Here is a 142088-nt window from a genome sequence, read left to right on the forward strand (position 1 = left end):
ATGTGTCTTTATGCGGATTTCTGAAGCTTCCTGGCTGGCTGGTGAATTCAACTATGTAGTGAGTTTTATTTTGTGCCCTAGACTCTGAGAGACTCTAATAGACTTACACGAGGCAAGTGCATCACTGGTTTCTAAAGCAGGTTCTTAATCATTTCTTACTTCATTGCATGACCCCTGAGATGGGCCGATGTCGTGGTTATTATATTCTCTCCTTTTGGCACACGAGGATGAAGGGACTTGGCTAAAGCCTCCATTTGTTAGTTAATGACCAAGATGTGCCAAGATGTGACCATTTCTATTGACTTCCACTGTCTGGGTCCTTCATCTAGAAAGGTCGTTTTGGTTTTGGTTTTGATTTGTTCGTCATGGACTCTCTACCCAAGCAGAGTAGGGAGGAGACTGCAGACTTGTTTAGAGTAAAAGATAAGGCAAAATGTAACCAAACTTTAACCCAAGTTGCAGACAAATCTGTAGGGTAAATACGATATGCTAATAAAGAAATGAGTAAGAATACCTTAGCGTGGTAAGAATTGGAAATGTGTTTATCATTAAAAAAAATTTTTTTTTAATGTTTATTTTTGAGACAGAGAGAGAGAGAGAGTGCACAAGAGGGGGAGGGGCAGAGAGAGAGGGAAACACAGAATCTGAAGCGGGCTCCAGGCTCTGTGCTGACAGCTCGGAGCCCGACACGAGGCTCGAACTCACAAACCACGAGATCATGACCTGAGCCGAAGTCGGACGTTTCACCGACTGAAACCTAGCAACCTAAGAAACCTAGCAACCTAGACTGAAACCCAGGTGCCCCTAAGTCATTTTTTTATTTATAGCTTTCTTATTGGGGCATAACATACTTTCAGTATATACGTTTCAATGAATTTGTGCATACGTACAGCGACATAATCGCCACTCAGAACAAGATCTCGACTATTTCCAGCACTTGAGAATGTTCTCCTGTGTTCCTCCCCTGTCCATACCCACCCTCCCCCAGCAAGAGCTAGGAGCTATTCTGAATTCTACAACCGTTGGTTCTGCCTACGGAAGCCCACAGTTTGTACTTCTGTGTTCGGCTTCTTTTGCTCAGCAAGTCTGTGAGATTCATCTACGTTCTTGTGCGGTAATTAGTGAGTTGAATAAAATATTTGACAGGCGTTCGTGTTACAGTTACACACCAGTCGCGATTTCATCTTTTGGAAAATCGCACTTTAGTCGACTTACACGCGTGACTGGGTAAGTGGCTCCGGTGACGAGGTAGAGAGTGATGCTTTCCCACAGAGAAAAGACTACGTTTGTTGGTGAAGACAGTGATTCATCTCTTTGTATGTGCTTGAACTGGAGGTGCCCCTGGGACATCCAGACAGGAGAGGAGGGAACTTAGGGAGTGAGGCTGCGACAGTTTTGGAAACTTGGGGGCTCTAAACAAGCCACTGAGCAAGGTTGGCTATACATCGAGGCAGGACGAAACTACGCCAATTGCTAATTGAAAAATTTTCCCCACCCTGGAGTGGATTGCCCCTCAGGCTTCACACACCTGAGATGGAGAGTCTTCCAGGTAATTTTAAAATCAAATTACACAGCAGAATAATTGCTTTCCACCTACAGATATTTGGGGGGTTGCACTTAACCAAATCAATACAACTTCTCTGCTGCAACCGTGTAATCATCAGACTAAAGGGGACCAGGCTTTGCTTCTTATCCAAAAATAACCTGCAGGGGTTGTCTTCACAAGGGCAGGGAGACTATCTAAAAAATTATTCCAAACTTGGAAATAGCGTCAAAAGGTGAGTGGTATGGCCTTGCAAAGGTGCAGAGGGGTGAGAGTTCACCCAGGGTCTATCGGGGGAAATGCAGTCGGGCTCAGGCTTCTCTACTGGATACGCTCAAGGGTAAGGCACTAGAATCATGCTGGCACTTTTCAGGAATAGGCACTGTAAATTTTTCTTTAAGTATACGGGTTTTTTTTTTCTCGTTCATTCAATTTCCTAAACACTACTTAAGGCAGTTTCCCGCTCCCCCCCCCATAAAAAGCTGTTGTCAATTGAGGGTGCACCTTGTGATTAAGGAAATATTGTACTATTTCAGTGGAATTTTACTTATATCCTTGTAAGTAATCATATTAACTAATTCCATGTTGTAATTTTCCATTTATCCATCTAAGACATTGACCGACAGTAGAGTGATATCAATGGCTGACAGCAATCAATCAATCAATTATAAAGCGCAATTATGAGAACAAGACTTGTCAGTGGATTTTAATTTTCTTCTTCAATGGAGTGACTGTTTTGATTGCTAGACATCACGAAGCAACAGATACGTAATAATCGATTTTGATGGAGTGTTTAAAATTCATATATTTTTAAGTTTATTTATTTTGAGAGAGAGCAAGAGAGAGAGAGAGCGCACACACGAGTGGGGGAGGAGCAGAGAGAGAGAGAGAGAGAGAATCCTAAGCAGGCTCTGCACTGTCAGCTCGGAGCCTCACGCAGGGCTTGAACTCACAAACCGCGAGATGGAACTAGAAACTACGGGAAGGCTTCCTTCATCAGAAGAGGATAGGACACTTCTTGAATATCTTTGTCCACATTTTCTCCCGACTGATTTCATTCCATCGGGGTGAGGTGCCCGTATCTCCTGTTGACATGTTGAATGTCTGGTGGCACCTCTGGATTAACTCCCTGCCAGGAACCTGAGGGATATAAGATCACGAAGGGCATCAGTTGTTGGGAATCCAAAGGGGGCAGAGCTGGTGCCCGTAGACAAATGCAGCGCCTGAATTTAGCAAAGGAGGAGAGAGGGGAGCCTGGGGGGCTCAGCTGGTTCAACTCAGTTGACCTGGTCCGACTTCGGCTCAGGTCACGGATCTCACGGTTCACGAGTTCAAGCCCCGAATCAGGCTCTCTGCCGTCAGCGCCGAGCCCATTTCGGAGCCACTGTCCCCCTCTCTCTCCGCCCCTCCCCCTGCTCTCTCAAAAATAAATAAAATAAACATTAAAAAGAGAAAAAAAGGAGGAGAGTACAACCACAGATTACAGTCCAGTCCATTTAATTTCAGTTCTGAAAATCTTCCTAAAGCCACTTGCAAAAATCTCAAATGTTGCGGAACGACAAATGTGGGCGAGGGTGTGGAGGGGAAGGAACCCTTGTGCACTGTTGGTGGGAATAAAAATTGGTGCAGCCACCATGGAGGACAGTATGGAGGTTCCTTCAAAAATCACTAGTAATTCCTGGACTGGGCATTTACCCAAACAATATGAAAACACGAATTCAAAAAGATACACGCATCTTTTTATGTTTATCACGGCATTATTTACAATAGCCAAATTATGGAAGCAGCCCAAGTGTCCATAGATAGATGAATGGATAAAGGACATGTGGTATATGTGTATACAATGGAATGTTATTCAGCCATAAAAAAAAGAATGAAATCTTGCCATTTGCAAGAACATGGATGGAGCTAGAGAGTATTATGCTGAGTGAAATAAGTCAGTCAGAGAAAAGAAAATACCATCTGATTTCACTCATAGGTGGAATTTAAGAAGCACAACAAATGAACAAAGGAAAAAAAGACAAACCAAAAAAAAAAGGACTCTTTTTGAAACTCATCTCTACACCCAGTGTGGGGCTTGAGCTTATGACTCTGAGATCAGGAGTCATATGCTCTAAAGACTGAGCCAGCCAGGTGTCCCAACAGACTCTTTAAAAAAATTTTTTTTTTAAATGTTTATTTATTTTTGAGACAGAGAAAGAGAGACAGAGTGTGAGCAGGGGAGGGGCAGAGATTTTCAAATGTTGGTTTTGTAAAGGACCTAGTTCCTCATACCAGTCGTAATTTTCTACTACGATGGTGATTGCTAGAAGGACTTGGAACAGGCATGAGACATTTCATTACGGTGAAGTTTTGCCTTTAAACTCTGAATAATACAAGTAGTGGCAGGTTGTGAAGTATTTGGAAGTTATTAACTATTAGGCTGATTTACACCACGAAAAAGGTTTACCCAGGAGTTAGCATGAGTCGGGACATGCCTTGGGTCTGCAATCCACTGCGGCAAATCTGAAGGCCACGGTGGGTCTGAAAACAGGTGGTTTTTTGTTAAATATGTGGGAAAGTTTTTGGCTGTAAAATTTGACCATAACTGATGTGAGACTACTTTTAGTCTGTATCCTAGTTAGTGTGGAAACTCCTCTATTTCACTGCAGAAACGTTAGTGTGGGGGCGCCTGGGTGGCTCAGTCGGTTAAGCGGCCGACTTCGGCTCAGGTCACGATCTCGCGGTCCGTGAGTTCGAGCCCCGTGTCGGGCTCTGCGCTGACAGCTCAGAGCCTGGAGCCTGTTTCGGATTCTGTGTCTCCCTCTCTCTCTGACCCTCCCCCGTTCATGCTCTGTCTCTCTCTGTCTCAAAAGTAAATAAACGTTAAAAAAAAATTAAAAAAAAAAAAAAAGAAAGAAACGTTAGTGTGATTGATGACAGGGTCCTGCTTCAGGCCCGAGTGTTCTTACGTCATGGTCTATCTGTACATCATTTCCTTTCTAAAGTGCAAATAGTTCTGAATTCGGAACGCACCTAGAACTACAGGGTGTGGACAAAGGATTGTAGAAAAGAATTAGATTTTCCTCTTTGCTTTGTTTTGAACAAAGGGTTACAAAGGCACAGATAACATTTATGAGTGGAACTAAATTTCCAGAGGTACTTAGCATGGGCTATCTTTTTATTTTGTAGAATTAAAGGGATTTGAGAAGGATCACATCTTCCAACCCCATATATATATTTAACATTTATTTATTTTTGAGAGACAGAGAGACAGAGCACGAGCAGGGGAGGGGCAGACAGAGAAGGAGACAGAATCCAAAGCAGGCTCCAGGCTCTGAGCTGTCAGCACAGAGCCCGACGGGGGTGCGGCTCGAACCCACAGACTGGGAGATCATGACCTGAGCTGAGGTCGGATACGTAACCAACTGAGCCACCCAGGCGCCCCCTCTGACCCTTTTACTTTACAAACAAGGAAGCTAAGACCAGGGGAGGCTACGTGCTTTGCTTAAGGTCCCATATTTTGAATCTGATAAAGGACGTTCAAAATGATTTTCTCAGTGACTGAGTATTATAAGTCCCTGCTTATAAACAGCTCTGTCCAACTGCAGAATTGAACATCTGTAGGCATTAAGTTTGGTTCCGCCTAATCCCTGAGTTAATGAGAAAAAAAAAACCCTAAAAAGCGATTAGGGTTCCATTCCTCTCTGGTGGTTGAGGGAAGAATTTCTTCAGTTGCCCTCACTCCTGGGACCTGGCGTGCTGCCTTTCCTGCTGTAGGTTTGTCAGCCTGCCAGGCAACTTCTCGGAGTGACCCTTACGGCTACCATATTGGGTGACAGGCCTGAGGCTTGGTGCACGAAGCCTTTGCAACCTGTTGAGTTCTTGAGCCCTTCCTTTGCCTGGAGCGCTGGTGTCCAACTGGAGTATATGTAAGTCAATCATGAGGTTGCAGGGAACCTAGTTGTACCTAGTTTACATAAGCAGACACAAAACACAGTTTTGCTAATTTCTAATAGCTTGGTGGACACAGGTCTGAGTCTTAGCTGGTCGTGGGTCCCAGAGGGAAGTGAAGAAGCCCCTCCCAGGGGCTGACGGGGGCCCCATCTTGCTTCCTGGTTTTTAGCACGTCGTCGTGAAGTCCGCCGTTTACGTGCACGGGGTTTATGGATTGTACTATCTTTTATTTTTTTATTAAAAAAATTTTTTTAATGTTTGTTTTTGAGAGAGACAGAGTGTGAACAGGGGAGGGGCAGAGAGAGGGAGACACAGAATCCGACAGGCTCCAGGCTCTGAGCTGTCAGCCCAGAGCCCGACACGGGGCTCGATCTCACAAGCCGTGAGATCATGACCTGAGCCGAAGTCAGACGCTCAACCGACTGAGCCACCCAGGCAGCCCGATGGATTGTGCTATCTTAAATTGTGTGATCCTCACAAAAGTTTTGAAATGCCATGGGGAGAGATCCTGAAAGTATTTTGTACCGCACCTAGGTCCCGTGGTTATTTCATTGCAGAGTACTTCAAAGAATCTTAGAGGTTAAAGACAAGCCGTTCACTTCTCTGTTTTTGTGAAATATCTTTTTCAGCAATGCAGGCAAGTTTCAGTAATGAAAACAAGCACAGAAGGAAACCGAATTTGACACCAGACTTCGAATAATTGTCGTGGTGTTAAATAAAGATCTTGTGAAGTGAAATCACAGAGTGAGGCATAATCGATGACAAAGGAAAATGCTTTTTGTTCCATTAATACATGAAATTAAATGAGAATTATTTAAAAATATTATCTCATTCTTTTACATTAAAATTTGTTTTAATGTTTATTTATTTTTGAGAGAGAGCAAGAGAGAGTGGGGGAGGGGCAGAGAGAGAGGGAGACACAGAATCCGAAACAGGCTCCAGGCTCTGAGCTGTCAGCACAGAGCCCGACGCGGGGCCTGAACTCGTGAACCGTGAGAGAATGACCCGAGCCGAAGTCGGCCGCTTAACCGACTGAGCCACCCAGGCGCCCCTCAAAAATTTTTAATAGCAGTATGCAGTCAAACCTTTGGAGACTGTGCCCCAGCTCTGTCCCCTTTGCTGGTGTCCCTGGTTCTTACTCATCTTGCCTTGCAATGATGATATCTGACCCCGAGTCCCTACGGGTGGATTCAACACTTGGTTACTGATGCCGAAATACCAGGCTGGGAGGCAGAAAAAAAAAAAAAAGAGCAAAGATATTCCTCGAGGTATTCCTTCCTGGCAGTTTAAACAACTTACATTTGCCCCATGCGTTAGTGTTCGGAAGCGTGGAATAGGAGGGACCTTGTCAAATTCCTGTTCTGTTGCTTAGCGAGCCTCGTGCTCTGGGGCGATATCGTAACCTCTCTGGCACTTGGGTCCATCGTGTATAAAATGATGACAATGCCACCCTCAGAGGGTTCTAGAGTCAAACAAGACAGACTTCATGAAGCGGAAACATGAGTGACGCCGGCACCCTTGGTACCCTCACACCCTTCACGGATCCCACTTCCAGGAAAGGTCCTTCCCAACCTTTCATGCATGCGTGCAACCCTCCCAGGCACACCCAGAGAGGCAAAACAGAGCTTGCGGGGGTAGAGCCCGATCTGGAAACCCAGCTTCGTATCGCTAGTGTGGGTGACCGCAGAAACCTGTATTCTTCTGAAGACGTAACACCAGTTTTCTGGAATAGTTTTTAGGCTTGTGTATTTTTGCCTCTGTAGCCCAGTACCTTCCATTCCTTGGACAAAATAGCAAAACCAAATAAAAGGAGAGGCTGTTTTTTTTTTTTTTTTTTTTTTTTTTACGTAGCCATTGATCCCGGCGACCCACCAGTTGAGCTGGAGCACTGGGGCTGTGTTTGCTCTTGGTCAGCTGTGGGTAATCCCAGCGAAGGCCGTAAATGCAACTGCATTACCGTGACCGTGGCTGTTGCTGTCGGCTGGGTGAATTGTGTCAGCCTGCGCACTGCTGGTGGGGAAATCCTACATGACATCTCACGACAAGGTTCCCGAGAATCGAGGGAAGAACAAGAAGGCGTTTTCCGACTGGGGTTTTGGTGGAATCTTTGGTCCTCAACTCAGAGCTCACACTCTGCGGAGCCAGATGCTCTAATGTCCTCCTTACCTTCCTATCTTGTTTATACGGTTGGCATCGTCCCCCTGTTTTACAGGCGAGTGTATTCAATTTCAGAGACCACGAGAAACTTGTCCAGGGTAACTTGGCCGATCAGTGACAGAGTCAGAACTTGAACCCGCGTCTGTTTGGCTCAAGGCCCCTATCCTACTCACTTCTCACACCACCTCCTGTGAAGACAGCGTCCAGAGTTGCCTTGCGGGTTGACAATCTTTTCCCCTTCCTGGAATGAAAACACGTGACTGTAACTGAACACAAGGGGCGCATGCGAGGAACTTGCTGTTTGGAGTTTGACCACTGCATTTGAGTCTGGGATCCCCCACTTGCTTTCTAACCCCGCCTCCGTGTCTATAAAATGAGCGTGGCAGAAATGCGCCAATCTCACAGAGCTGTGGTGGCGATGAAATGGAACTACCCATGTAGGGCCTCTAGCACAGTGATTAGTAAGTGTTTAAAAACTTAGCCATTTTTATTGCTAGACATCTCCCGACTTACACATGGATGGCGTTCCAAAGATTCACTTTACATTCAGGGGCGGCTCAGTCGGTTCAGCCTCCAACTCTTGGTTTCTGTTCGGGTCATGATCTCACAGTTTGTGAGTTCAAGCCCCATGTCAGGCTCTGAGCTGACACCCTGGAGCCTGCTTGGGATTCTCTCTCCTCTCTCTCCGCCCCTCCCCTGCTTGTACTCTCTCTCTCTCTCTCTCACTCAAAAACAAACAAACAGCAACAAAAAACCCAAAAAACCAGGGGCACCTGGGCGGCTCGGTCTGTTGAGCGTCCAACTTTGGCTCTGGTCACGATCTCGAGGTTTGTGAGTTCGAGCCCCGCGTCGGGCTCTGTGCTGACAGCTCGGAGCCCGGAGCCTGCTTCGGATTCTGTGTCTCCCTCTCTCTCTGCCCCTCCCCCACTCTGCTCTGTCTCTCTCTTTCAAAACTAAACACTAAAAAAATTTTTTTTAAAAATTTAAAAAGTATCAAAGAAAGTTCATTTTACGTTCTGTTGTTTGAACTAAGAACATATTTGCCCATGTAAATAATATTAGACATTTGGAGCGCTTGGGTGGCTCAGTCGGTTAAGCATCCGATCCTTGATTGCCTCTCACGTCATGGTCTTGAGGTTCGGTTTGTGAGATGGAACCCCACATTGGGCTCCGTGGTGACTCTCGTCTCTCTGTCCCTCCCCCACTCGTCCTCCCCCCCAAAATAAATAAAATAAACATTAAAAACAAAGACTACTCGACATTCTCATTGATTACCCATAAATACCACCTGGTGTCACTGACGGGCGCGTGGGCCTGGATTTGCATCCCAGAAGGGGGGGAGGGGGGGGAGGGGGCTCTGAAGCGTAGCGGGGGGCAGGGCCCCCTCTATTGCACCTCAGGGATGTTCTCCTTAGGGTGCTGAGCCCAAGAGCCCGCAAACTGCCTTCAGCCCCTGTTGTACGGCCGGCCTCTTGCTTTAGTTATTCTCTTCCTGCAGCACTAATTAAATATTCAGTGCCTCTGTCAGTTGTCCAAACCTTAAAGAAATAAACAGCCCTCTTCTCGCGGCCACCTTTGCCCTCTGCGCCCTGCATCAAATATCCCATTTCCTCGGTAGCTGGCTCGGGAAAGCGACCACTAATTTATGATGATACGTGAATGCCCCAGTCCCTTAACCTTCCCAAAGTTGTTTACGTTTTTAAAGAAATGGAATCTAGAATTTCAGGCGGTGACATAGAGAGCGAGCCCAGTATCTGCAGCCCCCGGGATACCGATGGTGCCCTTTCTACAACACGGTTTTGAGACTCTGGCGCTCCTCAGACGGGGTTAGCTGTCCACGCCTCTGTTTTCTGACACAACCCCTTTGCTGGAGGTATTTGGAAGCAGACCAGCTGTGCCCAGAAGTTTCACTGGGGGTTCTTTCCGGGGGGGCCGGCCTCGCCCTCTCCATCACCTCCTCCCTTCTCCGAATCCTTAAAGCAGTTCTTCGAGAGCCCGGGGAGGTTTCCAGATGGTTGCAAGGTGGAAGGACCCGGGAAAAGTCGGGCCCTTTTGAGGGGGAGTGTGTGTTTGTTCAGTGGCTACGCCAGGGATCGCCCATGACATGCGGTCCCCGCGGAATGCATTCCCGCCAGTGACAGGACGTGCGGGTTAAGATAACTGATGACTAGGGTTCTCGTACTGTTCAGGCCAAAAATCGGGACACCTAATGTGACAAGTACAGATAAATTTACGGGGAAAGTGGGACCGAATAACTGGAACTGGGGTCCATGCCAGAGATCTGGTGGCTAAAAAGCCAGGCAGGTGCCTGGCGGGGGGAGACGGGCAGGGCTGAGATCATGACCTGAGCCAAAATCAAGAGTCTGATGCTCGATTGTTTGAGCCACCCAGGCAACCCCGCATCTTTTTTTTTTTTAATGTTTATTTATTTTGAGAGAGTGAGAGAGAGCACAGGGGAGGGACAGAGAGAGAGAGGGAGAGAGAGACTCTCAAGCAGGCTCCATGCTGTCAGCACAGAGCCCAACGTGGGGCTTGATCCCACGACCATGAGATCACGACCCAAGCGGAAATCAAGAGTCGGTCACTTAACTGACTGAGCCACCCAGGCACCCCTCATTATTTTATTTTTAAATGTTTCTCCCTCAGTGGAACTCACCCAAGCTCTCCTACTCGGAATTAATTGTTCTCTCCCTGGCGCTCCCTAAAATGCCCCCACTCTGTCCAGCCTGTTCACGCACTGACGTGGGCACACCTCCTTCTCCCCACACACTTGCCGGTGTTCATTCTTGGACCCCAACCCCTCAGCTGGCTGCCAGCGTCTCAAAGGGACTTGACAAAAGTTTATAAAATGTGTTGAAAATCTTTTATTTTGGCGGAGGGCGGCTGTGTGTTGGGGGAATCTTCGTTCATATCTCTGACGCTGGACCGGAATCTACCACCCCAGGAGACGCCCCTCTGGCATGGGATTATTTTGAGCCGAAGCCAATGGCGACACGGCAGATGCGGGAGGAACTCTCTGCCCCCTCTCTTTCTGCTTCAAAGCAGGGCATAACTGGGGCGCCTGGGTGGCGCAGTCGGTTAAGCGTCCGACTTCAGTCAGGTCACAATCTCGTGGTCCGTGAGTTCAAGCCCCGCGTCGGGCTCTGGGCTGATGGCTCAGAGCCTGGAGCCTGTTTCCGATTCTGTGTCTCCCTCTCTCTCTGCCCCTCCCCCGTTCATGCTCTGTCTCTCTCTGTCCCAAAAATAAATAAACGTTGAAAAAAAAAATTAAAAAAAAAAAAAAAGCAGGGCATAACTTCCCTTTCGTGCAGGTGCATCCCCTCCCTTGCCCCGCGCCCTCTCCTGAGCCTGGAGGAAGGGAAAAACTATCCTGAGAGACAGAAAGTTAGCGCCGAAGGTGCCGGTGGCTCAGTCGGTTCAGCACGTGACTTCGGCTCAGGTCATGATCTCTCGGTTCGTGAGTTCGAGCCCCTCGTCAGGCTCTGTGCTGACAGCTCGGAGCCCGGAGCTTGCTTCGGATTCTGTGTCTCCCTCTCTCTCTGCCCTTCCCCCCCTCCATTTGCACTCTGTCTCTGTCTCTCTCTCAAAAAATAAACAAACATTAAAAAACAAAAGTCAGCGCCGAGATGAGTCTGCACAAACAAACCTTACCGAATAAGCCTGCTTTTCCATTAATTTCCCCCATTTATTTACCTTCCCATCAGTTACTGCCCATAGAAGCACAAACCTCTTTTCGTTGTCTTGTCACGTTTCTACCGTCTCTTGCCCTCTGTTGAAATGATATACAAACTCCCGGGCCTAAATGCTTTTTAGGGTTTCTTCCCTCTTTTCCGTGAGGCCCCCTGTGTGAATATGAGGCTCTCTCCTGTCCACCTGTCTTTTGCCGGTTTAATGTGCCTGTGCCGCCGCTAACCTAAGAGGACTAAGGAACGTTTTCATCCTCTCCTCCGCCTCCAACCGGGCAAAGGTTGACGTTCACGGCTCTCACGTCCCTCAGGGTACAATCCTCCCTTCTAGACACATGGCCCTTTGTGCTGCCTCGTGGGCAACTCCTTGCCTGCCCCAAGCTCCCAGCGTGGGGCCCAGCCTTGTCCCCCCACCGCTGTGCTGCCTCCACTTGCTCTCCAAAGGGAGTCTGGGGCGCCTGGGTGGCTCTTGGTGACTCTTGGTTTCAGCCCAAGTCTCGTGAATCTCACGGCTTGTGAATCCGAGGCCTGAGTCGGGCTCTGTGCTGATGGCTTGGAGCCTGCTTGGGATTTTGTCTCTCCTTCTCTCTGCCCCTCCCCTGCCTGTTCTCTCTCTCTCTCTCTCTCTCAAAATAAATCAATACAAAAATGAGGAGAAAGTGATGCACCTCATTCTAATTCCTACTCAATAGTCAGGGTGGATAACAGGTTAATGTGACAGCCGTCTCAAGATAACTGACAGCAGTTGGGGGCTCGAGGCTACACCTGAAGGGAACGGTGACAAGTTAGCCCCGGGGCCAGGCCACGTTAGCACTCTGGCTGCGGCAGAGGAGACAGAAGGGTCAGCACAGGGGCCGGAGAGCTGAGGGGCGGAATGCAGGTCCTCCCGGAGGCCGCGGGCCGGGAAAGCAGCAACCGCTCGACCAACGGCAGAGGGAGCCCCGGTGGCCTGGAGAGCCGAGAGGCCAGTGACGTCAGGGAAGGGCCGGAGGAGGGGCAGGGAGAGGTGGGGAAGCTTCCGCAAGTGAGTCTGGAAGGCGGGGAGCTGGGGAGGGACATTCGGAGCTGAAGCTCAGGGGGCTCTGTGTGGCCGGAGAGGGCACTTTCCATCGAGCAGGTGCGTGTGGCCTGCGCGGACCACGGCGGGCCTGCAGGGGGCCCGTCCCCGACGTGTGCCGCGGCCTTCATACCAGTTGCTACAAACATCCACTCAGTGGCCAAATACCCGCCACTTACGTGGACTTGTTAAGGGAGGATTCACCTCGCACGGCCGAGGGGGTGACTGGAAGCCGAGTGTGCGCTCTCGGGGGTAGGTGGTGCTTCTCCTTCTCCCCTCACTCAACAGAGGGGCTCGGGAAGCGGGAAGCGATAGTCATTCTTTTCATTTAGGGAGGGTTCAGTGGAAATGGTGCTTGAATGAATCCTATAGCCCTTTTCTTCTCTCCCCTCCCCTCCCCTCCCCTCTGCTGTCCCTCTCTTCCCCTCTCCCTGTCCCCCCTCCCCTCCCCTCTGCCCCTCTCCTTTCCCTCTCCTCCTCTCCCTTCCCTCTCCTCCCCTCCCCTCTCCCTTTCCTCCCCTCACTCCCTTCCCCTCTCCCTGTCCTCCCCTTCTCTCTCCCTCCCCTCCCCTCCCCTTCCCTCCACAGTGTGCCAGGCCCCTGCTGGGTGCTGGGGATTGATTTGGGGATGGGCAGGGTAGGATCCCTGCGTCCAGGAGCCTGATGTCCTACTTCTCCCATGCCGACTAGGGGTGTAAATCAGGATGACCATCCTGGAAGGCCACCTCCCTAGACCAGGTGTTAGGATCAGCTATGTAACTGGCGGCACCCGGTGCGGCATGGAAATGCCAGGCCCCTTGTTAAAAAGATGATGAAGAATTTCAGGATGGGGGCGCCTGGGTGGCTCAGTCAGTTAAGCGTCCGATTTGGGCTCAGGTCATGATCTCAGGTCCATGGGTTCGAGCCCCGCGTCGGGCTCTGTGCTGACAGCTCGGAGCCTGGAGCCTGCTTCAGATTCTGTGTCTCCCTCTCTCTCTCTCTGCCCCTCCCCTGCCCACTCTCTGTCTTTCTCTCTCAAAAATAAATGAACACTAAAAAAAAAAAAAAAAAAAAAAAAAAAAAAGAATTGCAGAGTGGCTGCAGCAGTGGGGCATTAAACCGGGCACGGGGCCGTCTTGGGCGGCCAGCAAAGCCAGCCCTGCCGTGCACTAGGTTCCTGCCCAGTGACCCAGGGGCAGAACAAGTGGGGAAGGCAGAGGGAGGCTGTAACAAAAGGAAGGGGAAAAGATGAGAGAGAAACTGAGGCTTACGTTCACACTAATCACCCACAAAAGGCCCATTGTCTGTTTTCCTATAGGAAGTCTCCTGATCCCTTGATTCGAGCTGCAGAATCACATCTCAAAGGGACTTCTGTCATCCTTGCAGGGTTTTATCATTCTCTACAGGGGAGAACACGATCTTCTGATTTCTGCGCACCAAAGCTGGGTCAGGAGAGGGGTTGGGAGGAAGAAGCCTGTTGGGGGGGGGGTGTGGAGAAAGGAGAGAAAGTTCTGATGCTTGAATGAAGACGCCGTTTTCCAGAACCGGCCAGCAAGAATCCCATCGGCCATGATTCTGTGAGCCAGCCGAGTTCCGAATGCAGCTGTACATGCGAGTGTGAGACGTCCGTGCGTCGGCAACGGGGTCACGGTTACTAGATCACAGGTGACCGGCTCCAGGCAGGTTTGTGGGCACCAGGACCTCTTGTGAAATCAAATATCCTGCCATTTCCAAAGTGTGAAAGTTCACTTATGCTAACTGCTGAGTGCTAGAGAAACCTGTATCATGGTGGCATAAATATTCGTGTTCGCAAATGAACTGTGGGGTGGAGGAAACATTGGCAACCTCCTCTTTGCCCCACAAGGGGAGCGTTGGGAACACAATACTGCTGTCACCAACCATTTCCTTCTAGGCGCAATGGGAACAGAAAAGACAAAGCTCTTGTTGCAGTCTCTGTCTTCAAGTCTCTTTCGTCTGGGGTGCCTGGCTGGCTCGGTCAGAAGTGCATGGGACTCTACTCTAGATCATGGGGGTCTTGAGTTCAAGCCCCACGTTGGGTGCAGAGCCTACTAATAAAGTAGTCCATTTTGTCCAATTAAGTATTGCTGCCCCGACTTTCTTGTGACACCCACGTTCATGAGAAGCGTTTTTCCATCTCCTCACTTCCAATCTGCAGGTGTCTTTAGGTCTAAAATGAGTCTCTTGTATGCAGCATATAGATGGGTCTTATTATTATTATTTAATCTCTTCTAGTCACCCTATGTCTTTGTATTGGATTGTTCGGTCTGTGCACATTCAAAGTCATTACTGATGGGTATGTACTTGTTGCCATTTCATTACTTGTTATGTGGAGAAAAGACAAAACTCAAGAGCTAGATGGGTATTTTTTGCAAGGGTTTTGAAAGACATGGGTAATGGTAGGAGGAATGGGTCTGTGTGGGCTGAATTGGAGTTTTGGGCCATCAGACTGAGAAAGTGAGCCAGTAGAAGGGGTTTTGGGTCAGTCTGCAGGGTGGGGTCATGCAAGGCACTTCCCCCCTCTGGAACAAGGCACTTCCAGTTCCCTCTTTCATGTGTGCTTGGAAGACTGCTCAATGATTTAGTGTTTACATGATTTTAAAGTTTATTTATTTATTTTTGAGAGAGAGGGAGACAGACAGACACACAGACCACAAGCCAGGGAGGAACAGAGAGAGGAGACACAGAATCCAAAGCAGGCTCCAGGCTCTAGGCTCTGAGCTGTCAGTGCAGAGCCCGATGTGGGGCTAGACACGGGGCTCGAACCCACGAACCGTGAGATCATGATCCGAACTGAAGTTGGACGCTTAACCGACTGAGCCACCCAGACACCGAAGTACTAAGTACTTTTAAATAGACCTTACTTTGTTCTTTAAGGCAGAGATGAGGTATTCAGCTTAGAATGACTGGAAAATTTCCCAGTGGTAGTTTTCCTCTAGCTGGATGAGTTAAAAACTAAGTCCTACTGAGGCCCACCTGCAATATCTTGATTCCCATACAGCAATAATAATTAAAAAATTATAATGATAGTAACTATCATTTACTTAATACTTCCTAGGTATCAGGCACCATTGGAAGGGTTTCTACATAAATCATCTCTTCATTCTTCGCACCAGCCCTCATGAAGCAGGTCATATTATTTCCTTAATTTTACTGAGATGGAGATTGAGGAATAGGGAGGTTCAATAAGTCGCCTAAGGTCACAAACTCGTAAAGTCAGCGCTGAAATTCATACTCAGTCCATTTGGCTTTAAAGCCTATACCTTTTACCAGTCTAGACTATTTAGCTCTGAATTAGAAAAGCTTTATCATCATGAGAATTAAGTGTCCCTGGGGCCACAGCTGGTGAGAGAGCAGGGATGATTCAACACAGGTCACCTCCACGGATGGAAAAATGTCTCAAATCTTAAGTAATAGTGAGGATCAGTCTATTTCAACCCTTTTTTATACCTTAGTTATCATCCAAATAGCCAGATTAGAGCTGCGTGATTGTGGCCACACAAATCTGAGTATATGAGAATTACCAACCAGAAGGAGAAGCAGGTGCCGGGAACCAGGGCAGCGAGGACATTGAACGCTTTCCATGTTACAGTGCCTGGCATTTTTATAAACTGACTGTACAGCTCAGAAAAACCCTTCCTCACGGATAAGGAAACTAAAGCTCATAAATATGTAGAAACATATTTAAGTTTCTGAAATGGCATTTGAACACATTCGGAAAGACTTCAAAATTTGGGCTCCTTCCATACTCTAATAAAGTCAAATTAATTTTATACATTTTTTTTATTGGTATAAACTGATACAACTGTAAATGTCTGGATTAAGAGCACAGCGTGATTTTCACCTTGGCTGATAAGCTATTTGTTATCAGCTATATTTATCAGGAACCCGGTGACTCCGGGTTTTGTTTTGTTTTGTTTTTTTTTTGCAAACCACTCTTGCTTAGAATTCATCTTGCACCTTGGTAAGTAAGGTAAGCACAAGAAAAAGTGACGACATGGTTCAGATACACATGGTTGCAACCAGAGTTCCGGCTGGATGAAAAATCTCAAACTCTGGGGCACCTGGGTGGCTCAGTCAGTCGAGCGTCTGACTCTTGCTTTCCGCTCAGGTCATGATCCCAGGCTCGTGGGATGGATCCCCAGGTCGGGCTCCGTGCTCAGCGAGGAGACTGCTTAAGATTCTTTCTCTCTCTTTCTCTCTCCTCTGCCCCTCCCTTGCCCTCTCTGTGTCTCTCTCAGCCTCTCTCTCTAAAATAAAAGAGAAAAGAAAAGACTCAAACTCAGCTGGCCTGGCTTCTCACTCCGTGCCTTTCCACCCACCACCGTTCGGTTTCTCCACATCATTCGCTATGAACTCTCATTTTGCCCGCACCCCTTCTCGGGCCCAGAGGGACCGGGTCAACACCCGGGGAGGATGTTTTGAAGCGGCACAGTCTTGCTTCGCTCATTCTAGTTCCATAAGAGTTCCTGTCGTGTTGCTTCTAAAAAACGTTCTAGAGCGAGCATCAGTAAGGAAAGGGGAGGCCCCTGGGAAGCCAACTCCTCCGAAACCTGTTGCTTGTGAGATTGCACAATGGCAAGAGACGTTTGCACCTCGCTGCTGGCAGTACACTCTGTCCAGAGTGCTTGGCATCCAAGTCTGCCACTCAGCAGTTTCCTTCCTTTCGGTAAATGAATTAGAGTTTTATTGGATGCTACTCAGTCCCTAGGACATATAGTGATTGCCTAATGGAAGTTCGTGGGCATTTGTTGCTGGAAATAGAAAACATTCCGGGTGAAGAGCTCACCATTTTCAAAGTGTGGGACCGGGTCGGTCTGAAGGGCAGGCTGTCGGGATCCCTCCTGGCTCCGACTGAGACACACATGATCTCCGTGCTTCCCACATACTGGTGTTGTGACACGTTAGCATTTCCCTGTTTTCTTTTTTTTAATTTTTTTTTTCAACGTTTATTTATTTTTGGGACAGAGAGAGACAGAGCATGAACGGGGGAGGGGCAGAGAGAGAGGGAGACACAGAATCGGAAACAGGCTCCGGGCTCTGAGCCATCAGCCCAGAGCCTGACGCGGGGCTCGAACTCCCGGACCGCGAGATCGTGACCTGGCTGAAGTCGGACGCTTAACCGACTGCGCCACCCAGGTGCCCCAGAATTTCCCTGTTTTCTTAAGAGGGCCTAAAGAAGGTACCCAGACAGAGCTGAATTTTTAATATATCCTAATTTGAAAAGCATGAGCCCCAGTTTTCTTATTTGATTAAAGGAGGTATTTATAATATCTGCCTTGTGGGATGTTATGGAGAGTAAATGTGATGATGTACTGAATATGCTTTATAAACTAAGATATTCTTGTAGTTCAGTTCTCTGTAAGAGTTGGCTAGGACAGTGTTACAAATAAAGTTATAGTGCTTTTCGGTAGAACGGGGAACCTAATTAATATGCGCACCTGTAGATTTAACTCTGGATTCTGACTGGTAGACCCAGAACTAGTGATTGATCTCAGGGGCGCCCGGGCGGCTCAGTCGGTTAAGCGTCAGACTCTTGATTTCTGCTCAGGTCAGGATCTCACGGTTTGTGAAATCCAGCCCTGCATCAGGCTCTGAGCTGACAGCATGGAGCCTGCTTGGGATTCTCTCTCTCTGTCTCACTGTGCCCCTCACCCTCCTCTCTCTCAAAAATAAATAAATAGGGGCACTTGGTGGCTCAGTCGGTTGAGCCTCCGACTTTGGCTCAGGTCACGATCTCACGGTTTGTGGGTTTGAGACCTGCATCAGGCTCTGTGCTGATGGCTCAGAGCCTGGAGCCTGTTTCCGATTCTGTGTCTCCCTCTCTCTGCCCCTCCCCCACTCATGCTCTGTCTGTCTGTCTGTCTGTCTCTCTCTCTCTCTGTCAAAAATAAATAAACATTTAAAAAAATAAATAAACATTAAAAAAAAACAACTAGTGATTGATCTGGTTAGAGACATAAAGGAGCATTCGCCCTATTTTGTCCAACAAATAAAGGAGGTGCTTTTGAATTGAACTCGAAGGATGAGTGGAATGGAATCTTGAAGGAGGAAGAGGATGGGGGTAGGTGAAGAAGAATGTTCTAGGCTGACCTGACAATGCAGAGCGTCTGGCATGTGGTCGGCGTGCCCTGATGTGTGAAGGGCGTAATGTGAGATGAGATTAGAAAGGTAATTCAGGAGTAGCTTGTGGAGGACCCTGAATGCCACAGTCAGGGTTTGGATCAAATTCCACAGTCATTCCTAGGGATTTGTTGAAGGCCGTGGGGAAGGAAGCTGGCGTGACGTACAAACCCTCTGTGTTTGGCCACGACGCCTCTCACAGCGGTGCCGCTTGGCCCAAAGAGGTCTTGGACAGGCAAAGCATGGAGACAGGCTGGCTAGTGTGAAGGCACCGGGTAGTTCAGCAAGAGGGACAGTGGGATCAAAAGCCGGGCTACAGACGCAGGCTGAGTGAGCGGACTGAACGAGCAGGCCCTGGAAAAGGAGCAGCACGGGAGAGCAGCCGAGGACGGTTTCCGGGCCGAGCGGGTGCCTGGGCAGACGCAGCAGCACAGCAGAGTTGAGCTGAACATGTTCACGTTCTCGGTGATTTCCTTACCGGGCCTGTGGTTTGGGGTCTGTTACCGACTCTCTGACATGCTCAACACGCTCTGGCCGATCAGCTCTGGTTTGGACCATTTTCTCCAGCTGTTGCCAAGACCTCCGGGAAGTCCATTGAGTGTGGTGACAGGCCCTTCCTCTTGAGGGAGAATGCCAGCTAATTTCAAAGGAATGGGCACTAATTTTTTGGTACTCTTCTCTATTTGCGATCTCATGGCAACGGAGAACACACAGATCGCTCCTGCCTACAGCTCTACATTTAAGATTCACAGCGCGGCTGGATGGGCATTTTTGAAGACAGCCCTTTTTTTGTGTTCTTTTTTCCTTCTTGGCCCAGCATAACTAGTTAAACACAGGAAATTAAGATCCCATTGTCTGGGTGCTCACTGACTAAATTGCATTAGATCGACACCCTCTAAGCCCTGATTACTTTGTTTTAAAGTTGTCTCCATATGCATAAATATGCATCATTCCCAGCCTCAAAAGATGCTTGTTAAAAGTTCTTTTGGGGGCGCCTGGGTGGCGCAGTCGGTTAAGCGTCCGACTTCAGCCAGGTCACGATCTCGCGGTCCGGGAGTTCGAGCCCCGCGTCAGGCTCTGGGCTGATGGCTCGGAGCCCGGAGCCTGTTTCCGATTCTGTGTCTCGCTCTCTCTCTGCCCCTCCCCCGTTCATGCTCTGTCTCTCTCTGTCCCAAAAATAAATAAACGTTGAGGAAAAAAAAAAAAAAGAAGCATATCGGAGGAAACAAGCCTCTTTGGCAGTATGATCAATAGAGATTGTACCTGAAGAGCTTCTCACAGAACATGAAATTTATTTCTCCGTGGGCGTTTTGTCCTAACACCGTCAAAAGCGATGCTGTCAGTCTCTGATGTATGGTTTACGGTCTGAGAAGAATAACATGGGACATGTTGTGATATATGGAAAAAATGGAGACCGCGCGGACACAGAAACTATGCCTCATTGTTGGCTTTCATTTGCTTCTGACGACAACAAAAAAGTAAACGCAAACCAATGTTATGTGCACCTGAGAGCTTTCAGCATTTTCTGATGACTTCTATCTATTCAACGCTCATTCGTTGAAAGTGGCTACAAGATGCTAGGTAGGGTCCGATGAGCTGGAGATGGAAATATAAAGAAGACATAATTCTACTGTCAGGGAACTCCTGGTATACGGGCCTGAGGGAAGCATCACCATTACCGTGCCATCAAATAAGTGCAAAGGTGGGAGGGAGCATGGAGGAGAGAATGATGGAGCGGAAGGAGGGCTTCACAGAGGGGGTGTCGCTCCAGCCGGGTCGACAAAAATAACTTGCTTCAGCACCAGTTCCAAGCAGAGGCCGAGGAGTGGAAAGGCATAGAATGAGGGAGCAAATCTGGTTTAATGAGAAAAATTATGAGCAGGGCAGCCACTATTGGTTGCCTTTCCCCTTCTTGTTGCTCAAACCCAACTTCAGCCAGGAATTGGCAGCCACGTGCTTCAGAGGACACAGGGTCCCTTTCCAGCCCAAGGGGTTCATCTTTAACCATGGAGGCCAATCAGAGTGCATCAGCTCCCCTTGCCAATGACTGCTTTCAGCGTGGGCTGGTGTCGTGAGTTGAATTGTGTTTCCTAAAAGGACATGTTGAAGTCCTAACCCCTGGGACCTGTGAATATGATCTTATTTGGAAAGAGGGCCTTGGCAGCTGTCATCAAGTTAAGATGAGATCATTAGAGTGGGCCTTAATCCAATATGACTGGTGTCCTTATAGGAAGAGGGGAATGCTGTGTGGTGATGTAGATGTGCATGGGGAGAACACCGTGTGACAGTAGACAGAGGCAGAGATTGGAGTGATGCATCTATAAGCTGAGGAATGCCAAGAATTTCTGGCAACACCAGAAGCTGAGAGAGATGCACGGAACAGATTGTCCTCTGGAGTCTTCAGAGAGGACACAGTGTTGCCAACACCTGATTTTGGCCCTCTTTTCTCCAGAACTGTGAGATAATAAACGTTCGTTGCTTTGAGCACCCCAGTTTGCGGGCTTTGTTACGGTAGCCCTAGGAAACGAATTGAGTCTGGTTAATGAAACATGAGGGGAAGCTGCTAGGGACTTCTGGGAAAGTGCTTCCTTCCTCTCGCTCTTAGAAAGGAATGAAGATGGGGACATTTCCCCCTGTCCCTGTCCATTACCGTTATGTGGAGTGGCTGTAGCCATCTTGTTTGTTTGTTTTTTTTTAATTTTTTTTTAACGTTTACTCATTTTAGAGACAGAGAGAGACAGAGCATGAATGGGGGAAGGTCAGAGAGAGAGGGAGGCACGGAATCCGAAACAGGCTCCAGGCTCTGAGCTGTCAGCACAGAGCCCGACGTGGGGCTCGAACTCATGGACCGCCAGATCACGACCTGAGCCGAAGTCGGTCGCCCAACCGACTGAGCCACCCAGGCGCCCCATCCATCTTGTAACGGTAAGGTGGTAAGTCTGAAGACAAAGCCCAGTGTGCAGAGCCTGGTAGAATGGGATGTACAGGCCTCCGATATGTCATCGAGTGGTCGAATTATCCTGGAGTTTCTGGATTTCTTTTCTTTTTGTAATTTTTAAAAATATTTTTTAGTGTTTATTTTTGAGACAGAGAAAGACAGAGCATGAACGAGGGAGGGTCAGAGAGAGGGAGACACAGAATCCGAAGCAGGCTCCAGGCTCTGAGCTGTCAGCACAGAGCCTGACGTGGGGCTCGAACTCACGGAGTGTGAGATCATGACCTGAGCCGAAGTCAGACGCTTAACCGACTGAGCCACCCAGGCGCTCCTGGGGTTTCTGGATTTCTTATCATACGAAATAAAATTTGCTCATTCTTTGTGCCACCTTAAGTTTTCTGTTATCTGCATATGAAAACATCTTAGCTGATACACCAAGGGGTATCAAGAGGGAATATCGAGGTCAGGAAATCTTTTATTTCCTACCAGCTGCTGATCATGGCCACCATTCCCAACTAGTCTTAGGCAGAGGGGACACCCCCACAAAGGCACATGCTTTATCATTAGCTAGTCCCAATTCCATTAAGGCGTCTTCTCTGGTGAAGCAAACTGGGCCATATGTGACATAAAACCTCACAGTAGGCACTTGGTAAATATATACTAAGTGAATGAAAATAAGAGACATGGCAGTGACAAATTGCAATCTGTAGTTTACCTACAACATTCTGAGAGCCTTGAAAAAGTGGGAGCTGGGCCGGCCCTTGGCAAAACGCAAAGTGGGCAAGTCAGTCTTTGTCCCTGGCTTTGGGGTCCTATACTGGGCTTCTTCCATTCTCCTGACCTTTCATTTCCCTCTCATCTTCTATTTCTCTCTCTAGTTCCCTTGGTGGGGGTGAGGGTAGGGTGGGGGTGGGGGATGATCATGGGTTACCTAGAATGACCAACTAATCTATTACTTCTTCTAGGGAAAAAAGCACATTGCTTTAAAACTAAACTGTATGGAACTATGTCTCCAGAAAGCTCCTAAAAATTAATGTCACAAATTTATGATAGGGCAGGAGCCGGAAGCAAATGGGACTTTCAGCACCTTCATAACACAGTAGGTAGGTGCTTGCCTGCTTTGGTCCCCCCCACTTTTTAAAAAATGTTTTATTTATTTATTTATTTATTTATTTATTTTAGTAATCTCTACATGCTCTACCCGCTGAGCCAGCCAGGCACCGCCCCCCCCCCCCCGCCCGTCCCTAGTTTCAGTAAGAACTTTGGGGGTCATCTCGTTTGATGCTTAAAAACATTTTCCCATGAGGATCTTGCTGTAGCGTTAACTCCATCTAAGGTCATTGATTGTCTTGTCTTTATGGTGAAGGTTATACACTCACTCAACAAAGAGTTGGGTGCTTCCCATGTACGCACAAATACCGTGCTAAGCACCAGGTCATCAATGGTAAGACAGACACGAGCCCTATCCTGGTGGACCCTACAGTCCAATGGGGTGGGGCTGGGGGGGAAACTACAAATAAATTAACGTTAAAAATTTGCTCCAAGCTTTGTCAATGAGAGCAGTAGGCTGTTGAGATAGAGTAAGGCGCAGGGAGGAGACCTAGTTAGGATGATTAGGGACAACTTCCTGAGAAGGTGACATTCCAGCCGAGATTTACGGGATGAGAAGGAGACAGGCCCCGGCAACGAGGTCATGTTCACCGTAAGTCAGATAAAAATAACTCCCAATCTCTCCAGCAGCGGCAACTGACGTCCGCGCGAGCAGGCCTCGCCGCCAGCACTAAAGATGGCGGGCGGGCGGCAGGGCGGGGCGGGGCGTGCCCGCGGCCTGATTGGCCGGCCGGGCAGCGTCACGTGGGCGGCCGCCGAGCATCCGGGCCCCCCGGAGGCGGCGGCGGCGGCGGCGGCGGCGGCGCTGGCGGCGGCGCTGCGGAGGCTCCCGGGAGCGGGCGGCGCGGCGAGCGGACGGCGGCGGCGCCTCCCGGGCCGCCCGCGTGGGCCGAGCGGCACGCGTGCCGAGCATGGCGGGCTCCCTGCCTCCCTGCGTGGTGGACTGCGGCACCGGGTAAGAGCCGCCGGCGCCCGCCCCGCTCCCGCGCGGCCCGCCCCCGCCCCGGCGCCGAGCACCTGCTCCGCGGCCCGCCCTGTCTCACCTGGCGGCCGCGCAGCGCCCCGCCGCGGGGCCCGGGCCCGGCTCCCGGCCGCCCACCTGTGCGCCCCGCCCCCTCCTCCCGGCCCGCGGAGGCCGCGCGCCGGTCACCTGCTCACCTTGCCGGGCGCCGCCCGCCTCGCCTCCCACTCCTCCCGGGCGCCGGGCCGCTGCAGCCCCTCCTGACGTTGCCTGCCCCCTCCACCCGCCGGCCCGTGCCCCTGCCCGAGACCGGCCCTGGTCCTGTGCCCCCCAAGTGCATGTCCCTTCTTGTTAATAATCCTTTAGCACTTACTTGCGGAGGTTTTTACGTCGCTCTACCAACTTGACACCTTTTGTGCAGCCCGCTTTGCTCCCTCCTGGTGTCGAACGGTTCACTCAGCCTCAGCTCTTGCTTCGCTTGGCCGGTTCACTTGCCTTTTCGCTTAAAAAAAAAAAAAAGAAAAAAAAAAGAATGATGTTAAAAAGCCTCCATTTTGGAAAACAATGTCTAAATTGGGGAAAGCCTTTTTTTTTTTGTGGTCTAGTTTTTTTTTTTTTTCTTTCTTTCTTTTTCCTTTACTTTTCGGTTGAGATAGTTTCTTCTGATGTTGTTAGCGACGTGCGAGAGAGACCTTAGGAAATTTCCCGTACTTTCAGTGTCCCAAGCTTCGCTGAGTTTAGTTAGGAAGGTGAATCCATCCAGCTGGTGCTTTGGAAATTCAAGCATGCCTGCTTGCGTTACAGAGGATGTACTTGGTAAAATAGCCTGGAACTAAAATTGAGTCTCGTAAAGATTTTTCGACACGGGATTTTAAGGATTTTTGCCATAAAATCTTCTGGTGGCACGTTCACCTTAACCTTGATTCTTTTCTGTAGGAAACTGCACTTGGTTTGGTTTCCTTGACAACCTTGTGGGGGTGTCTTTAATTTGTTACAGTCCCTCTCCTACTGATCGTGCTTTCCTTTTCCTGCTGAAGCCACTAGCATTGGTTACAGGCTGGGAAAAAGTGCCTCTTGGCTTGTGCTAATTCCTTTTGAGATAAGCATTTGTATCAGAAGTCATGTGGCCTTTTATTTTAGAAGTTGTTTTGCTACTCCAAACAGAAGCCAAAATCAAAATTGATGTGAACACCTGCCCCTTCCTTAATTGTTGGCGTCTGACGCATTCGTTCCCCCTGCAACATCTGTCTGCATCCCATGCCCAGCCGAGCTGTGGTCGTGTCAAAGAGTGAAGGCCACAGGGAGATGTATTTTTCATTCCCACACGTGCATGTGAAACCCTTGCTTTTGTATTTTTGGTCTTGTAAACCTAGTGAAATCTAAAGCAGTTCTTGGTAGCTGGCGCTAGGATAATGCCCACGGAGTTCGTCATACCTTTATGTTAGTGAGACGGGAACCTTACTCATCGTTCTTGCTATAAATGCCTACAACATGGTGCTCAGTTTTGACCTTTGGAGGTAAGTGATAAATGTAACTTAGCTTGCTTGGAGATAAAACTTCAGTTATGTCACTGTTTTGTGACCCCACTTCCTTGCAGTTGTTTTTTTTTTTTTTTTTAATTTTTGTCTGTCGTAGGCTTTGGCAGTCTGTTGTAGACAGTGGCAGGGAATCTTCCCAGTGGGTTCCGCACAGACATACTCTGTTACGGAAGTGACTGATTTATCAGGAATTCCCAGGGCCCAGTATGTGGTCAGAAGGAGCAGCCTGGGAAGGCTTAAGTTCACTTAAGTGTATCAGTAGTTCTTGTATTTCCCAGAGAGTGAAAACTATTTTTGGATTGACTTTAGCCTCAAAATGGGATTAAATAAAAATGCACCTAAAATGAACCAGGACCAAGGGGAGTCCTCCTACGCTGTAGACAAGCGGCTGTTGTAGTTGGGCCTCGCATTTGGCCTTAGTCTCCCTGCCTGACAGTTATGAGAGGGTCATTGTCAATTATGTAATTGTTGTCATTAGGAAGGCAGAGGCATACCTGCTTCTCAGGTGAAAAAGCCTTTTTTCTTTAAAAAAATGTTTTTTTAATGTTTATACTTAGAGCGCGAGAGAGTGCGCACCAGCGGGGGGAGGGGCAGAGGGAGAAAGAAACACGGAATCCGAAGCAGGCTCCAGTCTCCGAGCTATGAGCACAGAGACAGACATGGGGCTCGAACTCCCAAACCGCGAGATCATAACCAGAGCCGAAGTCCAACACTCAACCTACTGAGTCACCCAGGTGCCCCTGAAAAAGCTTTTTATCTAGTATTAAATTCTAAAAGAAAAATTCACGTTGAACTGTACATAGTGAACAGTAGTGATTTAGCAGTGTACTGAATAGTGTATATGTACATATTTTTTTCTTTTCATAGCAAATAAATTTCATCTCTAACCACACATCCTCCTCTAATAGTCCCTGAGATCACCTTAGTGAGCACAAGTGTGCTGGGGGCCAGGAGAATATGGACCAAGGTACCCGATTGATCCAAAGATAAAGCTTTGTTTATTTAAAGGGACTAGTGGGTTACAGACTTTTAAGAGAATATTCCACAAATTCCAGTCTTGCTTCTCTTAACTTTTTTTGCATTAAAAAAAAGACCTTAAGTAATGTCTACACCCAGCATGGGGCGCTTGAAACCACAACCCTGAGATCAAGAGTTGCACACTCCACTGACTGAGCCAGCCAGGTGTCCCTTTCTTGCATTTCTAAACTTATTTTGGAAAAAAAAAATTCAGAAATATTGGAAAGCTACAAGAAGAGTACCAAACTACTATGTATCCTTCACCTCGCTTCACCAGCTGTTAACATCACTTCCATCATTCTGGGTATTAACTGTACATAGTATTTTTCTGAACCATTTGAGAGTAAGTTGCAGATCTTGTGCCCTTTTATACCAAAATACTTCAATGCATACAGGGACTGTCTCTTCTGTAATCACAGACCAATGACTAATGTGAAAGAGTCTAAGATGTATGCACTGGTGTTGTCCACACAGCCTGGATCCCCAGGGCCTGTCCCATGATGACTTGCGGCCTCTTCTTCCGTCCCTTGTCCAGCTCCACACCTTGTGTTTTGTCGCCAGCCTGCCTTTCAGATCTCGTCCAACCGGACGAGTCCCGGAGCCGTTTTCTGTTTTTCAGGACATTGACATTTTTTGGGAGCCAATTGCTGTGTATATGGTCCCTCGGTGTAGGCTTGTCTGGTGTTTCCGCAGGATAGATTCAGGACACGCGTGCATTTTGGTCAGGAATACCACACGAGGCGCCATTCTATCCAAGTCATCCTACCAGAATCTCCCCACCCCCAGCGTGATTGAGATATAGTTGACAGAGACCCTTGTAGAAGTTCAAGTTGTGCAACATTTCGATTCATTTTATCTGTTGCAAAATGATTACCAGGTAGCTTCAGCCAGCACCTCCCTCACATCACATAGTTGCCATTTCTTCTTTGTGGTGAGAACATTTAAGGTCTCTTCTCTTAGCAACTTGCCAGTACATGATACAGTATTATCGACTGTAATCACCGCGCTGTACGTTAGATCCTCAGAACCTCTGCCTCTAGTCAGAAGGCTTAAAATAGTGAGTGATCTGTCTCCTCTTGGATGAAGCTCGCTTGGGTTATTTGGATAGAGTGATGTCTGCTAGATTTCTCCACTGCAGTTTTCCCCTTTGTAATTAATATCATTTATAGAGAGAGATTTGAGATTATGCAAATAAATACCTGTTCTTTCCTTAAACTTTCACCCATTAGTTTTAATGTCCACTGGTGATTTTTGCCTTAATTGATGATTGCAGTGGGGTTGCCAAATTGTGATTTAAGTTTAAACTCTAGCATCATTTCTACTTTTATTAATGTTTTTGTCTAAGAGCACACTTTTCCATCATTGTCATCTATTTATCAGATTCAGTATGTAGGGGCTGTTGTTTTATTCAAAAGGTAGTAATCTGTTATAATCAAAAGGTTTTTATCTGTTATTTCCATTATTTGTTTTGATGCTTAAATTGTTCCAGATTTGGCCAATGAAGGCCCATGCAAACTGTTTCTGGTGTTCTTTAGACCTGTCCCCATCTTTTTTTGAGCATGTTGCTGTTATCTGAAGACTTCAGCAATAGCCTTGTGCATGCATACATCTTTTTGTGTGTTTTCCTGGGTTTCCCTGCAATAAATTTCTAGAAGTGGGATTTCTGGGTCAGAGGGTAACTGCATATGCAGGTTTGCCCATCAGTGTGAAATCCCGCTCAGCAGTATGTATCCTTACCAGCAATGTGTGAAAGGGCTTGTGTCTTCTTATAGACTCACCAACAGAGTACATTGTCAAAGATTTTGATTTTTATCAGTCTAGAAGATAAGTGATATTACAGGTTTTTAAAGCTTATTTATTTATTTTGAGAGAGAGAGAGAGAGTGTGAGCGAGGGGAGGGGCAGAGAGAGGGAGAGAGAGAATCCCAAGCAGGCTCCATGGTGTCAGTGCAGAGCCCGATGCGGGGCTCGAGCTCACAAACCATGAGATCATGAACTGAGCCGAGATCAAGTGTCAGAATCCTAACTGACTGAGTCACCTAGGCACCGCAGTGACATTAGAGTTTTGAGTTTCTTCTCATGTGGGAAGATGAGTATCTCTTCATGTGGTTAAGAGGCGTTACATTTCTGTCTCATCATTTTTCTAGCCCATTTTTCTGTGTGTTTTTGGTCTCGTGCTTCTTTGATTTGGGAAGCTCTTCGTGTGTTAGGATGTGTTGGACGTCACACAGACTGCTCCTGGCTTCAGTGATTTTCTAGGAGCAATTACAGGACTGTAGTGAAAAAGTACAAAGCAAAAACAGCCAAGGGAAGAGGCGGGAGGAAACCAGGAGCAAGTTTCCAGAGTCGTCAGTGGAGTGACACGGACGTGCTTAGTCAGCACCCAGCCTGACAGCACACCAAGGAAGCTCATTAAAGACGGTGCCCGGTGTTACTGGGCCTGGCCATTTCACCCCTGCCTAGCACATGCCGAAGTTCCAGAACCCCCTAAGGGAAGCAGATGTTCAGCATCAACTACTGTTTGCACAACTTAGGCACAGTGAATACCGTTTAGGGAATGGGGGGAACCCTCCTGAAACCCGAGTTCCCAGATGCCAGTCAGAGGCCCGGCTGGCAAGCAGGACTTGTCTCAAGAGAGCCATCTTGAGCCTGTTGACTCTTTTCTGCACGTGAGGGTGTTAGCTCTTCATGGTGTCAGTTGCAAAGGCATTTTCTTCCCTATGTATCATTTGTCTTTTGCTCTGCAAAGATTTTTTTTTTAAGCAATCACATTTATCTTTTCCTTATTGTTTATAGAGTTTGAGTCAAAGTTTTTTTCCCCCTGTTCCCAGGTTATTTGGTGTTTTGTTTTCTAATGGTTTCATTCCTCTCTTCTCCCCCCAGCCCCCATTTAAATCCTTAATCTATTTGGAATGTATCCTGGGATATGTAGTATGAGGAAAGGACCCAGTTGGAACGATTCCTGTCTTTTTTTCCTTTTGGCTATGTCATTTATCTCAACATCATTTATGAAAAAACCCCTGTGCTTAGAGATGCTGTCTTTATCATGTACTAAATTTGTGCAGTTGTTTTTAGTTCTAGATTTTGTTTTGAGTTGCATTAATTGGTCTATTCATACACCACTGCCACGGGGTTTTAATTACTGAGGCTTTAGGATGATTTAATACCTGGGGAGGCCGGCCTCTCCTACACATCCCATTCTTTTTTTAGGGCTTTCTGATAGATGTTTGCTTGTTGTTCCTCCAAATGAGCTTATAATCAGCTTCTCTAGTTGGGCGGGGGGTGGGGGGGAGAATGCCTCCTGGCATTTTTATTTGGATTCTATTAAATTTATAACTTAATTTAATGAGGACCAACGTCTTTTTTTTAATTTAGTTTTTTATTTTTAAAAATTTACATCCAAATTACTTAGCACATAGTGCAACAATGATTTCAGGAGTAGATTCCTTAGTGCCCCTCACCCGTTTAGCCCATCCCCCCTCCAACAACCCCTCTACTAACCCTGTTTGTTCTCCGTATTTAAAAGTCTCTTGTTTTGTCCCCCTCCCTGTTTTTTATATTATTTTTGTTTCCCTTCCCTTATGTTCATCTGTTTTGTCTCTTAAAGTTCTCATATGAGTGAAGTCATATGATATTTGTCTTTCACTGACTAATTTCACTTAGCATAAGACCCTCCAGTTCCATCCACGTAGTTGCAAATGGCAAGATTTCATTCTTTCTGATTGCCGAGTAATACTCCATTGTATATGTACATACACCACATCTTCTTTATCCATTCATCCATCGATGGACATTTGGGCTCTTTCCACACTTTGGCTATTGTGGATAGTGCTGCTAGAAACATGGGGGTGCATGTGTCCCTTTGAAACAGCACACCTGTATCCTGTGGATAAATGCCTAGTAGTGCAGTTGCTGGGTCCTAGGATAGTTCTATTTTTAGTTTTTTTGAGGAACCTCCATACCGTTTTCCGGAGTGGCTACACCAGCTTGCATTCCCAATGAGGGCCAACATCTTTATGATGGTGACTCCTCCTATGGAAGAACATGGCTTAGCTTTCCATTAGTTCAAGTCTGTTTGTGTCTTTTAGGAATAGTGTTTCCCTTAGGTAGATTTCTTGTTAAGTTTACACATAGGTATGGAATTTCTGTTTTGCTGTCATAAATGGTGGCCTGCCTGCCTTCCTTCCTGCCTTCCTTCCTTCCTTCCTTTCTCAGGACTTGAACTCACAACCTTGAGATCAAGATCTGAGCTGAGTTCAAAAGTCTGACACTTAACCAACTGAGCCACCCAGGCACCCAAATGTGTTTTCTTTTTCATTATGTTTTCTGTTTTTCTTGAACACATTAAGGGTATTAGTTTTCTGTGTGTGTCAATTTTGTAACTTGTTACTTTAAAAGATACTGTTGTGTTTGTGTGAGTTTTTTCCTTGATCTTGAGGGTTTTCCAGATACAAAATCTTTGGCAAATAGAGTGTTTTTCCCTTTTCTTTCTATTGGTAAGGACTCTGTTTTTTTTGACACTTCAATGACCATTGCCTCTAAAATGTTAAATAGGAATGGAGTTAGTAGGCATTATTCTTTTGTTCTTTAGTGGGGCAGCTTCTGGTGTTTCTAAAATAATATGCTGGCTTTTGGGCTACTTTGTGTGTGTGTGTATGTGCCTACATACACACATGCATATGCAAGTATACAAATATATGTATGCACGCACACGCACGCACAAGCATACAAATACATGCGTGTACATGCACGCACATATACGAACACACGCATGCATGCGCATGCACACACAAGCACACAAACACGCATGTATGTGCATGATACAGATACACGCATGTGCACGCACGCATGCACACATAAGTATAGACACACGTGTACGCACATCCATGCACATGCATACGGAGACACACGTGTATGTGCATGCACGCACAAGCATGCAGAGACCCGCGTGTACGCGCATGCACGCAAAGCACGCAGAGACACGCGTGTACCCGCATGCACCCACAAGTATACAGATATACGCATGTACGCACATGCACGCACATGTATACAAATACACATATGTACACATATGCATACACATATCATGTTATTAATCAGTTTCTGTTTTTTGGAATGTTTACAACAGGAATGGGTGTTGGATGTTGTCAGGTATCTATATCGTAAATGGAACAGGTAGTTTTCTTCCTTAGCCAGTTAGTATGATGGGTTATATTAACAGATTGCCTAATATTGAACCCCTTTTGCATTCTGGGATAACCCCCATTTGATCATGATGCATTATTTTTTGATGTGTAGGTAGATTGTTAACATTTTATTTAGATTTTTGCTTTATTTAGATTTTTGTAAGTGTGACTGATTAATGGCTTAGTGTTTTTGGTGCAATCATTGTCAGATTTTGGAGTCAGCATTATGCTGTCTTCATAAAACAAATTAAGAGGTTTTCCTTCTCCTTCTATGCTCTGGGATGGTCTGGGATAGTATTGGGATTACCTGAGTTTTAAGGTTTTGGTAGAATTCCCCCGTGAAACTGTCTGAGCCTAGTGCTTTCTTGTGGGGAGAGTTTTGTTGCTCACCCTATTAGAAGCCTATGGGACTTTCCATCTAGTGGAATCAGTTTTGCTGTGTTGTGTTTGTCTAAAAACAATTCTTTTCATCCAGATTTTTCAAATGTATGTATAGAGTAGCCTCATGATTTAAAAAAGTGTCCTCTGCTTTTATGGTTATTTTTCCTTTTGTCACTCAAATTTATGTGTTTTGTTTTCAATATAACTCAATATTTCCCTACTAGCATGTTTTAAAATTTTCAGGTATAAAGGCCTGTTTGGTTTTTTATTTTGCTTTTAATTTCTGGTGTCGTTGCAGTATGTCCACAGAGAGTGCTGTTTGCTTTATTTCTGTTCTTTGGACTTCATGGGGTCTAAGACCCGGTCAGTTTTGTGAATGTTCTGCACGGACGTGCAGCTGTGTTTTCTGCTAGCGTGTCCAGGGTTTGAAGCGTACCTGCCTGTGTGAGCCACTTACATGATGTTCCCCGGGCCTTCGGGTCTCCCCGCTTACTCTGTGTCGGCCCGAGAATGGTGTGTTACGTCTTGTGCCCTTATTTCCCTGGCCTTCTGGAAGGGGGTGCTGCCCCATCGGGTACCTCTGTGCCAGCAGGTTGCATCTCCCCGAGCTGTGACTGTAGTGCTGTGAGGGTGTCCTGTTTTTAGGGGGCTTTGCAGTGCCCTGGGAGTCCCAGTTCTACTTTGTCAGAGAGTAAAAAGGATGGTCAAAAACACGCCCGACTAACAGGAGGAGTGCTCTTTAAGCTTTAAAGGAAGCAAGCGGTTCGTTCAGTCGCTTACTTTGGGGCTTATGTAAAAATTTTCATTTTATCAGAGCAATATGCATACTGATTAAAGGTCAGATGGAGCTCAGGGGCTTATGTGAAGACACACGGGTGCTGTCCTGCCTGCTTTTCTCTTTCGTCAGAAACAGCTGCTTTCAGCTCTTAATTCTGTATCTTTCAGCATTTGTGGATTTCAGTGTTTCTAAATAATATGCACATCAGTCTGTCTTTTGATTATCAAATTTTCACATTATCTCTTTAATTCTCTCATCCTGGGGCACCTGGGGGGCTCAGTCGGTTAAAGGACAGACTCTTGATTTCGGCTCAGGTCGCGATCTCATGGTTCGTGAGTTCGAGCCCTGCGTCGGGCTACACACGCTGACAGTGCGGAGCCTGCTGGGAATTCTCTCTCTCTGTGTCTCTCTCTGTCTCTCTGCCTCTCCCCCACTTGTGCTCTCTCTGTCTCTCTCAAAACAAATAAATAAACTGAAAACAAGAAAAGGGGTAACTTCTCTCATTTTGCCTTTGCCCTCTGTTTCTCCTTCCCTCTTCTCCCAAAAGGAGTTATTACATTTTCCAGCTAGTTTGTGACGCGTGTTTGTGTTACCATGCGTGTGCAGATGTACTTGCTCATTGAGTAAAAGTGTGCCATGATTATTTTTTCTCTTAAATTTGGTGTTTATGGAAGCTCATGATTGCCGCCTTTATTTGGGTTTCTTTGTATCCACTGCTAATGACTTTCCGTATTTTCGAGTAGCCAGCTTCTCACTCCAGTTTTCCACAAGGTTAGTGACGTTATGGATCCCACCAGTCAGTTTGTTTTTGGAGATGTTCCTTCTGCAGACTTTGGCCCTTCTCTCTGGGGTGGTTGCTTCCCAGGCCTGCCCGCCACACAGCCTAGGACTTTGCTTATAACCTTCTAGGCATTTCCTTTGCCTTTCTCCTGGATTGAGTCCGTTTCCTGAATCCTGCCTTCTTGCTGCTTGCTTTCCTCTCTGCTGGTGGCCGTCCAATAGCCAGCTTTGTGAGGCTGGGAGGCACCTGTGGGTGCAGGGATTCACGGTGAGTGCTTTTGACATGCCCGTGTCCCTCGTCCTGTCCCTCCTCTCCAGTGGGTGCACCTTTGTCATCCTGGCGTCTCCTGCCATCATCCTGGGGCACACGAACCTCTCTCCCGTGTATTCTCTGTTCCATGTTGTCGTCTTTTTTGGTTTTCTCCTTTGTGTTGGCAGAGGGCGTCCTCCAGTAGCTTTCTGAGAAAGGGTGTGCGGGAGGGAGATGTTTACCTTTCCTGCTTGTCCAAAACGTCTTCGTTCTAACCCTTCACCTGGTTGATCGTTGGGTGTAGTATTCAGTGTTGGGGAAGTAATTTTCCCTCAGTTTTTCAGACACTGATTCTTTGTGTTCTTGCTTCTGCTTTGCTGCTAAGAAGTCTGAAGACTTCGTAAATGACTTTGATTCCCCTACTCCGCTTCCTGGAAGCTTTTAGGGTTTCCTTTTTGTCTCTGGTTTCTGAAGTTTCACAACAACGTGCCTTGAAGTGAGTGTGTTTTCCTCTGTTGTGCTGGGCTTTGTGTGAGCTCCTGCAGTCTGAAGACTGGCATCTTTGAATTCTGGGTAAAACTTTAAAAATGTTTCTTCCTTTGCTGTGTGTGTGTGTGTGTGTGTGTGTGTGTGTGTGTGTCAGTGCACGTGCTCATGTGCACGCTCTTTCTGGAACACCTGTTCACATGTTGAATTCTTAGGCTGTTTCTCTGATTTTCTTACTCTTTCTCTCTTGTTCTCCATCATTCTGTCTCTTTTCCTTCTAGGATATGCCTTGCCTTATTTTCTAGTCCTTCTCTTCAGTTTTTTCCATTTTTGCTTTTATTTAAATTTCCAAGAATTCTTTTTGTTCTCTAAATGTTCTTTTACTAATAGTATCTCGTTTTATTTTTTGAATGTAGTATCTTCTTGTAGGGTATTGATGATGGTGTTTTTATGGTGGTGTTGGTGCTGTATCTCCCTATATAGGTTTTGTTTTTTCTCCTTTTTAAAACATTTTTTCATGTTTTATTTATTTTTTGAGAGAGAGCATAAGCAGGGGAGGGGCAGAGAGAGAGGGGGACAGAGGATCCAAAGTGGGATCTGCACTGACAGGCTGACAGCAGCGAGTCTGATGTGGGGCTCCAAGTCATGAACTGTGAGATCATGACCTGAGCTCAAGTCGGATGCTCAACCGACCGAGCCACCCAGGTGCCCCTGTCTTGTTTCTTCTGAGTTTTCATCTTTCTCTGTGGTAGAAAGGGTTTCCTCAGATGTTGGTAATTTCTGGCTGCCTGCTTATGATGAAAAGTCAGAAAATGGAAAAGCTCATTGGACTTTCTGAATGTGTAGATTTGTGTATTGATTTTGAACATCACCAGGGGTGATGTAGGCAGGTTGTTTGTTGGGGAATGTTCTGGCATCTGCGTCTTCAGATTCTTCCTTTTGGACTGGTCAGTTCCCCCAGAGGCTACACTTCGGGTCCTCCATGTGGAGGCCGGGCCTGGGTGCTGGGCTTCTGAGAGCGGAGCGGGGAGAAAGCAGTGGTGGGACAGGGTGTCTGAGCCCTCAGCTTTTGCCGTGTACATGGTCAGGCGACCCTTTGTTTTCTGATTGGTGCTGGTGTCCCCCATGCCGAGTGACTGCCGGTGGAGGCCCTTTGCCTTACGGTCTCCAGAGAGTCCACGTGCAGAGTGCGCTGGGGTAACGGGGGAGCCCTGGCCCAGCTGTGGACAGAGGGGAGTCTCGCTCGGACTCCCTGGTTGGGGCCCTCGGGTCTCAGTTCCCCAGAGCCCGTGCAGCTCCCAGGTCTGGAGCCTTTCAGGACGCGTGCGTGCGTGCCGGGCTGGTCCTCAGCTCTTGCCTCTGCTGGTTTTCTTCTCCCCAGGCCGGTCACCACTGGTCCTCAGCTCTCCGGAGCCAGACTCTCGCTGTTGTGTCCCCTTCTTTTCTTCCCGTCATTGGGGATCGATATACCTTTAAAAAGTCATTTTGCTTTGAGTTTTGTGGGGCTTTGGGACCAAGTGAAATAATGAAATCATACGTTTAGTCCACCATTTTAATCTGGAAGTTAAAGTTCCCTTTAGAGAGATCAAAATCCACAGAGAGACCATACCTCATGATGTTCCGTTTCCCCAAACTAGGGCAAAAAATGCCGCTGATAGGACAAGTGGACAAGTGTATGTGGTCAAGTTCACAGGTCAACAGACAAAAGAAGGATATTGGATTTAGATGAAATAATTAATACGTTTGAACTTGTCTATTGAACTCTTTGTTTTATAAACAGAGACTCCCCTTTTCTATTCAGTAGCCCAAGGAGTGTTTGAAGACCTTAGACCTTGATCATGTGCCAATTTACAGTATCGAGAGGGTGTGTATTACTTAGAAACTATAATTAAGACATGAGGATAATTTTAGTGTCCTGAGAACCATATTCTAAGGCAGTTGTGGTCCCCCCCCCCCCCTTTTTTTTAAACTGAAGACCTTACAAAGGAGGGGAGCTATTTTGGCTGAAGTTTGGGGTTTGAGACTGGACCTCATAAGGGGTCTTAATCAAAAGAACCTCCCTATAGGATACGGTTTGAAAAACACTGTTCTAGGATGTGACATTTCCACTTTTAAACATAGATTAATTGAGCTTAAATTGTCACCTTCTGCTCTAGACACATGGTTGTAGGAGGAATTTTAACTATATATAAATATGTTGAGTTGACAGATTAATTCTCTTGACTGCAGAATTGAAAAGTCTGTGTTACTGCCGTGGAAAAATAGTGGCGCTTAACGGAAGAGTGAAAGAGGCTGTGCCCAAGAGCTGTTTAAAATGTTTGGGGCAAATGAGGATATTTTGTATTGACAGAAAGAGACTGTGGAAGGATACGTAAGAATGGGAGGTGGTAGAAGGCAGGGGTGGGGTGGACGGTGTCGGCCTGGGCGTGAGATTTGGTGTTTGGAAGTTTGAGCTAAGAGAACATATTTGTTTAAAAGGCAGAGTGGTACTGGTATTGCTTCATGCAGCTTTTCATTCTGTTTCCGTGTGAGAAAGGGTCTCTGGTCAGGGGATGCATGGATGTGGCATTGAGTTTGAGAATGTGGCACAGTTTATGCGTTTTTGGAAGCAATGCCTACCTCAGCTATGCTGGCCGTCCTTTCGGAAGATCGTGTTCAAACAGAAAACCAAGGGCTTTTAATGTAAAAGTTGTTGGTCTTGATTCCTTATGTACACATATTTGGGACAAGTTGATTGACATAGCTCTCTCCATTTGGATGAAAAGACATACATAGCACTGGAAGAGGAGTCATATGAAATTTTAGTAAAGTGAGGGACTTTTCGAAGTAGAAACTACACAGGAAGTTGTTCAGGAAGATAAATGGTAGATTTGATCATCTAAACTGTCAATGGTTATATTCCAGGAAATGTATAACTGGGAAAAACTGGTGACGTATATGAGCAAGCATTCATATCCTCAATATGTAAGGGCCCGCACAAATTGATAAGGTAGTAAAGCTGTAGCGGAAAATTATTGAAGGGTCATATGTGGAAAAACGTAGAGGGCTACTGTGCCTCAAATAACATTTAATAGTAACAAAGTTATCAAATAATGGGATCCTTTTACGTTTTGAATTAGGAAATATTTTCTGGAAATGGTAATATTTAACATTAGGGGGGATTATTATCATTTGCCTCTTACGGATGAAGAAATTAAAGTATGGAGGGGTTAACTTACTTGCCTGAAGTAACATAGTGCTGTGTTTTGAGCCCAGCATTGTGAGTCCAATTAAACTCCCTTACATCACAAACATATACTGTTTTGCACCTTCTTTCAAACCGCATTGCCTATCTGTGTATGGCAGTAACATAAATCTTCATTTTTGATGGCTGTGTAGCATTTTATGGAATTATAATTTACTTCATACATCAAATTGATGGCATTTGAGTGTTTCCAGTGTTTTGTTGTTTTGCTATTATAATGCTGCAGTGAATATTTTTTTGTTCCTGTCTTTTTTTGCATACATCTAAAAGTGCTTCATTGGGGTAAATTCCCAGAAATGTGCCATTTGGACAGTAGGGTATATGCATTTAGAGTTCTGATAGATAATGTGAAACATGTGTGTATAATGACTCTTCAACATTTTACTGTCACCCGTGTATAACTTACTACCACTGTCTTCAGTATTGGCCCAGATTTTGAATGGTCTTGCAGTCAGTTTGTAGCTGGATTTAATATTTGATGTTTCTTTCTTTCTTTGTTTTTTTTTTTTTTTAATGTTTACTTATTTTTGAGAGAGAGAGAGAGAGAGACAGACAGACAGAATCTGAAGCAGGCTCCAGGCTCTCAGCTGTCAGCACAGAGCCTGACCCAGGGCTCGAACTCACGGACTGTGAGATCATGACCTGAGCTGAAGTCGGACGCTTAACCGACTGAATCACCCAGGCTCCCCAATGATATTTGATGTTTCTTAAAAGAATATTACTCTTCCCATGTAAGAGTAAGACTTTTCTCAATTTATTTGCCTGCTTGTATATTGAGAGTTCTTCACACACATTTACCTATCTCTGTATCTCTATCCATTTATCTGTATAGTTTAGTCCTAAAGGTAATATTATTGCCTTTAGTAATAGTAAAGGTAAATTGTTGCCATTGCAACTAGGATCTCTTCATACAGCATAGATTCTCACTTGTTCTTGTTAGGTAGGAAAGTTGTTGATTTGTGTCTGTTTATTTAATACCTGGCCATCCTACCGAATTTCCTATTTCCTTTAATTTTCTACTTAATTTCTTTAGATATTCCAGGTCTGCAATTACCGTTTACAAGTAAATTTTTGTCTTCTCCTTCCCAGCGTCATTCCTTTTCTTTAGTTCTTTGTGATTTGTATTATCTAGTGATTTCTAAGCATGTTGACCATCCGAACCATGCGGTTGGGACAAGGAATGTTCAAAATATAGGTGTCCAGGCTCCTTCTCTGCAGATTCCCATTAATGGTTCTGGGACAGGCACTGGGAATTTGTATTTTAGAAATTTCTCCGCGATCTGTTCAGCGTGTTTCTTACGTTTTTTCTGGAAGCCTACCCAGATGATGTTAAACTGGCCTGCCGGAGAAAGTAGGCCATGGTGCAACAAAAAACTCAATTTGAAATCCTGTTTCTAAAAGGTAAACATTTTGAGGAGGTCTTTGAGGGTGGGCTCATGCTTTCTGCCTCCCTCTTCATTATCCTTAGAGTATGGCTGCTACATGCATGGTTTCTGGCTAGTACACTGATGGGAATAAAGTAATGCTGCTTTGTTTTCATAAATGGTGTCTGGGACGTGGTCCGTATTTAAGAGTTGTGTTTTACTTGCTGATCTTTTTTTTTTTTTTTTTTGGTCCTGCTGTTTATATAGTTGAGTTGTTCTAACATCATGTCTAACGGGGCATACCAGTCCATCACTGGATTGTCCTAGGAGGGAGTTTTAGAATGAGCACTTGCTAGCTTACATGTACTGGGTTCTAGATAATAGGTTCTCACTGAAGTTTGGTATGAGCCTGGCTTGATGAAAATTTTATTAACATTTGAAATTTGAATGTTTCTTTAAAAAAATCTTGTTAGACATTGGTTACATTGTGGTTATTCAAAGAAACTAAACCCCAAGTGTGTTTGATGCTGTATAAGGGGTAGCACAGAAAAACTAAAGGCATTAAGTTACCATAAGTGATCTGAATGGTTTGTACTTTTGCCTTTGTTTTTAATGGTTTCAATTTTGGTAGGAGGGCAAGGGAGGATCTCATAGTAATTTATTTATACATAAGAATGTTAATATGTCTTAAAAAAATTTTTTTTGATGTTTATTTGAGAGAGAGAGAGACAGAGAGATGAGTTGGGAGGGGCAGAGAGAGACACAGAATCGAAAGCAGGCTCCAGGCTCTGAGCTGTCAGCACAGAGCTCGATGCAGGCCTCAAACCCACAAACCGTGAGATCATGATCTGAGCTGAAGTCGGACGCTCAACCGACTGAGCCACCCAGGTGCCCCTGAATATTAGTATATCTTAATGTTAGTTTGCCTCAGTCATGAAAATCGTCGTTTGCTTACTGTTACCGATGCTGCGTTACCTGCGTGACTCCATGACAGAGGCCTCCCTTGAGGGCTGTGCTGTCTGAGAGACCACGGTGGCCTCAGGGTCTCCGCATACCTGCAGCTGCTGTCGAGGGGCACGTGCTGGTGGCATCATCAGTATTCAGTTGAATTTCGGTCTAAACGTGCACCAGCCCATCTCTGCAGCCTGACCTTTTGCTTCTCGGGGCCATGGCTCACGATTTCAGGGTACAAGACACAATTGTGGAAGGATGTCTTCTATCTGCTGGGTTTACCATTTGTGCATTTTATTTCCACCGCAACGCAAAGTGGGGTGTCTGTGCTGTAGAGTCACGTACGGCAGAGGGACTGAACGAGGCCACAGAACATGCTGTGTGCGTTTTCTGAACTTTTCAAAACTTTTAAGTTAGGAAATATTTCAAACACACAGAAAAATAACAGTCAAAAAACTTACTCTTATTTTTTAATGTTTACTTGTTTTTGAGAGAGAGCGAGAGAGAGTGAAGCTGAGCGAGCAGGGGAGGGGCAGAGAGAGAGGGAGACACAATCTGAAGCAGGCTCCAGGATCCAAGCTGTTCGTACCATGCAGGCACTCCCCCACCCCCCTCAAAAATATAACTTATATAGGTAGCACTGTTCTAGGGCTTTCTCTGCTTCCTTATTTATATATAAAACTCACTAAGCCTAGGAAACAGGTTGTATTATTATGCCCATTTTACAGATGGAGAAACTGAGATACAGATAGGTAGAGCAACGTGCCCAAAGTCACACATTTGGCAAATAACAGAGCTGGGACTTGAATCCAAGCAGTCTGGTGCCAGAGTGCATGGTCTTGACCAATACAATGCACTCTGTTGACTTTCAGAAATACAAAATATAATGGAACAGATAGAAATGATACTTTCACCTCATTTTAATAAAGGTTAACATTTCACTGTGTTTGTTGTTTGTTTGTCTTAACTTCATCACACAAACAAGTGTTTTCTCACGTGTAGATGACAGATTGTGCTCAGACGATGGCCCTGGTCTTTATGTGGCCCATCACATTGTGTTTCTGACCTTCAGCACCCCCCTTTCTAACACTGCCCCTGTCCCCCGCAGTTTGGCAGTAAATCCCTTTCCTTACAAGGGTAAGAACTCATTCAGCAGATATTTATGGGGTGCCTGCCACATGCTAGGCACTGTGCTGGGGGTGGAGGTACAGTCAAGAAAAAGAACTGCGTTCTGTCATCATACAAGCTATAATCTCACCACGCGGGCAGGCAGATAATCTGAGTGCAAGCTGCATAATTTTGGGGGGATGGGTGAGTGATGTGGCCTTTAAAAAAAAACCACAGTCTTAAATTTGAGGGTTTTAGTGATTTCTGACCTGCTTGTTAGGTTTCTTTAGCCTTGGGTCAGCAATTCAGTTCATTTGTATTTATTGTCTGGAATATACTTCCAGAATGATGGTCGAATTGGGAATTTTTGAAGTTCAGTATATGTTGCTTTCCTTCTGGAAAGTCCCCAGGTCTGGGTCAGCTTTGAAACCTTGCTCTGGGTCTGGTGAGCCCTACAGTGGGGTCCACTTGGTTTGCGCATCTGGTAATTTGCGGAACCTGGAGGGCCCACAGATGGCTCCCAGAAACTTCTGGCATGGCCTGATGGTTTTCAGAGCCCAGCCTCACCCAAGTTCCTGTGGCACCAAGAACTTGGGAGACTGAGCAGTAAGGCGTGATTTAAATGGAGCGAACTTGCCGTTTTGGGCTCCCCACGCCTTCTTCATTCACTATGTGTTCAAAAATAGTGAAACTAGCATATGGTAAAAATACATTTACAAATCATAAAATTAATTTATTAGAATTTGGAATGTAGTACCACATCAAAAAATGTTAGTATCAAGCATCTTGAAATAATTTATAAAAGTGGAATGAATTAACAAAGTGACTTTCAACACTGCTGGGAAGTGTTTTTCTTCCTTATGAGCGTTACTGCAGGATGATGGCTCAGTTGTCCAGACTTTACTGTTCATTACAGTCGGCTAATAAGGAAGGAAGGGCTCGTGAGTCTTTTCGATTTTCAGTTTTTTACTTCCAGCAGATGGTTCTCCGTGGTGGTCCCCCCCTGCCACTTTTTAAAAAAAAATTTTTTTTTTTATTTAAGGGATTAGCAAATGCTTTTGGAACAGATAGTAGTATTTTGGCATTTGTTTTAGTTAAGACTTTTGGAACCCATCACACAGAGTATCTTGACAGAAAATGGGCTCGTTCTGAAATGAGATGAAAAAGAGATGCTCCTGTCAGATATTCTCAGGAGGTGGCAGTGGCTGTTTCTAGACATATGCCATGACATTTTAAGAAAATTATATAATCATTTTTTAAGTGCGCCCCCCCCCCCCCCTTCAAAAGTTCATGAAGTTTGAGAAGTAAGTGTGCTTCTCTGAGAGCCAGCTCTGGAGTTTAGCCTGCTCATTCAGATTCGGGTTCTTTCTCTGTTCACCAGCTGCTTGGCTCAGGGCAGCCGAACGAACATCCCAATGCCTCAGTTTTCTCATCTGCAAAATAGGGACAAGGGCTACTCCCTTTGCAGGACTTTTGTGAAAAGGAAAAGAGTGTAAAAGCACATTTAAAGCCATGAGGGACACACAAATGTAATTTATGTGTTAATGCATGTGTGCAAAATTTTTTGCCAGTAGAAAGAAGCTTCACATTTTATGTTTTAATAACAGCTCGCTTATCTGAAATTAGTGTTTGATTCTCAGTCATCATAAGCTTTTTTTTTTTTTTCCAAGTGAATATTTTGAGGCTTGATGTTGTAGGGCTTGGAGAGCTTATGATAAAAGACACTAATGGGATCCAGAGGACAGTATTATTATCTAAACCTGTGTTGATGACTTTGTGCTTTTAGGTATACCAAGCTTGGCTACGCAGGCAACACTGAGCCACAGTTCATTATTCCTTCATGTAAGTACAGCCCCACCCTCAACGTGTGTGAAGGACCGGGGTTCTCGGCATTGTGATTCTGTTTTCCAAAGCATATTCATTGACTTGCCATCTGCTTTTAGAAGATTGTCCTGGTTACTGGGGAGGGTTATTGATTTTGAAACCGAGTCCTGAATATTGCTATAGACCGTAGCTGTGGCCTAAAATCCCCCAACTTTCTGGCCCTTTGGTCCTCTTCTGAGAAAGCCCCTTGTCACCATCGTTGGAGTTTCAGCCTGGGTGGTTGGCTGGGGCTTTTCCTTCAGTCATAAATGTCTGAGCTGCCTTGAAGAAATCTGGTCCTTTAAGGTTCATTTGTAATTTTAAGTAAGTACAGTTTTATTAACTTAGCGACTCCGTGGACTGAGCATCCATTGTGCTGCACTGTTCACTCTATTGAATGCCCTTTAAAAAAAACCCCAAAAACACGAGAGGCCTGATGACTGTTTTATTGTGTTCAGAGTGTCTGCTTTTGTTTAAATTTTGGTCAGTAGAGAGTGATGGACGTAAAAGAAGAAATGTTCTCACATCTTGGCAAGAGTACGTCCTACCCACTCTTTGTTTCCCACAGGAGCCTCCAAGGTCAGGTCAGTTGTTTTTAGGGTAGAATTTTTCTCTGAAATTGTTTAAATTCCGGGTTATTATTTGGAGACCGTTTACCAGACTAACTTGTATCAGTCCAGGGGGAAGGGAAACACTGCCTCCTAAGTGTAGATCTTGTGCGATGAATTGTGATCTTAGAAGTTGTAAGGTGGTGCGGGGCCAGGGACCCAGTGAGGGTAGGCCCTTGTCAGCAGTATGGAACATTATGGAACATGGACAGCTTAGGAGGCCTGGGGAGAGGAGGCTTAGCGTTTATTCCAGGGAAGGCACAGGCCTTTTTGGTGTATATGGGTACTCACCTCACTAGGAAGTGTACCCCAGATTCCTCGAGCACATGTTATTTACCTCATTCTCCTTCCTTCCTTGCTTGCTGTATAATCACGAATCTGATTTCTAGGTCTGAACACCCTGGTACCATGGCGGGGTGTCCTTAATAACAGGCACAATTTGTCTGCTGTGTTCTTTATTTAGGATTCATAATTTGGTGTATTAGTTTGCTGGGGGCTGCCGTTATAAAATACCACACAGTGATGTCTTAAATAACAGAAATGTATTTGATCCCAGAATGGAGGCTCGAAGTCCCAGATCAAGGGGCCATCAGGACTGGTTCACAGTGAGGCCTCCTTCCCTGGTTTTCAGACAGCACCTCCTCACTGTGTCCCCACATGGCCTTTTCTCTGCACACAACTGAAAGAGAGATCTCTGTGGTCTCTTCCTCTTCTTATGAGGACAACAGTTCTCTTCGATTAAGTCCCACCTTACGACCTCATTTAACTTTTATTACCTCCTTACGGTCCCCACGTCCGAACGCAGTCACACAGGGGGCAAGGGCTTCAACATATGAATTTTTAGGAGACGTAATCAGGTCCATCACGTCTGGCGCTTTGTAGGCTAGGTCAGTCCTTTGAGAATTTTATTATTGCGAATGCCCCGGAACTCGATCGTTCCATGTTGGATTGATAAATCGGACGTTCTGACTTTTCAAAGCAGATTGGATTTTAACCTTGCTAAGTGCCACGGCTCTGAAAGGCTGACCTTGCACCTCCTGCTTTAATGCGTTGCCGTTTCAAACTGCCAGCAGCGTTCAGCCGGCTGGCCCGTTCAAACCGTCAGCATCAACAGGGGGGAGAACTGAAGTCAGTTATTAGCGGGATTTCATTCGCCGCCAGACAGCAAGGCGGCTCTCAGATTGGTGCTTTCAGAACCTTCACAGTAGCAGAAGCTAGAAAGAGCATAGAAAGTCGGAGAAGCGGGAGGAAAGCCACAGCTATATCGTCGGCTGAGTCCGTTGCAAGGGATGGAGAAGCCCCGGGAGGCGGGGGTGACAAGATTTGGGGGCCCGGTGAGGATGCTGGGTTGGGTGGAGGGCCTCGGTCGCCCGGGGCTGTCGGCTTTCCTGCTCGTCTTCGTTCCGGGAGCTGAATCATTTTTCCGGCTCTAGAGGCTCCGTCCACAGGGTGAAGTTCGAGACGCACGCACGTGCCGAAGTGGCACCCGCAGAGAAGAGGTGGCGCTCGTGCGGATGTGCGTCAGCTCGCCGACGACGCTGGCGGACACGGGCGGGGCCCGCTGGGTGGGCGGGGCGCGTGCGGGCCCTCGTCGTGCCGGAGGTCACGGCCCTCCGCAGACAGTGGCCGGGAACGTGGCCCGGAACGTGGTGGGGGGGGGGGGGGGGCAGATGGCGACAGACTCTGTTCTCTCGAGGGATTTTACTTTTATCTCGCACCCGGGAATTTCCACGTTGTTCCCCGAAGGGCTCCCTCAGGCCTGAGCCCGCGGACGGGCGAGGTGCCGCGCGCCCCGTCCGGCTCTTCCCGGCTCTTCCCGGGCGGCTCTGCCCGTGTCCGGCGTGCGCTTCTGGGCGGCGTGTTCAGGATTGTTTGAGTGGAGGGTTTCCCGGCCTTTTTTTTGGTCTTTAAGTTGTCGGAGTATATTGAGAGTCATTGAAAAGTTTCCGGCAGAGGAGTGAGGACGTGTGTGGTGATGGTGTCCGTGGAAGGCCCTCGAGGGAGGTGCGGGGAGGGGTCGGGAGAAAGTTAGGACGTGTCAGACCTTCGGCGTCGGAGGAGTTCGGTGTGAAGGTCCCGTTGGCATCAGGTGAAAGGCTTCATGCTCGGAGGAGCGTCTCCACGGGAGGTGGGGACTGAGCCCAGAGATGTTTTTGGGTTTTCTTTTAATGGAATAGTTACAGATAAGTTTTTGGAAGTTTATTTATTTTTGAGAGAGAGAGGGAGACAGAGAGAGTGAGCTGGGGAGGGGCAGAGAGAGAGGGAGAGAGAGAGAATCCCCAGCAGGCTCCGTGTTGTGAGCGCAGAGTTGGATGTGGGCCTCGAACTCACGAACCGTGAGAGAATGACCTGAGCCGAAATCAGGAGTCGGATGGACGCGTAACTGACTGAGCCACCCAGGCGCCCCTATTGCATAGAGTTTTTAAAAATTTATTTCAGCTAAAAACGGTTGCAGAAGATAATGTAGCACAGACCTGTGTACCCACCCACCACTCGGAATGAACAAACGCTGACATGATGTCATCCTGTAAATCTGTAAACCCATGCATCAGAGTGGGCAAGGTCCTCCCTTTTCCTCCAGCCCATTCCCCTCTCTTGCTCTCCCTCCTCTGCCGGGAACTTCCTGTGGCCAGTGTGTTCTCTCCTGACCTTATGGGAACAGGGTTCCTTAACTGTATGTGGCCTTGTTCTGCCGGCTTAGACCTTTCTAAATGATCCCATACTGTAAATCACTTTCAGCATTGTCCTTTTATAAAGAACCCCGCCCCCCGGAAATAGGTTTTTAAGATTTAGCAGTGTTGATACATACAGTTCTTGATCAGAATCCTAGCATTTGAATCTCAATTTTTTTTTCATTTGGGCATTTTCCAGTTTTCTCTGTTACACAAAATGGTGCAGTAAACCTCTCCTTACGCGCACGCGCTAGTTTCCCAAGAGAAAATGAGGAGAAATGGGGTTGTTTCATCGTGCAGGTGTGCACCTCTTCAGCTTCTCAGCTGTTGTCAGGATGCTCTTCTGAGTGCTTGTGCTGAGTTAAGCTCCCGTAGGTGCTGGTAAAGGGTTTTTGTTTCCACACAGCCTTGACAAAAGTTGATGTTGGTAGACTTAAATTTTTGCCAGTCTGACGAATGTGAAACGATGCATCATTTTATAAATTTGCATTTCTCTGATGACTAGTAAGGTTGGGCACCTTTCATTGCCTGTTCGTATCTTTGCCCATTTTTTCTATTGCATTCTTTTTTAAATCTTTTTTACGGAGTTTTATGGAGTTGTCTTTGTATACTCTGAATATTAATATGTTGCAAATATTGTCTTCTATTTTATGGCATCTTTTTAAATGATTTTTTAAATCTAGACACGTAAAATTTTGATATAGTTAAAATATTCAGTATGCATTTTCCATTTATAATTTGTTTCTATCTTGAAAAATGCATTTCTACTCCAAAGTCATAAGGACTTTCTGCATTTTCTTCTGCGACAATTTTGAGTTTACTTTTTGAATATGGTGTGAGATAGTTATTTTACTTACTTTCTGAATGGAAGGACACTTGTCCCAGCACCATTTATTGAAGAGTACATTCCAACTTGTTATGCCTTTTAAATCATATTGAGGTACCATATACGCTTGGGAATATTTCTGGTGTTTTTATTTGGTTTCATTTATGCATTTGTTTATCTTCACTCCAAATTCATGCTGTCTTAAATGTTATTACTTCAGCCAGTGTCTTGATATCTGGTAGGTGTGGTTCCTCTTCCCTTTTTTTCTCAGAATAACCTCAGCTATTCTTAGGCCTTACTTTTTATTACAGATTTTATTTTATTTTATTAAAAAAATGTTTATTTATTTATTTTGAGAGAGAGAGAGAGAGAGAGAGAGAGAGATATCGTGACCTGAGCTGAAATCAAGAGTAGGACGCTTAACTGACGGAGCCACCCAGGCACCCCTTTACTACAGATTTTAAAATTAGTTAAGGTCTATGAAAAATTGTAATGGGGTTTTGATTAGAGACACATTCAGTTTATAGATTAATTGGGGAAGAATTTGACATCTTTATGAATTGAGTTTTTCTATCCATGAATATGGTATATATGATCTTTATTAATGGCTTTTGTGTTTTTCAGTAATGTTTTTGTAATAGACTTCATAAAGCTCATACACCTTTTACTAGATTTAACTGTAGGTACCCTTATGTGTTTGTTGCTTTTGTGAATTTTCTGAAAGTACATTTTCTAACTAGTAATTGCTAGCATGTAGAAATGCTATTGAGTTTTTTTGTTTATTAATCCAGCAACCCTGCTTCTCTTATTTGTTCTATTAGCTTGCAGATTCTTGTAAGTTTTCTATTCAGACTATTAACTGCAAGTAATGGTTGTCCCTTTCAATCTCAATATTTTATATATATCTTTTTTGGTCTTTTGTACCGGCTAGAACTTCTCCTGCTGGAGTGACTAGAGCTGGAGGTAGTGGGTGCTTTTGTTAGTCTGATTTTAAACACAGTGATTTTAGTGTGCCACTAGTCATTGCTCCTGGTTTTTGTGGAAATGCTTTTTTCAGGTTAATACAGTGCCCTTTCTATTTCTAGTTTACTGAGAGCTGATCATATGGTTTTGGACAGTTAAGGTCCTATAATACGATGAATTACATTAATATATTTTCAAGTATTAAACAGTCATTTATTTCATTCTTGAGATAAACCCTACTTGGTTATGAAATACCAACTACATGTTGAATTGTATTTGCAAATATTTATTTGGGTTTTTGCATCAGTGTTTAAAAGTGCGATTACTCTATAATTTATCTTTCTTGTACATTTTTGTCTGGTTTGAATATCAAAATTAGACTGGCTTTTGGAGATGAGTTTTTCAGCTTTCTTTTCTGTTCTTTAGAACAGTAAGTAAGATAGGAATTATTATTTCTTGAAGGTTTCATCAAATATATGACATTCTTTTGGGAAATATACTGGATGTATTAATTAAGAAATTACTGTTGTCTGGTAATTACTGTAGTAAATGTTCCTAAGATCTAGAATTTATATGTAAGTTTTGAGCACCTTTCTGATAATCTTCCCTAGATTACCCTCAGATGACCTTTTAACATTTGGAAAATAATCTGTTTCTTCTGGTTACCCACATTCTATACTCCTATAGTTTTTTTAACCTGCAGAACTTTTACATATTTCTTTACTAAGTTTAATCTTATGAGTTTTGGTTCGTCATTAAGCTAACTGAGGGGGTTTATTTTTTAATTTGTTTAAATAATTTACAAACTATATTTGTCTTCAAATATGTTATTTTGAGATAATTGTAGATTCATAGGCAGTGTAAGAGATAGCTTGGAGAGACATGTGTACCCTTCTCCCTGTTTCATCCAGGGCTACATCTTACATGGTTACACTATAGCATTAAAGCCAGGAAATGGAAATTGGTGCAGTGTGTGTGTGTGTGTGTGTGTGTGTGTGTGTGTGTCTGTCTGTGTCTGTGTGTGTGTGTAGTTCTGTGTCCTTTTATTCCATGTGTAGATTCCTGTGATTACCACTACAGTCAAGATGTGGAACCATCATATCACCACAACAGTCTCTCCTGAGCTGTTTCTTTATAACTATACTTGACTTTCCTCCCCACCATTCCTAACCTTTGGCAACTACTAATCTGTTTCTATCTCCATAATTTTGTGGGGGTTTTTTTTGAGAATGTTTTATAACTGGAACCATCCAGGCTATGTCCTTTGTGATTGGCTTTTTCACTTGGCATAATGCCCTTCAGATCCATCTGAGTTGTTGTATGTAGTATTGACAGATAGTTTCTTTTTTTTTTTTTTTAACGTTTATTTATTTTTGAGACAGAGAGAGACAGAGCATGAACGGGGGAGGAGCAGAGAGAGAGGGAGACACAGAATCGGAAGCAGGCTCCAGGCTCTGGGCCATCAGCCCAGAGCCCGACGTGGGGCTCGAACTCACGGACCGTGAGATTGTGACCTGAGCTGAAGTCGGATGCTTAACCGACCGAGCCACCCAAGCGCCCCGATAGTTTCTTTTTTTATTTGAGTCGTATTTCAATGTATGCATGTACCAGTTTGTTTAAACATTCATGTACTGAAGGACTTCTTGATTATTTCCGCTTTGTAGCTATTATAAATACAGCTGCTATGAAAATTGTGTACAGGTTTTTGTGCGGACATAATTTTTCCTTTCTCTAGATAAATACTGTGTAGTGCAGTTGCTGCATTGTATGGCAAGTTTATGTTTAGTATTATTAAGAAATTGACGGGGCGCCTGGGTGGCGCAGTCGGTTGGACGTCCGACTTCAGCCAGGTCACGATCTCGCGGTCCGTGAGTTCGAGCCCTGCGTCGGGCTCTGGGCTGACGGCTCAGAGCCTGGAGCATGTTTCCGATTCTGTGTCTCCCTCTCTCTCTGCCCCTCCCCCGTTCATACTCTGTCTCTCTCTGTCCCAAAAAATAAATAAACGTTGAAAAAAAATATTTAAAAAAAAAGAAATTGCCAAAGTATTTCCCATAGTGGCTGTACCATTTTACATTTCTACCAGCTGTGTATGAGAGAGCCGGTGTCACTGCATCCTTGCCAGCATTTGGTGTTGTCACAGTTTTTTTTTATTTTAGCTCTTCTCGTAAGTGTGTAGTTGTATCTCATCATGGTCTGAATCTTCATTTCTGTAATGGCCAGTGGTGTTGAACATCTTTTCATGTGCTTATTTTCCATCTGAGAATCCTCTTCTATTAAATGTCTCTTTATGTATTTTGCTCATTTTCTAATTGTTACATTTTTACTGTGAGGTTTTGAGAGTTCTTTATATATACTAAATAACGAGTCCTTTGTCAAATATATGGTTTGCAAACAATTTCTCCCGTTGTGAGCTTCTCTTTCCATCTTCTTCATAGGGTCTTCTGCAGAGCAAAAGGTTTAACTTTTGTTACACCAGCTTTTAGATTCATTGGTTTTCTCTGTTTTTCTGTTTTAAATTTCATTGATTTCTGCTCTCATCCTTCTTTCTTGCTTTGGGTTTTGTTTTGCTCTTCTTTTTCTAGGTTCTTAAGGTGGGAACATAGATTATTGATTTGAGACTCTCTCTTTTTTTTTTAGTTAAAAATTTTTTTCTAATGTTTATTTTTGGGAGAGAGAGACAGACAGACAGACATGGAGTGTGAATGGGGGAGGGGCAGAGAGAGAGGGAGGCTGAACCAACTGAGCCACCCAAGGCATCCCAGAGAGTTTTTCTGTTTTCTAATGTAAACTTTTAGTGTTAAAATTTTCCCAGTTATCACTGCTTTTGCAGTGTCCAACACATTTTGATATTTGTTTGTATTTTTGTTTCCATTCCATTCATGTATTTTAAAAACTTCCCTGAGATTTCCTCTTTGACACATTTAGAACTGCATTGTTCAACTTCCAGATGTTTGTGGGATTTTCCTGGTAACCTTTCTGTCATTGATTTTTGGGTTTATTCTATTGTAGTCAAAAAGCATACTCTGTATGAGTTTAACTCTTATAAAATTATTTATTCTTTACAGTTTATTTTGAGAGAGTGAGAGGGTGCATGTGTACAAGTGGGTGAGCGGCAGAGAGAGAGAGAGAGAGAGAGAATCCCAAGCAGGCTCCTTGCTCAGTGTGGACCCCGATGTGGGGCTCGATCTCAATGACTGTGTGATCATGACCTGAGCAGAAATGAAGAGTCAGACACTTAACCGACTGAGCCACTGACTGAGCCAACCCGTACAACCAACTGACTGTATGGTTTTACAGTGATTATAAAATTATCAAGGTTTCTTTTATGGCCCCGTATAAGGTTTATTTTGGTTCCACGGGCACTTGTAAACAGTATATACTCTGTTCTCTTTGGGTAGAGTATTCTGTATATGTTGGTTGGCTCCCGTAGGTTGATGGTATTGTTGAGCTCTTTTGTCCTTCTATCAGTTGTTGAGAGAGGCATTGAGGTCTGCAGCTCTAATTGTGGGTTCGTCTGTTTTTCTCATCAGTTTTTGTCTCCAGACTTTGCACTTCCATTCTTTGTTACGTGCACATTTAGGATTGCGGTGTCTTCTTGATGGACTGACCCTTTATCTTTTTTAATGTTCTTTTCAATTTTTTCTTTCTTTGTTATAAAATTTACTTTTTCTGATGGCAATATAGCCAATCATGCTTTCTTTGATTAACATTTGTGTGGATATCTTTTTCCATCTTTTTACTTTCAACCTACATATATCCTTATATTTGAAGAATCAGGTTCTTTTTCTTTTTCTTTTTTTTTTTTTTTAACGTTTTTATTCACTTTTGAGAGAGGGAGAGAGACAGTGCAAGCAGGGGAAGGGCAGAGAGAGAGGGAGACACAGAATCTGAAGCAGACTGTAAGCTCTGATCTGTCAGCACAGAGTCCGATGTGGGGCTCAAACTCACAGGCTCTGAGATCATGACCTGAGCCGAAGTCAGAAGCTTGATGGACTGAGCCACCCAGGTGCCCTGTGAAGAGTCAGGTTCTTTTTTTTTTTTTTAATTTTTTTTTTCAACATTTATTTATTTTTGGGACAGAGAGAGACAGAGCATGAACGGGGAAGGGCAGAGAGAGAGGGAGACACAGAATCGGAAACATGCTCCAGGCTCTGAGCCATCAGCCCAGAGCCTGACGCGGGGCTCGAACTCCCGGACCGCGAGATCGTGACCTGGCTGAAGTCGGACGCTTAACCGACTGCGCCACCCAGGCGCCCCAAGAGTCAGGTTCTTTTAATCCACTCTGCCAATCTCTGTCTTTTCATTAGTGTATTTAGATCACATAATTTATTGTAATTATTGATTAGTGCTTTTTCTGCTTGTTCTTTTTTTTATTCCTTTGTTTTGTTCTACCTGAGTTCCTGGGGATTATTTGAGCATTTTTTTTAGGATTTTATTTTGATTTATGTATTGTGTTTTTGAGTGCATCTCTTTTTATTTTTTATTTTTTAGCATTTATTCATTTTTGTGAGTGAGAGAGACAGAGCACAAGCAGGGGAGGGGCAGAGAGAGAGGGACACACAGTATCCGAAGCAGGCCCCAGGCTCCAAGCTGTCAGCACAGGGCCTGACGCGGGGCTTGAACTCACGGACTGTGAGATCATGACCTGAGCCGAAGTCAGACACTCAACCGACTGAGCCATCCAGGTGCCCCAAGTGCATCTCTTTATGTAGCATCTCAGTGGCTGGTCTATTACGTTTCCTGTACATAACTTTTCTTAGTCTCCTATGTTAACACCTTACCAGTCTGAGTGAAAGGCTCCACATTTCTGATATAATTGTCTTGAATATTTCTTCTACGTACATTGAGAAGGACATCAGTGTTACAATTTTTGCTATAACTGCCAAACATAATTTAGAAAACTCAAGAGGAGAAGGAAAGTAATTATGCTTATTTTTGCTCTTGCTGTGTTTCTTCCCTCCTGATGTTCCAAGATTCCTTCTTCTTTTTTGTCTTTAGTTTTTTTTAATGTTTATTTATTTTTGAGAGAGGGAGAGACAGAGCACAGGTGGGGGAGAGGCAGAGAGAGAGAGAGGGGGACAGAATCTGAAACAGGCTCCAGGCTCTGAGCTGTCAGCACAGAGCCCGACGCGGGACTCGAACTTGGGAACGGCAAGATCGTGACCTGAGCCGAAGTCAGAGGCTTAACTGGCTGAGCCACCCAGGCGCCTCCCAAGATTCCTACTTTTATAATTTCCTCTCCATTTAGAAAACTTTCCGAGCCATTTTTTAAGAGTTGGTATGCTGATGACAAATTCTGTTAGCTTTTGTTTACGAATGTCTTGATTTGCTCTGCATTTTTGGGGATATTTGGGCTGAATTTAGAATTCCGAGTGGACAGTTCTCAACACTTGAAAAACGTACCATTTCTTTCTGGGTGCCCTGATTTCTGATGAGAAATTTGTTGGAGGCTTTTAGAATTTTTTCTCTGGTCTTCAGTTTTTAGAAGTTTGGCTGTAATGTATCTTGGCATGGATTTCTTTGGGTTTATCCTGTTTGGGGTTTGTTCAGTGTTGAATCTGTAGGCTTATTTCTTTTTTAGTCAAATTTGGCAGATTTTTAGCCATTATTTCTTTGAATACTTTTTCCTTTTTCCTCTCCTTCTGGGACTTGGAATGCATGAATGTTAGCGCTTTTATTATATATCCTACATGTCCCTGAGGCCCAGTTCATTTGCTTTTCAATCTGTTTTCTTTGTTGTTCAGGCTGGGTAACTTCTATTGTTATATCTTCAAGATCAGTGATTCTTTTCTCTGTCCTTTCCTGCTGTTGAACTAATCCACCGAGATTTTTATTTCAGGTATTGTATATTTTTAGTTCCAAAATTTCCATGCAGTTTTGTCTCTGTCTTCTATCCTTGCTTTCACTTTGTGCTTCTTTGCTGAGACTTTCTTGTATTTTCCATTGTTTCAAGTGTGTTTGTAGATTGACGCATCGTATGATTGCTCCTAAAATCTTGCTTAATGATTCTGTTATCTGTGTCGTCTTGGGGTGGGCATCTGTTGATTGTCTTTTCTCATTTCGGTTGAGATATTTCTGGTTCTTGCTGTGGTGAGGGATTGTTTTTATTGAAACCTGAACATTTAAAAAAATTTTTAAAAAATGTTTATTTTTTTGGTGGGGGGAGGGGCAGAGAGATTAGAAGGAGACACAGAATCCGAAGCAGTCTCCATGCTTTGAGCTGTCAGCACAGAGCCCGACGTGGGGCTCGAACTCATGAACCATATGAACCGTGAGATCATGACCTGAGCTGAAGTCGGAAGCTTAACCAACTGAGTCACCCAGGCGCCCCTAAACTATCTAAACTATTTTAGATAGTCTGAGATTCTGGATCTTGTGTAAATCTGATGTTTCAGCAGGTTATTTCTGATACAGCTCCAGTAAGGAAAGGGGGATGCCCCTTGTTAATGCCAGTTTGGGGTTGAAGTTCAAGGTCTCCTCTTGGCCTTTGTTGACACTGGGTGGGGAAAGGCTCCATGTTACTGCTCATTGTGGGTGGGAGTTCAGCCTCCGCATTAGGCCTAAGCAAGTAGCCTTCTGGCCGGGAGGGACAGGGGTGCCTTGTTACTGCTGGTGGTGGTGGCAGTCCTGACTTGCTACTCGGCCTCCTGTGACGAAAGCCCAGTGTGAGAGCAGAGGGGACAGATTGATCCCGCTGGGTGGGGTGGACGTTCAGCTTTCGCACTGAGGAGGAGGGGTGGTTTTCCTGAGGTGTTTGACTGGAGTTAAGCAGGTATTGTTTAGACTGCCCCCTTTATCTTCTTTGGTTGCAGGTAGCAGGCTTTTGGGGGTACACCCTTTTTGTTTTGAGCTCATCGGTGTTTCTAGGGTAACCAGTATGGGCTACAGGAGACAAAAAGAAGACCCAGGAGACTCACGGCTGTGTTGTTCCCGGAGTCCTGTGGTCCCCAGCCAATCTGTCCGCTCTTTACCTTCTGGCCTCTGTGTTTCTTTCTTCTAGAAAGTCCCCGGGTTGTGGCTGTACTTAGAGCAGCAGGAAAACTAGGTTAACTCTGTCCTTGCAGAAGCGGAAGCCCAAATGTAATTAACTCTGAGTAGAAAATATATTCGTCTGCCATAGAAGTTAAATGGTATAATAGGACGCAGTGAAAATTGACTCTTTCCCACCCACTTCCCCTCTCCCTGGTTCCTTGTGTTTCCTTCCTGAGATGCTCCGCAAATCCCAGCAGATACACACAGGCATCTGTTTTCACACAGTGGTGGCATCTCACGTACACTGCTCCGCACCTTGTGTTTTTGTCAAGGCGCTACACCTTAGTCATCCTTCTAGATTGGTATATGAACACCTGCTGGCTTCTTTTTCGTGGCCTCCTGATATTCCATCGCGTGGAGATGCCACCTGTGTGTAACCAGTTGGAATGTTTCGCCGCTGACTCCATTATCTGTTCTATTCATTGTCCTTCCCATCTCAGTGTCACCTGTGTTGACACCTGTTACTGTATGTGGCGGTGGGTTGGAGATCGCTGCTGGGGTGGCACGGACCCTTTCTCTGTGAGGAGTCCTGTAGCCTGTGAAAGCTCATAGATGGTCTTTGATAGCTGCTCTCTTAGGCGCATTTCTCCATCATCTTCATAAGGACCGTGTGGACCAATTCTTGCTTTTCATAGGCTTACGCAAAAGAGTTTGAAGATAAGCTCTATGTGCCTTTACTCTGTTTCGTGGATTCAGTTGCTTCATGTATAATAGGTAGTAATAGTTAAAAGAAGTATACTTTGTTTTTGTTTTGTTTTGTTTTGTTTTGTTTTGTTTTGTTTTGTTTTGTGTTTTTCTTATTTCTCATGGCCACTAAAACATACATCTGCCATGATTTGGGGCCAGAGTACTTTGATTACCTTTTTGGGAGGGATAGGATTAACTTGGTTTTCATTTGTATTTCTGAGTGTGGTAGTGTCACCTCACTAAGTTTAGTATTTTTTCTTCAAGGTGGTGATTTTTCTTTTCTTTCTTTTTTTTTTTTTTTTGAATTAAGTTTATTTGTTTTGAGAGAGTGCATGCATGCAAGTGAGTGGGGGGGAGCAGACAGACAGAGAGATTCCACACACGCTCTGTACTAACAGTGCAGAGCCTGATGCAGGGACTCGAGCACACAAACCATGAAATCATGACCTGAGCCAAAGTTGGATGCTTAACTGACCAAGCCACCCAGGCACCCCAGGGTGATGATTTTTCTTCTGGTTAATATGTTGCCCCCAAATTCTTGGCAAAGTTGAATGATGGAATGAATCGCAGAATTTTTTTGCCCTGTGTCTTCACAATCTTTTATTTTGACTTGGCAGTTTAATTATAAATTCATGCATAATTAAGTTTGATCTTGCCCAGAGGATAGAATCTGTCACTCACACTGGCACCCTGTGCGAGGACCTTGCGGTCTGCTGCGAGCCGTGCTGCCAGGGGCCCTCTGTGTGCGTGACGTGTGCGTCAGATGATCCTGTGTGATGCTTGTCAGTGTGCCATTGAGTGGCCTGCTCAGTTTTCAGAGGTGGTTTTGTTTCTGTAGATTGCTTCAGTTGTTTAGGGCCCAGCAGACTTTTCTGCCCTGTGACCAGCTTCAGGGCTCTGGACATGCTCACCACCTCTGACTGCTTGCTGGGCTTTGTCTCCAGCATTTCCACGCCATACGTGCTCCTTGAATTCTGCAGAAATCCCGTCCCCTAGATTTGTGCCACCTTTTGTAACTGGAAGGCTTTGAGTCTAAGTGTGGCAGTGAGCTGGATGGAGTGAGAAGAGGTGGACAGAGTGACTTCTACTCCGGACTCCTCCTTTTTACCCCTTGCCCCTGTCGCTGCAAGACACCTTTCTCACAAACAGGGTTCACATTCACCCGTGTGACTGTTGCGACCCTTCATTCGTAATGATTTGGGGGTTTCAGATGATCTGCTCTAAAAAATACGTTCATGTGTCTGCTAATTTGTTTTGGGATAAATTTGATGAAGGTGAGTTTATGGGAGCTCGGAGTATGACCAAGGGTTAGGAGTGTAAATGGAAAATTTTATCTTTGTGAAGCTTCCACATTTCATTAAATATTAAATTCTGTAGTGAAGTTTTATGTGATTTTTACTAAGTATACTCTCAAACGTCATGGTTAACCCCTTATTAAAATGATGTTTCAGAAAGCCATTGGCATTTTTACATAATACAGTTGTTTGATTATTGTACTTTTCTTTTTTGTGATGGATATTAGCCATCAGCCTCCTAGTTGTTTCTTTGAGTGAAGTCAGTTTTTTTCCTATAACAAGATTAAAAGAATATATTTTAAATCTGTCTGATGCAGAGTTTTATTTAAAAAAGGACTGGAGAGTGTATAGGTGTTATTTTTCAGTTTACTCTTCTTTTTTGTATTATATTTTTAATTTGTCTCCTATATTGTATTTTCAAATTTGGAACCTATTGATACATACCCCAAGGGCGTTTCATTTATTGTCTTGTGAGATTTTTCCAGATGAAATTGAGAAATATAGTGATATAGCTTCTGTCAGCATTAAAAGCAGATCAGCTAAGTTCCTTTGTACTATTCTGAAAATAATACTGCAACATAAAAGCTGTTTCTGTATTTTACGTACTCGTTGATAGTGTCTTTTCTAGGAACACCCCACCCCATATAAAACCCTAACATTGAAAATACTTGTACATACATGGGGATTATATGATCCTTTCTTGATCATTCAAATAAATATGAATAGTGATGGAAATCTTTGTGCTTTTTTTTTTTTTTTTAAGGTATTGCCATCAGGGAGTCGGCAAAGGTAGTTGACCAAGCCCAGAGGAGGGTGTTGAGAGGAGTCGATGACCTGGACTTTTTCATAGGGGACGAGGCCATAGATAAGCCCACGTATGCCACAAAGGTGAGCTCCCCTTAGGGACTTGCTGCTTTAGTGTGGAGCCGAGAACAGAACAGTAGAAGGGAGAGTGCAGAATGGCAGATGGTCTAGAAACTGTACTTAGGAGTTAAGGGATGTATTTTTATTTTTATGTTTAAAAAGTTTCTTTCTTAATTTTATTTAAAAAAAATTTGTTTTAAAGTTTATTTTTGAGAGAGTACTCATGTGTGTGCACACGCACGCGCGCAAGTGTGGGGGAGGGACAGAGAGTGAGGGAGAGAGAGAATTCCAAGCAGGCTCTGTGCTGACGGAGCCTGGTGTGGGGCTTGAACTCACAAAATGTGAGATCGTGACCTGATCAGAAACCAAGAGTCAGACACTTAACTGACTGAGACACCCAGGTGCCCCAGTTTTGTTGTTTTTGAAGGGGGTATTTAAAATTTTTGTTTACATTTTATTTATTTTTGAGAGAGAGAGAGAGACAGAGCACAAGTGGGGGAGGGGCAGAGAGCGAGGGAGACACAGAATCCGAAGCAGGCTCCAGGCTCTGAGCTGTCAGCACAGAGCCCAATGTGGGGCTTGAACCCACGAACCGTGAGATCATGACCTGAGCCGAAGTCGGGCTCTCAACCGACTGAGCCCCCTCAGGTGTCCCATCTGTTACGCATTGTTAACGCACTTCCTTGTACCTGGGAGTAAGGGCTGCAGAGTGGAAACAGGAGCATGGCTTAATCTTTCTGCCCATGTGCCTGTTTCCTTTGGTGAGTGAGGTCTGTCCCTGTGCTGGCAGCCTTCCCCTCTAACCCAGTCTGTCCTGGGCTGGCGTTGTTGGACTCTTACTCTTACTGTTGTGACCTGAAGTCTGACGTATTTTGGTTTCTCTTGCTGTAGTGGCCAATAAGACATGGAATAATTGAAGACTGGGATCTAATGGAAAGGTTCATGGAACAAGTGATTTTTAAATACCTTCGAGCTGAACCTGAGGATCATTACTTTTTAATGGTGAGTAACTAGACCTGAGAGGAATATATCCTCAAAATCCCGAATTACTTAGATTTTTCTTTTTCCAGATTACTTAGATTAAAAAAATTTTTTTTCTAAATGTTTGTTTATTTTTGAGAGAAAGAGAGACAGAGTATGAGTGGGAGAGGGGCAGAGAGAGAGGGAGACACAGAATCCGAAGCAGGCTCCAGGCTCCCAGCTGTCAGCACAGAGCCCGACGCGGGTCTTGAACCCACGAACCATGAGATCATGACCTGAGCCGAAGTCGGACGCTCGACCAACTGAGCCACCCAGGTGCCCCCAGATTACTTAGATTGTAAACGCAAGATATTCTTCCCTGGAGAGTTTTAAATTCCTGCTAAAGCCATTTGTATGAATCCGGTGCTTTTTTGGCACATAACAGAAGGCTCATCAAAAATGTCTGAAGTTAACAGGGGATCATCAGCTGTCAGAACAGCAAGGCCAGAGCTGGGCGGTTGCAGGGCTCACCCCTCGAGGGCACTAGAGCGGCCTTGGTTCCCCACAGGCCCCAGGATGGCACCACCTCATGCTTTAGACACTCTTAGAGGTAGAAACGCTTTGTAAGAATGGAGAGTCCCTTTCCCGGGAATGTTCCCAGCCTGTGTGTCCCATCTGTCCCTGCCTGGCCTGGTCACTGGCAGGGGGAATGAAATTACATTGATGGGTTTAGACTAATCCGATTTCTTCCTGGGGGCTGGGGAGGGGACGGTGTCTGATGGCCTGGCCCCAGGAGGGTGAGTACCTAAACAGACTCCGTCAGCGAGGAAGATTGGGGCGGGGGGGACCGTGTGTGGGTAGCGATGCCCTCCTGATGGAGCTGGAGGGCTAGGATTTTTGCTTTGTAGCAGAGGAAACCAGTGAAGCTACTGTTTTGCTCGGCTTTAAGTCTTATTATAAAATAAGACTGGGCTTAGTTATGGGTCCTGATTATGGTACTTAATTGATCTTGTTCAAATAGAATAAAACATTACAGAGAAATGAGAAATGTCTCTTGGTTATGGAATCTTTTCTAGTTGTTCTACTCAACATTATGTATTTCCTTCCATGAAATGTTCTTTTTAAGTTAAAATTAATTACATGTTCAAAACGCTTGCTTTATAGAGAGCAATTGCATGTAACATAAGCTGCATATTAAAACGTACATAATTTAGCTTTGGATTTTCTCCATGCGAGGATATTGTCAAATGGTCCCAGATCCAATTATATAATTCTTTCTAATGTTAAATATGGAGTGTGCTTTAGAATTATCTGAGTTAAAATATGTTAACTGCAAGGCTATTGTGGTAGTTTGTGGAATCTATATATTTGATATCTATTAAGGCAAGTCCTTGAAAGTGCTCTGATCGTTTTTCTGGCTGTATCTTTGCAACTGGGAATTGCCAAGTATGGGTAATGTGTTTTCCAGGCCACTGTGTATTTTCTATCCTGTGTACCTACAGTGGTTTATGTAAAATAAATGAAGCCAGGAAACTGACAGTGTGTCTGAGTGGCTTTGTCTTTATAGCCAAAACAAATCACAGGCTCCCACCTGTCACATTTGGCGTGTTTCCTTCTCTAGCACATCACATAACTACCTGTTGGATGGGGTTGTAGGACCAGGCACCGTGCCCAGCTGCTTCCTTCTGTCTGCCTCAGCCCTCTGCGCCAGGATTCCTCCCTTTCACTCCACACAGAGCAGGCCTGTGGAGCAAACGCTACCACCAGGACGCAGCCTGCAGGAAGTTTTCCCTAAAATCATTTTTTTTTTGGCATGTTTAGAGGCTGGTGAGGTAAAGCCACTTGCCAGGAAGGAATCGGAGGTGTTTGCTTTGACCATGGAAAAGCTGAAGTCCATTTGCCAAAAACGAGTATCTATAATGAATGTTAAAGAAAATCAAGTTTATTAAAGATAGGAAAATATTATATTATGTACATTGTGCTTTGAATTCTGTAAGTCACTTCATTGCAGGCGGTGACTGAGAAAGTGATGAGAATGGTAAGTTTCCTTCAGGTTTATACCCTTAATCATCAGTTAATGGAATAGTTAAAGCGGAGGAAAGCAAGTGTAGAGATTTACGGCCAAGTCATAGAAGTTAATTGAAGACATTTGCTCAACTGCTACATCACATGAGAGCTTCTTGGTGTTAGAGCGTCTCAGAGGTCTAAATTATAGGTCCCTTGGTAGCTCACAGAATTGTTCTTTCTGCTTCGAGCAGACATCTGAACATACAGGGTGAGAATGAGCTCGTGACAGCTCCTGTTTTTCAAGAAGTTTCAGAGACTCAAGTCGTATTGGTCATGTGGACCGAGGAGACAGTAAATGAGAATTGTCCTCTGTTCAGTACCGAGTTGCCCAGGGTTCAAAATAGAGTCATGTGTTTTAGAGGGTTGCAGTGCCCTTGAGTGGAAGTGGAGTTATAACTTCAGGAGAGATGTGCACATATTTTGAACACGAATCAAGCCAGAACAAGCAAGCAGCACGTGCTGCTCACAAAGGCCTGAGAGCGGAGAGCTGCGGTGTCCAGGAGCAGGGATGACGGACACCCCGGCTCGAGTGGGGCGGGGCAGGGAAGAGAGGAGGATATGCCGCCCGTCCTCCGCCTTTCCCACGCACGTCGGTGAGGGCAGGTCTCTTTACTCGCTCTACCGGATGCTAATCTCCTGCAGAAACAGCCTCGCGACACGCCCAGAAATAATGCTCAGCCAGCTCTCTGGGCATCCCTGAGAATTAGTCGTCACGCGCAGTATGTCCTGTCTCGCTGCCGTAGTTTCCTTCCTGTTCTTGAGAATGACTCGGACCCGCTCTGCCCAGTACGGTGGCTGGCGGCCAGTGCACGGGTTGGCTTCCTTGGGTTCGCCGAGCTATAGTTACCACTGGCCGTGCGCTCTCCAGCTTCCGGTATCTTGTCATCTGCTGTCCCGCTCTCCCTGCCTTGAGGATTTGTGTTTTTGAGGTTTCTCTACTGCAGTTACAGAGGCATGTGGGAGTGGAGCAATGTAGGTACGTGTGTTCATTTTGCTGTCTTTTTCCAGAAATAGGGATTGATTTTTGTGGTACTGATTAATTATTCATCTCTGAATCCGTAGCAGATGATATTTTACCGTTGTTATGAATAAGCATGTTTACATTGCTTGCATTTATGTGCTGTTTCAGTCATATGCTTCAGTATTTAAAAAAAAGTAAGAAAAACTCAATACTGCCATTTTAGATATTGTCATACGTACTGGTTCGGGAAGGTTTTATTTCAGTTGATCTGTGTTCGTCGCGCACACACTAACATCGGAACGATACGGAGAAGATCAGCACGGCCCCTGCGTGAGGGTGACACGCAGACTCGTGAAGTGTCCCTTGTTGGAAAAAAAGATAAATTGCTCTCCCAAAGGAACAACTATGGCTAGGAAGCACAGAAGAACTGAAGGACGGAGGAGGGCGGATTTATGTTACGTTTCTCCGAATCCTTGAGGATATTGCCCTTACTGCTGAACCAGATTCAAGAGCCAGGAGAGCCTAATTATACCATAAACGTTCCCTTAAATGGAAATACATAGATTTTAGTGTAAATTCTTCACAGATGGTGAATTGTTTGGCAGTGAATAATAAAAGTGTAAAAAACAGTCATTTAAACAAATTAGGGGTTTTATCTTTCTTTAATAGAAGTAGTGGGGGGGGACAATGCTGGTGTGGTGGTTCTCTAGTGTCATTAGGGACCTCTGGGCTCCACTATGTTTAGCATATGACTTCCATTCTAAGGACACCTCAGGATCACAAGTTGGCTACTGCCGCTCCAGTCATCATGTCTGTGTTCCAGGAGAGGAGGGGATAAGGGCAAGAGGGAGACTACTACTTAAGTCCTAACCTTGTACAGAGCTTTTCTAGAAGCCATGCTCACCAGCTTTTGCTTCTGATTGGCCGGAATGTACCCACTTGGTGAGCCCTGTCCACAAGGTGAAGTCCGGGAAATGCTTTTCCTCTGGCCTGTTGCCACCTCCTGTGACTGATCAGTGCTCGGTCAGCGTGGCAGAAGGCAGAGTGGATGCTGGGTATGACGTGACCGCAGGCATGAGGACAGTGGCAGAACAAGAACTGAGCCGATTGCAGAACCGTGGCCGGGTCCTGCCTGTGCGGAGCGTGTCATCCTCCGGGGAGCCAGCAGGCAGGGCAGAGCCCTGTCACGGTGTGCCGTTCCCCCTCCTGTGCTGTGCATCTGCGGATGCGTTAAGTCAGGAGGCTGTGATAGCAGCTCCTGTGGCGCTTCCCCTACAGGCCGTGACCCGGGGCTTCAGGCCTCTGGTGGCGATGTTTTTCCATTCCAGAACTGCAAGTATGGCAGAACATTGGGAGGACATCTCTGGGACTCTCCACAGTCCGGTCGTAGCAAGTTAATTATTCACATTGGGCATAGTGTCGTCTGATCTTTCCATTCCTGCTTCTAGATGGTTTGCACTCACTGTTGCGTGCCCCACCCGCTGCCTCATTTTCTCGCACAGCTGCCATCACTTGTTTCAGTGGCCGTGTGGTCCCCTATCCAGTGGGTACTTCCTGTCTGCTTAGCAGTTCGGCTCTTTTTAGACGTTGACTGTGTTTCCAGTTTCTTGATTTTGTAAGAAACAATACAGTCTTTGCTCATACGGTTTCGCCCTCTATTTAGAGCATTTTTTTGTATAAGAAGAACTACCAGGGGCACCTGGGTGGCTCAGTCGGTTGAGTGTCCCGCTCTTGACTTTGCCTCAGGTCGTGATCTCACAGTTCATGAGTTCGAGCCCTGCGTCTGACTGCGCTGGCAGCGTGGACCCTGCTTCGGATTCTCTCTCCCTCTCTCTCTGCGTCTCCCCCCTCAAAATAAGTAAGCCCTATAAAAAGAACTAGCAGCGTTTGATTTTGGGGTGCAGAAGTATGACTCGCCTTCTGAGCCTTTAACCCCGTGTTCGTGCTCTGCCCGCAGTTGTACAGAGGCCACCGTGTGGACTCCCGTCAGCATTCGTTGAGGCCCTTTTTGATTGGTTGATGGAATAAAAAATCACCTTGTTTTTATTTGCGTTTCTTGACAACTTTGACCTTAAACATTTTTTCACATGTGTCTTAGTTTTCTTTCCTGTTGTGAATTTCCTGTTCATGTGCCGTGCTCTTGTGGATAATCAGTGTTTTATTGCTTGTATTTTTGCTGGGATTCCTTCCTTCCTTCCTTCCTTCCTTCCTTCCTTCCTTCCTTCCTTCCTTCCTTTTCTTTTTTGCCCAAATAGACTCCTTTATTGAACTTATCAGGTGGTCTTGAGAAGCCACTGAAGAATCTTGTGGTTTTTTTTTTTTTATTTTTAATTTTTTAAAATTTACATCCAAATTAGTTAGCGTGTAGTGCAACAATGATTTCAGGAGTAGATTCCTTAATGCCCCTCCCCCATTTAGCCCATCCCCCCCCTCCCACACCCCCTCCAGTAACCTCTGTTTGTTCTCCATATTTATGAGTCTCCTCTGTTTTGTCCCCCTATTGCTGGGATTTCTATGAACTTTTTTCTGAACTAGAATTTTTTTCTGATAGAATTTATCATTGTAACCATTTTTGAATGTACAGTTTGGTGGCATCAACAGTAAGTACATTCACCTCGTGCAGCCGCGAACCCCATCGTCTCCAGAACTGAAGCTCTGTCCCCGTTAAACACTTAACCCCCAGCCCCTCCCCTGGCACCCCCCCCCCCCCCGCCACTTTCTGTGTGTGTGAATCTGACCCTTCCCGGGACCTCGTACACGTGGAATCACCCAGTATTTGTCCTTTTGTGACCGGCTTCCTTCACTCAGCATGGTGTGGCAGCTGTCAGAGCGTCCTTCCTTCTTGGGGCTGAGGAGACCGCGTTTTATAGACGTACTGCATTCTGTCTATATAGTGATCTCTTTCACGTAATTGGGAGGAGACTTTTGTCAGCAGCACATGTTTTTTTTTCTGTTGTTTTTTTTTGCCTATGTTTTTTGAACATCTATAGCTCGAAATTTTTATGTAGTGACTCTCTTTCCATTTGATGTTTATACTTAATCTTTATCCATTTGGGGTTTATTTGGAACATATGTGACACTGAACTTAAACTCCAGAAAAGTCCAGGGAGCCAGGGTTACTGTAATTTTTTTTTCTTTAAGATTTATTTATTTTTGAGAGAGAGAGGGAGCACAAGCTGGGAAGGGGCAGATGAGAGAGGGGGACAGAAAATCTGAAGTGGGCTCTGTGCCGACAGCAGCGAGCCTGACGGAGGGCTTGAACTCAAGAGAACCACGAGATCGTGACCTGAGCCGAAGTTGGACACTTCACCGACTGAGCCACCCAGGCGCCCCGGGTCACCATAATTCCTGTTGGTGATGTCTTCCTATAGGCTTGGTGTTTGCTTCGGACCAAACACTGCCCGACTATGCTCGTACTTTCCAGACCCTCTACACCTTTCTCTCTTGATGCTGACCCACTTCTATGCAGCGTAAATACTTTATTATTATTTATTTTTATAAATTTAAGTTATTATTCAAGTACGTGGGTTCCCGTTCAAGGTGAGAGAGAACTATAGCTCCCTTTAGTTAACGTATGTGATTTCTGCTGCTTTGCAGTGCATGTATTGATAATAACTTGCTCTGTGCCCAGGCTCCCCCCACCCTCCCCAAGTGTTTACCTATATTTCTTTAATTCCGCCAACAACCTTGAGGTGGGTGGTTATTAGGCCCATTTTTCAGGTTGATCGGATTGATAGGTTCTCTGAGAGAGAGATTGTGGCCAATCCTGTTGGAATCTGCAGGCCTTGTTTGTGTGCTTTAACCAAAAGAAGTCTTTAACGGTAATCAGCCACATTTATAGCATTAACTATAGGCTGGGCGCTTTGCAGGTATTAGCAAATTTAACCTCAACCCTTTGAGGTAGGGACTTTAAAATATGTAATATGTTGTTGAGTGACTTTTAGATCCCTTATTTATGATCTGCTTTTGTGTATGACTTCATTATTTTTCTCCTGTGTTTTAAGATTGCTCTCTGTCTCTCCCATCCAGGGAATATATTGATTCTGATTGCGGTGATTAAAACTTTCTCGTGGCCCTGTGTTTGAGCTCTGCATCAGTTGCTGCACAAGAGTTTAAACCAAAGCTTGCAGCTGGTTGATAGCTAGATTGTTTGTGTGTTTGACGAGGTAATATACACAGACAGCACAGGATTCAGAAGGTGCCTAAGGGCTTCCAGGGCTAAGTGTGTTTCCTTCTCACCTCTGTTCCGGTTCCCAAACCTTCTAAGGAGGAGGGAGAGGAAACCACCTTTATCAGTTCTTAACCAGTTAATGGTGTATCTTTCCAGAGGTAATTGTGTGCAGACATGTGGATTATACATAAACTTTTGTGTAAGTGGCATCAAAATACCCACCTTGTTTTCTTTTTATTATATTAAAGAAAATAAAAATGTTGTGATCAAAATGTAATATGAAATTTACCCTCCTAATTGTTATTTTAAACACATAGTTCAGCAGGGTTAACTGTGTTCACATTGTTGTCAGAGCTCTGGTCATTGCCCCTGGAACAATTCTTCGTTTGCTAAAAAGTTTTCGTTAGAAGTTACTGACACAGAGGAATATTTAAGAATGTAGATGGTGGGGGCATCTGGGTGGCTCAGTTGGTTAAGCATCTGACTTCAGCTCAGGTCATGATTTCACAGTTCGTGAGTTCGAGCGCCGCATCGGGCTCTGTGCTGATAGCTCAGAGCTTGGAGCTTGGAGCCTGCTTTGGATTCTGTGTCTCTCTGCCCCTTCCCTGCTTGCACTCTGTCTTTCTCTGTCTCTCAAAAATAAATATTGAAACAAAAAACAGAACGTAGAGGTTCTGGAGACCCCTTTCCCTTTTCATGTAACAGTTTGTCGTGATGGTTTCATGGCAGCACATATGGATCTCATTCTTTGTCATTGGGGCAGGTGCTCTCCTTTATGGATATGGCGTCGTTCACTTAATCGTGTCCTTCACGATGGCATTTAGGTGGTTTCGCTTCTTCTGATACAGACAATGCTGACATTTGACCTGTCTGGAGCATCTTGCTCTAGATGGGTCTCTTGTCTCCACAATGTAATTTTATTTTGTTTCATGGTCTTCACTGAGAGACATTTTTTTTTTTTTTTTTTTTTTTTTTTTTTTTTTTAGTAAGTGAGTTTCTCACTTGTGTTTGCTGAAGATTTTAGTCGTAATAATTCACTCTCATCAAGCACATTCCGCGTGCCAGGTGCTGCTACTGTAAGCACTTCCACTCCATCCATCTTTCCACCTCTGTGAGGTCAGTGCTCATTTCCCAGAGAGAGAAAATCACTTTCCATCCACAGTAGAGTCAAAGGCTGGGATTTAACCCAACCGCTGGGACTTCAGAACTCTCCTTTGGACTATGCTGGTCTAGTATGTTGCTACGGGACAGGCACGTTTGCTCTTCGGTGAGCTATTTTGCACTATGTTATGCTTTCTGGTTTTAATGTGTTTTATTTATGTGTTAATTTTTTAAATCTCAGGCTTAGTTTTCTCTTTGCTTTGTAGTGAGTGTGTATTCTTTCTAATTTGGTATTTCTTAAAACATAATTTAATACAACTAATTGCATATATTTACTCTGTGTTTGTTTGGAGGTGATTGACTATTTCCTACTGTGATTAGTGAGCAAGTTGGTACATTTCCACATTTTCTTCCTTTTCCTTTCTTCTGCCTTCTGCTTTTGATTGATTGTTACTGAACTTGTTCTGATGTCAGCATTCATGACGTTGTATGTACTAATGCCTCTAATGCCTGATCAGTTTAAAGCAATGTATTTGAGTCCATGGCAAGAGGATATCATTGTCTTTGTATTCTCTCCTTTTCCTTTATACCTTTCAGCTTGATGTTATTTCTGCTGTTTTAATTTATGACATTTACATTCTGTTCTGGAAATCCCAGAAAAGAGCAATCTTCGGTGCTGCGTCGTGAAAGGATGAAGTGCTCACTGTAAGGCTTTGGCTGAACATTATCTTCTAATCGAGCTCATCCACAAAGGGCTTCTCTGTGTTCTTGTATGTTAAAGAAATTTTGTTTTCGCAACATGCTCGACTGGCACTGTGACCAGATGTAGAATTCTTGGGCCACACCTTCCTGCCTGGAAGACTGTAAGGCCCAGGTGTCCCCGCGTGTCCCAGTGTTAAATGGCGCTGTGTTGCTAGCTGGGGCTGGCTGAACTTCTCCCACTGGAAAGGCAGCGAGGTCTGCACCAAGTGCTGTAACAAAAGACCACAGGCTGGGCGTCTTCAACCACGGGCCTCTGTGCTCTCACAGTTCTGGAGGCTTGAGGTCCAAGATCCCGGTGGGGTAAGGCTTGTTTCTGGTGAGGGCCCTCTTCCTGGCTTGTAGGTGGCCCCTTCTCACTGTGTCCTCGCATGGCCTTTCCTCTGTGGTCACATGTGGAGAGACAGGGAGAGCTCTCAGGTGTCGGTTCCTCTTCTCACAGAGACATTAGTGCTGTTGAATTAGGGCCCAGTCCTATGCTACTGCACCTGAATTACCTCCCGGAGGCCCCATCTCCAAAGGCGGGGACTTTGGGGGTTGGGCTTCAACATACGAATTTTGGGGACACAGTTCAGTCTATAACAAAGGGTATTGTGGGCTCTTTTTTTGCCGAAAGGCCCAGAGAATTTTTATTTATTCTTTTTTTTTTTCTTTTTGCAGCTTTAAATATGTGATGTATGACCATATTTATTGGCATGGAAAAATGTTCACAACATATTGCTGAATGACCAAGAGCAGGTTTATTTATTCTTTTTATCTTTCTCTAATCTTCCAGTTTGATAATGGTGATGATTTTAAAATAGACATTTGAGTTTTTTGAGATGATTTTGGTCTTGATTTGTATCTGCGTTTGTTTTTCTATTTTTCTGGGCATGTGTTTTCCTGTTCTCTCTCCCCTCTCCTCTTGCTCTTCTCTTAGTATTTTTATATGGTCTCTGGCTGGTTTCTGTGCACTTTTCCCTCGTCTTTTGAATGGAGGGTGTTCTTCCTGGACCTGTGTGAGCGTGGGCTGGGGCTGGGGGTGGGGGCAGGGCAGTGTCTGGGGGAAGCCGCTTCTTCTCCCCTGGATTTTTCTCCCTCGCGGCCGACGGCAGAGATGCTGCTTCTGACCTTGTGTCCTGTGCTCTGGCGGCAGGTGGGGCTTGGGCGGCTCCTCGGCTCATCTGCTCAGACCGATGCTCTTGTTCCAAACAAGGGCTCCCTGCTTCTGTTCTCCTGGGGAGAGCTCTGTACTTCGCCTGGGGTCCAGAGTCGCTGCTGTCCTCTTTCAGAGTCTTCGCTTGAGTTTTTACTGCCCTTGGCAACTAACTTGCGGCAGACCCGTTCAGTTTCAGGTGTTAAACGTTATTGAAGAAAGAATCTTATTTGCTGTAACTTGTTCCTGTTTTGGGGGTGGTGGTAATAAGAACAGAAATGTTTTGAGAAGTCTTTGCCATCTTTTTTTTTTAATTTTTAAAATGTTTTTATTTCTGAGACAGAGAGAGACAGAGCATGGGTGGGGGAGGGGCAGAGAGAGGGGGAGACACAGAATCCCAAGCAGGCTCTAGGCTCCGAGCTGTGAGCACAGAGTCCGACGCGGGGCTCGAACTCACGGACTGTGAGATCATGACCTGAGCCAAAGTCGGATGTTCAACCAACTGAGCCACCCAGGCTCCCCAAGTCTTTGCCATCTTAAAGCTTTTACAACTCACAGCCAGATTTCTTTAATTAATCGCTGTAAATGTACTCTATCTGTAAAATTAGGGAGTTATACAGCATCCTAATTAACATGCTTTTAGGTTAATTTTTTTATGGTTCTGATGTAATTACAGGAAATTTGGGTGATCACTAAATATAGCAAATGTTTTCCTACAGACAGAGCCTCCACTGAATACACCAGAAAATAGAGAATATCTTGCAGAAATTATGTTTGAATCATTTAACGTGCCAGGACTCTACATTGCAGTTCAGGTAAGGGCAAAGTTATTTTTATAATTCCCAACAGACCTTAGCTGCGTAACCGTGGAGGAAATGGTGAATCCAAAGGCTCTCTGCTGTAGGAGTGTGCTGTGTGTTCTCATTTTCCCACTCCCTGAACACAACTCCCCCACCCCATTCAGACACTATAAAGAACGTGTTCCATGATTTATGTTTTTATATGTACACTGTTGATCTAGAACGTATCTGGCTCTTTTTACATGCCTTACAATCTAACGTGTTTTCTTTGGGTGACAAGATTGAGATATAGATATGGTTCTCTTTTTGGCCTTTCTCACTTTTGATCATAGTAGAGGAAAGATACTATGGAGTCTGTTAAAAAAGAAAACAAACACCTTTAGAGGGTCGCCCCTATGGATCTGGGCTCCTGTGTTTCCACAAACTTCCAGAACTTCTCTTGAAACTTCTTGTTCACGGTGTGGGGAGTTTTGTTGGTTTTGGTAGTTGTTTGTCTGTGATCCTGTATAAAGAACTTGGCTGAAATTTGGGGGAATATTGAGATAGGTGTTTCCCAAAATGTTTTCTGCATGATACCTGGTCCCTTATTTTTAAGGAAAAGGAAGAGGAGTTGCATAGGAGAATAATTTGGGAGATCCTATGTGCTGTAGCCTGCATGTGGTGACTTACAGTGGGTAGCAGAGTAAAGGCCCTGAGAATGCCTGCGTTGAAGAGGTCTGTTCATCCCAACATTTCTACATCTATTCAATCAGAAATCTCTTCTCATAGGTTATTTACGTTGCATGGATTAGGGAGACTTTTTAGAAAACCCTGAACCACAGCCAAGTGCATCAAGGCTGCCTGGAGGGCATTTTATATAAGATTCTCAGGCTTCAACTCAGACCAAGGTTTTCAGCCCCGGAGCTTTGGAATGGGCCGTTCTCTGTGGTGGGGGCCGCCCTGTGTGTTGCGGGATGTTTGGCAGCCTTTGTGGCCTCTACCCACTAGAAGCAGCACCACCACCTGTCTCTCCTTCCCTGAGTGACAATCCCAAGTGGTTCTCAACGTTGCCAGAGATTCTCTGGGGGCGACATTGCCCCTGGTTGAGAGCCACTGCCCTGGTCCTGCCAGATGAGAGTTCCCGGGTGTGAGGCTTGGTAACCGGTGTTTTCTTCTTTTATAAACTCCACAAGTGGGGCGCCTGGGTGGCTCAGTCGGTTGCGCATCCGACTTCGGCTCAGGTCATGATCTCGCGGTCTGTGGGTTCGAGCCCTGCATTGGGCTCTGTGCCGACAGCTCGGAGCCTGGAGCCTGCTTCGGATTCTGTGTCTCCCTCTCTGCCCCTCCCCTGCTCATGCGCGCTCCCTCTCGCTCTCTCTGTCAAAAATAAATACACGTTAAAAAAAATTTTTATAAACTCCACAAGTGATCCCTTACTGCAGCCCATTGGGAACTAGTGGCTTAGAGATGAAAATCTTCTTACTCCTTTATAAAGTTCCTTTCTCATGGGCTTTCCTTTGTACAGATTTGATTTATTTTATTAAAATTTTTTTTTATTCAACGTTTTTTATTTATTTTGGGGACAGAGAGAGAGACAGAGCATGAACGGGGGAGGGGCAGAGAGAGAGGGAGACACAGAATCGGAAGCAGGCTCCAGGCTCCGAGCCATCAGCCCAGAGCCCGACGCCGGGCTCGAACTCATGGACCGCGAGATCGTGACCTGGCTGAAGTCGGACACTTAACCGACTGTGCCACCCAGGCGCCCCCAGATTTGATTTATTTTATTGGAAACTTGGCTCATTCAGTTTAAGTGTGTTCAATACCTCATAATCCTTAAGTTCAATTTGGAATTTGGATTTTCGGGGAGGGTGGCGGACAGGGGAGGTGGAGAGTTACGTGGACTAAGTAAGAAAGAGCGTATTGATAGGCCTGACGGCAAACGACTTGAGAAACATTCCTGTGTGCTGACGATTCCGCGTCTCTTATCCAGGCGGTGCTGGCCTTGGCTGCATCTTGGACGTCTCGGCAAGTTGGCGAACGCACGCTAACGGGGATCGTCATCGACAGCGGGGACGGGGTCACTCACGCCATCCCAGTGGTAAGCAGGATGTTCAGTGCTTCACTCTCTGTAGGCCTCACCCGATTTCGAGGTAAGGGAAGAAATGAAAGAAGACACGCTTTCTGTAATTAAAACACCACTTTAAAAGTCACGGCTGTGCTTAGGAAAGGTAGCAAGAGCTTTTACACCCGGTAGATGAGAAAGGACAGCGCCCCTGGGCCGTGGCGTCAGCACTTGTGAGCTGGTCCTTGTGAGCACTTGTGAGTGGCAAGGTCCTGCAGTGGGGACGACAGCCGTGGTCTGGTCCCGTGGCCTCCGCTTGCTCCTCCAGGCGTTTGCATCACCAGGGAGGTTTTCCTGGCCCACGTGCGGGGCTGCTGGGACAGACGTCATCTTGGATTCCAGACTGTAGGCGTGGTGCCTGGCCACCGGAGGGGTTATCGCCGTTCCGTGACAGGGTTGTATTCCTCTGAGTGGCTCATGCTTTAGAGGAATGACTTCCTGTCTTCAAATGTATTCAGGAGTGAGCAGCAGAGAAGGCACATTCTGACTTGCAGAATGCTCTGTGATGTCACTTGTTGGTTTTAATTTTCAAAACGTTAGAGAAGTGATTCCTAGTTCAGGCTTCAGGAGACACCTGCAGTCAGGAAGAAGCAAAGCCAGATCTGCCCCGTGCTGTCCCCTCGGGCCCCTGCCGGGTCGGGGTGGGGGGGCTGGGGCCGGGGCAGCTGGTCCCTGCAGGTCCGGTGCGGGTTGCACCCTTGGGCCGGTCTCCGCGCACTGACTCCTCTTGTGGGTCCCCGAGGAGGCCTGGTGTGTGACGCTGACTGGCAGGTTCCAGCGCCGGCTTCTCCCTGAGGTTATGCCCTTGACCTTGAGTACAGACTGAGCCCCGGGGAGAGACGGCAGAGGACCTTGTGGCCTGGCCTGGCGCGTGTCTCAGGTGAGGAGAAGAGGAGGAAACATTTCATGCCAAGTGCAGGCCCACAGAGAAAGTGGTCGTAGAAGTTTTTATCTCTGTCTTTTTACCCTTTTTTTTCTGATTATAAAAATTCCATTTGTTGTACGAGTTGTACTAAACTAACAGAAATGTGGAGAAGAAAATAACATGACCCAGAAACATGCCCAGAGAACTGCATTATGCTTTTTGTCTGGAGAGCTTTCCACGTTCTTTTGCTCAGGTGCACACATATGTATGTTTTAAGCAAAACTGGAATATTCTATGTCTGGTTCTGTATTCTAACTGTATCATAGGATTCTAAACTTACGTTTTACATGTTGATCTCTGCCTAGTATTTTTTCTTGTGTTTAAATATTCTGTGAAGAAATATTTAATAATTGCCTAGTAGCCCATCACGTGGGTTTGGGATAATTCATTCATTGACTTTCCTGTTGTTGGACATCTAGGTTTTTTTTTATTTTTTATTTTTTACTTCTTAAAGTCTTTAATGCTACGATGGAGCTGATACTTACTTAACACTGGTTGACTTTCTGGTAGAAAACGTTACGAGTGAGGCATGCAATATGATAATTATGAGTGGTTTGTGTCAGCTAGTATTCTTCTGAGTTTAGATTGATCTTTAATTTATACATGACTTTTATTTCCATACTAAGATATTTTATAAATAGCTTGGACTCTGTGGAGGGACCAAATCTTTTCTTTCTTCTAGAGTTCAGGTACATGAGAAAAACCACGCGAGGAACTCAGTCACGTGCCCTTACAGCTTAGTGCTGACTGTGCAGTGCTGGTAACCACTAGCCCCGATCAACTGTAGACGAGGTGGACTGTCCCCTCCGCCCCATCTCACACGGGCATGTGGCGCAGACGCTCCTCTTTTCCTGCAGGGACCATGGCGGGAAGCCATCCCCTCTGGCCGCCAGCCCCCAGAGAGTGAGCGGGGCGCGTGTGTCCCGGGAAGGCTGGCGAGGGCCCTGGGCCACGCTGCACGCCGTGGGCCTGTGAGCTCTGGGCACGGCCACAGTTGCTCTCTGGGCACGGGTGGGCAGGCTTCACCTGCTGGGAAAGCAGCTGAGTGAGAGGGGTCCCTGTCCTGACCAGCACTGGCCTCCAAATGCACAGGCTGGGGGGTAACTTGCCAGAATTACTCCCAGCGAGTATAGCTCTTCGTGCAATAAATGGGGTTATTTACTGAGTCCTGAGTACATGCCAGAAACAGTGCTGTGTGCTTGCCTTCCTCAAGTCTCTATTGTAAACCCCCGTGGGGTCTCGTTCACCTCATACTGTGGGGCTGAAACGTGGTGACAGACTGGTCCGTGGTCCCCCAGCTGACAAATGTGGAACCAGGATTCGAATGCAGGTTGTCTGAGTCCCCGGTATTGAACCAGATTGTTGACTCTTAAATATAAGTAGGTTTATAGTTGGTTTAATAGTTTGTAGGTAAAACTTTTCCCTTTTTGTTAGACGAACACAAAACAGTTCCCTCTTCTGACAGCATGACTTATTGGAAATGAACCGGCTTTTCCTTTCACATTCCTGACACGGTCATCATTTTGCTTGCTTACACAGAGTCTCAGGTTATATTCATGGAACTGTGCATGCAGTCACTGTAAAAGACCTCCAGTCTTGGGCTTTGTGCACAGTGGGGACTCAGTAAACGCTTGGTGTGCCGCGAGGGGGTGGGACACGGGGTCCGGGGAGCTGTGCCCTACTGGAGTTACTCATTCTGGTCCTTCTGCCTCTTTTCTTCCTTAGGCAGAAGGTTATGTAATTGGAAGCTGCATCAAACACATCCCGATTGCAGGTAGAGATATTACCTATTTCATTCAGCAGCTGCTAAGGGAGAGGGAGGTGGGAATCCCTCCCGAGCAGTCATTGGAGACCGCAAAAGCCATCAAGGTAAAAACAGATGGGAAATGGGCTGGTTTGGGCGGAGAGGGGTGGGGGGGAATGGGAGGGGGAGAATGGTGTTTCGACCCTTCCCCTTGCTACCGTCCCCCTGCCCCCGCTTTCCTTCCTCTCCCCGAGGACGTGGGTCTCTCGTTCTGATTACCACTTGAGTTGCGGGGCAGAAAGCCTCAAAGCTTAGCCTTTTCCTCTGAGCATAAATGCTGTGGAAGCTCCAGCTGTAAATGAGTACAGCTTGATAACGGGTATTGAGCACAGGCGCACGTAGTACAGCATCATTTAATTGGAGCCTAATTAGATGGAACCCTCAATTAACTGCATGTGCTTCACGTCTGGAATGAGCAGCAAACGGCAGCCACAGCGGTGTTAGGAAGTCTGCAAAGCCAGCCAGGGCTCGGACTCCTGCCGGGTACTGCCGTGCGAGGTTCCTTGCCCTGAGAATAACCGTGGAGACTGAGGCCTTTCTAGGGTCCAGAATCGTTAAAACCCATCTGTATTTTCTGGCCTCTAGTTACCACGCTGGAGAAGTTACGGGGGGTTTTAAAGATTGGAAGAAACATGGCTCATCGGTCCTCGCTTAAGGTGTCTGCTGGGCCCGACCCTTCGGTTCGGTTCGTCTGTGTTCCTTCTAAACGAAGATGCTTTTAGAAGGAACTTCCCTTATTACGTTTCAGAATCAGGACAAATTATTGTTTGAGTCAAATGCAAGAGATTTCAGTGATGCAAGGATAGTTATCACGTGGATTAAGAGGGAAGGGTTTGTTTTTGGAGAGGAGCGAGGTTGTGAGGTGGGATGTGTGACCTTGAGCATCTCCTTCCTCACGGGACACACACTTTCTGAGCCACAGAGGCGTTTGAGGGGAACGAGCCTAAACCCCACCCTCCCATCTAATAGCAGGTAACAGGCTGGTGGAGGAAACGTCAGACATGACTGCAGATTGGCACGTCTCTCCGGGCGGGACCAGGGGTATTTCTGGGACAGGGTGTGCTTGTAGAGGTCCGGCTCCTGCCGGTGGGATGGCCAGCTGCCCGGTGCCCCTGGGCCCAGAGCGTCTGGGATTCGGTGCTCTTGGTGCCAGAACAGGACAGTTCTGGGCAGACCCGGGGGCAGAATTGACAGAAGTCTCACAAGACTCTTTTTTAGGCTAAAGTGTTTTCCAAGGCTTTCCCTCTTTCCCTGCCTGTCTTCAATGAAGGAAATTTGGATATTTGATTCATGCTTCCTCGCCATCCCAAGTCTGTTGCTAATGGGAATCAGAATCGAACTTCTTGTCCCTGACACTTAGGGGTCCCTGTGGGGAGTGTGAGTGTTCCATTTCTCGTAAAGATTATTGAGTGTGGTGACTGGTGCCTTCCCGGTCCTTGTGGTGGTGTTTGCTTTACTCACAGGCTATGCGGGGTCCAGACCCTGAGATTGGAGCGGGCCATTCAGGTTATGATGATGTCCTGCTCAGCTGTGAGGGCCGGAGTAGGAGACTCCTCCCTGACCCTCCAGATGAGCCGTGCTGGCCCTGCGTGTGGGTTACCTGCTGCCTGTTGCCTCCTCTCTGCTTCCGTAGAGGAAGAGATCCTGGAAAGATCCTGGTTGAGAGGTACCCCAAGAGATCCTGGTTGAGAGGTGCCCCAGTGTCGTGGTGCTACTGTGGCCATCTCCCGTGGCCATGAGCAGGCCTGAGGCTGCATAGATCGTGGCACACATCGTCCTTGCAGCCTGGGTCCAGAATTTAAGGCGAAGACTGCTGCACTCCGCCCAGCTTTATGAGGCATTTCACGCCATCGGTTAAGCCAGGGCAGATGCCGCGAGAAACGGACCGGGCTCTGAGGACAGCTCGGTGTCGCTGTCCGCAGCCCGGTGGATTTAAAGTCGTGTTGCCTGACCCCCCCTCCCTCTGTCATCAGGGAACAGGGATGTGTAGCAGATCTTGCCGTCCGTCTTAAAATTCTGCTAGGGTAGATCAAGGATGGCATTAGAATACGTTTCAGGGATGCTGAGAAACTTTGATCTTAATGTCATGGAAACACCTGCACAGGGCCTTCCGGAATCTGTGGTGAGCGCCAGCTGCGTGCCTGACGCAGCGCCCACTTGGCTCTTGCCCACAGAAAGCTTCCTTTCGGCAGCTGCCACCTGCTGGTGTGCCGAGGTTAGCTCTGAGGACCGATGGTCGACCCGGCAGTTCCCCGTCAGGCCTTATCAGATGCTGAGGGGACGACTGCCGTGCGCATCTCCGGTTGGCTGCCGATGCTGCCGGGTGAAGGCCGCTCGCGGTTCTCTCTTGCGGCGGCGCATAGGACCCCCGTCCCCCTATCCGCGTCTGCTTTTTTTCGGCGGCACCTGCCACCACACAACATACTGTGTCTTTGGCCTCTTCGTTGTGGTCGTGGCGAACTGTGCGGCGCTCAGCCAGCGCGTGTGCTCTGGCGGCCAGGGATCCCTTGCACATCCTGTACGCCTCGGCACGCGGGAAATACTCGTCCCGGGGCCCGTGGCTGGGCCGTGTCCGACTGCACGGCAGGTCAACGACCAACGGATCGATCGTGGCAGGCGTCAGGATCAGTCTCCTGCACTCGGCGCGGGCCTGCTGGTCCAGAGGCCGACGGCAGGAGCGCCCGGGCCAGAGCCATGTGGGGGCCTCAGAGGCGTAAGGGAGGAGGAGACGGGAGACAGGACGCATAGTAGACACGTGTAGACGTGGTTCCAGACAGAACGGCAACAAAATCTGTTGGAGTGAGACCGGTTCATAGCTGAGTTGCAAAGAGAGCGGATTTACACATCCGACATAAGAGCGTAGTCGTGTCTGCGGTGAAAGGTGACCGAGTGTGAGGCCCGGTGGCACGTCCACACTGGCGTCCTGCTGTGTTCAGTGCTTGGGCTCCCTGGGCGTTTGCTGGAGGGACGAGACTGCGCGGTTACTGCCTCGTGACGTCTTTGTGCTCGTGTCTCCAGGAGAAATACTGTTACATTTGCCCGGACATAGTCAAGGAATTTGCCAAGTATGACGTGGATCCCCGGAAGTGGGTCAAGCAGTACACGGGCATTAACGCGATCAACCAGAAGAAGTTCATTATAGACGTCGGCTACGAAAGATTCCTGGGGCCTGAAATTTTCTTTCACCCGGAGGTAAGAGGTTTGCTCCCGGAGAGTGCACAAGTGAGGTGTGCGTGGCAGGACTGACCCGTCGCGTGCGTGGAGGCCGCCCCGTCTGCGTGGCTGCTGCCCTCTGCCTCCGCACAGACCTCGTGGTCGAAAAGCCGGTGACCCGTTGGCCTGCAGGCGGTTGGGGAGAGCAGAGAAGGTGATGGAATTCAAAGCGAGCTCACGCTGCTGCGGAAACTAGTTTCTCTCAGGGACCAAGTGGAAGTTGCCTCTTTCTGAAAGTGGGGTGACACGTGGCCTTTCCCTCTTTCGTGACCATCCTTCCTAATCCCAGGGTTTAGCCCAGGACAGTCCATCCTGCAGGGTGGGTTAAGCTTCTGCCTGAGGGCTGGCCTTGTCCGCCGTCACGTAGTGCTTGAGAATTACACACGTCATCAGTTTAACTGTTAGTCCCAAAGAATTACTAGTTTTGCGGGAGCAGTGATTATGAGGCAGCATTTTAAGGTTTAAATGAAAGGCATTTTACTCGTATTTTGGTCTGTTTTTCTGCCTAATTCAGCTTATGTTCCCTAGGTTACAAACTGCTGCCTGTTTTGAGTTGTGTATATGACTGTTGTGTAGGGGGATGTCACACACATACGAGTTCCTACAATCTAGTCACATCGTGCTCATTCCCTCCTGCCTTTGACGACACCAACTTACAACAGCCATAAAGGTGACAGTGTCGGGTGAGCCGCTGAGCACCTGGGTCCCTGAGACTGTTGTACATTCGGGCTTTCCTTGATCCTAAAACATGCTTAAAATGCAATGTAACCGAGTTATTGATACTTCACCTTATGTAAGTTGTAGAATTAGATCTAAGGCTGTTCACTCAGCTTGCTTGTTACCGTGTTGATTGTGTCATTTTAAAGCCACCGTCATCACAGATGTACCCCTCCCCCCATCTTCTAGCCCGGTGCAGTGATCTTTCATTGACTGTGCTCTTTGTTTTTTTTTTTTTTTTTTTTTTTTGTTATATCTTGGCTGATTTTTTCATACTATGAATATTCGTAAGTGTTACTATGTACTCACCGTGTCCCTTGTTCCGTATCCCACACAATCACGCGTGTGCTCCTAATGCAAAGCTGGTCTCTTTGTCAGCCCGATCACTTTCCCTCACTAAACCCACGTGTCTCGTCTCTTTTTTTTTTTTTTTTAACGTTTATTTATTTTTGAGACAGAGAGAGACAGAGCATGTACGGGGGAGGGTCAGAGAGAGAGGGAGACACTGAGAATCCGAAACAGGCTCCGGGCTCCGAGCTGTCGGCACAGAGCCCGACGTGGGTCTCGAACTCACAGACCGCGAGCTCATGACCCGAGCTGAAGTCGGACGCTCAACCGACTGAGCCACCCAGGCGCCCCATCACACGTCTCATCTCTTAAGGGGACATATGTCATCATCACTACACACAGTCACATGGGATTCATTTGACACATTGAACATTCCAAAGTGAAGTTTTTAAAGGAATGGTGAATTCTGTATTTGTTAAAGTTACTTTTTGAGAAGAGTTTTTCTTTTGTCCTGTTGACAGAAATGTATAATGTTTCTTTTACATTTGTATGAAATTTAGTTTGCCAACCCAGACTTTATGGAGTCCATCTCGGATGTCGTCGATGAAGTAATACAGAACTGCCCCATCGACGTGCGCCGCCCGCTGTATAAGGTATAAGCCGCTTGGGTAAGGTGCTTTGACCTCGTTTCAGCACACATCCCCATTTCACTCTTGTTCGATAGGCTTTGTTCAAGGCCACTGTGGCAGTAAAATATTTTTCTTAGAGGAGTGGGGATGACCTAAATGTCTGGAAATAGTCTCATTAACCAGAAATATTTAATGTGAATATTCTAGTATCTTCTTATCTGGCAAGCTGTGTTAAGTTGGACAGTCTTAACCACAGGTACTGATGGGAAGATAAAAGCGATACTTCTCCTCATGCTTTTCGTGAATTCCACTCGTCTTGTTTCATGCATATTTAGTTCAGTGTCAAATGAGGTGTTGTCGGGAGAAGGTAGAGCCTGAGACGAAACAAAGAGAAAATGCTCATGTAATATTTTCTCCAAAGTTCTGTTTTATAAGGAGTTTTGAAACTTGAAATGAGAAAAAGCTAGCCCGTGTGATTACAGGATAAAGAAATATGGCTGACAGCCATGTGCTGGGAGCAGAAGGTAGTGGTCGGGTGGCCTTCAGTGTCAGTTAGCGTCTGCCTTAGTGTGTCACCCCATCGGCTGTCTGCCTCACACTTTATCCCGCCTTCCTCAGACTCCAGTACTTCACGCGAGAGAGGAGGGAATCAGGCTCAGCACTGCACGCAAGAGAGGAAGGAATCAGGCTCAGTACTGCGTGCGAGAGAGGAGGGAATCAGGCTCAGTTGAGGGGGCTCATTGCTAAATTTTGTTTCATCGGCAGTCTTTGAAGAGAGTGAGGTAAATCAATGTCAGTTCAAATGAAAAGATGTCAACAGTGTGTATTGTTTAGTGAGAAAGCAAGTTATAAAATTTACATATAGTATTATGTCATTTTATGTAAAAATGGAGTTCTTAGTTGCATATGAGAAAAGGATTTGAATGATTACACAATATTGGGGGTGAGGAATGGATTTTACTTTCTACTTTTTGTGTTTAAAATTATTCGAGGGGCGCCTGGGTGGCGCAGTCGGTTAAGCGTCCGACTTCAGCCAGGTCACGATCTCGCGGTCCGGGAGTTTGAGCCCCGCGTCGGGCTCTGGGCTGATGGCTCAGAGCCTGGAGCCTGTTTCCGATTCTGTGTCTCCCTCTCTCTCTGCCCCTCCCCCGTTCATGCTGTCTCTCTCTGTCCCAAAAATAAATAAACGTTGAAAAAAAAATTTAAAATTATTCGAAATTTTATGGTTAACAAATTTTTTTAAGTTTATTTATTTTGAGAGAGCACACAGTGGAGGAGGGGCAGAGAGAGAGAATCCCAAGCAGGCTCTGTGCTATCAGCACGGAGCCCGACGCAGGGCTCAAATTCATGAACCGTGAGATCAGGACCTGAGCCAAAGTTGGACGCATAATCGACTGAGCCACCAAGGTGGCCCAACAGATGTTATCTTTATTATTTGGAAAAATTCACTATATAGACAACTTTTATGGGTAAAAACAAGTTATAATTCTATTTTTATTTGTTGCATATTCTTTATATCTCTCTCCTCCAGTAAAGTGTGCAAGAAAAGGGAAACAAGACAGATGGCAGTGTTGAGGGCTTCATCTTTTTATTGTTGAAATAGCACGCGGCGTTCTTCCCACTTGTTACTCTCCCCCCACACTAGCTGTGTCTTCTCGTCCGTGAAAGTGAGGAGCAGGTGTCCACTGTTTAGTCTTCATTGCACCGTAACGGGAATGCAACTCGTGTGGCAGTTACGGATCGCTCGTGATATGGGGCGAGATTTTTCTCTGCACAGTTTAGTTCACATTCGGTGGATTGAGAGGATTCTCGAAGAAGAAATGGCCTTTGGAGAGTGTGTGGACTGAGCCCCAGACATGGGAGAAGGAGGTACCTGGGCGAACTGGAGCAAATCGGTCTCAGGCTTTCTTTGGTCCTGCTTTGTGTGTCTTGTCCCAGGACAGGTTCCTTAACCTCTGTGACTTGAACTGATGAGGTTGGGCAGGGGTGACAGAAAAGATGAGACGGTCTTTCCTTTTACCACACTGACCTGCCCGGGGTCACCTGAAGGGGTTGGCCTCTTGTCTCTTCCCTTGTAGGATGCCTGGTCCTTCCCTTCTGACCAGTAATTGCACTGGGATGCCACTTCCAGGCGTGGAAGTTTTAAGTGGCTAATAACAGAGTCATCGGAGCGAAGGAGGATTAGAAGTGGGAGAGGATGTCACTTCCAAAGTGGAGGAGGGAAAACAGGTTTTGGGGGCTGGGAACGAGAGAGTCTGCAGAGGTGGCTCAGCTCCCGGCACTTTGCCTCCTCACCACTAGGGGGATCTAGCCTCCACTTCCGATGCTTTCTGGATGCTTCCAGGTGACATTCCTGTAGCCATCACAGTAGCTACACATGCAAGTCCCTGCTTACGTTTTGTCTCCTAAATTGAGTGTCCTTCTGCTGTCACCAGTAGCTGCGGGCCGGTCGGGCCTGGGAACACAGTGTGAGAGGAGGTACTGGCTAGTTTCATCGCTTCAGGGTCATCCTGGTGGGTGAGGGCCATGGGGAGAACTTCCCTTGGTGCTGGTGGCCGTGCACACCCCCACTCGCTGGGCCGCAGGCTGGAGGAGGTGAGCACAGAGCCCGGTGTCGAGGGCCGGGCCGGTGATGGGATGTGGAGGGTGCATCGTTTAATAAGTAGCCACGGCTCCTTTGTTGAGCGCTGATACGCGTTGAGAACTGGGTTAAGCATGTTCCTCACAGCCGTGGCCTGGGGCGGCTGCGGTTTCTCTCCCCACTCCGCAGACGGACCCGAGGCAGCTGCTGGCTCCAGGCAGCCCTGCTGTGTCCGGTGGGGCCCGTCATGCGCAGTCTGTTGGTCTTTCCCTCCTCACACACATCCCTGGAGGACGATGATATCCTCCTTTACAGATCAGAAGACTGAGCTCTGAGAGCAGTTCAGGGCACGTGAGGTCACCGAGCTGCTAAGTGGTGCAGTTAGGTTTGGAGTGCAGGCCGTGTCCCACATCTTGGAAAACTCATGTGTGTTTCATCACGTGACGCAGGATGGTCCTCCAAAGACAAATTGCGTCCCTGACCACGTCACCTTTGGGCTTGTCGTTTCTCCCCTGTGGTCTTGGGAAGGGTTTAGTCGGCCGTGGTTGTCGCATTTGTGCCGAGTGCGTCTTGCGTTCTATCAGCCACACGAGTTTTTCCTTGGCCTCTGCAGTGTCATCGCGGCCTCACAGTTGGCTTAGGATTCAGGTAGGGTTGAGAGGGGGAGGCTCCGTGCCCTGTGGGGAAGAGAGGGACACAGATGGGACCGCACCCTCTTGTCCCTTTTTTAAGATATCAGGGTGGACTAGAATATGTTACCGGAAAACTTAACCCTGATACCTATGTCTGCTCAGGGGACATGTCCGGTGGGGGTGGCAGGCCACGGGCAGCACTGTGACGTGGCCAGCTGTACCGCCAGGCACTGAGGGTGGGCGGGGCGATGGAGGGTCTGTGGGCACCAGTGCCTCTGCCACGGCCACCGTGAAAGGAACTTGTTTCTAGAACACAGGGCTCGATGGGCATTGAAGCTCCGTGTAGAGGCCTGGGGGTACCTGCCAGGCACTGGCTGTCATAGCGCTTGTCCCTCACGGGGACTTTTCTGCAAAGGGCCAGACGGTGAATGCTTGTGGCTTTTCAGGCCATTCGGTCTGTGTTGCGTTTCCTCGGTCCTGCCCCAGCAGCCGTAGGCGACGCGAGCGGCTGGAGGTGCTGTGTCCTGGGAGCTGGGTCCGTTGCAGGCACCAGAGAGCCAGGAGCCCGGCCCCGACAGCGTCCCGATGGGCCCTCCGGCCTGCGTGCTTGCTTACCGGTGGCCGCTGCTGCCCTCGGGAAGCTGACTGTCAGGCCCTTTTCACTTCCGGGCTGCTCGGCCGGTGCTTGCTGAGCTTTCCCCCGCTGTCACCCCTTGTGGGGCCGTGAAGGGCTCTCCTGGGGCTTTGTGGTTCAGATTCACCCTGTTCTTTTGGTCCCCCTCCACTGCCCCTCCTCCTCGTCAGGGTGGCCGTGGCCTTGTCACGGAGAGAGCCGCCAGCCAGCGTCTGTGTTGGGGAAGCGCGCACACGTGTGGGCTTGTAGGTTTACGAAAGTTGCCTGAAGTCTCTCAGTTGGAAGATACGCTGCGAAAACTTGAGGGGAGCACGCGGTGGCCTCGCTCCAGGGAGCTGCCGGGTCAGTGTCTGGGGCCGCGTGCGCTTCCCTCCTCTGTTGCTCCTCTGCCTCCCCGCCCGGCCGGCTCCGGCGGCCCCTGCACCTGCCCCGGCTCCAGCAGGACGGAGAGACCCGGACCCAAGTAGGAGACACGGTCCGGACCGCGGAACTCAGGACTGGGAAGGAGGTGGTGCGTGTGCCGAGCCCTGGAGGATTAGCCGCGTGGGTGCGCTGCCCCTCCGGGGTGTGGGCGCTGGGCTCCTGAGCGCGTGGCCGCCGTGCGCCGTCCCTGCAGACCCCACAGCCTCACACGGGCGGCTGTGGGACCCTGGAGACCCAGCAGGACTCTGGGTGCCCTGAGGGTCTGCCCTCGGCTTCAGGGGAGGCCGTCTTCCCCTCACCCAGCTCGCTCCTCGCGGGGCCGTCTAGACCGGCCAGGCCAGGACTGATGTTTACCAGGCCCAGCCTCGGTCACTGCCGGTGGTTTCTGGGGAGGAGGAGAGCAGGAAGAGGCTTACTTTGGGCTCTGTTGGAAGCACCTGAGACAGTGCTGGCCATTGAGCTAGCACCTTGCTCGGCTAGTAGACAAGAAAGCAGAGATGGTGGAAGAATGAGAATGATAGGTGGCTTTGACAATTTAGAATCTTTAAAAAGGCAAAACAGTTTTTTAGACAAAAGTAGTCATAATCTAAGTTTTTATTTCGTTCTGGCCTGTAGAGTAGAAGGGTAGGTATTCACATGCCTCCCTTTTTAGTTCAGCTGCTACGTTACGGAGGCGGGAGGCTGGAGGGGTGCTCGTGTGAGGGTCCAGTCTTGGTAGTCCCGTGGTTTCCCCCAAAGACCAGGTTATGACAAGGAGCAGGTGCTTCGGGAAACAAGTTTTCATCCCTGGCCACCACACCAACACCTCCAGAGCGTTACAGTATACACATGCCTGGGTCTCTGTCCGGAGATTCTGATATAATTGGCCTGGGCATCTGGATTGTAAAAGCTTCCCAGATGATTCTAAGGCTCAGCGAAATGAGAACCACTGTTAGCAACTAGTTCTCTTCTGGATTAGTCAGTGTTTTGTGACTTTTATGCTTTACTTGAGGGCAAAGCCACTTTGAGTTGCTTTGTAGTGCAATTAAGTGTCTTCTACGTCTGAATTCTATGTATCTGGTATCTGGGTACCTGCTAACTGCAGGACTCCATTGTCATTCAGTTAGAGGATGTGGGTGTATATGAGAGGTGGTTCTTGTCTTCAAGAGCTTCCAAAAGCCACAAATAATACCGAGACAATTCGAATGGAACCCCTGCAAGCTAAATGTCATTCAAGTGAGTCATGCGAATTCTGGTAATTGAGGGAAGGGGCAGATTGCATTCAATGAGAGGGGATCCTGAAAGCCTTCAGAGGTGGTGGTTGAGCAGAGTCTGAGGTTCGGCCTGTGGACATGAGTGGGGAGGCCGGTGGGGGAGGGCACGTCACAGGTAGTGGTGGGAGAGCAGGGCACGTATTTCGGAAATCCGTCTTGCGGGGCACCTGGGTGGCTCAGTCGGTTAAGCGTCTGACTTCGGCCCAGGTCATGATCTCACGGGGTTTGAGTTCGAGCCCTGTATTGGGCTTTGTGCTGATAGCGTGGAGTTGGCCTGGGATTCTCTCTCTCTCTCTCTCTCTCTCTCTCCCTCTCTCTGTCCCTCCCTCACTCATGGGTGCGTACGCTCACGCACTCTCTCTCCCCCCCCCCAAAATAAATAAATAAACTTAAAAAAAGAAATCTGTTTTGGGTGGATTCTCAGGTGGTATTGAAGGCAGTCAGAAACAAATCTAGGAGGGAGGGCAGGCAGGGCTAGTGACAAGATATTGTTAAACGTGCCTTAGCGGTGGGTTGGGAGCTGTTAAGAAGTCTTATTACGTTTGTCAGGCAGGTGCGAATACATCTTGAAATGGTTCAAGGAATGATTTTTCTGTAACACACTGTTTGAATTGGGTGTACGTATTTTAATTATGGTACGGCCTTTTAAATCAGGAGGCACGTTGCAGAGTAAATGAATTATATTTATTATATTCGTTCTTAATATTGCATCAGTTCAAACATCTTTAGTATTTGAGAGAGAGAAAAATACATATTTTAGGATACTGGTTTTTTTCCCAGCCCTTTTCAAAATAGGCCTCTTATTCAGATGAAGTCCTGATTCAAGTCTGACGCGTGAACAGAGAAAAGGCAGCTGCTGTGTTTGGGGCAGGGCGGTGGGCAGAGAAGTTTCCAGAGCTCTGCTGGTTCAGCCCTGACTCTGTGCCTGTATCCCCCATAACCCTCAGCGGTGTCTCCTGCGGACGTCTCCGGAAGTGCACGGTTGTGGTGTCACCCGGGAGAGACAGCGACGCCCACCCCTGGACTTTGAGTAGCTCACTGTGACCGGAGTGGGGGAGAAATCGGTGGCGGTGTCCCCCGGACCGCGCTGAGTGCGTGTTCACCCAGCACCCGCACAAGGCCAGGCCACTGGCGACACAGATGGGCAGACCGCCATCGCGGGGTGCGGTGGGCTGTGAGGGCACAAGGGGCGCTCCCTCCGACGGGGTGCGAGGGAGGCTCCTGGTGGGCAGCGTCTGAGCCCGTGTTCTCGGCACACTTTTCTGCCGTGGTGGACACGTTCTGTATCTGTGCCCTTTAGCGCAGCTGCCACTGGGTGTAGTGGCTGCTGAGCCCTTGGAACGTGACCGGTGCGACCGAGGAACAGCATCTAGAATTTGTTCACTTAAAATTTAAGCACAAACGGCCACGCGTGGCTGCTGGCTGCTGGGACTCCCTCTGTGTCCCGAAGGCTGGTATGGCATCCTGGTCAGCAGGCGGGAAGGGTGTTCGGCTGGTGGACGTAGTCTGTTCGCGGGGCCAGGGGAGAAGGACAGCAGGGCATTTGTGTGTCCGGAGGGCCTCCCGCATCTCGACCTGACGCTGGAGGGTGGGGGCTGCGCGCGCGGGGCCCACAGGAGGGGGCGCTGCGGGCGGCTGGTACTGAGCGGGTTTGGAGGGTGGTGTGGTGGGTCTGGAGGGAGGGGCCTCGTGTGGAGTCAGCTTACCCTAAGGGCATTGACGGTTTTACGAGGGGGGGACACACAATCCAGTTCAGGTTTTAGAAGTGCTGAAGAAGTGATGGGGCCAGAAAGGCCGCCGGCCGGGTGGGACGGCACCCAGGCTGGGGAAGCCATGGCGGACAGGGCAGAGGGCGGGTGGAGAGAGAGGAGACGGGCTCCGCGGTGTCTGATGATGTTCCGATGAGGCCGGTTTCTCGCACATCTGGGACGACGGGGATGTCATTACCAGGGTAGCAAATGCAGGAGAAGGGGAGCCCACTGAGGGGTCACAAGACGAGTTCCGGCTTCCAGTGACGTGGACTTGGATCATGGGCTGTGGAGGATCGAGAAGGCCTGAGATTTTCGGGGATCATCAGTGTCACCAAGGGAGAGAGTGCCGGTGACGAGACAGGAAGGTCAGATTGTAAGGGGCGGGCAGAGGAGGAGGGCCAATGAGGCCATCAGTCAGGGTTTCCTGAGGGACAGTCAACAGGATATCCCCCCTCCGTCTCTATCTGTATGTCTGTCTGTATATATCTCTATATCTGTGTCTATGCCTGTCTGTGTGTCTAGACGTGTTTACATCTATCTGTATTTATATCTACGTATCTATTTTTGTATATCTATATATATCTTTGTATCTATAGCTATATATGTATGCTTATGTATCTATAACTATACCTCTATATCTCTATATATTTCTGTGTCTGTAATCTATATCTCTCAATATCTGTACCTCTAGATCTCTATCTAATCATCTATGTATGTATATGTCTGTATTTCCGTATGTCTATATCTCTGTGTCTGTGTATCTATATCTCTATCCCTGTATGTCTATATCTATGTCTACCTAATCATCTATCTAATCTTGCTTTAGTTCTCTATAAGATATATTGTGAAGAACCGTCCTGCTTTCAGACTGCCAGGTCCGGAACCCACAGGGCAGGCCAGCAGGCTGGAAACCCAGGCAAGAGTTGACGCTGTAGCCTTAGTGACAGGCTTCCGTCCACTCCAGCAACCTCAGTGTTTGCTCTTAAGGCGGGTCTTCATCCGTGCGACTGAGGCCCACGCACGTCACCGAGGGTGCTCGTCACGTTAACCGCATCGACGAAATACCTTCACAGCGGCACTTGGGCTAGTGCTGATGAAGTCGCCAGTGCTGTAGCCAGGCCGGGCCGACTCATAAAATTAACCATCACAGAAGCGTAGAAGGAGTAGCTGAAGAAAGAAGAACGAAAACTCTGGGGGTGCCTGAGCGGCTCAGGTCATGATCTCATGGTTGGTGGGATCCAGCCCCGTGTCGGGCTGTGTGTTGCCAGTGTGCAGCCTGCTGGGGATTCCCTCTCTCTTTCTCTGTCTCTCTGTCTCTCTGTCTCTCTGTCTCTGTGCGTGCACATGTGCGTTCTCTCTCTTTCTCTCAAAAAAGAAAACTGTGGAAGGCAAGGGAAGACAGCTGTTACCAGCCTGGTCAGGTGATGCCGATGAAGGTGGAGAGGTGGCCATCGGGCTCTCAGAGAAGAGGCTGGGAGGAGCTGGGCAGAGGCCAGATGACAGCACCCGCAGGGAATAGAGGGCCCACAAGGGGGAGAGAGGATGTGCACTCTTATGAGACGTTTGCCATTAGCTGTTTCGTCCCCCAGATCAGGCAGCTGTTTAGAGCCAACCCCAGAGAGGCACTTGGATTTTCTCGAGGACACTGGGGGGCATCCTGCAGGCCTTATTTCCATATTTCACAAACAGGCTTGTTCAGACTTTGCTGGGATTGCAGTCTCTGGGTTCCATCTGAGGCCAGAAGCTCTTGTCCCTAAAGAGGGCCAGCCTTTCAAGAGTACAGTGTATGGGTCGTTCCCCAGGAGCTTCTGACGGAGTTTTCTCACCTGCGGTGAGTGGCCGGACGGAGACTCCCCTGGGAGCATTTTACTTTGTGCTGCAGCAAACCCAATAAACCAGGAACGTGGGTTAAAGTTACACAGGATGGTGGGTAGGTGGCAGTGTATGTCTGTCAAACTGAGTTAAGATGAGATTAGAGTCTCTAGCACAGAATCTGCTAGCATGACAGAAATGGGAGTTTTTGTCATGTTTTATTTTTTATTTTATTTTATTTTATTTTATTTTATTTTATTTTATTTTATTTTATTATTTTATCTTATTTTATCTTATTTTATTTATTTATTTATTTATTTAATTTTTTAATTTTTAAAAATTTTTTTTAACGTTAATTTATTTTTGAGACAGAGAGAGACAGAGCATGAACAGGGGAGGGGCAGAGAGAGAGGGAGACACAGAATTGGAAGCAGGCTCCAGGCTCTGAGTCATCAGCCCAGAGCCCGACGCGGGGCTCGAACTCACGGACCGCGAGATCGTGACCTGAGCCAAAGTTGGACGCTCAACTGACTGAGCCACCCAGGCGCCCCAATTTTATTATTTTTTTAAACATTCATTTTTGACAGACACAGAGCGTGAGAGGGGAGGGGCAGAGAGAGAGAGGGAGACACAGACTGTGAAGCAGGCTCCAGGCTCTGAGCTGTCAGCACAAAGCCCGATGTGGGGCTCAAACCCGTGAACCACGAGATCATGACCTGAGCCAGAGTCGGATGCTCAACCGACTGAGCCTCCCAGGAGCCCCATAACTTTGTCATTGTTAATGCCATATTAGGTATTAATTAACGGAACTTACATACCGTATTTCCGTCTTTCTGACTGAGGCTTCAGGTGGCTAACCGGTTACGTGCAGTGTTACAATGGCACGTGCTGCAGTGGCCTTTCCTAGCATAAAGACGGGGCCTTTCTGTTTTTAGAGGTATTGTGTAATCGAGACTTCTATTTGACATCATGAAACAAACATTTGTGCGGCCAGGTAAGGCATTATTATGACTGCTGAGGGCTCCTGAAAAATCCAGGCAACACAGTGAGCTGAATAAATGGATCGTGCGGTCACCTTGAGTGAGAGGCGTGCTGTGCAGCTAGGATTCGTGGCCATTTAGCAAGTCGAGCCTGCGTCGTGCGTACAACTTCAGTCTAGAAAATTTACACTCTGTAGATGAGCAGAGATTATGATTTCCAACTTAACATGCATTTAGAAAGTTTGAAAAATACCAAAATCTTCAATAAGGAAAACAAGTCAACACAATAGGGATGCCCACTGTCACCACTGTTGTTTACCATAGTGTTGGAAATCCTAGCATCAGCAATCACACGATAAAATGAAAGAAAAGGCATCAAAATTGGCAAAGAAGTCAAACTTCCACTTTTTGCAGATGACATTATACTCTGCATGGAAAACCCAACAGACTCCACCAAAAGTCTTCTAGAACTGATACATGAATTCAGCAAAGTTGCAGGGTACAAAATCAATGTACAGAAATCGGTTGCATTTTTATATACCAATAATGAAGCAACAGAAAGAGAAATAAAGAAACTGATCTCATTTACAGTAGTACCAAGAACCATAAAATACCTAGGAATAAACCTAACCAAAGGTGTAAAAGATCTGTATGCTGAAAACTATAGAAAGCTTATGAAGGAAATTGAAGAAGATTCAAAGAAATGGAAAAACATTCCGTGCTCATGGATTGGAAGAATAAATATTGTTAAAATGTCAATACTACCCAAAGCTATCTACACATTCAGTGCCATCCCAATCAAAATTGCACCAGCATTCTTCTCGAAGCTAGAACAAGCAATCCTAAAATTTGTATGGAACCACAAAAGGCCCCGAATAGCCAAAGTAATTTTGAAGAAGGAAACCAAAGCGGGAGGCATCACAATCCCAGACTTCAGCCTCTACTACAAAGCTGTAATCATCAAGACAGTATGGTATTGGCACAAAAACAGACACATAGACCAATGGAACAGAGACTCCAGAATTGGGCCCACAAATGTACAGCCATCTAATCTTTGACAAAGCAGGAAAGAGGATCCATGGAAAAAAGACAGCCTCTTTAACACATGGTGCTGGGAGAAAAGACAGCCTCTTTAACACAGGTGCTGACAGCAACCTGCAGAAGAATGAAACTAGACCACTTTCTTACATTATACACAAAAATAAACTCAAAATGGATAAAGGACCTGGATGTGAGACAGGAAACCATTAAAACCCTAGAGGAGAAAGCAGGAAAAAACCTCTCTGACCTCGGCTGCAGCAATTTCTTACTCAACACATCTCCAAAGGCAAGGGAATTAAAAGCAAAAATGAACTATTGGGACCTCATGAAGGTAAAAAGCTTCTGCACCACAAAGGAAACAATCAGCAAAACTGAAAGGCAACTGACAGAATGGGAAAAGATATTTGCAAATGACATAACGGATAAAGGACTAGTATCCAAAATCTGTAAAGGACTCACCAAACTCCACAATCGAAAAACAAATAATCCAGAAAGAATTGGGCAGAAGACATGATTAGACACTTTTCCAGAGAAGACATCTAGATGGCCAACGGGCACATGAAAAGATGCTTAACGTCACTCCTCATCAGGGAAATGCAAATCAAAACCACACTGAGATAGCACCTCACGCCAGTCAGAATGACTAAAATGAACAAACCAGAGACTATAGATGCTGGCGAGGATGTGGAGAAATGGGAACCCTCTTGCACTATTGGTGGGAATGCAAATCAGTGCAGCTGCTGTGGAAAACAGTGTGGAGGTTCCTCAAAAAATTAAAAATAGATCTACCCTATGACCCAGCAATAGCACTGCTAGGAATTTACCCAAGGGATACAGGAGTGTTGATGCATAGGGGCACTTGTATCCCAATGTTTATAGCAGGACTTTCAACAATAGCCCAATTATGGAAAGAGCGTAAATGTCCATCAACTGAGGAATGGATAAAGAACATGTGGTTTGTATATATAATGGAATACTACTTGGCAAGGAGAAAGAATGAAATCTGGCCATTTGTAGCAACGTGGATGGAACTGGAGGGTATTTAAGCTAAGTGAAATAAGTTAAAGAAAGACAGATGTCATATGTTTTCACTCATACGTGGATCTTGAGAAACTTAACCGAAGACCATGGGAGAGGGGAAGGGAAAAAAAGTTACAAACAGAGAGGGAGGGAGGCAAACCATAAGAGGCTCTTAAATACAGAGAACAAACGAGGGTTGATGGGGGGTGAGGGAGAGGGGAAAATGAGTGATGGGCATTGAAGAGTGAAGGCATTGAACCTTTCTGAGCAGGCCGGTTCTGACGGGAGGGTTTGTGCTGCCTGGCGGCAGTGCCCGTCTGGGTCACCGGGTCTGGGATCGCTCCTGGATTTCCAGTTGAAATCCTGCGTGGGCCTGCAGGAGGCCCTGGTTGGGAAGGTGTCCCCAGAGCGGAGCTGACGGTGGGGGCTCCGACCCAGGACCCGTTTGTTGAGCAGTACTTACCGGCAGCTGCTATGTGCCGGTCATTGTTCCGGGCGCTGCGGGGTCAGCTGTGACCGAAACAGGAAGAAATTCCCTGCCGTCATGCTGGTTACACTCTTGTGGGGCATTCGACAAAAATAAACAAACGGGTAAAATGCATACGTGCTAAGGAGGAAGGCCTGGCAATAGCTGGGGAATGAGGATTTAGTCTCCACTAGGGGGTGGGTGCCGTGGGGGCCCTGACTTGCGATTTCCATGTGTTGTGAAGTCTTTTGTTTTCTTCCCCCCAACCTTTTAGGGATGTGAAGGCGATTCTCCGCTCATAGGTTGTACCAGAAGAGTCGGTGGCCCAGTCTTGGCCCCCGGAAGGAGTTGCCAACCCCCGGTCTCAGTCAGTGGCCGCCCTGGAATTATGCAGCGCACAACCTGCGTAGCAGCCTGGGTCTTGCGAAGTGTAGGGAGGGCTTTGTCTTAGGCCCTGAGAGAGCGGAGAAGCCATCGGAGGGGTTTGGGCATGGCAGTGACACGACAAGCCATGTTGTAACTTGATGGTCATGACTGCCATGTTGGAAGCGGGGACAGGGGTCAGGACTGAAGTCAGGAACCAGCTGGGAGGTTCCCTCGGCACCCAGCAGGACACAGTCATGGGGGTCGTGGGGAGTGGTCGGGTTTCGGCCATACTTCGGGGGTGGAGCCATCGGGGTTTTGGGAAGTAGAAGTGCAGTGTGAGAGGAAGAGCAGTGAAGGCGTGACTCAGCAACCAGAAGGAGACGCTGTCGTGAACCAGGTGGAGTGCCCGTGGCGTCATCGCCAGTCGGATCCAGGAGGGCTTCCTGCCACGTTCCTGTGGTGGTGGTGGGTTCCGTGACCTGCTGTTTCATGCGCACCTTTCAAAGACCTGCAGCTCTGGTTGCGCAGCGGGAGACAGGAGTTCCTGCCACACGTTGCAGAGCTCTCTTGATAGTTTTGAGTTTTGATAATTGTGTTTCAGCCCAATTGGTTTCCTTTGTAATCCTGCACATTTTATGCCTTTAAGAATATTATCATGGGGGCGCCTGGGTGGCTCAGTCGGTTGAGCGTACGACTCTTGGTTTCGGCTCAGGTCATGATCCCAGGGTCGTGGGATCAAACCCTGGGTTGGACCCTGAGCTGAGCGTGGAACCTGCTGGGGATTCTCCGTCTCCCTTTGCCCCTCTCCCCTGCTCACGCTCTCTCTTACTCTCTCTCCCTCTAAAGAACAAACGACACAACAACATTATTGTGGGGAGGGGTGCGTGGCTCACCGAGGTCCAGACCTCCTGCCCTAGCAGCCCCTCCCACTCTTACCTGCAGCCGCCCTCCCTGGACACCTGAGGACGCCTCCGCCTGAACGTCACTCTTGCGGTCCCCCCTCGCTATGGCGTCCAGTAACAGTCAGCCTAGAACAGGCCGTTACTTCTCAAAGCTGTCTTAAGAGGCCCTCTGCACCCCGCTTCTGTCCGCCCACCTTTCCTTTCTCCGCTCTCCTTGACAGAAGTCCTGTGCAGCTTTTCTGTGCACTTGTCCTCACCTTCTCACTTTGGTACCTCCAGACAGAACCTCACCCTCGTGGCTTTCCCCGTGCTGACCCTGTTCAGGGGGCGGGGGGCTGGGGTCCTGGACCCTCCCCTTCTGTGGCCCACCCCCTTCTGCCTCGCCACCCACTGCTTCCTGTACGGGGTAGGATGGGGGGGGGTCCTGGACCCTCCCCTTCTGTGGCCCTCCCCCTTCTGCCTCGCCACCCACTGCTTCCTGTGCAGGGTACGATGGAGGGGGGGGGTCCTGGACCCTCCCCTTCTGCGGCCCACCCCCTTCTGCCTCGCCACCCACTGCTTCCTGTACGGGGTAGGATGGGGGGGGTCCTGGACCCTCCCCTTCTGTGGCCCTCCCCCTTCTGCCTCGCCACCCACTGCTTCCTGTGCAGGGTAGGATGGGGGGGGGTCCTGGACCCTCCCCTTCTGTGGCCCACCCCCTTCTGCCTCGCCACCCACTGCTTCCTGTGCAGGGTAGGATGGGGGGGGGGTCCTGGACCCTCCCCTTCTGTGGCCCTCCCCCTTCTGCCTCGCCACCCACTGCTTCCTGTGCAGGGTAGGATGGGGGGGGGTCCTGGACCCTCCCCTTCTGTGGCCCACCCCCTTCTGCCTCGCCACCCACTGCTTCCTGTGCAGGGTAGGATGGGGGGGGTCCTGGACCCTCCCCTTCTGTGGCCCTCCCCCTTCTGCCTCGCCACCCACTGCTTCCTGTGCAGGGTAGGATGGGGGGGGGTCCTGGACCCTCCCCTTCTGTGGCCCTCCCCCTTCTGCCTCGCCACCCACTGCTTCCTGTGCAGGGTAGGATGGGGGGGGTCCTGGACCCTCCCCTTCTGTGGCCCTCCCCCTTCTGCCTCGCCACCCACTGCTTCCTGTGCAGGGTAGGATGGGGGGGGGTCCTGGACCCTCCCCTTCTGCGGCCCACCCCCTTCTGCCTCGCCACCCACTGCTTCCTGTACGGGGTAGGATGGGGGGGGGTCCTGGACCCTCCCCTTCTGTGGCCCTCCCCCTTCTGCCCCGCCACCCACTGCTTCCTGTGCAGGGTACGATGGGGGGGGGGGTCCTGGACCCTCCCCTTCTGCGGCCCACCCCCTTCTGCCTCGCCACCCACTGCTTCCTGTACGGGGTAGGATGGGGGGGGGTCCTGGACCCTCCCCTTCTGTGGCCCTCCCCCTTCTGCCCCGCCACCCACTGCTTCCTGTGCAGGGTACGATGGGGGGGGGGTCCTGGACCCTCCCCTTCTGCGGCCCACCCCCTTCTGCCTCGCCACCCACTGCTTCCTGTGCAGGGTAGGATGGGGGGGGGTCCTGGACCCTCCCCTTCTGTGGCCCTCCCCCTTCTGCCTCGCCACCCACTGCTTCCTGTATGGGGTAGGATGGGGGGCTGGGGTCCTGGACCCTCCCCTTCTGCGGCCCACCCCCTTCTGCCTCGCCACCCACTGCTTCCTGTACGGGGTAGGATGGGGGGGGGTCCTGGACCCTCCCCTTCTGTGGCCCTCCCCCTTCTGCCCCGCCACCCACTGCTTCCTGTGCAGGGTACGATGGGGGGGGGGTCCTGGACCCTCCCCTTCTGCGGCCCACCCCGTTCTGCCTCGCCACCCACTGCTTCCTGTGCAGGGTAGGATGGGGGGGGGTCCTGGACCCTCCCCTTCTGTGGCCCTCCCCCTTCTGCCTCGCCACCCACTGCTTCCTGTATGGGGTAGGATGGGGGGCTGGGGTCCTGGACCCTCCCCTTCTGCGGCCCACCCCCTTCTGCCTCGCCACCCACTGCTTCCTGTGCAGGGTAGGATGGGGGGGGGTCCTGGACCCTCCCCTTCTGTGGCCCACCCCCTTCTGCCTCGCCACCCACTGCTTCCTGTACGGGGTAGGATGGGGGGGGGGTCCTGGACCCTCCCCTTCTGCGGCCCACCCCCTTCTGCCTCGCCACCCACTGCTTCCTGTGCAGGGTAGGATGGGGGGGGGTCCTGGACCCTCCCCTTCTGTGGCCCTCCCCCTTCTGCCTCGCCACCCACTGCTTCCTGTGCAGGGTAGGATGGGGGGGGGTCCTGGACCCTCCCCTTCTGTGGCCCTCCCCCTTCTGCCTCGCCACCCACTGCTTCCTGTGCAGGGTAGGATGGGGGGGGGTCCTGGACCCTCCCCTTCTGCGGCCCACCCCCTTCTGCCTCGCCACCCACTGCTTCCTGTACGGGGTAGGATGGGGGGGGGTCCTGGACCCTCCCCTTCTGTGGCCCTCCCCCTTCTGCCCCGCCACCCACTGCTTCCTGTGCAGGGTACGATGGGGGGGGGTCCTGGACCCTCCCCTTCTGCGGCCCACCCCCTTCTGCCTCGCCACCCACTGCTTCCTGTACGGGGTAGGATGGGGGGGGGTCCTGGACCCTCCCCTTCTGCGGCCCACCCCCTTCTGCCCCGCCACCCACTGCTTCCTGTGCAGGGTAGGATGGGGGGGGGTCCTGGACCCTCCCCTTCTGCGGCCCTCCCCCTTCTGCCTCGCCACCCACTGCTTCCTGTGCAGGGTAGGATGGGGGGGGTCCTGGACCCTCCCCTTCTGCGGCCCACCCCCTTCTGCCTCGCCACCCACTGCTTCCTGTACGGGGTAGGATGGGGGGGGTCCTGGACCCTCCCCTTCTGTGGCCCTCCCCCTTCTGCCCCGCCACCCACTGCTTCCTGTGCAGGGTACGATGGGGGGGGGTCCTGGACCCTCCCCTTCTGTGGCCCACCCCCTTCTGCCTCGCCACCCACTGCTTCCTGTACGGGGTAGGATGGGGGGGGGTCCTGGACCCTCCCCTTCTGCGGCCCACCCCCTTCTGCCTCGCCACCCACTGCTTCCTGTGCAGGGTAGGATGGGGGGGGGTCCTGGACCCTCCCCTTCTGTGGCCCTCCCCCTTCTGCCTCGCCACCCACTGCTTCCTGTGCAGGGTAGGATGGGGGGGGGTCCTGGACCCTCCCCTTCTGTGGCCCTCCCCCTTCTGCCTCGCCACCCACTGCTTCCTGTGCAGGGTAGGATGGGGGGGGGTCCTGGACCCTCCCCTTCTGCGGCCCACCCCCTTCTGCCTCGCCACCCACTGCTTCCTGTACGGGGTAGGATGGGGGGGGTCCTGGACCCTCCCCTTCTGTGGCCCTCCCCCTTCTGCCCCGCCACCCACTGCTTCCTGTGCAGGGTACGATGGGGGGGGGGTCCTGGACCCTCCCCTTCTGCGGCCCACCCCCTTCTGCCTCGCCACCCACTGCTTCCTGTACGGGGTAGGATGGGGGGGGGTCCTGGACCCTCCCCTTCTGTGGCCCTCCCCCTTCTGCCTCGCCACCCACTGCTTCCTGTACGGGGTAGGATGGGGGGCTGGGGTCCTGGACCCTCCCCTTCTGCGGCCCACCCCCTTCTGCCTCGCCACCCACTGCTTCCTGTGCAGGGTAGGATGGGGGGGGTCCTGGACCCTCCCCTTCTGTGGCCCTCCCCCTTCTGCCTCGCCACCTACTGCTTCCTGTGCAGGGTAGGATGGGGGGGCGGTCCTGGACCCTCCCCTTCTGTGTCTGTCGGCTGCCTTCGTCACTGCTTATTCTCCGATGACTCCACGCTCAGTGCCTGCAGCCCAGACCAGGTCCTCTCCCATGTCCACGGGCGTCTGGCAGACCCTCGGACTCCAGGTGCCCTGAGCACAGCGCCCCTCTGGCCCCGCAGACCTGTTCCACCATAGATAGCGGCAGCTCCAGCCTTTCAGTTAGTTTTTAGGCCAGAAACTCTGGAAATCGGCTTCTTGGTTCCTTTTTTCTCTCAATTGCACATTCACCCCGTCATCAGGTTCCGCTGGTTTTGTTCTCAAAAGGTACGTGGAAGCGTCTCTCACTGCCGCGTCCGCTGCTGCCCCAGGTCAAGCCACCGTCGTTTCTCGCCAGTGCAACTAGAATAGTATCCTTAACTGGTCTCCCTTCTGACTTCAGTGTCAACGCAGTGGCCAGAGTGATACTGTTGACATCTCAGATCAGGCCCTGCGAGAAAAACCCTCCAGAGCCTTCCCAGCTCACTCGGGGTCCAAGCTGCTGGCCCTGGAAGGGCTGCACGGCTCCAGGTGACCTGGCCCGTTAATTTAGGAGCTCACATCACGCTCCTCCTGTCTGCCTTGCCTCACTCTGGACTCCTCCTTTCCTTCCTTGCTGTTTCACAAACACGCCAAGCACATTTCTACCACAGGGCCTTTGTACCTGCTGCCCCTTCTGCCTGGGAAATTCTTGCAGGTATCTACTTGACTCACTTCTTTGGTGCCTTCAAGTCCTCTCTTAAATGTTCTCTTCTAACGAGACTTCTGACCGGCCTGCTAAAAATCACGTCTCCGCCCTGTCCCTTAAACGTCCTTGCCTTGCGTGTCCTGTGCACCACCTCCCTCTGCCGCGCCTGTTACTTTCCTCCGTGTGTATGGCCGGTGTCTTCTCCGTTTTGACCTGTCAGGTTCAGCACTGACCACGGCGGGCTCTCAGTAAATGTTGCCGGGCGAATGCGCAAGAGTACGTCGAGCTTGGGGAGCTCCGAGGCAGGGAAGGGGGTGCTGCCGGACCCGGAGGGAGGCGCGTTGAGGTTCTGGCACAGGTCCCGCTGTGTGGAGGCAGGGAAGACCACAGAGCTGCGGAGGCCGTGTGGGCGTGGCCACGAGGAGGCAGGGCAGACACTGGGGTGAGATCAGAGGGGTTTGGTGTGCACTCCTAAGGAGTTTAGGCTCAATTAAGACCAAATCTAGAGTCTTACTGAAAAAAGTACTCAGAGAAGTAGGCTCAGTAAATATTTAACTGTTAAAGGAAACATTAAGTTCAAAATCGTATTTGTGGCTCAGTCAGTTGAGCGTCCGGCTTCGGCTCAGGTCAGGATCTCACGGTTCGTGGGTTCGAGCCCCGCGTCGGGCTCTGTGCTGGCAGCTCGGAGCCTGGAATCTGCTTCGGATTCTGGGTCTCCCTCTCGCTCTGCCCCTCCCCTGCTCGCACTCTGTCTCTGTCTCCCTCTCAAAAATAAATAAACATTAAAAAAACGCTTATACAAATTCAAAATTGTATTTTAAGAGGTCCTGTTGACTGCTTTACGGTGAGAGTAGTGGTCTACACTGTTTCTTTTGTAACCTCGAATACGGTATTAGATAATTAGGGCACATTAAGATGCTTTCTCTGTGTTTGGTGCTCGGCTGTGAGCCTTCTGTCCCTGCTCGTGTGTTATGATAATTTGTTCCATGGGTCTGTTTCTTTTCTATAAGGGGTTTGACTTTAGAATATTAAAGTTTTATTACTTTTGGTGCCCTTAGAACAACGTTTACTCACTCTTCCAAGTGGGAATTGGTTACAGATCCTTGAGGTAAATGTTGGTGTTTCTGAGGCACAGATTCATTGTAATGGGTGCTGTTGCTTCACTCTGAAATGAGATGGCGAGAATATATTTATCGGTCATTTCAGCGATTTCTCTTTTTCTGTCTGTTTTTCTCTCGCTCTGAAAGCGAAAGAAGCACTAAACCAAACAGATGATGCCTGTGAGCGAGACATAAATGTCAGGATGGCTCTCTGGGCACTCACTTGGGTTGAAAATAGTAAGTCTGGGTAACACTGTACCTCTCTCGTAACGCCAGTTAGGAGACGGGTCCTGTTTGCACCCGGCCGGCTGGTGGCTCCCCGCCTCCCCCGGCCAGCATCTCGCGTCTGGCCTGTCGTCAGGAGTCCTGCCCGACACGTGTCGGGAGCCATTTCTCAGAGCAGAGTGGGTGACATGTCGGCAAGAAGGATGCGGTCCCGCGGAGGAATGGTGTGGCGCGGGGGGCCTGGCCGAGGGGCCGAGGACCAGCCTTGCGGTGGCACCTTGTGGCTCCTTGTGTGGTTCATCTCTGGCATCTTCGGGGCGACACGGGCCCTGCCTGTGGACAGTGTGGACGGCCCAGGGGCTGCTGGTGCGGCGGGTGGGCCTTCTGGTCTCTTTATAAAAGAGCTTTTTCCATTCAAATTGTGCCTGGGGTGACGGGAAGGGTGTATTTTTGTAGTTGAATGTTGAGAAAGGTTTTCCTGGGTTAGTTAGGGAAATACTGAAGTTTTGATTTCCTTTTTGTAACGTACAACCTGGTTGGTGATTGTAAGAATCTGCCAACTCCCGAGGGGCCGGAAAAGTGCCAGAGCTTTCCTCTAGTTCCTGCTGCTGTGGGTGTGGTGCTTTTCCTGCCACCGTTGTTCTCTGCTGTTAGGAGATGCTGTTGGTTGACCTTGGTTGCCCGCCCCTCCCGCCCCTCCCGCCCCTCCCGCCACGCCCCGGGCAGGACTCCATTTCCCCTTCAGAGTTTCTTTACCCTGCGTCGATGCGGTGGTCCTCTGCTGTGTGTGGTGGGCACGTTGTTAGAGGCCTGATATCAAATCTTGCGGCCTCTCCGGAGCAGGGTCGCCGGGTCCTGGGGAGCCCCGTGTGCAGGAAGGCTGGGGCAGTGGCGCCGTGTGACCTGAGAAGGAAGACCCAGTAGGGAGCTCCGTTCGCGCTTTTGTGCAGATGGGTGCCAGGGCTGGAGCAGGCCCAGTGGGGGGCGTGGGGCACTGGGGACCGTCCCGCGGGGCCCGGGAGGGAGGGATGGCCCGTGCGCTCTCTGGGTCCGAGCCCTCCCCGCGGGGGCTACTCCACCTCTCTGGGCCTCAGGGTCCTCTCGGGCTGGGCCAGCGGGGCGGTAGCGTCCCCGAGTGACGCTGCTGCGGGCCAGGTGCGGGGCCTGCAACTCGGCGGACGCCCCTCCCGTGACTGCCGGCAGTGTTCCAGGTGCCGCTCCGCGTCGGGCCCCGTGGACAGCGCCTCGTGCCCCTGTGGGCTCCCGCTGATGGCCTCTTCTCGTCTTCAAGTTAAAGTTCCCAGGGGTCTTTCCCAGTTTCCTCTGCTTTCTCGTTGCAGCGGCTGCTGTTTTGGGGGTCGAGAGGGGCGCACGTCTCTCTGGGTTTCTTAACACGGGAGCGGGGCTCTTAGTCTCGGTGCCGGGGATGCTGGGCCAGAGAATCCCGTCCTGCGGGGACCGTGGGAGTCTACCGCTGGGTGCCGGGGGCGTCCCACCCTCCCGTTCCTGACCCTGGCAGACGTCTCCGGACAGTCCCGGGTGCCTCCTGCGTGCGCATCGTCCCTGGTCGAGAACCTGTGCGCTGGGGGGACGTGAGAGGACCGCCGTGCAGGAACTCCGTGGAAGTGGTCACTCCTGTTTGTGGCTCCTGAATTACTTGCTGGAGTCTTTTCCTCCCCTTTCCCCCTTTGTTCCGGAGCCGAGGAAAGCGACATCCTTCACTGTTGCCCCCACGGCCCCAGATGTTCGCCGGGGAGCCACCGCTGGCCGTGCGCCGTGCCAGTGACGCTACGCAGAGTGTGGGCGGGCCTGCCCTGCTCAGTCCCCAGTGTGTGTGTCGGGGGGTACGGTCCCACCGGCGTCGTGAGGCCTCCGCGAGAGAGCGCCCGTGCCTGGGTCCGGCCCCAGGCCACGTGCTGCCCGTGTGTTACCTTCCTCGATTTCCGTACGGACCTCAGGAGAAGATGATTTGCCTGTTGGTCTCAAAACCAGCAGAGAAGAGTGTGAGCCCCACTGGGGCTGTCGCTTGGCTCCAGTGGAGGGGGCACGGGCCAGCGCTCAGACTGGGAAGGGCCTGCACTGCCTGCTCCAGAAACAGGGTCGCTCACACGAGTGTGTGTTTACCTTTAGGATGTTGTTTTCGTGCTCTTGCCTCCTGTTCCTGTGGGGTGGGGGGTCGTGCAGAGCCCGGCTTTCTGCGTTGTGTAGTGTAAACGGCTGGTGTGTCTTCCTTTGAAAGCTGTGCCCTCCGTCCCACCCGGCAGCAGGCAGTGTGGCCGGGGAAGGCATCACAGCGGGGTCGGCATGGGGGGGCTGTGGGTGGGTGTTAGGCTGCGGCCATCTAGGGGCAGCGGAGGCTGCATCAGTGGGACGCCCCTGCCAGGCAGCTCTGTTCTCAGCAGCCTTCCCGTGTCTACACGGCAGCCTTCCCATGTCCACACGGGGCCTTCCCATGTCTACATGGCAGCCTTCCCATGTCCACGTGGGGGCCTTCCCATGACCACTCGGCAGCCTTCCTATGTCCATTTGGGGCCTTCCCGTGTCCACTTGGGGCCTTCCTGTGTCCACGCAGCGCCTTCCCGTGTCCACGCGGTGCCTTCCCGTGTCCACGCGGCGCCTTCCCGTGTCCACGCGACGCCTCTCTAGCCTGGAGGTAGAGTTCATGTCCCAGGGAAACCCGTATCATAGGCACAAGTGCAGCCTGCTAGAATGAGAGAGTCGAGAACAGCAGTCTAGAAGTGTCGCCAGGCAGAGTAAAGGCTCCAGTTTGGGCCTGCAGCTTCTGGTTAGGGGTCTGCAGTGTTACCGACCCCAAGTCGTTGCTGGGCTCCGGGACCCGCTGATCCCGTCACGCGTGTGTGGAGCATACGTGTGGACGTGCCCCCGGTAGCTCGGTGCTCTGAAGCCTAGGCAGGAGCCGAACACGAGAGAGAGACCAGTGCCCTGGCCGGGGCACTGCACACTTACCCCTGCGGCCCGGCCCCTCTGTCGTGGGTCTCCATGAAGGAAGGTGCTTGCTAGTGGGGGGCATCCAGGCGGGGGTTGAGGACGACAGGTGTGTGTTCAGAGGCAGAAGGACAGGGTGGGCAGTTACTTGTAGGCGAGCGGGTTGAGATCCAGGGTTGGTCCTCTGTAAGTCTCTTGAGATTACTGGGTCACATTAGAATTTCTCGATTCCGAGCACGGCGTGGAACCGGGGTGAGGCCTGGAGCTTGCTCGGGGCCTGGGCCACAGAGCCCGTGTTTCTGCCATCCACAGCAGCGCCTGGGAGTTACATGTTTAATAAACTTGGATTTGGCTCTACTCCTCCTTCCTCATGTGGGCGGAATACATTAGGGCAGTGAGGGGTTAGAGACACCCGGCTTCCTGAGTGGGATCGCCCCCCTCTGGCTTCCTTGCTCCGTGCATCTAGGGGGCTGCCCGTTCAGCGGGTCCTCAGTTCACCGTGGCCTTCCTCTATCACGTGCTGTTGCCCTGTTTTTAAAAATTCAACTTGGAGATCTAATTTACTTACAGTAAAATAAACCCATTTTAAGTATGGTTTGAAGAGAGTCGACAGGTTTACCTACCCGTATAATCAACACCACAGTTAAAATACAGAACACGACCGTCACCTGTACAAGGTCCCCTGTCCTCTCCCCGGCCGTCCCTGTCCCTCCCCAGCTGCTGGAGAGCACGGACCTTTCTGTCACTGCAGATCCGATTGGACTTCCCCGGGACGAGTGTGAGTGGAATCCTACCAGCATGTCCTCTGTTTCTGGCTCCTTTTACTCGGTTCGTGCTTTTAAGTTGCAGGTTAATGTAGTTCATAACTTTTGTCCCAATTAGCACCTGCTGTATGATACACTACAGTGTGTCTCCCTCCCCCCCCCCCCCCGATATAATTTGGGTTGTTTCTAGTTTCTGGCTGCCACAAAACCTTCTGCACATTTGGGTACAAGTCTGTGTGGATATATGTTTTCTTTCCTTGGGTAATTACCCAGGAGTGTGATTGCTTTATCATATGATAAATGTATGTTTAACTTTATTTATTTATTTATTGAGAGGGGGGCAAGTGAGCGAGGGGCAGAGAGAGAGAGAGAGGGAGAGAGAGAGAGAGAAGTGGGGCTCACCTGGGCTCGTGCTCACCCGCAGCCGGACTCGAGCCCACCTGCTGTGGGACTCGAACTCATGAACTGTGAGATCATGACCTGAGCCAAAGTCAGATGCTTAACAACTGAGCCACCCAGGCACTGTGTTTAACTTTATAAAGACTACCAGATGGTCCCCAAAGTGGTTGTGCCGTCGTTTACACTTCCACTGACAATGTAGAAGTTTCATTCGTTCATATCTTAATCTGAACTTGGTGTGTAATGTATGATTTCGTATGATTCTAGTACAAGTGCTGTTGATTATCTTTTCATGGACTTATTGGTCGTTTGTAGATCTTCTTTTGTGAAATGTGTGAATTGTTTGACTTTTTTTTTATTGGCTTATCTTATTGAGTTGTAAGAGTTCTTTTTATATGCTGGATACAAGTCCTTTGTCAGATATATGTATTGCAAATATTTTTTCCTACTCTGTGGCTTGTCTTTTTATTTTCTTAGTTGTATTTATTAATTTAATTTAATTTATTTTTTTTAAGTAATCTGTACCCCTGTGTGGGGCTCAAACTCACGACCCCAAGATCAGGAGTTGCACGCTCCACCGACTGAGGCGGCCACGTGCCTCTCTTAGTGGTATCCTTGAAGAACAAAAGTTTTTCATTTTATGAAGTCCAGCCCATTTTTGTCATGCTTTTTTTATGTGCTACAAAAGAAATTTTTGCCTACCCCAAAGCCATGAATATTGAAAAAGCCAGAATTCTTCTGGAGGTTCTACATAGTTCTAGCTCTTACGTTTAAGTCTGATCCATTGTGAGTTCTGTGCACGTGAAGTTCGGTAATGAGCAAGTGCTCACGTCCTCCTATGGGCGTCAGTTTTTCTAACATCATTTCTTGCTTGAAAAAGACCATTCTCTCCCTATTAAAGTCCTTGGCAACTTGGTCTAAAATCATTTGACCGCGTATATTCAGTGCCATTTTTATTATTGTGTGAATGAAAAATGGATCTTACGTATTATTTCTCTGAAGGCAACTCAAGACCTTGCAGTGCTTCTAAAGTATCATAATGAACATTCATGTTCAAACTCTGGTGAATTATTTTTTAATTAAAAAATCCATTACAGAGATATGACAGATAATCGCAGTAACCCTAGACCAGGTCCGGGACTGGAGGGATAGAAATGCTATAAAGACTATTAATAGGTCAAGTGACAAAATTGGAATAGGAATAATAGATTAGATAGAAGTTTTGCATTCATGTAAGTTTATGAAGTTGACAGTAGTACTGTGGTAACGTAAGAGAATATTCCGGTTTTTAATAGACACATTCCTAAGTATTTAGGAGTAAAGGACCATGGTATATGTAATTTACTCTCAAATGATTAAAAAGTGTGTGTGTGTGTGTGTGTAGAGAGAGAGTTTTTGAGTGCAAATGATAGAGCAGATGTGGTAAAGTGTTAGGTGAATCGGAATGAAGGTGTACCACTTTTGCCACCTTGAAATTACTTATTTTCAAATAAGTTTTTTCTTTTCAAATAAAAAATCCATTACGTCAACTTGTTGAATTAATATTTGCCTTTTCTAAAAAAGTAGGATTGAATGTATTAAAATAGCCATTAACTGATTTTTAAAAATTTTTTTTAAAAAGCTAGGTTACTGTGCTTATCTTGGTTGAAATGTAAATAGAAATGTATTTGAAAAATAAATGGTCATTCTAGATGTAATCTACCAAATTTTTTATGTATTTAAAAAATTCTTTTTAATATTGATTTATTTTTGAGAGAGAGACAGTGTGAGTGGGAAAGGGGCAGAGAGAGGGAGACACAGAGTCTGAAACAGGCTCCAGGCTCTGAGCTGTCAGCACAGAGCCTGACATGGGGCCCGATCTCACGGACCATGAGATCATGACCTGAGCCGAAGTTGGCCGCTTAACCGACTGAGCCACCCAGGCGCCCCATAAATTTTTTATGTATTTTATGATGATGGCTTATGTTACAAATTCTGTTTCTGAAATCCAGCTTCGAGTTCTGTTGTGTAAACTGGCCTATTTGAAATTTTCTGATGATAGTTTCTATTTCCTTACAATACCTTTAAGTACCTAGTTTGATTGACATGTTTTAACATTATTACAGAGCCCTGTGCACCAGATCCCTTTGTATGTCTTAGTCAGGAAGACGGAATCACTGTTAAGTTCAGGCATCACTCCAGGGATTTAATGTCAATCCAAATTTGTTTTACCAAGTACTGTTTTGTATTTAATCTCTTTTCTGCCACAACAAAATCAACAGAAGAAGCCTTATAATCTGCAAGATAGAGATGATCTGTTCTAGGGAAGAAATGGGAAAGGATTCAGGGCGAAATCAGTATAGCCAGTACATTCTCACAAAGTGATGCTTAGTTCACCTTATCAATGAGAGCCATCCTGTCCATTGACTGTGGTCTTTGAGACCCATTTTGTCCACTTGCAATGGACAGTGAGAGCTGTCTTGTCCACTCAGTGATGGTCAGTACGAACCATCTTGTCCACTTACCGTCATCAGTGAGAACCATCTTGTCCACTTGGCTTGGTCAATGTGAACCATCTTGTCTGTTTGCCATGGCCAACGAGAGCCATCTTGTCCACTTAACTGCGGTCAGTGAGAGCCATCTATCCATTTGCCATGGTCAACGAGAGCCATCTTGTCCACTTAACTGCGGTCAGTGAGAGCCACCTATCCATTTGCCATGGTCAACGAGAGCCATCTTGTCCACTTAACTGCGGTCAGTGAGAGCCACCTATCCATTTGCCATGGTCAACGAGAGCCATCTTGTCCACTTAACTGCGGTCAGTGAGAGCCACCTATCCATTTGCCATGGTCAACGAGAGCCATCTTGTCCACTTAACTGCGGTCAGTGAGAGCCACCTATCCATTTGCCATGGTCAACGAGAGCCATCTTGTCCACTTAACTGCGGTCAGTGAGAGCCACCTATCCATTTGCCATGGTCAGCGAGAGCCATCTTGTCCACTTAACTGCGGTCAGTGAGAGCCACCTATCCATTTGCCATGGTCAGCGAGAGCCATCTTGTCCACTTAACTGCGGTCAGTGAGAGCCACCTATCCATTTGCCATGGTCAGCGAGAGCCATCTTGTCCACTTAACTGCGGTCAGTGAGAGCCACCTATCCATTTGCCATGGTCAACGAGAGCCATCTTGTCCACTTAACTGCGGTCAGTGAGAGCCACCTATCCATTTGCCATGGTCAACGAGAGCCATCTTGTCCACTTAACTGCGGTCAGTGAGAGCCACCTATCCATTTGCCATGGTCAACGAGAGCCATCTTGTCCACTTAACTGCGGTCAGTGAGAGCCACCTATCCATTTGCCATGGTCAGCGAGAGCCATCTTGTCCACTTAACTGCGGTCAGTGAGAGCCACCTATCCATTTGCCATGGTCAGCGAGAGCCATCTTGTCCACTTAACTGCGGTCAGTGAGAGCCACCTATCCATTTGCCATGGTCAGCGAGAGCCATCTTGTCCACTTAACTGCGGTCAGTGAGAGCCACCTATCCATTTGCCATGGTCAACGAGAGCCATCTTGTCCACTTAACTGCGGTCAGTGAGAGCCACCTATCCATTTGCCATGGTCAACGAGAGCCATCTTGTCCACTTAACTGCGGTCAGTGAGAGCCACCTATCCATTTGCCATGGTCAACGAGAGCCATCTTGTCCACTTAACTGCGGTCAGTGAGAGCCACCTATCCATTTGCCATGGTCAGCGAGAGCCATCTTGTCCACTTAACTGCGGTCAGTGAGAGCCACCTATCCATTTGCCATGGTCAGCGAGAGCCATCTTGTCCACTTAACTGCGGTCAGTGAGAGCCACCTATCCATTTGCCATGGTCAGCGAGAGCCATCTTGTCCACTTAACTGCGGTCAGTGAGAGCCACCTATCCATTTGCCATGGTCAACGAGAGCCATCTTGTCCACTTAACTGCGGTCAGTGAGAGCCACCTATCCATTTGCCATGGTCAACGAGAGCCATCTTGTCCACTTAACTGCGGTCAGTGAGAGCCACCTATCCATTTGCCATGGTCAACGAGAGCCATCTTGTCCACTTAACTGCGGTCAGTGAGAGCCATCTTGTCCACAGGGGGGACCCATTGGTGGTTTATCTCACCACTTGTCACTTTTAGTGTCTTAATTGACTTAGTTCAGGGACTTGCTTTTCTTCATTTCTAGTCCTACAGTGAAGTTAAATACACGTTTACACACAGTATATTCTACTTCAGAAAATCTCATTACAACCTGGATCCAGACCACCCCTAATTTAGTCTTTTCAGTTCCGCTTTTTTATTATCTTTCTTGTTGCACATTGCTGTCATTTGCTGATTACTTTTGAGCTTATGCATTTGAAAATATGAATTTTCTGACTTCTCCAGAATGTTCTTGATGGATAGAACTATCTTAAATCTTGCCATTATTCGTGCGATATTTTCTTCAGGATTCCCTCTGTAGCATAGTTTTAAAGTTCACTGTTCTTGGGGCGCCTGGGTGGCACAGTCGGTTAAGCGTCCGACTTCAGCCAGGTCACGATCTCGCGGTCCGTGAGTTCGAGCCCCACGTCGGGCTCTGGGCTGATGGCTCGGAGCCTGGAGCCTGTTTCCGATTCTGTGTCTCCCTCTCTCTCTGCCCCTCCCCCGTTCATGCTCTGTCTCTCTCTGTCCCAAAAATAAATAAACGTTGAAAAAAAAAATTAAAAAAAATAAAAATAAAAAAATAAAGTTCACTGTTCTTGACCGTATTAACTGTGGTTGATCTAGACAGAACATAATGACTATGTGGATGGAGCTCCAAACCGTGATTTTGAGCTCATGTTTATTTCCCGATGAGGACATCCTAATTCCAGATAATAAGCAAAGCAATAGAAAAGAGGGTTGTCTTGTCTTTTACCTGTCATTGGGTTGTGACCTTGCCTCATAGATTCTCCTGATATGGACGCTTGCTCCTGAAAGGACTCAACTCTTTTTCAGGGGCCTGTTACATAGCTCTCATTAACGGTGGTGAGTGGGCACCTTGGAGGTGGGGGGTCCACCAGTGGTCCAGGGACCCTGCTTCCAGAGCCAAATCACTGCCACTTCAGTGCACCTTCAGCTTCCCCGTGCAGTGACCTTCCTGGGCATCTCTCAATGATCACAAAGTTTCAGTCACAGAATGTTTTGTTTTGTTTTTTAATGGAAGAAACAAACAGCTCCTGTTGGAGAAAAATATGAAATTAACAACTTTAAAATGCTTTTGGAAGGTTCAAAACATTAACTTCTTAAAATGTCAGTCTCCACAATAATGACAGAAAGTTGCATTTTAAAATTTTTTTTTTTTTCAACGTTTATTTATTTTTGGGACAGGGAGAGACAGAGCATGAACGGGGGAGGGGCAGAGAGAGAGGGAGACACAGAACTGGAAACAGGCTCCAGGCTCCGAGCCATCAGCCCAGAGCTCGACGTGGGGCTCGAACTCACGGACCGCGAGATTGTGACCTGGCTGAAGTCGGACGCTCAACCGACTGCGCCACCCAGGCGCCCCAGAAAGTTGCATTTTAAAGTTTCACTTTTTTGCATTTCCTAACTTTTTTTGAGATCACAGGCCCCTTTGAGAATCTCTGGATTCTTGGGGATTCAGACATCTTCAAGCCTGTGAATGAACTTCCAGCACCCAGGTTACGATTTCTGCTCTTTGGTGCTCCGCAAGGTCTTTGCGTTAGCGCCTGTCACAACAAGTGCACGAAAGGGAGTAGGAAGTTGACTGTTGGTTACAGCAGACTTCAGGCTGTCGAGGTCTGCTGTGCGACGAAGGAAGGAGTGAAGGAAGGAAGGAAGTCCAAAGTAAGACGAAGCATTCTTTCATAAGCTCCAGTCTCATTGAGCTATTTTGTCTGAAGCTGGTTCTTACGTGTTCAGCTTTCCTGTTTGTCGGCTCCTAGAAACTTCCGCCCTCTACCTGCCCACCCTTAGCGTGCGGAGTTTGAGGCGGTTGGGAAAATACGTCTAATGTAAAAGGCGTCTGGGCAGGGAAAACAGGGTAGCAGACTAACATGGCAGGGCAGGACGAGGACAGAGCAGAGCCCGCCATTCACGAAAGGCCCATTAGCCAGAGGAACGAGGGAGGCCTCAATCTGTCGTGGAAGTCACAGGGCCTCTGAGACGTGCGATCACAACCCAGTGAGTTTTCCTGAGAGGGGCAGCCTTTCCTGACACAGAGGCCTAAGAGAAGCTGCCGCTTCAGACTCTCGCCGAGAGTACGTTCTCCAGCCGCCTCTACGAGAGCGGCCTGTGCCGAGAGTGTGGAGCCCAGATGCACTGTCCCTTGGGTGGATCCCAAGAGAACACCAAGCACACGGGTAGCCTTCCGACCATCTGTTGTGACGTGGTAATAAAATTTAGGTCACTCAGAAGCATGAATATACACTATATACCCGTTAGGTTATCTATCAAAATTACAAGCACCCAGTTTTGAGATTCGTCAGCGGAAGATTCTTGGTTGGTCGTGTTGGGTGTTCAATTAAAAGCAGTTCATATCTTTTGACAGCCATTTAAGGGGAGAATAGGCTCACAGGGGCTTCTTGGGACTTTCAAGGAGCTGGCCGCTGTAACATGTTGGCCACACTGAGGTGGGCCGAGGGGAGCCATGGACAGACCCGGGCTTCCTCGGGAGCCCTCAGGGCACGCCATGACACGGCCGTGGAGCAAGGCTGTGTGGTAGTCTTAGCCTGGAAGGGTTTTAAAAGAGTTGTGTGTGGTGGGATTTAAGAAATAAAAGTAAGTGAAAAACAATAGCAGAAAACAAAGCACCTCGTTAAAAGCACGCTTCAGAATGTCAGATTTCACACAGGCGTGGTCCTTGTCCCTCCCCCAGCTCCTGCTTAATTCTTCCTCAGTGTAAGCTGAGTTCTTTCCAGGAAATAGTCGGCTGGTCTGACCCGCATTTATATTTATTTTTTCATTTAAACCCAAATTAGTTTACATACGGTGTGGTCTTGGCTTCAGGAGTGGAACCCAGGGATCCACCGCTTCCAAATAACACCCAGGGCTCATGCCAACAAGTGTCCTTCCTCATGCCCGACACCCATCTTCCCCACCTCCCAGCCCCCTACCCCCAGCAACCCTCAGTTTGTTCTCTGTATTGGAGAGTCTCTTACGGTCTGCCTCTCTCTCTGTATCTTATTTTTCCTTCCCTTGCCCTATGTTCATCTGTTGGCTTTCTCAAGTTCCACATATGATATCTGTCTTTCTCTGACCGACTTACTTCGCTTGGCATAATACCCTCCAATTCCGTCCACATTGTTGCAGGTGGCAAGGTTTCGTTCTTTTTGATTGCCGAGTAATGCTCCATTCACATCTTCTTTATGCATTCGTTTGTTGACGGACAGTTGGGCTCTCTTAATACTTTGGCTGTTGTCAGTAGCGCTGCTGTAAACATTGGGGTGCATGTGCCTCTTTGAGTCAGCATTTTTGTATCCTTTCTGACCAGCATTTAGAAAGTGGGATCAGTTGCCATTTGAGGCTTGTTCTAGGATACGATGACCAAAATCTCAAGAATACTTTTGAGTCATAATTCATCCATTCATTCATTCATTCATTCAGAGCAGGGGAAGAGGGGAGAGAGAATCCCCAAGCAGGCCTCACACTGTCAACACAGACCCTGATGTGGGGCTCGAACTCAAGAACCATGAGATCATGACCTGAGCCAAAATCAGGAGTCAGCCGCTTCACCAAGACTGTGCCACCCAGGGGCCCCACTGAGTTGTGATTTTTTTTTTTCTAAATGTTTATTTTTGAGAGAGACAGAGCGTGAGCAGGGGAGGGGCAGAGAGAGGGAGACACAGAATCCGAAGCAGACTCCAGGGTCTGGGCTGTCAGCACAGAACCCGACGTGGGGCTCGAACTCACCACCTGCGAGATCGTGACCTGAGCTAAAGTCAGCGCTTACCTGACTGAGCCGCCCAGGCCTCCTGCGTTGTGATCTTTAACAGCAAACAGATAGGCAGTTTGTGTGTGTCACCAGGTGATGACACCTCTCTGAAAGGACATGGAGTCAGAACCCCTCGTTTTACTTCATTTAGGATTTCCCTGTGGTCTGTCTAGGACTGGTTCCTGCAGGTCTCACCCTTGGGTGTTGTCGTGCATGAGCGTCAGACCCAGGGTGACCCCGAGCTCTGTGTTTCCGAAGCTGCAGCTGTGGGGGATGCCCCTCCTCCCTGCCTCTGACAGGAACCAGACTCTCTCTTGTTGTTTCTGGGAGATTTCTCCCCAAGGTGATGGAGCATAACAGTGATTATTCATGACGCTGGTTCTGGGACAAGATGTTGCTTGAAAGATCTAGATTTGCAGCTTGCCCCACAGTCTCCGTGTGTGGGCAGGGGTGTCCGTAGAAGGTTCACCGTGTGGACAGGGGCACCCCGAGAAGGTTCTCTGTGTGTGGGCAGGGGCGCCCCTAGAAGTTCTCTGTGTGTGGGCAGGGGGGCCCCCTAGAAGGTTCACCGTGTGGGCAGGGGCGCCCCCAGAAGGTTCACTGTATGGGCAGGGGCACCCCGAGAAGGTTCTCTGTGGGCAAGGGGGGCCCCTAGAAGGTTCACCATGTGGGCAGGAGTGCCCCCAGAAGGTTCACCGTGTGGGCAGGGCGCCCCGAGAAGGTTCTCTGTGTGGGCAGGGACGCCTCTAGAAGGTTCTCTGTGTGGGCAGGGGGGCCCCTATAAGGTTCACTGTGTGGGCAGGGGTGCCCCGAGAAGGTTCTGTGTGTGGGCAGGGGCGCCCCGAGAAGGTTCTGTGTGTGGTGAGGGGCACCCCGAGAAGGTTCTCTGTGTGTGGGCAGGGGGGCCCCTAGAAGGTTCACCATGTGGGCAGGGGCACCCCGAGAAGGTTCTCTGTGTGTGGGCAGGGGCGCCCCTAGAAGGTTCACCGTGTGGGCAGGGGCGCCCCCAGAAGGTTCACCGTGTGGGCAGGGGCACCCCGAGAAGGTTCTCTGTGTGTGGGCAGGGGGGCCCCTAGAAGGTTCTCTGTGTGTGGGCAGGGGGGCCCCTAGAAGGTTCACCACGTGGGCAGGGGTGCCCCGAGAAGGTTCTGTGTGTGGGCAGGGGTGCCCCGAGAAGGTTCTGTGTGTGGGCAGGGGCGCCCCGAGAAGGTTCTCTGTGTGTGGGCAGGGGGGCCCCTAGAAGGTTCACTGTGTGGTGAGAGGTGCCCCCAGAAGGTTCACCGTGTGGGCAGGGGCACCCCGAGAAGGTTCTCTGTGTGTGGGCAGGGGCGCCCCTAGAAGGTTCACCGTGTGGGCAAGGGTGCCCCCAGAAGGTTCACCGTGTGGGCAGGGGCACCCCGAGAAGGTTCTCTGTGTGTGGGCAGGGGCGCCCCTAGAAGGTTCACCGTGTGGGCAAGGGTGCCCCCAGAAGGTTCACCGTGTGGGCAGGGGCGCCCCCAGAAGATTCTCTGTGTGTGGGCAGGGGCGCCCCGAGAAGGTTCTCGTGGGGGCGTCCGTAGAGGCGGAAGAGGCCGCGGTCTGGGCTCCCTGGGGACCGTGCCACAGTGCTCAGGGAACACTGAAGCGCACAGGTGAGGACCGGCCGTGAGGGGTGCCTCTGGCGGCAGAAGGCCTTCCGGTTCCTTGTGTCTGGTGTGTATTCGCAGATTCTGGCCGAGGGGGGTTCCCCCGGGGTCTGCGGTGCGCAGCGTTGCTTTCTTTCCAGCAGAAAGGGGCCGCCGCAGGGCGGGGGGCAGCCCCGCATTTGCTCAGGGCTCTGGGCTGCACGGCGCTTCTCCCCCCAGGGAGGCCGTGGGCATCTCAGCCCAGAGTCAGCCCTGGTTCCCGGCCTCGCCAGCCCCGATCAGCTGGTGTCAGTGGGCCGGACGGAGACTTCTTCTTCTTTTTTTTTTTTTTTTAAATTAAAAAAAAAAAATTTTTTTTAACGTTTATTTATTTTTGAGACAGAGAGAGACAGAGCATGAATGGGGGAGGGTCAGAGAAAGAGGGAGACACAGAATCCGAAACAGGCTCCAGGCTCTGAGCTGTCAGCACAGAGCCCGATGTGGGGCTCGAACTCACGGACCACGAGATCATGACCTGGGCTGAAGTCGGATGCTTAACCGACGGAGCCACCCAGGCGCCCCGTGGATGGAGACTTCTGACCGTGATGGAAACGTTAGCTCGACTGCTGGCTGCTTACCGACGCTTCCCCCGGCCCGCCCTCCCCCCCTCTCCCCCCTCTCCCCCCTTCTCCTCCCCCCCCCCCCCACCGGCCACGGCCTGCTCAGAGAGCCCCCTCTGGCAGTCTGTCCAGCCCAGCGACCCCAGACCGCGTTGGGGTGGTGGGCAGTCCGCGGACAGGTCGCGAAGGCGGCATTTCCCTCTGCGGACGCTCGGGTGGAGATGGCGTACATCCCCAGGAAGGGGACAGGATCACTGGTGGCCTCTCGTGCACCTGCTCCTTCTCCTCCAGTCTGAGCTCACCTGTGTGTCTCTCCCCGAGGCTAAGCGGGTGCTGGTGGCTGTTGTGGGCGTTGGCGAGAAGGGGCGGTCTCTCTGTTCACGAGGATGGCAGGTGTCAGGAAGGGCATGTTCTACCGTCATGTCAGCTGACCTGTAACCCAGGTCACCGGCGACAGGAAGGTCTGCTTCCCCGTTCTGTTCCGTGTGGTGAGGGATTTACGTTCAGACAGGACTTGGGTGGGGGTGGGGGGTTCCTGCAGTTACTCAGGGCGTTCGGGGAGAGCGGGGTTAGGTCTAATGTTTAGTGTCGCCAGATGGTCTTGAAGCGGGGCTTCTGGCTCCGGGAAGGATTACTTTATTTTCTTGCACACAGTTTTCTCAAGTGATACTTTCTGTAAAAAAGTTGTCAGGCTATCCTGATTCTTGCTTCATTGTCGTAAATATTATCCTGTGTCCCGAAAGAACACAGTATTTGTCTTTCATCGACATCCGATAAGAGATTTAATACAGCTCCCCCTCCCTCCCCCTCCCACACAGGCTTCTGTCTGGCCGCTTAGGGGCATCTGAGAGTGGTGGGGGGAGTGGGCAGCAGGGTGTCATTTCTCAGCACGATCCCCTAGGGAACCCTTTCTCCCCAGCCTCACCCTTCCAGGAAGCTTCAAGTATTAATCGAAAGACTCCCCCACCCCAGTAATTATTAAGGCAAGATAGCTAAAGATCCAGTGTTAATTTGGCTTTAGATTATTCTAGCAAGTCAGTGTGGGGGTTTATAGATTGTTTGAGCCTCTTGGTCCTTGTGAAGCTCTCTCGTTGTCGAGGGAGCTTGTGGAGCAGAATTGCTTTACGGCTTTGCTTGGTTATGATTAAGGAAAAGTGCGGAGAGAAGGAGTTTATGACACGGGAGCCAAACGCCACGAATGTACGCCATGGGGTAGCATGGGCTCTGCTTCGGTTCTTACCTTCTTAGATAGGTTGAAGGGTGTTACTCACAGAAGCGGCGAGGCGGGTTACGGAACAGTGTGGGCGGGTGATTTCATCAAAGGAAACCCTCTGCTTTGTGTCTTCTAGAACGTCGTTCTGTCAGGAGGCTCCACAATGTTCAGGGACTTCGGACGTCGACTGCAGAGAGATTTAAAACGAGTGGTCGATGCCAGGCTGAGACTCAGCGAAGAGCTCAGCGGTGGCCGGATCAAGGTAGGAGGCGTTTCCGGGCCCCGAGCGCGCCTGGCTGTGCCCCCTCCCACAGAGCCCGAGGAGCCGGCCGGCCGGCTGGGGAGCCCGCACCAGGGTTCAAGTCCCTTCCCCAGCCACACCGTGAGATCACGCTCGAGGGTCGCTGCTGCCGAACTCATCCCAAGAGTGTCGTTAAGGCTGGTGTCCCTACTGGGGTGGCACCAACCACTTCGTGACCCACCCCTGCCGGCGGTTTCTCTGTGATGACCAGGATCTACGGGGTTGGGACCAGTTGACAGCGAGGGTCTTTTATGTTTTTTTGGAGGTGTTCTCACGAAACTAAAGTAAGCACCCTTAGCGGGGAGTCTCAGTGTGTTACCCGAAGGTAATCGTCGACGAGCTGCTGAGTTTCCCTGGGCTTCCGGGCAGGGCAGGGCCTTGGTGTAGACGGGACCAAATGCACACCCTCTGGCCTGGTGGAGTGACTGGTGGCAGATCTCTCACAGTGTTTTCGGGACGCTTGGCGTTAGTTCTGTGACGCTGAAACATCTAATTTGTTTAGTAAAAAAAAAATCAACTGGGTTAGTTGCTTGGATTTCTTACTGTTTCAAACGCCTTTAGTTTCGTGAAAGATAACCCTTCCTTGATGTGGGCGCTTTGTTCTCTGCACCATCCCCGCTGGGGGCTGGGGCTGGGGGCTGGGGGCTGGGTGCGTTTGGCCGAGACCCTTCCTGTCAGAGGCTGTGTGTGGCCGATGCCACCACCGAGGCACTAGAACATCGGGGATGGGCCTCGAGCTGTCAGCTGGGAGGAGGCCCCTCGACGGTCAGCACTCAGGGCGGAGCTGTCCTCTTGCCTGCTGAGCGGTTGCTGGGTGACCAGTCGACCGCCCTGGCGACTCAACGTCCCTTACTCTCTTTCGCAGCCTAAGCCCGTGGAGGTTCAGGTGATAACGCATCATATGCAGCGCTATGCGGTGTGGTTTGGAGGCTCGATGCTGGCCTCAACTGTAAGTCCTTTTCTAGATTGTTGTCTGTTTTCATTTCTGCGTTCTCTGTCGAGTTGGGATGAACGTTGCCCTGTGAAGGTTAAATAGTGCGTGGCTCTCAACAGTTGCACTTTTAATTCTGTGACGTATAAGAACCGTCTTAATGGTAACGTCCATCGCACGGCTAATCCTTCCTAATTAGGGCTTGCAGACAGTGTGGGTAAGCGGGATCCCAAAATAACCTCGGTTCCCATGACTGCCCCAAGTAGTTTTTACTCTCCTCCTCACTCTGTGACGAGCTAGTGAGTCGCCAGTGTAGGGTGGCCCGCGGTTGGTTCGAGCGGAGGGTGAACACGTTCAAGAACCGAAGTGACCTCCGTCCGTAGTCGGGCCTCAGAGGGCGAGAACCTCACCACCGGGGTCTCCTTTGCGTGACGGTTTACTAGTCCTGTTCCTTTCCGGAAGGTGTCTGTACCGCTCCTAACCGCTGCCTCCCCTAGCCCGAGTTCTTTCAGGTGTGCCACACCAAGAAGGACTACGAGGAGTATGGCCCCAGCATCTGCCGCCACAACCCCGTCTTCGGAGTCATGTCCTAGTGTTCGCGTCGACGGCGTCTCCCGGTCACGCGGCGCCGGGCTGAGACCGCAGCTCCTGTACATAGTGGCGTCCAGTGTCGATGTCGAGAAGCGTGCTTGCGTCGCCGAATGCATGAGGCGGTTCCGTGCACGCCCCCCGTGTGCCCGCCGTCCGACGGCCGCCCTCCCTCCCCGCGCCCTCCCCGCCTCCCCGCCTCCGAGCTTCTAGTCCGCGGAGAATTCTGAAGGAATTCACCTGCGACTTTAAAAATGGTGAGGAAATCCCCCCAGAAGATGGCGCAAACTGGTCCCTGCGGGAAAGAATATGGGGCTGCACCCCCTTTTCCTCCCGGCCTATTTTTGTAAATAAAACGTTATAAACTTGAAATACAAATTGATGTTTATATTTCCTATTATTTTGTATTTCCTGGTATTTGGTACAACTGGCCGAGCCTAAGCACGAATAGATTTTGGTGTCTTGGAGTTGCTGTAAAAACGTTTCTACTTGTGAGGCATGTTCTGATGTGTCTGTAGGCAAACAAAACAAAGCAGCAAACTTTTTTGCCACATGTTTGCTAGAAAACGATCACGCTTTATTGGCGTCACATGAAGTTTCAACACTAAACGCTGTTGTACGAGAATCATTACAGATAATGTATCTCTTCATTTTCCTGTTTGACCTTTCTGGAACTGTTTTATAGAAGACGCTGGTTTGCCGTTGGAGTGTTGGATGAAATGCTACCGTGCACCATTGTAATAAAAGCGGTTAGACTCTTTATACAGATTTCCTGTCGTGCTGTGCTGGTCTTTCCGTTTCCCCTTTGGGCTCATGCTCGTTCCAAAGGGTGTTGCGGTTTGTCTCCCGTCACCGGAGGATTTGGTGATCGGTACCAAGTCCGCGGAAGGACGTTTCCCAAAATGACGAGGACCGCCTGCCATCAGTGGCCACTCGGTCACCAGCGGCGCTCCGGATGCTCACGTGAGGGGCTCTGGATGCGGGGCGGGGAGGGTGCTTCTGCGGATTTCCAGCATCCCTTCCTTGGAACCCAGGACTCACCGCTGAGCTTTGAGTGGTTGCTCTGACGTTTGCTGAGTAGGTTGCTGGCTTAAAAGGTACTTGGCAAAAGTAAGGGATTTAGTGTTGCCCCGTTCTTCATGTAATACGTTCCGTGTGACACCGTTATGGTACTTCTTCTAAGTCACGAAGTAGGTTTTATTCTCTGAAACTTAGCCTTCATAAAGAAACATTTAGTTTTATTATTTAAGTTTAGAAACGAGGTTGAGAACAGCAGTAAGTTCCCAGCGTGGTGAAATCTGAGTTTCCTCTGCCCGAGGCCGTCCCTGCCTGGTTCCTCCCATCCAAGTACTAACCAGGCCCGACCCTGCTTAGCTTCCGAGATCGGACGAGATCGGGCGCGTTCAGGGTGGTATGGCCGTAGACCGTCCCTGCCTGGTTCCTGATTACTTGTCAGCGACCCCAGACCCTCGTCTCCTCACTGGGGACTTTCAGACCACTCAGTTCGTACTTTGTCCAAACAAACAGCTTCTCTGCGTTCCCTCTGGGGCCCGCTGCTTCTCAGGACCACTGGTCTGTTCTGGTTTCTTGTGGTTTCTCCAGCCACTCTATTGCACTGAGTCCCGGGCCGCTGTCTGCCTTCACGCACACCCGTGCGTCCGACACGTGGCAGCAGGAGCGCCACGTGTCCTTCCACGTGGAACTTTGCTAAGCGGGGACCGTGCGTGACCTTCCTTAATCTTAACAGCTCTTGGAAATTGGCATCACCGTTGTCCCCATTTTCCAGATAGGAAACCGTGGCTGAAAAGAATTCAGTGCGTGCTTACCAGCAGGTAGGAAGTGGAGAAGGCATTGCTGACGTAAAGTGTGCTTTCCTGATTCTTGTAAAAGGAGGAGGAGAACTGCGACCAGCCGGGGGAGCGGGGGTCCAGCCCGATGGCGTGAGCCGGTGCAGTGATTTCATGAGATGCTGGAATAAAAAGAGTCTGGAAACAGCCGCAGGAGCTAGAAAACATTCCCCCCCTCGTCCACATCCCTTGGTATGGAATGTGTTCTAGGAAGCTGCTGACACAGGATTTATAGCATGTTTTGATGTTGCATTATTTTCATTTTTGTTCATAACGTTTTGCTCGTGTTTCTTTTTCTTTTTTTTAATGTTTGTTTATTTTTGAGACAGAGACAGAGCATGGATGGGGGAGGGGCAGAGAGAGAGACACACACAGAATCCGAAGCGGGCTCCAGGCTCCGAGCTGTGAGCACAGAGCCCGACGTGGGGCTCAAACTCAACGGACCGCGAGATCATGACCTGAGCTGAAGTCGGACGCCCAATCGACGGAGCCACCCAGGCGCCCCGCTAATACGGTTTCATCATGTGCGTGGACTTGGTTGTATTTCACAAGGCACGTAAAAGAGTTTGAGCGCTTAGAGCCATAATGGGCCCACAGCAAGTGTTCAATAAGTTTTAGCCATTGTTATTCTGTTCATAAAGCAATTATCGTAGGGGCGCCTGGGTGGCTCCGTCGGTTAAGCGTCCGAATTCAGCTCAGGTCATGATCTTGCAGTTTGTGAGCTCGGGCCCCACATCGGGCTCTGTGCTGACAGGTCAGAGCCTGGAGCCTGCTTCGGATTCTGTGTCTCCCCCTCTGTCTGCCCCTTCCATGCTCATGCTCTGTCTCTGTGTCTCAATCATAAATTTAAAAAAAAAATTAAAAAAATTTAAAGCAGTTATTGTGTCCTGAGAGCCCTACTCGTCACAATTGCATTAAAAAATAGTTTTGGTGGGGGAAGGGAATTTTTGGTTCATGCATTCAATGGCCAGAACTTTTGGTAAGAAGATATATTTTTTTTTAACGTTTATTTATTTTTGAGACAGAGAGAGACAGAGCATGAACAGGGGAGGGTCAGCGAGAGGGAGACACAGAATCTGAAACAGGCTCCAGGCTCCGAGCTGTCAGCACAGAGCCCGACGCGGGGCTTAACCGACTGAGCCACCCAGGCGCCCCAAGGAGATATTTTTTAAAAAAAGATCTCCATGTAGAGTTGTAGGATCTAAATGTCACCTGGCCTCTTCTTAGCATCGCACTGCTGATACAATCGAATCACTTTAACATCCATACAAAAGCCACCGCTGCCTGCACTACTGCTGTCCCCCTGCCCAGCTCTGTGCTCTGAGCCGCTCTTTCATAACCAGCACGAGGACATCTTTGGTTTGGGTTATGCTTGTTCCACAGGCACGCCTCAGGTGAATGCACCGAGACTGGCCGTCACTGGGTGGTCGCGGCGGCAGGTGTGGGCGCCCTGGAGTGAGCGGCCTCCAGAAGGGCTCCCTTCCTTCGGAGGGCTCCGGCATCCCCTCTGGACGAAGCCTCTTCCCCTGTCGGGCCAGCCTCTCCATGCTCCAGTGATGCCCTGTGGCCCTCCCTGGACTGACGTCCTTGAAAATAGGGGACTGATCTTTGTACCCCCGGGGACCTTCCAACGCCTGGCACACGGTATGTGCCCAGTACCTGTTGAGATAAATTCCCGTTCACGCGGAGACTCCCTCCCTGGTTTTTCCAGGCTGTGCGTGCTCTGCACTGACAAGTGTTCTGTGTTTGGGTGATCTTATATGAAAGCTGATTTTCGAGCGTCTGGGACATTCACTCTCATTACCTTAAGACTTCTTTTTTTTTTCCCTTTGATTTCATTTAATTCATTTATTTTGAGAGAGACAGCAGGGGAGGGGCAGAGAGAGAGAGAGAGAGAGGGAGAGAGAGAATCCCAAGCAGGCTCTGCACTGTCCGTACAGAGCCCGACACGGGGCCGGAAGTCATGAACCGTGAAATCATGACCTGAGCCAAAACCAAGAGTCGGACGCTTGACCTACTGAGCCATCCAGGCCCCCCTTGACCTTAGGACTTGTAACGATAGAAAATCTCGTTCCGGACGGAGACTCTGGTAGATGTGCCGTGTGCCGGAAGGTGGGTATGTCATGTTGTCACATGTCTCGGAAGGTGGGCTTCCCTGAACGGTGGTTACCGCCTGCACTGGAATCGACAAGGGTCCGGTGGAGGAAATTGCCCCGCACAGATCTTGAAGACCTCTGTATATTGTACGGTAGTAATAGTTCCTTCTCCAACTTAACCAATGTGAATAACGAGCTCTTGTGTGACCGAACTCCTGATCGTTTCGTGATTAATTCATTCTTTACGATCCCTCCATTCTATCTCATTTGTAAAAATTACACTAGTGCAGACAAGCTTGTGAGGTTTAATCAGGTGCACAGCTCATTTACAACCACGAGAGAGCCCCATTAAGAATATTTATCTGTTAAATAATTCTTTACTTAATTGGAGAATATTTCATAACGTTTCGTTTAAAAGTAGCTGTCAGGCTTGTTAAGGAGAAATGTAAATTGATTGGCAAAATAATTGTGTGGGGCTCTAATTGGCGATTACGTCAGTTTCACACGGTCAGATGGAAATAAATCTTTTTAAAAAGGAGAAAAGAAACTATAGCTTGATATTGGTATCATGGAAGATTTTTCTAATGTTAGGATGTTAGTTCCTTCTGCCCTGTGTTACGTCTCAAAAGGAAGCGGCTATTTATTCCCTGGTTGACTTTTACCCTTTTTTTTAGCTCGGCGGGGGGTGCCATGGATGATTTCTAATTACGTGTGTATGCACAAATATATATTAGTTTAATGGTATTTGCTACTGAAAACTTGAGAACTTTTTAATTGATAAAAATGAATATAACTTTAAATTATGAAAAAATTAATAATTAAAAACCTAAGGGGTTTATGGTGTCAAAATAGAAATGACATGTCCTGGCTGTATTTTCAGTATTAAGGGGTCAGATCAGCCGTCACAGTTGATCAGAGCTCCATTTAATTCCCTCTTGGCCACGTTAACACTTACTGCAGATGTATTCTGAGTAGTTTCCCACCAGATACCCTTTGGCCTTGAGTGATCTTTCTTTGCGCTTCTGGTGTGCGCTCGGCAGTGACACCAGATGATGGAGTGTTTCGGCGAGGTGCCCTTGGTGTCATTTGCTCATCGTAGTGCGGCGGGGCTGAGAATAAGGCGGAGAGCAGGTCGTCTGAGATCCCCAGTTCACGCCCTGGCACGGCGCCTGGCTGGCGGCTGGGCCACTTGGGACATGCTCACCTCCCTCTCTGCCCCCATGAGCTGTGAGCCAATGGCAACGCGGCCAGGAGCCTGTGGTCGGGGCGCCCTGCGGTGCGGAACATCCCAGAAGAGATGCTTGCTGGAAAGAGGAGAAGCGAGACACGGCCGTGGGGGACACTGTCGTGTGAAGGAAGTGACACGAGAGTGTGGGGCTGCTCTCTCACAACTCCAGGGGGACCCCTTCAGGCTGCCGGCTGTAGAAACCGCAGCACCCTCTGTTTGTGCGGCCCATCCTTTGTGCCTCAAGTTTTTATGTTTTTTAAGTTTATATATTTATTTCGAAAGAGAGAGACAGAGAGCAAGCAGGGGAGGGGCAGAGAGAGAGGGAGAGAGAGAATCCCAAGCAGGCTCTGCACTGTAAGTGAGGAGTCTGACACGGGGCTTGAACTCATGAACCACGAGACCATGACCTGAGCTGAAGTCGGACACTTAACCGACTGAGCCACCCAGACGCCCCCTCAAGGTGTTTTTAAATCGGGAAAAGCCATCATCTGTTGATGGTTGCTGGGTTCCGGGTGCTCCGCTAAGGTCCCCGTTTTGTGACTGCACATTGTCTAGGGGCCTGTGAGCCACGGTGAGAAGGGGTCCGGGAACAAGTCACAAGGGCAGTTTTCAGTGCAGCACTAACGCCTGGTGTGGAAGGCAGGGGGGACGTAAGGGTGTCCAGGATGGGGCTGGGGTGAGAGTTTTGGTCTTTCTCTTAACATATTTCAGTATATGTGCTGCCGAAGCGAGCACAGGTCTTTCTCTTAAGAATAAAGCCCTTAAGCAAGGGAAGAGGGATGATGAGATTCGCACAGACACGCCTGGGAGGTTGTGCCCAGAGCTGTAGCTTTTCTGGAGTCACTGAGCGAACCTGGAACAGGACAGGTGAAGTCGGCTGGACGTGAACGCTGGTCTGGGGCTGGCTAACGTACGCATGAAGGTCAGAGTCTGATGTCTTACTCTGTAAAACAGCGGGCAAAGTCGACGAGGTGTGTCAGAGGGGAATCAGAAATCAGAACAATCGGAAACTATGATCTCTGGATGAAGGTAGGGAATAGACTTTTTGAAATTTAGGATGCAGTTTTCAGCGTAAACACTGAAAGATAATTTCTCTCGCTGTATTTAGAAATAGTCGGTCTTTTGCATTCTTAGCACGGTGCTTTATTTCTTTTGCAGAAAAAGAGCGACTGTGATTTGCCCGTTACCAGTGATACTTGAGAACTGTCAAAGAATTTAGGATAACAGCATGGTGTACAGTACTCCTCATAATAATTAGAAATAAGCCATCTAGGGAAATAAGTAGTGAGCTGTAAAAGTACAAACGACTAAGTGATATTTTCCACTGATGTTTCCCATCTCAGCTGGGCTAGTCTATGTGCTTGCATTTCTGATTATGTAGCCATTTTCTTGAACGAAATTAGTAGGTTTTCACATGTATTCATTAGGTCTTATGTCCGCAGTAAATTAAACTTTATAGGTAATCGAAACATCATTGCGTGATATAATTACAGCTCTCTGAATTAGAGTTTAAGAATGTTATTGCAGTAGGACATACAACTTAAATGTCCCCTAATGGCAAAGATTAACAGCATTATAAACTTTCTAGAAATATGCGGCTCGTGGTCCTGGTTGACTGTTGAGTAACTTTTTTAATTAAGTCTTTTTTTAAGGTTCTTTTTTATTTATTTATTTATTTTTTGTTTATTTATTTTTGAGACAGAGAGAGACAGAGCATGAATGGGGGAGGGTCAGAGAGAGGGAGACACAGAATCTGAAACAGGCTCCAGGCTCTGAGCCGTCAGCACAGGGCCCGACGCGGGGCTCGAACTCACAAACCGGGAGATCAAGACCTGAGCTAAAGTTGGACGCCTAATCGACTGAGCCACCCAGGCGCCCCCAGATCATTAACTTCTAAAAGGGCCGACACGCTCTTGCGTGCAGACTCAACGGACAGCCTTGTCTCCAGGTGGGAGCGTGCCCTGGAACATAGCGTGGTCACCCAACCCCGCGTGGTGACCTGTGTAATGAATTTGGGTGCCAGCGTCCTGAAAAGTTACATTCACAACGCGGTTAAGCGTGGGTGCCTGATCTGGCGGTGACACCTTAGGAAATTCGCTTCATGACGTGGGGTAACAATATTGATAGGGCTTAGTAACCACAACCCACAACAGTTTTTCAGGGTTTTTGTTTTTTGCTTTTCCTTAAAAAAAAAAAAAAAAAAGAAAGTCACTGATACATTCACACAAAAGGCTATCCGTTTTTAAGCGTATAGTTTTCTCTTGAAATCTTAAACTCCTCTGTTCACCATAGATGGTTCTGGAAAGCCTCCAGCTGTGAATCCTGGAATTCTGTCTATTCAGTTCCTGCCCAGAAGTGAATGCTCGTGGCCGGTTTGAACAGAGCAGGAAAGGGGCTTGGTGTTCGCACCCCGGTGCCAGAGATGGTTTGTGGGACGCCGGTGACCTCGTCCCCTCGAGGACCTGCGCTGCCTGTCTGTGCGTGGGACGGTGGCAGGCGTGCTGGGCCACACGCGAATCCCGCCCGCGACCCCCAGAGGAGACCAGCGACTTACGCAGTCCTGCTCGCAGTGAGCCGTGCATGGCGTGCTAGGAAACGATTGCTTCTGAGCGTGTTCGGTGCAGCAGAGGAAGGAGCAAGTTCCAGGGCCAGACATGTTCGGGAAGCTCGTGCGAAGGTGCAGGGTGTCTCTTTACTCAAGGGCCGAGAGCTCTTAATCACTTGGGAAGCCTGCGGGGGTGATGGCTCTCGGCCCCAGGCTCCGGAGGCCAGAGCTGGGGACACCCGTCTATGTGGGGTCCCCCCGGGAGAGAGGGAGCACCAAATCCTAACCACTAGACCACCGGGGAACTTGGGGTCCCCTCGGAAGAGCTGCCTTCACGAGGGGGTGTCGGTGGAGGGACGCCTGCGTTTCCGCCCCTGGTAGACTGTTCTGTGAGAGAGAAGACGAGGTTTCTAAAAAGGACTTTGTTTAGGGGGAAAAAAAAAAAGTCTCTCTTCCCCTCCCCCGCTCTGTCTCACTCTCAAGACGAATAAAGTTAAAAAAATTAAAAACTTTTTTCTTCGGAATATTACTTGTATCGTGAGCTGAAGAGAACTCCTAATGGTGCTTCTGGTGGTCACTGGTGGTAAGTGAGGGACATTAAGTTCCAGCGGCTATTTTCGTGCTTTGCAGAAAGACGGACAGATGGCGGTCTCGTGTTTCTTTTTGCGGTCGCTCATTTCTTAGGCTCATACTCATCCGAGGTAACGCAGATGTTCCGTCTGTTACTCTCCTCAGACCGCATTTAGGCAGACATTTGTTCCTTAAGGGCACGATTTTCATTTACTGGAATTTCAAATATAAACAAAATGCCCCAAAGGGAAGGGATTTGGGGGGGGGGCGGTGATTCCTACAGTGTTATCCGCGTGGCAGTTGATGGTGTGGTCATCGCTGTGATGTCTAATTTCTAGTTTTTAGTGAAAACAACCCCTTTTGATGAGTAGGATAAAAATAAAAATGATGTGATGCTATGTCGATTCATCTTTTGTTTCAAGTGAGAACGCCCAGTGTTCTATAAGTTCTGTGCTTTGGGGAATATTCTTTTTTTTTTTTTAATGTTTTGTTTATTTTTGAGAGAGAGACAGAGTGCGAGAGGGGGAGGCACAGACATTGAGGGAGACACAGAATCGGAAGCAGGCTCCAACCTCTGAGCTGTCAGCACAGAGTGCGACGCGGGGCTCGAACTCACGAACCGTGAGATCATGACCCGAGCCGAAGTCGGACGCTTAACCGACTGAGCCACCCAGGTGTCCCATGATTTTTATTTACTTTTTATATTTATGTTAAAAAGTTTTTAAGACATTTAAAAAATGTTTACTTTTTGAGAGAGAGACAGGGTGTGAGTGGGGGAGGGGCTGAGAGAGGGAGACACAGAATCGGAAACAGGCTCCAGGCGCCCCTGATTTTTAAGCTAAATAAAGCCACTGCTTCTGTGAGCGGCCCCTACGTGCAAATATAACTGGTAAACAGTTGTCTCTTCACTTCCCACACACATCCTGGGTTTCCTTTTGCCCCTAGCTGGACTTAGACCTTGGGACGCACACATCAGGGGCGATGTCAGCCCTCAGCAATGACTTCACTTCTCTCAGGATTTGCTTTTTTTTTTTTTTTTTAAATTTTTTTTTAATGTTTATTTTATTTTTGAGACAGGGAGAGACAGCCTGAGCAGGGGAGGGTCAGAGAGAGAGGGAGACACAGAATCTGAAACAGGCTCCAGGCTCTGAGCTGTCAGCACAGAGCCGGACGCGGGGCTCAAACTCGCACACCACGAGATCATGACCTGAGCCGAAGTCAGAGGCTCGACCGATGGAGCCACCCAGGCGCCCCTGTCAGGATTTGCTTTTGACGCAGGGGGCCAGGAGGCATGTCACGGCTTTCTTTTTTGTCAAATGCAAATTATCACCGCCGGCGGGTGACTCTTTCTGGAATCATTCATTCATTTAGGACAACATATTTAGTGTTTGTTCATCATGGGCAAATTCCCGTGGCCTCTGGAGAGGTGGATGCTACATAGTCCCTGTTCTCTGGAATCATCATCTTTTTTTTCAAGTTTTTATCTAAATTCCAGTTAACGTACAGTGTAATATTAGTTCTGGGTGTATATTAGGGTGATTCAACACCTCTCTATAGCACCCTGTGCTCATCACCCAATCCCCGTCTCCTGTTTGTACCCCCCCTCCCCACCTCCCCTCTGGTAACCATCACTGTGTTTTCTGTGGTTAAGAGTCCGCTAGCATCATTCTCAGCCAGGGTGGAGATTAAAGGGGAGGGCAGACCATGCAGCTTATGGACCAGTCGATGGCGTCGAACTGAGGGGCAGAGGCCGCATCGGGCACGGAGCCACTCCGGTGATGGATGGACCCAACCGGTTCTTCACTCAAGTTCATTTTCCTTTTGGTCAAGTACAAGTCGGTTACCCAGCGGAAACCTGCAGTTGTATCAGACGAGTCAGAAAGTGCAGAATTTGAAAAACTCCGTGAAAATGAGTATGTAAAAATGGCATTGGCAGTGCACCCCGTGGTCATGGAACGTGGCTCTCATTTACAAGGGGAGACTTGTCTCCATAAAACGAAGCAAGGACGGGATTTCAACAACTGTGTCCACAGATTTCAGGCAAGAGTTTGTGCAAACATCGATCAATTCAGACAACATTTACGGACCTTTTACTTCCACAAGGTTGTCTTTTTATCCCCAGAGAGCCTTCTGTTAATTAATTCATGTTGGAGTTGTGCCACAGTGCATTGGTACATGCTGAGGTGGTCCTCCAGAGCCGATCATTTCCAACTTTTGGTTGGCCACAGATAGAATACACTGAAAACACAAAGTCCGTTCAACAGAGTGAGGCTGGAAGGGGATTTTAAGAAATACCTGCCCCGAGCTTTCTTCTGCTGTCGATACTTGCAGGTTTAAGTAAGATCCAACTGCAGAAAGGTTTAGCATGGAGTTCCTGAAGGAGCTGGGCAGAGATTTGCATACAAGACCCAGCATTCCGAGCGCCGCTTTCCCGCGTATCGGGGGTTCCAAGTCAGCTTTTTAAAGGAGCAAGTGTTAGGTGGCTTCACAATCCCAGGACAGCCGGGGACGTGCTTGCCGGGAGCAGGGTCAGGGATCCAGCCGGAAACGCCCCGGCCCCCTCCCCCACGTGGCGCTCGGGCCAAAACCCACAGCTGCCGTCCGAGAGCTGCCCGGGGCCAGATTTCCTGGTGTGAGCCTTGCCCACCGCTGACTCCTGCCCGGATGGACCCTGGTCCCACGCGGAAGGCCACCGCAAGGCCAGCTGGGAAATGGGCTTTAGCTTTCCCGTCCCGATTGTGCGGGACACACACAGAGATGTGCTTGGCACGGAGTCGAGTGTGTCCCCTGCGGTGATTTCCCAAGCACACCTCTGAAGTCTCTCCTCTCTGTCACACGCCCCCCATTCTGCCTCCCCCTGCCACTACCACATGTATGTGTACAACAGTGGTCCTACGTGCTGTTGCTTACCTCCTGGAGGTGCAGCCCCAGTGCCCACACCAGCTTTCGGTTATGGGGAGACGCTCCCTGCCATTCTGGGGAATAAAACTTTCCGTCTCTACGTATCTCTATTGTTGCCAAAAATATTTGGTTGTGTCCTGGACTCGAGGCTTCAGTGTCAGCCTGGGTGATGAAGTGTGTCAGGAAGAAGCTTCCTCTACCTGCCCTCCTGGGTAGGTGATGTCCCCTGGGTGGTGATGTCTCCTGGGTAGGTAGTGTCTCTTGGGTGGGTGATGTCTCCTGGGTGGTGATGTCTCCTGGGTGGTGGTGTCTCCTGGGTAGGTAGTGTCTCTTGGGTGGGTGATGTCCCTTGGGTGGTGATGTCCCCCACGTGGTGATATCTCCTGGGTAGGTAGTGTCTCCGGGTGGGTGGTGTCTCCTGGGTGGTGATGTCTCCTGGGTGGTGATGTCCCCTGGGTGGTGATGTCTCCTGGGTGGGTGGTGTCTCTTGGGTGGGTGGTGTCTCCTGGGTGGGTGATGTCCCCTGGGTGGTGATGTCCCCCACGTGGTGATATCTCCTGGGTAGGTAGTGTCTCCGGGTGGGTGGTGTCTCCTGGGTGGTGATGTCTCCTGGGTAGGTGATGTCCCCTGGGTGGTGATGTCCCCCACGTGGTGATATCTCCTGGGTAGGTAGTGTCTCCAGGTGGGTGGTGTCTCCTGGGTGGTGATGTCTCCTGGGTGGTGATGTCCCCTGGGTGGTGATGTCTCCTGGGTGGGTGGTGTCTCTTGGGTGGGTGATGTCTCCTGGGTGGTGATGTCTCCTGGGTAGGTCGTGTCTCCTGGGTAGGTCGTGTCTCTTGGGTGGGTGGTGTCCCCTGGGTGGTGATGTCCCCCGCGTGGTGGTATCTCCTGGGTAGGTTGCTACTTCCCCCTTTGAAGAAGGCATCTGAAATGCTCAGTGTGCTTCAGGCTTTCTCAGACCCTTGCTATTTTTTTGTTAACCTTCATTTGTCACCGGTCTAATTCCAGACATGTTGCTTACTTTCCTGTGTGAGTGCATCTGAACTCTGAAGCAGTGAAAAGCAAATCGAGTTCCTCCAGGAAGGAGCACATGAGGGCAGGGCCTAAAGGCAGGGATGAGAGAACTGGAGGGACAAGAGACAGGTAGTAGCCGGCCCACCTGTCCCCTTTGTCAGGAGCGACACACGGATGAACGCTGGTTCCGACTTTAGTTAAACTGTATTTTTTGTAGGATCAAATTCTTCGAATAATTTTGGAAATCAAAATGTTATCCAGTGACTACGAGTTTGGAGGGGAGACTACCTAGGTCAGCGGAAGACAGAGTCCCAAGTTCACTGTCACATTGAAGCATAAGTCGAATCCAAGCATCAGAGCAGTAAAAAGACAAAAAAGGAATAATTTAAACAGTTCTTGTTATGGAAACTCTGTACCCTCTCCTTGAGGGTGAGTAATGTTTCCTGTCAGGCAAGTAGGAAAATATTCCCATTTAATGAAGCTAATTATTTTCAAAGAAGCTTTCCATGGATAGAGGATAGTTAATTGGCCTAAATTCTTCCCCTCCATGTATTTATTGGGCTGATGTAAGAGTGGAGTTTTTATTTGTGAATAAAAGAAGCTTCTTTGCACATGACAGAAAACCATCGACAGTAGTTTGAATACATAGGGCTTTTGGTCTTTTTTCTTTTTTCATGCGGCTGTCCGTGGCTGCGCTCACAGTTTCTGTGAAGACATCAGGGGCCCATGTTTCCTCCAGTGTTCTGGCCTTCCAGCCCGAGACTGTGGCCCCCGTTCTCATGGCCCAAAGTAGTGGCTGGAGCTCCAGCTGACACACCTGCATTCCGGCCAGCTGGTGAAGGAGGTGGCAAACAGAGCATGCTTCTCCCTTTTCAGGTTACCTCACAGACACACCCTCTAGCACCTTCTGGAACTTGGTCACATGGGATGGCGGTAAATATAGTCATTTAGCCCGGTGGCCCTGGGCCCAGCTAAGAACCCGTGTTTTATTATTAAGGAATGCGAGAGTGGACGTCGGGCAGTAATGAGCGGTCTCTGGCCACAGCTCAGTTAAGGATCAATGTTTATAGGTTTCCTTCTAAAAAGGGTGGGCTGAGCCTCCTTCCTGGGCCTTGCCCTTCAGGCCACCCGCCCTGCGGTCTCACGGGTGCTGACATTCGAGCCCATTACCCAGGAGTCGGTCCAGGCAGCCTCGAGGTGCACGGATGCGTTTCCATGGCGCTTTCCTTTGACCTTAAGGAAATAGAACACTTAGATGGTGCTCACGGCTGGCTTTTCGTTCCCTGCGAACACAGCCAATTCTGTGTTCCTCGGCTCACCGAGGGTAGGCACGAGGCCATAGAAAGAAAGAAGGGGAAGAATCCTTCATTTCGACCTCATAGTTTCAGTCTCCTTCCTTAGCCCCCCTCTCCCTCTGACTGCTGTTTAAGGCAAACCAAACTAAATGATGCACCTGTAGCATTCCCCGGGCTGCTGGCACAACCCGGCACGTCGGGGAGGGGACGTGGCGGGGAGGGTCTACACAGCAGGAGTGGAGGCTGGAAGTCTGACATCAAGGGTCTGTAGGGCCACGCTCCCTGTGCCAGCGTCTGGGGGGGCTGGCGGTCCTTGGGGTGCCCTGGGGTGCGGCTGTGTCCCTCCAGTCCCGCCGTTTTCCCTCTGTGTGTCTGCACGTTCTCCTGTCTGCGTCTCCTCTCGTGAGGGCACCTGTCATATTGGGTTAGGGGCTCACCCCACTGCAGTGTGACCTCATCCTAACTTACATCTTAACGTCATCGGCAAAGACCCCGTTTCCAAATGAGGTCCTGTTCTTGGGTTCTGGGAGGTAAGGCTTCCAGCACAGCTTCTTGGGGAACACAGTTCAGCCAGTGACGGCCAAGTCCACGCTGGAGGCGGGGGTTCAGTGCCCTCGCTAGTCCGCACGGTGGCTGGTGGACAGCTTCTGTTCCGACTGACCCAGTTGCTGCGCTAGCTAGGTCAATATCATTCCTGTAGGCCCCCGAGCTTTAAAATTCTCCGCTGGTTCCAGTAGCTCAGGGATCTTGAAAAATGGGAAGGAGAAGAAAGGGATAGGTTGTGAGGCCTGGAAGAAAAGACTCGGCCCTCAGCGTGATCGTCCAGAGAAGACTGGGTCCTTGCTACTGGCGGGGTGCTCCGTGGCCCGGAGGGTCGACGTGTCCCGGAGATGTGGGGTCGCAGGTCCTGCCCCAGACCCGCTGAGTCTGAGCCTGCATTGAACAGGCTCCCGCGTGATTTGTGTGCACAGTCAAGCGTGGGAGACAGGCCCGGAGGGGCAGAGCGGAGGAGGCGGGAAGGGAGAGCCCGAATCTAAGGTGCTGTGATAATTCTAGCAAAGTCCGGTCCCTGGTTAAACCCGGAAAGGCTGTTGGTTCACTGGCTGAGAAGTTCTCATGGTGACTGACAGGAAGAAGGCTGCATCGGGGCAGCGCGGTGAGGGACAGGGCAGGGTGCTTCCCTCCTCCTGACCCGAGGGTGCCAGCCAAAGAGGAGCAGAGCGGTCGTGATTGCTGGTGGCGCTTTCAGGGCCCTCCAGCCTGGGGAAGAGCGAGGGACAGGTGTGGGGGGCTGAGGGTCCAGGCGGGGCCCGGGAGGTGCCCCCCCGTTCCATACCCCCACAGACTGGCGCCCCGCAAAGCGACTCCTTATTTGTTGTTGTTTCTCCCCCGGGGTTACTGAGCGTAATTGACGTAACGCTCTGCGTAAGCTTAAGGGGTACACAGTACCCACTTCTGGATGAATGTCTAACAGACCAAAGTTTTAGATTTTACGATTAGAAACAACTGACGTAAAGTGCAAACGTTGTGGTGAAGCAGTCAGCTTGAGGTTATGGACTCAGGTGACAAACGGCGAACGCCCTCCCTCCAGGCGGACGGGGACAGTGAGGTGCCTGTGGCGAGAGGGGCCGAGGAAGCCGGGGGCGCATCTTGGCCAGCTTCTGGTCACTTGTGGTTGTGCCGCGTGGGGGTTTTGTGCTCGCCCCTCCCCACCCACTCAGGAGCTGGAAGGGAACCACGTTCCCGCGGCTTCCTGTGCAAGAGCGGAGCTCGGATTCTGCAGGTTGAAGCCCCACGCGGGCGTTCGCTATCGGTGTGACTGATGGCCTGATGTCCGTCCCCCGGTCGACGGCAGGAGGTTAGAGAATCAGCCAGGATGACGTGTGAGAGGCCTCTGTCGGCCATCTGCAAAGTCGCATTGTCCCAGTGCTGCTTCCGTTTGGCAGACGTCCGCGTAAGGGAAGGGAGGCTCACTCTTGGAGCGTGTGTTGGCCGTGAGGACGGGACGTGTGGCCGAGTCTTCTAAACGTCTGCCGTTCTGACTCGGAGACAGGACGTCCACGCCCCATGCCAGACCCGGAAGCGCCGAATGATGCCACGGGCCGGGGGCCCCGGGGGTCACCACGGCGTGCGGTTGCGTGGGCTCCGTGGCTGAAGAAGGGGAAGAGACTTCAAGCAGCCTCTGTCACTTGGAGCCACCGAGCCACGCAAACGGAGCTGCGCCCGCGCCGGGTCCTCACTGCCGGTCAGTCGGAGCCGAGACTCTGTGGTTACTTCCCTGGCGGAGGGGTGTGCTGGGGAGGCCGCGGGGAGGCCGCGGGGAGCCTGGGTGCATAAATTGGATCCAGAAGATCGGGAAGTGACCGGGGAAGAGGGTAATCTGTTTTCACGATGGAGCTTTCCGAAAGTCTCATTAGCGTTAGCAATTGGGTTGGGTGATTTCTTTCTTCCGCGCGGTCTCGACGAAAGCAATTAAGCCTTGCTGTATCTGTATGTTACCGCGTGCGCCGGCCGTAAGCAAGGGAAGGCCTATTTAGCCTGACTGTCGCCTCTTGGCTTATAATGGAGAATCAATTTATTTCAGCTTATTAAACTATTAGTGCCTATTGGATATTAACTCCGCTTTTTCTTGAGGCCCCCCCTCCCCCTTCCCCTTTCCCAGGTGTCGGGGAGGAGATTCTAGGACTTCAGAAATGGTGAGCGGGACCTTCCAGGAGGCAGGGGAGCGAGCCGGGCGCCTCCTGGGCCCTCAGGGAAACTTACGATGGAATTAGGAAGTTCCTCGGGGCTTCTACGTTCTGTGACCGCGCATCAACTTTAAAACCCGTGTTCTGCTAGGAAGTGGTGCTGTTGAGAACCTGTTTGGTGCGTGGCCTCCGTGCCTTGTTTCAAGGGTTCCGCGGAGGTATTGGAGGTCCGGGTGGTGTTGGATTGGCCCATCTGGGCTGTGGTGCCCAGCTGTTGGCCAAGCACTCGTCTAGATGCTTTCTGGAAACTGTTTGGTAGATGCGATTAGTGTTTACAACATCACTTACTTTGGGTTTTCTATTTATTTGTTTATTTAAAAAAATTTTTTAAATGTGACTATAGCTGGCACACAGTTACGTTCGTCTCAGACATACGACACGGTGATTCGACACGGTCGATACGACGCCATCGACTGTATTCTCTGTGTTGTGACTGCTGTGCCCGCGACCCATTCATTCCACAGCTGGGAGCCCGTGCCTCCCCGTCCCCTCCCCCATCTTGCCCATCCCCCCACATCTCTCGTCTGGCAGCCACCAGTTTTTCTCTGTATGTATAGGTCTGTACAATTTAAGTGGAGGAGATTACCCTCCATAATGAGGGTGGGCCTCATCGGATCAGCCGGTGGCTTTAAGAAAAGACTGAGAGGTTCCTAAAGAAGAAATCCTGCCTTAAGAACTCCTGCCCGCGTTTCCAGCCTGCATCCTGCCGCCATATGTATTTCAGATTCAACACTGCAGCACCAAGTTTCTCTGGGTTTTGAGACTGCCGGCCAGCCCCACGGGCTCCACACCTGCCAGTTCCTAAAATAAGTCTGGCCCCTGCCCCCCCCCCCCCCCACGTGTGTATGTCCTGTTCCATCTGTTCTCTCCTGGACACGCCTGGACTACCCACCCTCTCTCTCCAGCCCGGGTGTCCCGGGCGACTGCTGCAGTGGTCTTTCCTCCATTCCTAAATGCAGTCTCAGAATCTTCTGGAAGAGTCCATGAACACAGTTGTTCGGAGCTGGCACCAGAGAGAAAATCTGTTTGCTGTTCTAATTTTAGGGGATACTCTTGGTGGCTGTTGGCTGATAAAACCATTGATTGTTCTCATATTAAGTACCATCTAATTAATTTTTCAGCTAACATTTGTGGGTCTCTGATGCCAAAGTACCAAGCATTTCCTGGCACACGTCTGGCCGGGAGCTCACTGCCGGCAGAGCCGAGGAAGGGGCCGAGGAGGGGATGGCTTCACTGGTGCCCGTGGCCTCCACCACTCGCTGCATTTGGTAAGCTGCGCTGATGGGGGCTGGACGGCATCGCCGATGGGCCAGTGGGAGGGGGCCACACAGGCCCCCGTGACCTTGGAGCCCGGGGAGCCTGGGTTCATCATGTAAGAGCACTGCCCACTCCACCAGTTTTCAATGCTAGCATTTATCAAGCGGCCCCTTCAAGCCCCCCAGATATAATGGAGACAATGGTTCACCGGGCAGTTGGAAAATCAAGTTTTTATTTTATTAAAGAATTATTTTTAATGTTTATTTATTTGGGGGGGAAGGGGCAGAGAGAGAGAGAGACAGAGAGACACAGAATCCCAAGCAGGCTCCAGGCTCTTAGCTGTCAACACAGAGCCCAACATGGGACTCGAACCCATGAACCGTGAGATCATCACCTGAGTCAAAGTCAGAAACTTAACCTCTGGAGCTACCCAGGTGCCCCGAAAATCGAGTTTGTAAATTTTTTATTTGAGAGAGAGAGAGAGAGAGAGAGAGAGAGAGAGAGAGAGAGAGAGAATATGAATCTCTCCCCAATGTGGGGCTCAATCCCATGACCCTGGGATCATGACCTGAACCGCAGTCAAGAATCAGATGCTCGACTGACTGAGCCACCCGGGCACCCTGGAAAATCGAGTGTTTCACCAGAAACGGGAGACAGCGAAGGAAGGACTTGGAGTCACCAGGACGTGTGCTCACATGTGCTGCCATGTGGGGGCGATGGTGGTTGTGGCATATGATCGAAGTGACAGAAGATGCCATTGATAAATGAGGAGGAGCTTTTAATTTAACAGCAGCCCCAGATTGGAGATTAATTTTTTAAATGTTTCCTAACAAGAAAAATGAAGCAAATCAATCCCGACGATGAGGAAGAAATGAAGCCCTTGCGGGAATAGCTTGTTGCCCCAGGCAGATGAGGGAATTCGTGGGACGTCTGAGGCCAGCGCAAACCAGCAGGCTCGGGTCCCCGCATCTCGGGCCCTAGGGGCCTTGGCGGGCTCGCCCTTTGAGCCCAACTGGTCATCTTTGACTAGAGAGCTTAGAGAGCGTGCGGAGAAAGACAATGGCCGTGAGCAGGCTGGATCCCCGCCCGTCCCCCCCACCGCCCTCACCCACGTCACCCTCTGGCTGCCGCTGACCGGGCACCCGGGGGCCGTGGCGGCCAGCTGGCTCTGCGTGCACGTGCTGGTCTCCCGGACGGCGGCCGGCGACCGCCGGGGACGTGAGCGGGGACACTGCCAGCTTGTGCAGGCCGCAAAGGGCTCACCTGGAAAAAGGGGCGGGGGGTCTCGGATGCGTCATCCCTCACCGATCAGGACCATTCTGGATTGTGGGCTGTCAGCGTCTGTGGTCGTTTGTACCTAAAGCACAGACTCCTGGAGATGTCCGTCTTAATCTTAATTTGCTCAGGCATGCCGTTTATTTATTTTATTTAAAAAACATTTTTTTACGTTCATTTATTTTTGAGACAGAGAGAGACAGAGCACGAACGGGGGAGGGGCAGAGAGAGGGAGACACGGAATCTGAAACAGGCTCCAGGCTCTGAGCCGTCAGCACAGAGCCCGACGCGGGGCTCGAACCCATGAACCGCGAGATCATGACCTGAGCCGAAGTCGGCCGCTCAACCGACTGAGCCACCCAGGCGCCCCTCGGGCATGCCGTTCAAACAGTGGCAACTGACCATGGCTTCTAGCATCCTGACGTCCTCAGACGCCTTTGTCTTCAGCGTGATCCTGCCTGGGCTGCTGGACGCCCAGGGCTGGTTACGGCACCTCTCTGAGCTCAGCCTTCTGCTCTCTGAGGATTCCCCCCGCCTGACCTTTCCTGCAGCCCCCCCACCCCTCCCCGCTGCATTACACGCCGAGACTTGCAATGGTGTTGAACTCTCCTTTGTGAGAGCCAACAACAGCGGCAGCGATAGTCGTGGGTGACATTTACACAGCATTCGCAGTGAACCGGGTCCACACACGTCCATTCGTCCTCTTGACAAGTGGGGGACAGGCCTGCGCCCAGCGGGTGTGAGGCGCGCCAGGCACTGCGCCCGCCGATTCGCGGGCCGGGGGCGGGTGAGCGTCTCGTTCTCGGATCCACCCAGGGCCTCGCGCTCTCGCTCTCGTTGTAGACGGGGGAACCGAGGGGCTGGCTGGCGCATCAAGTGGGCAAAGGAGGAGGGTGTGAACGCAGCAGGCCCCTGTGTGCAGGGCCACAGGCACCCCCACCCACCCCACCCCACCCCCACCCCACGTGCGTGGTGGGGCTGCAAATGCCAGCGCCTGGGGGTCGAAGGGTGTGAGCGGTGGGTATCTGGGAGGAGGGGTGCGGTGGCCTGTAAAAGCATCCGTTAGGGGCTACATTGTGTCCCCCCAATTCACGTGTAGGGGGGCCCGAACACCCGTCCTTCGGAATGTGACTTTATTTGGAAATCGGGTTCGCGTGTCACTGGCGGATGTGCTTAGTCAGGCCCAGAGCGAGATGGGCCGTGCTCCGATGTGACCGTGTCCCGATGAGCAGGGGGGGCCCGCTCAGGACACGCACACGGCGGGGAGGGGAGCGCCTCGCGAAGACGAGGGCGGGTGGCCCTTCCACGCACCTGGGGACGAACCACATCTCTGTCACGGCGGCCCGTGACCTTTCTCCCTGAATTGACCTCCGCTCGGTCTTTGGCCAGCCAGCTTGGAAGAGAGGGGCCTTCGAGCAAGCATCTTCCCCGGGGTGTCCTCCAGCACACGTGACATGACGATAATGACGCTGGCTTGCTGAAGTGCAAACAACGCCAGGCCAGGTTCTAATGCTTCCGTGAATCAGTGCCGATTCCCCCAAACTCCGTCGATCGCTAGCGCCCTGCCCTCAACTTGGAAACGGAGGCGCGGAATGGTACTTGCTGACCGGCGGATACTTCTTCAACAGTGTCGGTTTTATTTTCTGTCCCCCCAAAGCCCTGAGGATTAGCATTTTGTTTGTTTTTGTTGCCCCCCCCCGCCCCTATTCAAATAAAATAATTCCAGCCCTCCTCTCCAATATTGGTGGGGGGCCTGGCATCTTGTTGAGATTTTGATGATTTTGTGGCGAGGGGGAGATCTCATATTCTTCCCTGCATGAAAGTTGGGAACTCCCACCTATTATTTTATTTTATTATTTATTTATTTATTAATTTATTTTTGAGAGAGAGAGAGACAGCGAGCAAGTGTGGGGGTGGGGGCAGAGAGAGAGGGAGACACGGAATCCGAAGCGGGCTCCAGGCTCCGAGCTGTCAGCACAGAGCCCGACGCGGGGCTCGAACCCACGAACCTCGAGATCATGACCCGAGGCGAAGTTGGATGCTTAACCGACTGCCACCCAGGTGCCCCTCCCACTTGTTTTTAAATTAGGGAAGGTGACAGAAAGGAAAGTGGGTGGAGACACGGCGGCAGAGAAACTGGAAAGCCAGCTCCAGCCGTGTGCCATGTTTATATTCTTCAACACCTTGCCCAGCAAAGATGGGAGCCATGCTGCCCGAACGAGGTGCCGTTCACATCTGGGTTAAGGGCTGGGTTTGCCGGGAAGCTGCCTGAGGCACTGGTGGGTCATACGTATTTAGACAACATCTGAATAACCCAGAAACACGGTACCAGTTTTCTCCATGTCCGACATGACGAACGAGGTGTACGTTTTTAGCCCCATTGATGCAAAAGTAGATCCATAAGAATTTCATCACCACCTATTCCAAATAGGGTAAAATAGGATATGCCATTCAGGGCCTTTAATGAATGCCTTATTTTGAATATAAAGAGGTATAAAATATTTATGAATAGAAAAGTCATTTCTTCCCACCTCCACTGAAGATATGGTAGTCACATATGAAAGACTATTGCTCAGAAGGGAGCCCATAGGAGTAATTTTCCTGGCATAACTTCATTTGTCCGTATAGCTGTTTCACTCACGAACCAGGCTGGCCCCGAGGTATGTGTGTGTTGATGTTTCCTCTTGCCTCTTTTTCTGCACACCTCCTGCGTTCTGGGACCCCCACCCATCTCTCTGCCTCACATCCCCTGCCCCAGCCAGCTCTCAAATACGGCTGCCAGATAAAATACAGGATGTCAAGTTAAGCAGAAATTTCTGTTAAATAGCAAATAATTTTTTTTTTTAAATTTTTTTTTTCAATGTTTATTTATTTTTGGGACAGAGAGAGACAGAGCATGAACGGGGGAGGGGCAGAGAGAGAGGGAAACACAGAATCGGAAGCAGGCTCCAGGCTCTGAGCCATCAGCCCAGAGCCTGACGTGGGGCTCGAACTCGCGGAGCGCGAGATCGTGACCTGGCTGAAGTCGGACGCTTAACCGACTGCGCCACCCAGGCGCCCCAAATAGCAAATAATTTTTAAGCATAAGTATGTCCCGTGCAGTATTTATGACACATTCCAAACATTACATGGGACATACTTATGCTAAACATTATTCATTTTTATGTGAAATTCAAACTTGCCTGGATGTCCTGTATTTTTATCTGCTAATTCTGGCAACCATACTCACTAGTGGTTTGGGGTCGTTTCTTAGAAGACACGTGTGCGGTGTATGTGTGTGTGTGTGTGGGGGGGGGGTTGTGGAATTGTCTGAACTATCAGTTGATTGGGTAGGTTAATCTTTGGTTTATAATTTAACATTAAAACCATCACGGGGCACTCGGGTGGCTCAGTTGGCTGAGTATCTGACTTCGGCTCAGGTCATGATCTCACAGTTCAAGGGTTCGAGCCCCGCGTCGAGCTCTGTGCTGACAGCTCGGAGCCTGGAGCTGCTTCAGATTCTGTGTCTCCCTCTCTCTCTGCCCCTCCCCTGCTCACACTCTGTCTCCGTCTCCCTCAAAAATAAATAAAATATTAAAAACAATCTTAAAACCATCTATTTCACTAGTGAAAACAGAAATATGACCAGTAATTCCACTGTATGGAATGCCTTCCTTGAGCACGACATCATCTAATACTTTGGCTGTGCTTACAAGGTGATGTATTCCTTTCCTTTGGTTAGTGAGCACCCTGCGAGGTCCAGTGCCTGCGTTCTGCGTCTCCAGACCACTGGGATCTTACTTTTGGGTCAACCCCTAACAACTTCCATTCTGTCTCCTACACTCATTAGTACATAATGATGTTTATAAGCCCTGGCCCGAGAATCTGGAGGCCAGGGTTTTACTCCTGGGTCCTATTTATTAATTGTGGGAGCCTCTGTGTATTTCTTCACCTCTTTGGCCCTCAGTTTCCTGGTCTCCAAATCAGAGGATGTAAATGGGGCTCTCCGGGGTGCTGGGAGGGGAAAGGTGGCAGGGATGCAGGGACGCAGAAGGACCGGGATGGGCCCATGCTGGGAATGAGCGCTTTGCTCTCCCTCCTCCCTTTGTTCTCCGACTCCTTAGATTCCAGGGAGGGGAGCCGCACCTGTCACAGTACGCGTTTCCTGGCCCCATCAGGGCTCACGGTGGGGCTGGCCCTTGAAGGGATTTGCGGGCCGGCTATCCCAGAGGAGGACACCAGAGGGCGCCCCGCACCGCCGCCCGCCTGCTTGGCTGCGTGTGCAGAGCAGTTACCGCCGGACCGCGCGGCACCCACGCCCAGTTGAGGTCGATTCTGAGTTGAAATCAGGAGTTCCGTGTGCTTGAAAGTCTCGTCACCGCTTGGGGCGGTAAAGAACCGAGCAGGATTTAGGTGGCAGGGCAAACTGTCTGCCTTCAGAGCGCGTGTGCCTGTAAGACCCTCTAGCTCCTTGGAAACAAGAACCCAGAGGCAAGTGCAGAGGCTGGGTCCGGGGCCCCTGCTCCTCCCGTACCCGAAGCCCCAGCCGTGTGGGGCGCGCCTGGGAAGTGGGCCCTGAACCCAGGAGGGCCGGCGTGTCTCAGGCACAAACTGCCCGGCCCTGGCGTCTTAGCACACGGGAGGCCACACATCGGAAGGGACGAGACGGCTGCCTTCCAGCTGTGGCCATGACCTTGCCAATACAGAGGAGGAAGCCAGCTCAGCACCGCGGTCCGTATGCACAGGGACGGTTCCCAGGGATGGGCAGGAGCGCGGTCGCGGCTCCCGGCCGAAGAAGGCGTGAAGACACGGCGTAAATTTGGGAAAGCTTTTTAGGTTAACGTGGCTACCATAAGGTGTCAGTCGATGAACAGGCGGGCCTGACCGGGTCACCTAGAAATGTCACTTAAGCAGCATCTTACTCACTGATGACGCCCGGGGTGCTGAGAACGTGTTGGTTTGTGATGACAAGGGTCTCGTGAAGGTCTTCTGTGCCTGACAGGCTTTAATGGGTGATCATGGTTTTCAAACACTCCCCCACCGCCTCCTGGTTGTTGGTGAGTGTTGGGGTGGGGACGGGGAGGGGATGCTGCGGTGAAGCCTGGTGTGTGCGGGGGCCACAGCTGTGACCGTTCACACTCGCGGGCGCGTGGTGATGGAGGTCACGGCTGCGGCCACCAGACCTTCCTGAGATTCCCCCCGGGAGGAAGGGCGGCAGATGGGACACCTGGGAGCCTCTTGTGGCTGCTCGGTTTTTCCAAACCCCGGAGGAAGAGTCCGACCGGTGTAGGATGGCCTGGTGAGGGGCGAACCGTGGCTCTTCCTGGACGCGCTCCCTCTTGGCCGCATTTCTGATTTCTCCCCGCAGCCCTGGGCTCCCCCGTGCACAGCCACACCTCTGTGTCGCACAAGAACAGAGGTGGGAGAGCCAGCATCTGGGGACTCCAAGGGGACTGCCTCCGGGCCACGTGACAGGCACAGCGCGCCGGAAGCCAAGCGTGGCAGGTGGGACAGCAGACAGACCGTCGAATGCTGACGATGGCGGGACTCCCCCCAGCTGCCGGGCCCAGCCCCTTACCTCACAGAGGCAATCATTGCTTTGCAGCCTCCGTGTCTGCACGCTTACGCTCTGCAGGGTGCCCACGACGAGGTATTGCTCCCGGATCCCACCCCGTCTCTGTCGCTTTGCCTTCACGCGAGGCTGAGATTGACCAGCAGCTCGAACTGCAGCTGTTTGAAGGAACATGCAATCTGCACCAGGTTCGAAATACGAAACCCAGCAAACTTGCCGGGAGATGTTCTTGGGACTCGTATGTCATGCGTGCATCATAGGCACGGAGCTGTGGCTTTTGAAATAGATGCAGTAATGCCTGATTTGTGCCCCTGGGTGGCGCAGTCTTACCCTGGGAGGTCCGAATAGATTTGACTGTTTGCTGCCCGCGGGCTCCAAAGCGGGGGGGGGGGGGGGGGGGGGGCTGTGGGCAGCTCGGCGTTTGGAGATTAGAGGTCTGCAGAACTCATCGCCAGCCCCGGGGGACACCCAGCGTGGCAGAGGAACGTTCTGTTTTCCTAAAGATAATGGGAGATGAGGAGATCCTTTAATAGTAGGATATTTCATTCAAGGCGATGAAAATTTATTTGTTAGATGCCATTTTTTATTGCTATTTTGACGAGTGATGGGTGAGTGTCGGGACATGCCCCCAGGGTTGTGCCACCTGCATCGCCCCCAGTGACAGTCAACCCTAGGCTGAAGCCCCCACAGGGATGCCTGTGCTGCAGAGAGCCCCCCCCCCCAAAAGGCCACCCCTGCTTCCTGGACCTCCTGTCTCACCCTTGCTCCTCCTCCAATGCGTTGTCCCTGCCTCAGACCCTCACCCAGGGTCAGCCGAGGCCTCTGTTCAGATTGCACCCCAGCCCAACTTCTCCTTTGGCTTCATGCCTTCCTTCCCTCCCTGCCCTTCCCCACCTGTGCATCCCCAGAAACCCCTGTGTGCTAATCACCATCTGAGTCGGCTTCCCCGGAGCTCTCCTGACAAGGCAGCTTATGACGTCACAAAGAGACAGACCCAAGGTCAGGTGAGGGCCGCGTGGCCCCTGGTGCACAGGTGTGCACTCCAGAGAGCAGGGTGGAGGGAGGAACCTCCTTGGCCTTGGAAGGGTCACTGGGAGGGGGTCACATTGACTTGAAGCTTTAGGGACTTTTAAGGACGTAGGAGTTTCCCAGATGGACTCGTATGAACAGGCAAGGTCACAGAGATTGTGCAAAGGGAAGTGAGCCCTGTAGCCAGAGACTGGCAGTGACTCGGCACGAGGGAGGGAGTGAGGAGACCGGGCCCGGCATGTGGAGGTGTTGAGATTTTACCCTGTAGCCAGCGGAGGCCACGAGCATATTCTTCTGTAAGAAAGACCATTACCGTGAGCACAGTGCATGAACGGGGGGCATGGGAGGCAAGCTATCCACCAGCTGGGCGTCCCACGTCTTCCCCTCTGTCGAGTCAGATGCCTCCCCTTTATGATACAACCGGGATCCCATCTCCTTTGAGGGGATTTCTCTCCCTTAATGCCACCAGCCCCCGTGGTGTGTCCCACAACTCCGCTCGGTACTTGCGGGCAGGTTTGTAAATCCCCCGGGGCTGTCTCTGCTCTCTGGACCAGATCAGACTTTGACTTTTTTTTTTTTAATTTTTATTTATTTTTAAAATTTACATCCAAGTTAGTTAGCACATAGTGCAACAATGATTTGGGGAGGAGATTCCTTAATGCCCCTTACCCCTTTAGCCCATCCCCCCTCCCACAACCCCTCCACTAACCCTGTTTGTTCTCCGTATTTATTTATTTATTTATTTAAAAAAAAATTTTTTTTTT

General features: G+C 49.1%; 1 protein-coding gene and 1 non-coding gene across 6 annotated transcripts; both read left to right on the forward strand.

The window, feature by feature from the left end:
• Positions 1–23419: 23419 nt before the first annotated feature.
• ACTR3B (actin related protein 3B) lies at positions 23420–116726 on the forward strand. Of its 5 annotated transcripts, none has more exons than XM_047096452.1 (12): positions 23449–23499; positions 42373–42428; positions 57296–57420; positions 58288–58398; positions 69270–69365; positions 71320–71427; positions 74102–74245; positions 77199–77372; positions 78959–79051; positions 114286–114411; positions 115316–115399; positions 115879–116726. In XM_047096452.1, the coding sequence occupies exons 1-12, from the start codon at positions 23456–23458 to the stop codon at positions 115972–115974; spliced, it is 1257 nt and encodes a 418-aa protein (XP_046952408.1). In that variant the 5' UTR covers positions 23449–23455; the 3' UTR covers positions 115975–116726. The 5 variants fall into 5 exon arrangements, with proteins under 5 accessions (XP_046952413.1, XP_046952408.1, XP_046952411.1 ...); XM_047096454.1 differs by lacking the exon at positions 23449–23499 and adding an exon at positions 24973–25022; XM_047096457.1 differs by lacking the exon at positions 42373–42428 and having other exon boundaries at positions 23420–23499.
• LOC124525205 (U6 spliceosomal RNA) lies at positions 61653–61755 on the forward strand. The gene has a single exon (XR_006965428.1). It is a non-coding gene; the product is annotated as a U6 spliceosomal RNA (small nuclear RNA).
• Positions 116727–142088: the final 25362 nt, after the last annotated feature.

Source organism: Lynx rufus, unplaced genomic scaffold (genome assembly GCF_022079265.1).
Source record: "Lynx rufus isolate CCGP_SWC_20201006 ecotype Redwood Valley unplaced genomic scaffold, mLynRuf1.p SCAF_4, whole genome shotgun sequence".
NCBI classification, from domain to species: Eukaryota; Metazoa; Chordata; class Mammalia; order Carnivora; family Felidae; genus Lynx; species Lynx rufus.

Coding starts and splice junctions, on each gene's coding strand:
- ACTR3B (XM_047096452.1), top strand. CDS start 23,456: ATGGCGGGCTCCCTGCCTCCCTGCGTGGTGGACTGCGGCACCGG. Junction 74,246..77,198: donor AGACCGCAAAAGCCATCAAG/GTAAAAACAGAT, acceptor TCGTGTCTCCAG/GAGAAATACTGTTACATTTG. Junction 79,052..114,285: donor TGCGCCGCCCGCTGTATAAG/GTATAAGCCGCT, acceptor TGTGTCTTCTAG/AACGTCGTTCTGTCAGGAGG.